This window comes from Crinia signifera, chromosome 2 (genome assembly GCF_055691185.1).
Source record: "Crinia signifera chromosome 2, ASM5569118v1, whole genome shotgun sequence".
Taxonomy (NCBI): domain Eukaryota; kingdom Metazoa; phylum Chordata; class Amphibia; order Anura; family Myobatrachidae; genus Crinia; species Crinia signifera.
The window spans coordinates 113,725,576-113,869,754 of record NC_139218.1 but is presented as its reverse complement, the minus strand read 5'-3'; the positions used below and the strand labels follow the sequence as shown (position 1 = coordinate 113,869,754).

Here is a 144,179-nt window from a genome sequence, read left to right as displayed (position 1 = left end):
GGATTTGGAGTAGCGAAAGGTTAAATGAGGCTCATTCAGAAGAGCGTTGTGTGGATTTGGGATTAGGTAGGGGGCCCCGGAGATATCATTGTACAGGGCCCAAAGTTTTCTGTTGCCGGCCCTGCACTCAGGGCCCAGAGACAATGCTTCTGTTCTGCTGCACTACCAGCTCAGTGGCCATAAAGCAGCAGGCTGATGGACAAATAAGTGCTTTGACCCCTGAAAGTCGCAGGCATATGGTGGGTGCCCAACACTAGGTATGCCTGTTCACAGGAGGTACCCCCACTATGCACACACCTATGGACTAATCACTCCCATACCCCCACCTACACGTATGTAATATTGTACGGAGCCCGCTCACCAGTGATTAAATATATAATATTTACAGTACATTAAAAACAGTGAGTTTTTGCAGGAGGGAGGCTCTTTCAGGCTGTAATTGAAATGACCTGGACCATTAGGATTGTGGGGCCCTTGGGCAACTGCCCATTAAGCCCATGCAAAAAAATGGCCCTGAGGCTTAGGCTTAGGCTTGAGAATTGGCTGTGGGAAAGTAGGGTTCTGTTTAGGCTGCTGGAAGAAAGGGTTACGGTAATGGGTAGAATGATAATTAGTAGAGATGTGCACCGGCCACTTTTCAGGTTTTGGGTTTTGGGTTCTGATTACCTTGAGGTTTTGGGTTCTAATGGGTTTTGGCAAGACACCTCCTAATTGTTATGTGTTTGGATTTTTTGGGTTTTGGGTTCTGATTTTTTGTTAAAAAAGCATAAAAACTGCTAAAATCGCAGAATTTTGGTTTTTATTTTTTGCTCCTACGCTATATTAACCTCAATAACATTTATTTCCACTCATTCCCAGTCTATTCTGAACAGCTCACACCTTACAATATTGTTTTTAGGGCAAAAGGTTGCACCGAGGTAGCTGGATAACCATGATAAGCCACACAAGTGTGCGGCACAAACACTAGACTGATATGGCACACTTAGCATCCCCTCTAGGCTGATACTGCACACCTAGAATTACCCCTGGACTGATATGGCACAGGTAGCATCACCCCTGGACTGATACGGCACATTTAGCATCACCCTTGGACTGATACGGCACACTTAATAGCACCCCTTGACTGATACGGCACACAGCATCACCCCAGGACTGATATGGCACACAGCATCACCCCTGGACTGATACGGCACATTTAGCATCACCCCTGGACTGATACGGCACACTTAATAGCACCCCTGGACTGAAACGGCACACAGCATCGCCCCTGGACTGATATGGCCCACAGCATTACCCGAGGACTGATATGGCACACAGCATCACCCCTGGACTAATACAGCACACTTGGCAGCACCCCATGAATTATACAGAAGACTTGGCAGCAACCCATGAATTATATGACACATTTGGCTTACCCCAGGAATTATGCGTCACACATGCGGGCACCCCTGACCTGATACAGCGCAGATGGCGGCACCCCTGGACTGATACGGCACACATGGCGGCAGGCATGGAATTATACGGCAGACATGGCGACACTCCTGCAGTAAAAAAAAGGAAAAACTTTTATTCTTTTAATTAAAAAAAAAGAGCAGCACACCTGGAATAATACGGCAGACTTTAGTAACACCACTTGAATTATACGGCACTCTTGGCTCACCCCTGGACTGATACAGCACATTTAACAGCCCTTGGAGTAAAAAAAAAAAACACCTTTTTTTTCTTTTCATAAAAAAGGGCAGCTCCCCTGGTCTGATACAGGACACATGCGGGCACCCCTGGACTGATACGGGACACTGGGCAGCACAGCTGGACTGATATGGCACACTTAACACCCCTTGCAGGTTAAGGGAAAAAAACACCTTTTTTTTATTGAAAAAAAAAAAAAAAAAAATTTCAGAGAGCCCCCCTTAAATGTCCCCCACAGTAGTCCCATATAACAGCCCCCCTTTAGTAGTAGCCTTAGTAATGCCCCCTTAGTAGCTGTAACCTGAATAGTTCCTGCACCATTAGTTCCCCCTTAGTAAATGTACCTTTAGATTCCCGACTTTTACAGTTGTCCCCCTGCGCAGCCCCACTCAGTTTATGCAGCCTCTATTTGATCCCCCATTAGTTGCACCTCCTTAGTATATCCCCCCACAGTGTTTTTTTTGGCTCCCATAGGTTTATATTCTGTGCAGACAGCACGGCAACATCCGTGCTGTCTGACTTCTACATGCAGAATGAAGATGGCGCCGGAGCCGGACCTTTTATAGAGATCAGAATCCGACGCAGGATGATGACGGGACCCAGCGAACTCCTCAGATCTGTCCTCGGATAGGGTAAGTCCGTGGGGGTTCGGATCTCTAGGATCCGAACCCACTCATCCCTAATAATTAGGGTTAGTTTAGTGGCTGGTTTCTGTTGGGACTATGGCAGTTACTCTAGGTTGCCGGTGTTGGGGCTTTGGACACCAGCATCCTACTAACTGCCGGTATCCCGTGCCCAACTTATCTGTAGAAATCCTGGATGGGTGGTAGCCCTACATTCTCCGCTTATCTTGAGGTCACACTGTCCTCATCTTCCTACAAGACTTTATTTTTCTACAATTTCGGGAGTGGTAGAGTTCACATATCATTCTATACAATTTAAGGAAAATTTAGCAAATTCTAGTTCTGCAGAAAGATCCATCTCTTGGTACACGTCAGTGTAATAAAACTAAGCTAAACTGACCAATGAAAAGAAAAAGAAAAATCTCAAACTGTAAATTAAATATTAAATGAAATATAGTGTGTTCCCAGCTTCATAGGTATAATATCCTGTGAGAACCGGATGGAATTTAGGATCTCACAATGACATGATAGATTACAAACATGATTGATAGTGTCATGCCAGCTGCATGTGACTTGTATGCCATGTTTGTCACAAATATACAGAGGCTAAATGACACTGATCTGTGCATTATAAAAAGCTGAAATCAGGCATACAGTACTTATCACTCTTAGAGAAAGAGCTGGGAATAACACCAACAAGGACAGGTGGTGAGTACTGTAAGTATGGTTCATATTGTAACCGATATTTGTATTTTACATACTGAAAAATAATTGTACAAAAACATTTAGTCAAAAAATGTATAATTTCAGCGATACTATTTTGTTATTGATAAGTCACACACTTCTCACATGAATATTTTTGTTTCTTAAATAAATATAAAATGTTGTTGTTGGAATTTTCGCAATATACTGCACCCCATCAATGGTAAATATAGTATATATGGTTATAGGACTAAAAGTTATAACATACATTTTTTTGCAGCTTTTACATATTGGGCCTGATTTTAGTTCACTAACAAAAGCAAATTCTCTCTCTAATGAACAAAACCATATGCACTGCAGGTGGGGCAGATGTAACGTGCAAAGAGAGTTAGATTTGGGTGAGTTATTTTGTTTCTGTGCAGGGTAAATACTGGTTGCTTTATTTTTACATTGCAATATAGATCGTTTTAAGCACAAACCCCACTCAAATCTAACTCTCTGCACATGTTAAAGCTGCCCCCCTGCAGTGACATGGTTTTGTCCATTACAGAAAGAATTTGCTTTTGCAAGTGAATCAGAAACAGGACCATTGTGTATGTCAGGTGTATGTACTATAGTTCTATTCCTGCATTCAATCACAAATGTTTTTCTCTTTCGTCCAGTCCGGTGACACAGCTCCATAATGGGATGTAGTAGGGTCCGCCAGGAGCCAGGCACCTATGCTTCAATTCTTTGGGAGGAGGCTCCTCCCTCTGCATCCCATAATGCTTCAGTTTCGTTTTAGGTGCCCACAGGAGTTGGTGCAATGCTGAGTGGCTGCGCTGCAGCCACACTTTTTTTCTTTGGATTTTTATTAGTTAGACTAGGTTTTTATTATTTTTTTAACATTAGACTTAGTGGCAGGTTTTGCCAGCGTGTGACTTCTGGCTGAAGTCAATACACGCTGAGAGTGCAGCAGGACACTGACAGAAGCGCGTCCTGTCAGTTTTCTGTGTGCAGAGGAGGGCATTCGCCGGAGGAATGCACACTCTGCACAGCGCTTACCTCCGCTCAAACGGAGGTTTGTCCTAGGCTCCGGGGGACCCCACCCAGCGCCTTGCCTAGAAGGGGATCTTGGGGACGGGTCTCTCAGCGATGGCGGCCGCCATCTTTAAGAGTTTGGAAACTGAAATCCTCCAGGGGAGTTGAGGTTTCTTACAGGACGCCCAGCGTTTCTGGGCAACTCCAAGTGGTCCCTAGAGGGGGAGTTACTGGAGAGGAGAGACATAGTGGGAGCGCCTGTATGTGAGGTTTGGCGCCAAAAGACGTCAGCTACCCTCACTGGAAGGGAGACTTGGTCTCTTCCATGATTTACTGGCGCCATTTCTGTGCTTGCTGCGGAGCTGAAAGACAGAGATCCTACTCAGAAGTCTCTCCTGACAAACGCTTCCCCCGCTGATCGCTGGCAACAGAACACACAGATAAGTACACTGGTGCATTACTCTGTGACTTTGCCTGAACGTTTAGCAGTGTTTTATTCTGATATTAACATGGCGGACGAGTGCAGTTCTGTTGCTGGGGAGGAAGCGAATGAGATGTTTTACCATTGCAAGAGATGTAATGTAAATTTATCATGTGAACAGTTGGACCAGGGGGGATTGTGCCCTTCCTGTGAAGCTGTGCCCTGTGGGTCACGGACCCAGAGTCCTGAAGGAGCTGAGCCAGCGTGGGCTGTGGCTTTGGGACGGTCGGTTAAAGCTTTAACAGAGGCTTTAAATAGGCAAAAGGGATCTTTGTTGGGATCTCCGGGACCTATTCCCTCATCTCAGGGATCTCTTACCCCTGCACAGGGAGACCCTATCTTGCTACAGGCTATGCAGGACACTGCACAGGTTGTGCATAAGATGTCTTCTCTTTTAGAGCAATTTACAAAGGTATCTGATGAGGTGATGTTTAGACAGGGGTCTTCTATGGTACCTCCATTAGCTGCTGACACAGATGGTGGTGGAGTAGATGAGGATGATTTGTGTTGGTCACAGGGAGAGGAAACAGATTCTTCAGCCTCTGGTATTGAAGATTTGATTCTGACTGTAAAGCAGGCTCTGGATTTGCCTGCTGAGGAAAAGGCTGCTGCGCAGTGTGTGTTTAAAAGGAGCCGTAAGGATCCAGTGTCCTTTCCCTCGGATAAAGGCATGGTTGCTTTATTAGGGGAGGCTGGCAAGTCTCCAGAAAAGAGACTGTTAATGTCAAAGCAATATGCAAACATGTATCCCATGCCTGAGGATCATATCAAGGTATGGGAGAAGGTTCCTCTGGTGGATTCTTCTGTGGCCAGATTATCCAAGGCTACTGCGCTGCCAGTGCAGGGTGGCGCGGCCTTTAAAGATCAAGTTGATAAGAAGGTTGAAGGCTGTCTGAAGGCAGTTTTTGAAGGTGTTGGTTTCACTATGCGCCCCATTATTGCTTTGGCCTGGGTGGCAAAAGCCATGATCAAGTGGGCAGAGACTTTGGGTAGTCATCTCCAGCAGGATGCGGAAGCTTTTTCTGTGGCAGAAAAGTTGAGGTGTGCTGCGGAATATATATGTGAAGCTAGCGAGGAGGGTGCCAAAATGGCGTCCAGAGTATCTGTCACTTCTGTTACTGCAAGAAGAGCTCTCTGGTTAAGGGCCTGGGAGGCGGATAGTGAATCTAAAAAGTCACTTGAAACTATCCCTTTTAAAGGTGAGCTTTTATTTGGGTCGGAATTGGATGAGATCATCAAACAGACTACTGGGGGTAAGAGTACTTTTCTTCCCACCACCTCTAAATCCTCTGGCTCTAAATTTGGAGCCTTTAAACCGTCCTTCCGTCCTTCCTTTCGAGGGGGAGCAGCTGGCAGAGGTCAGTCAGGGCGTGGAAGATTCCAAGCCGGCAGAGGTAGAGCGACCAAGTCAAAGTTTGGCGCCTTTACAAAGAAACATGCCGCCAAGGGGTAAGACAAGCCCTCTGCATGACAGGGCGGGGACTCCCTGTTCTGGGATCAGAGTAGGGGGTCACCTCCTGCAATTTCAGGACAGTTGGAGGGTAGCCACGGAAGATCCGTGGGTACTCTCCATTGTTTCAGAAGGATATCAAATAAATCTCAGGGGTCCACCCCTCGCAGATTTCTTCCCACTCCTTTACCAAGGAGCGCGTCTCTCAGATCTTCGCTTCTGGGAGCTGCCTTATCTCTCGTGAAGAAGGGGGTAGTTATACCGTTTCCTCGAGAGGAGATAGGAAAAGGTTTTTATTCGATCCTTTTCTTAGTTCCCAAACCAGACGGGTCATTCAAGCCCATTCTAAATGTAAAATCTTTGAAAGTTCATCTTTGGGTGGATCACTTCCGCATGGAATCCCTGAGGTCGGTGCTGTTGAGCATAGAGCAAGGGGAGTTCTTGGCATCAGTGGACATTCAAGATGCTTATCTCCATGTCCCGATCCACAGAGATTTCCAGTCTTTACTCCGGTTTGCAATCGGGGGAAGACATTGGCAGTTCCAAGCAATCCCGTTTGGGCTTGCCACGGCCCCGAGAGTGTTCACCAAGGTGATGTCCACCATGGCTGCAGCTCTCAGAATGCAGGGAATAATTGGGTACTCTTTACTTATCACGGCGCCCATCGCGGGCATTGAATGCACTAAAAAATCGGGTGCGACGCGACCGACGCGATGCCCGCGATTTCCCATAGGGAACAATGTTAAATGTCTCAATTGACCCGGTTTTCCTGTTCAATGCCTCAATTGACCCGATTTTTCCATAGGAAACAATGTTAAATGGCCCACAGAGGCCAAATAGGCACCCTGAAGTGTGAAATGGCAACCACAATTGTTAACGCTACCCCACGATCAATGTGAACCCGAAGCGTGGCGAGCGCAGCGAGCCCGCGAGGGGCGGCGGTACGCTTCCTACGACCTTTTCCTACCCCCACTATCCACGTCGGCGTGGAGTTGAGAATAGACTAGTGTGGCGAGCGCAGCGAGCCACCGAGCCCGAAGCGTGGCGAGCGCAGTGAGCCCCGCGAGGGGACGCGGATATCTGTGAAGCCCGCAAAGGGACGCGTTTACCTGTGAAGGTATCCGCGGCCGCTTGCCACGCTTCGGACTCTTGTGGGGGCCATTTGTGGGGGCCATTTCACACTTCAGGGTGCCTATTTGGCCTCTGTGGGCCATTTAACATTGTTTCCTATGGAAAAATCGGGTCAATTGAGGCATTGAACATGAAAATCGGGTCAATTGAGACATTTAACATTGTTCCCTATGGGAAATCGCGGGCATCGCGTCGGTCGCGTCGCACCCGATTTTTAGTGCATTCAATGCCCGCGATGCCCGCGATTTTTTTACCTGCGATGCCCACGATCAAAATCGTGGGCGCCGTGCTAGGTAAAGAGTACCAATAATTGTTATCCCTTACCTGGACGATCTGCTTTTCAAAGCAGTTGTTACAGGTTCACCTGGAGGTGGCAACACAGTTTTTTAAAAGTCAGGGCTGGATCTTGAATCAGCCCAAGTCCCATTTGACACCAACGCAGACTTTGAAATTTTGGGGGGTGATCATAGACACACACCTTCACAGGGTCTTTCTCCCAGAATCCAAAGCTGTGGAGATTCGGCTGATGGTGTTGAAGATCCTACAAGCACCGGCTCCGTCAGTGGGGCAGGGAGTAAGGTTGCTAGGGAAGATGTGGCAACTTTCAAAACTCTCCAGTTCGCCAGATTCCATTCCAGGATTTTCCAATGGAACATCCTATCCTGTTGGTCCGGATATGCCAAGACGATGAAACAGGAAGTTTTATCCCTGTCACTGGAGTCCAGGGAGTCTCTCCTATGGTGGACGGATGTGGAAAATTTGCAGCTGGGGTGATCTCTCAGGCCCTGGGATTGGTTGGTCTTAACGACCGATGCCAGTTTGAGAGGCTGGGGGGCAGTAGTTCTTCACCTGAGGCTTCAGGGCCTTTGGTCGAAGGAAGAGTCGAAACTGCCTATAAACATTTTGGAGCTGAAGGCAGTCTTGAACGCGTTAATTCAGGCGGAGGATTTTCTGAGGAGATCCCCGCTGAGAATACAATCGGACAATGCTACGACAGTGGCTTATTTGAACCATCAAGGCGGGACACGCAGTAAGATGGCGATGGCGGAAGTTTCCAAAATCTTCAGTTGGGCAGAAACCAACGTTCCAGCATTGTCGGCGATATTTATTCCAGGCGTCAGGAATGTGGAAGCAGACTTTCTCAGCAGGGAGTCGCTTCGGGAAGGAGAATGGACTCTCCATCAAGAGGTTTTTCAGGAGATTGTGAATCTATGGGGTCTGCCAGACATAGACCTGATGGCGACAAGAATGAACCGTCAGGTTCAGAGGTTCTGCTCGCGGGTGAGGGATCCTGCAGCGTGGGCAGTAGACGCCATGACAGTTCGGTGGGACTTCCAGATGGTGTACATTTTTCCTCCATTTCCCATGTATTAAAGAAAACAAAGAATCAGGGAGTACGGGCAATTCTAATTGCGCCAGACTGGCCCAGGAGGTCATGGTACTCCGATGTGCTGAGGTTGTCGAAGGATTCCTGGAGGCTTCCTCATCGTCAGGACCTGTTAGGCCAGGGGCCGTTTCTTCACAAGGACCCAGGTCGTCTCAATTTGATGGCGTGGCTTATGAAACCTCCTTATTGAAGAAAAAAGGGTTTTCTGATGAGCTTATCCAGACCATGCTGAGGGCCCGTAAGCCGGTGTCTGCGGCAAATTACCATCGGGTCTGGAAGATATACATTAGATGGTGTGAGAGGCAGAAGCTTCACACTTCCAGATTCAAATTGCCAAGACTTTTTAAATTTTTGCAGGATGGTTTTTCATCAGGCCTTAGTCTGCAATCCTTAAAGGTGCAGCTTTCGGCCTTATCTATATTCTTTCAAAAGAGAGTAGCTTTGCTACCTGAGGTTCAAACCTTTTTACAAGGGGTTGCTAGGCTTAAACCGCCTTACAGGCAGCCGGTGGCACCTTGGGACTTATCTTTGGTCTTATCTATGTTACAGAATTCTCCTTTTGAGTCGCTAAGATCTGCGGAGCTAAAGTATGTGACGTGGAAGCTCACTTTTTTGTTGGCAATTGCATCAGCCAGATGAGTGTCTGAGTTGGGTGCCTTGTCTTGAAAGTCACCTTTTTTGATTTTTCACGATGACAGGGCTGTGATGCGAACAGTGCCAAAATTCCTACCTAAGGTAGTGTAATCTTTTCATTTAAACCAAGACATTGTACTTCCAGTGTTTTCTCCCTCCGGGGTTAAAAATAGGGACAAACTGAAGAGATTGGATGTGGTTCGCGCCTTTCGAATCTACATTGAGAGGATAAAGGACATTCAAAAATCGGATTTACTCTTGGTGCTATATGATGTGCATAAGGTTGGGTGGCCTGCCTCTAAGCAGACCATCGCTCGCTGGTTGAGATCTACTATTGCCTTTGCCTACTGTAAAGCAGGTAGACCGGTTCCGTCTCGGATAAATGCACATACCACCAGGTCGGTTGCTTCTTCCTGGGCGGTGCGCCATGGGGCTACGGCGGAGCAGTTGTGTAGGGCTGCCACCTGGTCCTCTGTTCATACCTTTACCAAATTTTACAGATTTCATGAGTTCGCGTCGGAGGACGCCTCATTCGGATAGGCAGTGATGAGAATTGTTGGTCTGAGCGTACCCTCCCAAAGGACCGGCTCGTGAACGTCCCATTGTGGAGCTGTGTCACCGGACTGGACGAAAGAGAAAAGGGGATTTTTGTAAGAACTTACTGTTCGAACCCCTTTCTCTGAGTCCAGTCCGGGGACACAGCGATCCCTCCCTTACGCTCAGTTAAGTGTACCGTTCATGTGTTGTCATGTTATGGTTCTGTTATGTTACATATAAAGTGTTCAGGCATTGTTCTGAGTTATGTATCCTAGTGTGCTCTTGAAGTTGAACTGAAGCATTATGGGATGCAGAGGGAGGAGCCTGCTCCCAAAGAATTGAAGCATAGGTGCCTGGCTCCTGGCGGACCCTTCTACATCCCATTGTGGAGCTGTGCCACCGGACTGGACTCAGAGAAAGGGGTTTGAACGGTAAGTTCTTACAAAAATCCCCTTATCACATATATGTACTGGGTCTGGAGAGGGATGATGAGCTAATGGGAAACTGGCCTGTAACCTTTCAGGGAGGGATTAGGGATCCAAAACATATTTGCACCAAGCCCCAAGATTTGGGTAGCCATCACTGGGCATCTGGTTTGCAACGGTCTGGATTTGGTGCCAGGCTGACTGCAGGGCCGTCTTAACATTGTCGAGGGCCCCTGGGCAGAATGTTAGCATGCCCCCCAGACAGGAAGTGCTGCTGATTTTGAAAAGACTGGTCAGACGCTGATTGGCTGACTTTCAGCCAATCAGTGTCCGGCCAGTCTTTTCAAAATCAGCAGAGCTTCCCACCGCCCAGCAAATAGCGCACTACTAGCTCCCCAGCCGCCGCCCAGACCCCGCAGCGGTGTGAGTGTACCGCCCCCCACTTCCTCTTCCCGGCTGCCGCCATCCTAGCTGCCTTTCCCGGACGGAGGTGTGGGCAGAACTGCAGGTAAGGGAGGCGCGGGCAGAACTCTATTGCCACAGCCAAGGGGGGGGGGGGGGCGAGCAGCACTCAATCCCCTCTGCCCAGATCCCTGCACCCCCGCTGCCCGGATCCCTGCTTCCAACTGCTTGCCAGTCTTTCCCCTCTAGGACCCATCTTGGGATGGGTCCTAGAATCGTTGGGCCCCTGGGCAGCTTCCCACTGTGCCCAATGGGAAAGACGGCCCTGGCTGACTGCTGATTATAACTGGTACAGGAGCTTTAATCCAGAATGCTTCCAGCATTGTAAGTATCTCTCTATGGCTGCACCAACCATAATCAGCTAGTAACCTGGCACCAATTTCACACCTGCTGATGTCTCACAGGTGGAGGTGATAAGCTGCTGGAGGAACATAGAAGGAGGTGAACTGCTGCGGAAGAGCAGGTGTAATGTGACATTATATATAAGGAGAATTACTGTGTGGCATAATGTGTAAGGTTGCTACTATTGTGCGGCATATGTGTTATATGGGGGAACTTCTAGTACATAGCATCAATTGTAAAGGGCAATACTGTGTGGTATAATTTGCTAATGGCATTAGCGTGTGGTACTGAATAATGTGGTGTAAGTGCTTTAGTGTGTGACGTAAGAAGCATATGTGTGTTTGGCATAATGTGGTGTATAAAGAGCATTCATGTGTGGCATAATGTGGTGTAAGGGGCATAATTGTATGGTATAATTTGGTGTAAATAACTTTTGTGTGTTGTGCAATATGGTGTAAGGGCATTAGTTTGTGGCGCAATGTGTTGTAAGGGAAATTAGTGTGTGGCATACTCTAGTGTAAAGGTATAAGTGTGTGGTGTAATGTGTAATATCACTGTAAGATTGGGCTCCAAGGCTGCTATTACTGTGTGAATCTTGGCTCGGTTCCATAATCCATAGCCTATCCACATGCAGGTGTGACTGTGTTATGTATGCTACCCAGGGACAGGAGGAGGAAGATGTGTGCGGCTCCTTCCCACATCTTGCTGCATGTACATGTTAGGTGGTGCATGTAAACAATGGGCGGTATTCAATGTGAATACCTGCGAGGTGCAGCGAATCCTTTTTAGGATTCGCTGCACATTCGCCACGTTCCGGAGCCTCGCCGGCTCCGGTATTCAACAAGTCAGGGGCTCGCTGCCCCTGACCGGCGAATATGAGCTCCTGCGGCGAACGCCGCAGGGTGCCTGAGGACAGTGGCAGGCAGAGAGATGGAAGTCTCTCTGCCTGCCCCAGAGCGTATGTGGGGGGGAGGTGGGCTCCCCGGGTGCCAGGCAGCACAGGCTGCCCCCCGGGGGTGCCAGCAGGGGACCGCGTTTATTCACTACACCTGATCGTAACGATCGGGTGCAGTGAATATATGAATATATAATGAGCGGCTCGGCTCCGGCGCTCCCTGCTGGCTGCTGTGTAAAAAAAAAAAAAAATTAAATTAAATATATATTCATGTGCTTACAGCACATGAATAAAATAGCATGACCCTCCTCAGAATAAAATTCCTGATTTTTTGACACCAAATGTAAAAAACAAAACACTTTATTTTAAAAGTTCACATTCCACTTCTCCATAAAAAGATAGCGATTTCTACTCAGTGAATCATGGCGAAAAAAAACTTCAAATGTATTCGCCATGTGGTCATTGAATAGGGTGATTCACCGTTTCAGTCACAAATTCGCCAAACAGCACAAATTCGCCATAAAAACATGGCGAATCAGGCTCATTGAATACCGCCCAATGTGAGTTTGATTCAGAGTTGGGAGCAAAAAAAACAAAGGAGAATTTTCCACCTTTACAAAACATGTTGCACTTCAGGTGGGACAGAATTAAAATTTATTTGGGTCAAATTCTTTGTAGGCCACAAAGTTGGATTTATGTCATGATGTAATAACTAAATTATGTCTCGATTGCAAAGTGATTGTACTATACTGTATGTTCTTAATCATTTTTAGAATCCCAAAATGATGCCAAAATTTTTGATCCTGATGACAACTGTGGCCCTCATCTGCCTTGTGCAATCTGGGAAAGCAGAAAAGTAAGTAGTGAGGTTCATTCACCATACTTTAACATTTGTTAATTCCACTTAATTTAACTGTAATTTTTACACTCTGTAAATGTTGTTGAGGACACAGGGCCCATATTTGGATTTTTGCATGCAGCAAAAATCAATGGTTTACATATAAATCCAATGGTAAGGGAACTGCGCATGACAGCGCCTATTTTGTTGGTCATCGATTAGATTTCCTGGATCCTGCAGAGCAGTTCTGACAATCAGTATGAGTAAAGCTCGGTGCGTACTATAATATATGCTTCATCTTGAGCGATATGTTTAGTGATATACCTAGAATCCCCCCCGCCTGAATGCTCCACTGCAGTTAACCAGGTATGCTGTAACAATTATCCCACAAATGTATCTAAAGGTCATGTAAGCAGATATCTCCCATGTTCAACTGCAAATGTTGCCGCAATAGAAGTCTATGGAGGCTTCTTTCTGGTCAAATGTATCAAGATGCATGCCTGTTCAGCATCACATGCGCAGTAGGGTAGCAGCCATTGAAAATAAAGTAATTGTAAATTAACTTTTACACATTTCCAGGATGCTTTCCTCAGATGTTAGAAGATACATGGAGGTAGTAGATAATTTCTTATCACGATCTCCACAAAGATACAGCTGAGGACCTCAGTGCTTTGAAGCCTTAAGCTAATACTGTATTGTGCCACACAAACCAACTACAGGTTGAGTAGCCCTTAACAAATATCCATTATTCAAATTATTTTGAAAACCACAGTCTCCCAAATGTACCTTTATTTTTTGCTGAAAATCTACTGGGGACATCTGTATCTGGCACTACAGAGGAAACAACATGTAACTGGCACTAAATATGTGCAAGAAAATGATTGCTTGGCATTTAAATTCAGTATCAGAGATTGTACACAAACTTTGTTTCATGTTTTGAAACCTTGTTTTATGCACAAATAAAATATATTTGTGTGTATTTCATGTGTTTGATGTGCTTATACAACATAAATGCAAGATACCTCAAGAAACCTCATTCAAATATAAAAATATTCTGAAATACGGAATAATCCGTTATCCAAAATTCTTCTGGCCCTGAGCATTTTAGATAAGGGTACTCAACCTGTATTGACTGAATAAGCATTTGCACAAGAACAAATAAGAATGTATACTTATAACAAGTTGGAGCAGAAGCTTTACCAGCGTGAAAAGCCCTATTTTCGCAGTACCATTTTTTTCACAAAAATGTCTCTTTAATACAGTAAACCCATAACAATGGCTTCCCAAACAATTTAATCAACACACAATACTGTAGCAATGATTAATTTAACATGAATCAATTACTGTAGTAACATTAGTAAAACTCCAATCTTCCCCATAAGTAAGCTCACCAACTAAGGCGCCGGTTTTTCCCACTTTATGAAACAATGCCTTATTGTTAAGAAATTGTAACAATGGGGAATGGTGTTTAAATAGCTGTAATTTACTTCTTTTATAGCATACTGTACAGCAGTGGTCCTCAAACGCAGTCATCAAGGTACACCAAAAGGCAAGGTTTTATGGCTATTCATGCTCATTCACAGATTCACAGCCTGGATAGCCATAAAACCTGGACTGTTTGTGTGCCTCGAGGACCGCAGTTGAGGACCTCTACTGTACAGTGCGGTAAGTCTACCGACTCTATATTTTTGGCAAAAATTGAAATCTTAATTCAGTAATATAATGGGTCTAAATGTTGAAACTCTGGGGCAGTTTAAATTTAAAAAAAAATCACTAAAATAATGTGTTTTAAGTTAACAGCATTTTCAATTTTTTTTTTGTATGAACTAAGCCATACGCTTTCCTTTGTATTTTTTACTAACCAGATTGCATTTTCTATTTTTATAATGGGAAATGCGATCTGGGTAAATTTACAAAAGAGCCCTGTAAAAAATACCGCCATGAGCCTTGTGAAAATTACCCTAACAAATCCTGCCTCCTGCACACCTCTGGCCATATGAAGAGAAATCAGTGCAGGGACCCGTTATTTGTGTCCGAATAGCTTTTGTGATCAGCTATTTGTGTGAAAGAAAATTATCCCAGCGAGGATAGAGAGAGATCTCCCTGGGCAGGACACTCGCCTTCTAACTAGTGTGGTTTAGCAGTTAAAGATAACTTTTATTAATACATTAATATTGGTCTAAAAAGACGAACAACATGAACAAAAGAACAAAGATACAACAATGATTTATACCACTATAATGTTGGTAATAGAAATAAGCAGTAATAGAAAGAACAAGAAAGCAGTGAAATATTTTTGCTTTCCAAGTATTTGTACACCAGGATAAATGAGAATCAAAGGCTATGTTATACCACCTGTAATGTAATATCCTGGTCACCAATACAAAATGTAATTAAACCACCATAGTATGCTGCCAATGTGCTGTATCCAAGTCAATTGGTTGCATCACATATAAATAAAGAAGTATATGGCAATATAGCCGTGTGGAATAAATCGGCGGCTAGTTAGAACAATTTCAGACATTGTGGCTTTTCATTAGCTGAAAGCTGAATTTATCAATTATGTATCAAATTGCGGCTGATTTGTGTAATTAGCTTATGAACATGGTTCGCTGGACCATATCCTATGTCGGATGGCCAGAGATAGGGTACACTGCAGGGTCACCTACAAGTATACATGTACGTTAGACTGCTGGAGGATTCTCTTCCTTGGAGGACAGCTGTGCCACATTTTGTTTGGTTTCCCAGTGTTTACGGGTTAAAGTTAGTCTTCCTCATGTCTGCTCTGGAGGTGATGGGCACCTTGTCTCCCTGCAAGTCTTGGTGGCACCAAAGTTGGGGCGGACCTAATTTGCCCCTATTATAGGTGAAGTCTTAGTTCTGCAGGTGCCTATAACCTCTGGAGGGATTAACAGGGTCAGGGTTGGGATGATTGTGGCCTGTCCTCACCTCTATGCTCCTGGTTATAGTGAGTTACTTTTCTCTGTCCTGTATCCCGTATTCAGTTTAGTTTATGTCATATGTTTATCCTGATCATCCAGAAACTGCTCCAGCTACCTTATTAGCTATAGTTCCCTGTTCTATCCCTATAGAACAGGGGTGAATCCTAACACTTTGATTCTAATTTGTCCTTGTGCACAGAATATTTGGAAAGCAAAAATATTTCACCATTTTCTTGTACTTTCTATTACTGCTTAATTCTATTACCAGCATTATAGCAGTATAAATCATTGTTGCTTTGTTCTTTTCTTCATGTTGTTCATCTTTTTACATCTGACTCTTTCAGACCAATATTAATGTACTAATAATAATTATCTTTTAACTGCTAAACCACACTGATAATTAGAAGGCGAGTGCCCCGCACAGGGAGATCTTTCTCTATCCTCTCTTGGATCATTTTCTTTCACATTATTACCACACTCCCAGGGAGCACCTCCACAACGCTAATTGACACAGACACCCACATTTGTTGATTGGAGTACCCCTTTTTCCCTCTTGCAGTCAAGCTTGCCCAGTGCCCTAGACCATGCCCTAGACCATTTCTTGGATCAGCTATCTGTGTCCAATGGACACACAGGCTGATCACTGTAGAAATAAATTTAAAAAAATTATACTCACATACTCCCAGGGAACAGTGGCTGGAGCTTCAGTGAGGGCGGCTGGTCTTCCTGCACTGCTGATGACCCCCAGTATAGTAAAGTGATGCTGTGAAGTGGCATCTCACTTTACAGCCCTGTGGGGTCTCGCAGCAGAATTGAATCCAACGTCTGGAAGTGCTCCTGGAGCACATATTACTGGTCAGGTGAGTATAACAGTGTTGGGTACAGGTGGGTTGCACCTGAAGCATAATTCCTGATAACCAGCCTCATAGCTGGTTATCAGGACACATGGGTCCAGAAACTTCCCCTGGATCTCATGTGTTATACCAAGAAAACTGTCCATTTTACTTCTTAAAAAAATGACTTTATTTGGATAGCCATATGATGACCTCAGTAAAAAAAAAGCCTTTATTTCAGGAGAAATATCATACCTTCCAACGGAATGCGCACCCCCGAAATAAGACGGAGTTGAGTCATGGTCAAAGGGCATGGCCTATAATCGCATCACTCCTGTGAGCCCTCGTCCCATTTTTGCTTACTGTGGGGGGCATGGTCAGTTCTGTGTGAGCTGCTGGCAATGCCCCCAGCCCCTCTGTGTCCCTGAATTCCCAGATAAAAAGTACCCTGCCTCTTAGCACCACTGGCTGACACTACCGCATTCTGTCTCTGAGTGGAGAGCACTCCTCTGCTACCCCTCACTGCCACTATATTTGAAATGGAGCTGGCCATGTATATAAGACATAAGAGAAATAACTACAGTAATCAGTGTATCTGGTGTATGAGTCTTTGAAGTAACATACAGTACGCATTACCTTATTTCTACTAAACAATTATCAATTATTGTTTACCAAAGATTATGTTACATGTAGAAATTTTACATTTATTCATTCATAAGTTGCCAATTCACTTTCATCAAACATGATTTGTCATTTTCACTGATCAAATGTTAAATAAACATACAGTACACGCTAGATCAATAATTAGACTTATGCTGCCCATACACTTATGCTATGGGATTCGATGCAACATCGAAGTACGATGTCCATCGAATCTGATCGCATATTTGGGTGCAGAACTTTAGCATCCGATGTTGCATGCCATCTTCCGATGGCACATCGGGTGCTGGAAGAGGGCGGGCAGGGGGCGGCGGAGTAGTGTAGCGCTAGCAGTAGCACTTGCGGACGGCGGGGGTCAGCAGTGGTGGCAGATTTGTTTAAAACACTGGGCTGCCCTGTGATTGGCTGAGCTCCCTCAACCAATCACAGGGCACCCAGTGTTTTAAACAATTCTCCCACCACCGCTGACCCCCGCCGCCCGCTGATCCAGGATGGGGACTGAGGATACCAGCAGGTATGCCACCAGCAGTCCCTTCGGCCCCCTCTCCCCAAACCCCACGCTGTTGAATGTGTCCCCTCCGCCCCACACCCATGGATTGTATTTGAGTGATCGCATGTGGTTAAAAACCACATGCGATTGCTCCTACAATTCCATAGATAATATGAGCAGCACATAAGATCTATCGACGCGACATTCAACGTGTGCCCACGCATTGCGTCGAAATTTTCTTAAAAATGCATACAATCATTCGATTTATCAGCCAGATGTGGTTGAAATCAAATAATTGTATACAATATCTCACAAGTGTATGGGCAGCATAAAACATACCTTTATTAGATAGCAATGTCTGGTTTTGGCTGACAATGTTAATTTGCTACAAATGTATTGGCTGACAATCTGTTTTTTTCCTTTAGGGAAGATGAAAGTCACCATGGGATTGAAAAGAGGGAGGCACATCAGGATCTCGCTGACAATGGTGCAATAAGAAATGAGAGAGAACTAGTTGGGCAACTGCTTGGAAAAGTTTTAGGCATGTTAGGTCTATAAATTTAGTAGAGAAATATATAAAATTCTAAACCAATATGGAAGTATCTTCATGATGATCCATAAAATATAACAACATTATTAACCTGGAACTGTGTGTTATTTATTATGTGAGTTTGTATTTCATTGGATGTATCTTTTATTTATATTTAAGATATATATATATTTGGGATAGGTCACTGTGACGAAAAATCAGCAAAGACAACCAAGGATCACTACTGTAGGTTCCACTGCTTTACACTACACTGGTTAAACAAAGAATTACGCTACAGTATGAATGACATACAGTATGAGCAGGCCAGACTTGTGCACCGAGCGGGTTAAAATAATGGCTACCAAGCGTGAACCAGGGCTTTGTGGAATCTCACATCACACAGGGGCTGCTAACAAAGGTACAGATGCTGCAATGATCAACTCACAGCTCCAGTCCCCTACCTGCAACCCTGTCCCGGTTTGGGCGTACCTGCTGTGCAAAAGGGAGCTGAGCACCTGGCCTGAACTGACCCAGCTGAGTGCAGGATTGCCCACTGTCATCTCCCTACATTCCAGCATTGGCACCCTGGCTGCAGAGGAAGACAAAAACCCCTGCAAGACAGACAAGGCAGACAATTGGATGGGACACCACCAGTGGTTGCTTGCTGCTTCCCTTCCCGGCATCACATAAACTAGTAGTTAGTCTTCCCTGAAAGCCAAGTGTCTGCTCTTTCATATGGTACCAGTTTAAAACCAGAGATGTTAGGGTGCAAATGGGACACATTTTTCCTATAGACGATAATGGGCTCATTAATTCAGACCCACCATGAATAGTACTTTGTTTACTAAGTAGCACAAACAGCTTTTATTGTACTGTACTAAGAGCCAGATTAAGCCTTCAGGGGGCCCGGGGCACTTTAGAAAGGGGGGCCCCCTCCTACTTGACTGCACGGGAGAATATTACACTGTCAACGCACAGAGTAAAAGCAGTACAAACTTGGTCAATAGTCAACTGCAGGGGGGGGGGGGGATTAATATAAATATATAACACCACATGAAAAGCCTTTGTTTGTTCCTCTGTACCTTAATCTGTAGGAGCCCTGACAGGCTCAGTGGTGCAAAAAAAAGGGTGGTGGTGGGGGGGGGGGGGGTGTCTTGCGGTAAGATGCAAGAAAAAGTCTGATTAAGTCTTACCTGGGGCACACTTTAATTTGATGTGTTTTGTAATAATGTATCAGTTTAAAACATAACTTTTATTGCTTAAACTCTTAAAAGGAAGGGTGACACTTGTCACTTGTTGGTATACTGTATTCCTAAAATCGTATTTTTATCCCAAATATCTGTCTGCACCTTTTACTTAGGATGCAGATATACTGCTAAATTACGAATCAACAGTTAATTAATCACAGAAAAATGTTTCTCCATTTGCGAAAATTTGTTAGCATTTATCAAATGTTCACAGAAAAAATCCATTTGAGGTTTATCTCAATTTTAAACCTCTTAACATTAATTTACATAACACTCATATCGGCAATTTCTGCTTGCTTCCCACATCAGAGGTGGTAGAGGCAAATACAGTAGTACAATTTAAACATGCTTGGGATAAGCATATTGATATCCTCACAAAAAAATAAGGATCAAATATGGTTTGAGGTAACATGTTTAAAAAAGGGGCAGACGAGATGGGCCAAGTGGTTCTTATCTGCCGTCAAATTCTATTTTTCTATGTTTCTATCAATAACTTAAGGTGCGTACACACGGGGGCGATTATAGCAAATATCGCTGGCAATATGGTCGCTGTGCGACCATATTGCCAGCGATGGGAGTGTGCACCTATGATAAATCGCCGGGTGCGCGCTCCCGTTTTCTGCCCGGAGTTATCGCTGGCGACCAGCTGATTTCCACTGCCGGGCTCCCCCGGCAGTTTCTTTTTCATCAGCGACCATCTCTGGTCGCTGATGCAAACGGGACACCGAGCGGTATATATTACTCAGCGTGAGCGATATATCACTCGGCGATATATTGCCCCGTGTGTACAGGGCTTAATTCTCTCTCTTGGAGCTAGCAGGGCTATCTTTCATCCGGAACGGTCCGGAACGCCGTTCCTGAAGCTCAAATTAAAAATGAGGTCATCAGGAACGGCGTTCCGGAACCTGCTCCAGGCTACCCGGCACCTGCATCGCCTGCCCGCTCCCCGCACCCCTGCCCGCTGTTTATGGATGAAGTCCAGGAGAGAGACGTGCAGCAGTAACATTCACGTCTCACGCTGGACCACTAGCCAATGGGCGCTTGCGGTCCAGCAGCCAATCAACTGCTGGCTGCTGGACCGCGAGCGCCTATTGGCTAGCGGTCCAGCGGGAGATATGAATTTTAGCAGCATGTCTCTCTCCTGGAGTCTGGGGAGCTGGGAGAGGCCGAGGCTCGGGCCGGGGCCTGCAGAGCCACCGGGGTCATGCGAGGCGCAGTGGCAGAGGAGGACGCTGCTTCCTACCGGGTGCTAAGCCGGCTGCTAGGCTGTGGATCAGAGGCCGGGAAGGAGGCGGCAAGACCCAGGCTCATGGTGTTCTGGGGGGAGGAGGACGCGGAGGCCTCCACGAAGCCAGGGGCCGGAGTGGAGGAGGTGGCCGCAGAGGGGGCTCCCAACACGGCAGAGCTGTACAGTCGGCATCCGGCACCCCTGCCCGCTGTTTATAGATGAAGTCCAGGAGAGGGACGTTCAGCAGTAACATTCACGTCTCACGCTGGACCACTACACAATGGGCGCTTGCGGTCCAGCAGCCAATCAACTGGTGGCTGCTGGACTGCGAGCGCCTATTGGCTAGCGGTCCAGCGGGAGATATGAATTTTAGCAGCATGTCTCTCTCCTGGAGTCTGGGGAGCGGAGCTGGGAGAGGCCGAGGATCGGGCCGGGGCCTGCAGAGCCACCGGGGTCATGCGAGGCGCAGTGACAGAGGAGGACACTGCTTCCTACCGGGTGCTAAGCCGGCTGCTAGGCTGTGGAGCAGAGGCCGGGGAGGAGGCGGCAAGACCCAGGCTCATGGTGTTCTGGGGGGAGGAGGACGCGGAGGCCTCCACGGAGCCAGGGGCCAGAGTGGAGGAGGTGGCCGCAGAGGGGGCTCCCCACACGGCAGAGCTGTACAGTCAGCATCGCAAAGTCGCGCAGCCCCGGGAAGGCCTGGAACTGCAGCTCGGGGCCCTGGGGCTGCGGGGGGGCGGCTGCCCATGCGAAGCGACCAGCGATGCCCTGCTAGTGCTGTAGGCGCCCGAGGCCTGGAGGCTGGAAGAGGAGAAGGACGCCGCAGCAGCCGTGGAGGCCATGGAGGGACAGGCCGGGGCGGCAGCCCGGAGGGGAGCAGGGAGGAAGGGGTCGCTGAGGATTCTCTAGGATCTTCCGGACCAAGAGCTGCGCTGGATCTGGGGCTGCTGCGGACAGGAGAGGAGCTGGTGACCTGGGAGGCTCTGGTGGCAGCCTCAAAGAAAAGGAGGATATAAAAATATCCAAGAAAGGCGCTTAGTGTGGGTATGCTTGGCTAATAAGCTGCAATCTAAAAAGGGGGAGTCAACCCAAATATAATATACAGGGGAAAAAAAAGGGGGTGGTCGACTGCGCTAGGATGGATTTTACAGAATAACAATTTTTTAAGAGAGGTCAGGTGTATGGTGAAAAAGAATTACAATTTATTAAAATAGACATAAATATACATATAATAAAAACAGAAAAAATAGATTGACTTAAGTTTGTGTATAGTCACCTTGGATTTGCGACTGTCCAGTCCACTGGATTTTTTGTAAACAAAATCTTGAGTTTGTAATCCACTTTGTAGATTTAGATATAGGTGATTCCACACCTGAAGTTAGCGTCCCGATCTGGGGAATAATTTTCCGGAAGACGGGAAGCAGGGGAGCAGTGGGTGAAAACGATACGTCAAAGAATGTGGGGGGCCAATTCACTTGGTCTGAGGAACTGGAGATGCACTGTGCATCTCCAGTTTGGGTGTGACTTGCTACAATCCCCTGCGCACCTCTTGCCTGGGTGCCTGTGTACCTCCAGTCTGGATACAACTGGTTCCTGATTCCTGTACATCCTTTACTCTTCTATCATCTCTACCGTGGCTACTTCTGGGACTAATCTTATGTGCCAGTGTCTACATGCTCCAGGTTCCTCCCAGGTCCCCAGAGCTGCAACCGTTGCTGGTCGTTAGGGTGGCCAATCCCGGGATCGGGATCGGCGGGATCCCGGGATTTGGCCCCAAAATGTCCGGGATTTCAATCCCGGGATTGGACTATCCAATCCCGGGATTTCGGGATTGTACAGTCTATTGCCGGGCAGCGTCTGAGCACACGCTCAGACGCTGCCCGGCTGTTACCGACGCGGGGTACGGCCGAGAGGGGTCAAGCGGGGAGAGGATTCCGGTCATTCTGCCCTCTGTCACTCACTTGTTCCGTGACACTGACTGGAGGGGAGGGGTGACGAGCGGGTTTCAGCGCCGGAGGTGCAGCGCTGTGGCCTGCGCAGCGTGACCGCGTGACCTATGGGTCACGCTGCGCAGGCCGCAGCGCTGCACCTCCGGCGCCAGAACACGCTCACGGGCCACGGCCGCACACAGCATTCCTCTTTGTCTGGCGTCGCAGCCACCACCTGCCCCGCTCACCACTCATGGGGGACAGACGCCGCCAGCCCCGCTCCACCACTCATGGGGGACAGCCGCTGCAAGCCCCGCTCCACCACTCATGGGGGACAGCCGCCGCCAGCCCGCTCCACCGCACTAAAGTAAGGGGGACAGGGGTGTTTTTCTTTCAGGGATGCCAATCCCGGGATCCCAGGAATCCCGGGATCGAGCATTTTTCAATCCCGATTCCCGGGATTGAAAAAATGCCCTGGGATTGGCATCCCTACTGGTCGTCACCCGGGCCCACAGAACTCACAGTGGGATTATTGGCTCTCTCGGACCACCTTTCCATCAGCGGGAACCAGCACCCCACACCTTCTATCTTACCGAGGCAAACACAACTTTTGGAGGTACGCCACCCCCTAAAAACAGCCCGGCAACAACAGTGAAGGTGCACAGTGCTCCCTGCTAGTGAAAATCTTTCACCATCTCCGAGAACTCCAACACCATCATCTGAAAGCTCCATTCCTCAGACCAAGTGAATTGGCCCCCCACATTCTCTGAGGTATCGTTTTCACCTACTTTTCTTCCGGAAAATTATTCCCCAGATCGGGACGCTAACTTCGGGTGTGGAATCACCTATATCTAAATCTACAAAGTGGATTACAAACTCAAGATTTTGTTTACAAAAAATCCAGTGGACTGGACAGTCGCAAATCCAAGGTGACTATACACAAACTTAAGTCAATCTATTTTTTCTGTTTTTATTATATGTATATTCAGAGGCGTAACTAGCACTCTGTGGGCCCCATAGCAAAATGTTGAACGGGGCCCCCCCTACTATAAATGTCATTATAGTGCCGTGAGCACACAGGACTCTGTTTCAGCGATTTCAGCTGAGCCCCGTGTGCACCAAGATGTAGTTAAGCCATCAGAGAGATGGCTAACTACATTCTGCCAGCCCCGGGAGCCACAGCCGAATACACAGTATAGCAAACATACCCTTGCCTGCACTGTCTATTTGGCCGGGCAATAGCGATTCTGCTGGGCCGCGCATCACTATCACCCGCTGTGTACACATGGGGCAATTCAGGCAAACCTTCCAAGCGATTTTGACAATGTAGTCAAAATCGCTTGGAAGAATAACCCCATGTGTACACCCCTTTAGGGTTGGGGGCATTGTAGTGAGGAGCAAGATAAGAGCAAGGGAGGTGTGAGAGAATGGCAGGGAGAGAGGGGAGAAAGAGAGTGAGAGGATGTAAGGGGCAGAATGTAATGTCTCCCAAGTTCAGCGACTGTGCGTGATGCCGGCCAAACTCTAACTCTTTTTATAGAGGCAATCACAAGTCATGGTTTTTACCTTGTAAGTAATTGCCGGTATCCTGCTCAGCTGCTGAATTCGAGCGGCATTACATTCTGCCCAGGGAGAGAGAGAGGGTGTCAGGAAGAGAAAGGGGGTACTGCCAGGGTATAGAGAGAGGGAAAGGTGGGGAGGAGAGACATAAGGAAAAAGACTAGGGGCATAGAGAGGAAGGGGGAGTGAGAAAGAGGGGGCAAGAGAAAAAAAGAGTGCATGGGACTGAGAAGAAAGAAGAGAGGGGGGAGGTTAAAGACACAGGGGAGCGTGAGAGAAGGGGAGACGGAAAGAGAGAGAGAGAAGGGGAGACGGAAAGAGAGAGAGAGGGAGGTAGACGAGAGAGGGAGAGAGAGAGGGAGGGAGAGGGGAGAGGTAAAGTTTAGTAAAGTTCAGTTACCTCCAGAAGTGCTGAGTCTCCAGGGCCTCCCCTCCCGCCGGGTATCCAGGGCCAGGCCTCCCCTTTTACCAGATATCCGGGGACGGGTCTCCCATTAGGTGCAAAGGTGCAGGGCCTCCTGACCGCCGTGCCCGTGCTCCAGCGGCTTTCTTCCTGTGGATGTAGTGGTGAGCATCGACGCGTGTCTCAGCATCACAGGCAGCGCTACTGCGCTAGCAGCAGGTTTAGGTTACGCGCCAGGGCTGGTCACTAGGTTGTGACGTGGAGCCCCGGCACCAGTACTACCAGAGAGGGAGAAGGAAAGGGGAGGAGAGAGCCTGAATCAACTGGCCCTCCTCCTCCTTCATTGTAATGTGCAACCCGCCACCGGGTCCGGGTCAGTAGTAGTTTGTACAAAATTCAAGAGGGTGCAGGGGGCTTTCTGGGTCCTCGGGCAACCCCAACCCACCGGGCCCCATAGCAGCTGCACCCCGAACCCTCTATAGTTACGCCACTGAGTCTGACAACCAAAGGGTATTTATAAATAGGAAGATAATAGGAAGCAACAGCAACAAAGATGTGGCCATTTCAACTTACAATAAATTACAAACACTACTGCCACATATTAACAAAGGGACGAGGTTGTAAAAAGTGTGAGAGAAACCTCTGGCCCGCAGCAAGTGAGCCATGTGTCTCCCTTAGCATAAATCCAGACGCTGTGGCAGCCTGTCAGGCTCAGAACAGTGCAGACAGTCACCTCTTGCTTTTATCACTGCCTGCGACCATTCCATTAATCATGTTTGACAGTACCTGTAAACAGCCGGGGTCCGTGTGTGTGCAGCTCCCGTTGGCTGTAAGCACTGCAGCAGAGCCTTCAGCCATACGCAGAAAGCAGAGTGTATGTCTTGGCTGCTGGTTCCGTTCCAGCTCAGCATCTATGCTTGAAAGTGAGGAGCGGAAGGTGTATTATGCCTGCCCCACTTCCAGCACAGCTTCCGGCCAGGGTCTCTCCTCGAATGTGCGGGCTCTGGACTCTGCGCACTGCTGCCTTAATAGTTAATAAAATCTGGAAAAACTTCAGGAGGGTGCAGGGGATTGCCTGCTGGATCCCCGGGCCACCCCAGCCGCCGGGCCCCATAGCAGTTGCACCCCCTGCACCCTCTGTAGTTACGCCACTGTGTATATTTATGTCTATTTTAATAAATTGTAATTCTTTTTCACCATACACCTGACCTCCCTTAAAAAATTGTTATTCTGTAAAATCCATCCTAGCGCAGTCGACCACCCCCTTTTTTTTCTGGTGGCAGCCTGACTGACATGTCCAGGGAGCGGGAGCTGGACAGGTGAGAGCTTGTGGGCCCGCAACCCTCCATTGAGCATGAAGCCCCTGGCATTGAGCATGTAGGTAAGTGGCACTTAAGTGTCAAATGTATAATGGGCATCTCTGTGTGTGGCATATGTATAACGGGCATCTCTGTATGTGGCATATGTATAACGGGCATCTCTGTGTGTGGCATATGTATAATGGGCATTACGGTGTGTGGCAAAGGTATAATGGGCATCTGTGTGTGTGGCATATGTATAATGTCCATCATGGTGTGTGGCATATGTATAACGGGCATCTCGGTGTGTGCCCTATGTATAATGGGCATCACGGTGTGTGGCATATGTATAATGGGCATCACGGTGTGTGGCATATGTATAATGGAGCATCACGGTGTGTGGCATATGTATAATGTCCATCACGGTGTGTGGAATATATATAATGGTCATCACGGTGTGTGGCATATGTATAATTGGGCATCACGATGTGTGGCATATGTATAATGGCCATCACGATGTGTGGTATACAGTATGTATAATTGGGCATCACAGTGTGTGGCATATGTATAATGGCCATCACGGTGAGTGGCATATGTATAATGGCCATCACGGTGTGTGGCATATGTATAATGGCCATCACGGTGTGTGGCATATGTATAATTGGGCATCACGGTGTGTGGCATATGTATAATGGCCATCACGATGTGTGGCATACAGTATGTATAATTGGGCATCACGGTGTGTGGCATATGTATAATGGCCATCACGGTGTGTGGCATATGTATAATGGCCATCACGGTGTGTGGCATATGTATAATCAGGGCCGCCGAGAGAAATCCTGGGCCCCGGTACAACAACTTCCTGGGGCCCCCCACGGACGGAGATCCCCCGCACATCCTCTGCGGACCCACTGTTACACCACTGCTTCCAAGGTGGATACAGGGACAAAAATGTACACCGTAATGCCTATTACACATGTCACACATCCATTACATATTATACCACATTCCATAATGCTAATTACATGTTATTCCACACACCGTAATGCTCATTGCATATTAGGGGGTCAAGAGAAAAGTAAGATATCCAAGAGAGGATATCTAAGAAGTCTCCCGGGTGGGGCACAGCCTTCTAAGTAATGGTAACTGTTAAGACTAAATTTTATTAGTTAAAACATGACCCTAAAGTTGGGTCAGGTGAGGACAAAAAAGACAAAGACAAACAGATAACACTTATGACGATTTCTATATAAGAGAAAGTAGTGAAATATAATAGATAATTTGTATTTTCTCTATGTCTGTGGGTTGAGAGAGGAAAAATGCCTCTAACTTTGAATAGCAGTATATAATATACTTCTTGAGTGATCCTATCAGACAAGAGAACGCCTCTGCTAGCCTTTAACAATGGTGCTCCCTGTTTAGAACAGTAATTGACTGCTGAATTCCACCTAAGTATCAGTAGATAAAAAATGGAGTAGTATTATAGAAACCTGAGTTGTTGGTTGCTAAAGGAGTGGCTGCTGCCTGTGCATGTGACAGATGTCAGTGAATGCACAGTTGAGCGGACCCCAAGAGCGTCACAGGTATCAGAATATAGGTAAGATGGTTTCTGCTGTTTCCAGGGGTGACCTGCCTGGCTCTGTTATCGATAGACAGTGCAGAGTCGGGTCTCGGGTCCCCTGAAAATGAGAGAACCCTGAATGGATAAAGGCGGTAGATAAAAGAGTACTCCCTCACTTGTTCCCTGGTGTATGCTGCTGTCCTCTGTGTACAGAAATAACTGTAGTGAACAGAGGTTGAGCGATACTGCCTGGGTGGTGAGGTGTGGAAGAAAGTGTAGTCTGCACACTGAATCGAAGTAACACGGTTGCCTAGATCTTCTCCTGTTTTGTCCAAAATGACATAACAGAAAAAATAAACACTAGGGATCCCACTTACGCTGCTGGGATATCGTGCAGGGAGCAGTGGAATCAAGAAAATAGTGAAAAAAGGAGAAGAGTGGTGGAAGATACTGATTTTATATAATATTTAGCAGTATTAAAGTTCAAAAAGATTTTTTCATAATCATGGGTAAGCTATTCAATTTATTCTTTTTTCAGTTGCATATAATACTGCAGTGTTTAGGATGGATAATAGGTAAGAAATTTAGGCAAGTGTGTTATAGTACAGCCATGTGGCTGTGTTGATACACTCTTTAGGTTATAATTGAGTGCATGCAACACTGTAACAGTTTAGATGACAGGCACTGATTTATTGCTACTGTGAGCTAATGCCTTCACAGAACTAGATGTAAAATGTATGTAACACTGTAACCGTTTAAATGACAGGCACTGATTTATTGCTACTGTGAGCTAATGCCTTCACAGAACTAGATGTAACATGTATACAAAGCTATAACACTTTAAAGTATGTAAATCATGTCAGTATGGGCTGATATACTCCCGACAATATATAGAAATATAGTCATATGACTGTATGGGTACACTTTCAAATATTAATAATGCTTTTGACAATAAGGTTCCTTATTAAATACATATAACATTGACAAATGCAGTTGTGAACTAATGCGCTCATAGATCTAAGCAGCCGCGCTACAGTGATACAGAGTTACTGCTATAGACTGATACACTCACAGATCTAAGTACATATTCACATGCAGTACTGTGACAAATTAAGTGAGTTAGATAGCGAATATTTGTATGCTGCCGCTAAGGGCTGATAAACTCACGATACTGGACCGCAGGCGATCGTTTTGCACGCGGTGGGGGATCAATATGGTAAATCCAAGCCAGATGGAAACCGCATATAATGGCCATCACGATGTGTGGTATACAGTATGTATAATTGGGCATCACAGTGTGTGGCATATGTATAATGGCCATCACGGTGAGTGGCATATGTATAATGGCCATCACGGTGTGTGGCATATGTATAATGGCCATCACGGTGTGTGGCATATGTATAATTGGGCATCACGGTGTGTGGCATATGTATAATGGCCATCACGATGTGTGGCATACAGTATGTATAATTGGGCATCACGGTGTGTGGCATATGTATAATGGCCATCACGGTGTGTGGCATATGTATAATGGCCATCACGGTGTGTGGCATATGTATAATCAGGGCCGCCGAGAGAAATCCTGGGCCCCGGTACAACAACTTCCTGGGGCCCCCCACGGACGGAGATCCCCCGCACATCCTCTGCGGACCCACTGTTACACCACTGCTTCCAAGGTGGATACAGGGACAAAAATGTACACCGTAATGCCTATTACACATGTCACACATCCATTACATATTATACCACATTCCATAATGCTAATTACATGTTATTCCACACACCGTAATGCTCATTGCATATTAGGGGGTCAACATGCTCGTTGCCATGGGATTAACCTGCTCTGCCAGGGGTTAACATTCCCTGCCAGGGGTTAGCATTCTTTGCCATGGAATTAACGTGATCTGCCAGGGGTTGACATGCTCGTTGCCATGGAGTTACATGCTCTGCCATAGGTTACATTCTTTGCCAGGGGTTACATTCTGACTTCCAGAGTTGTATCTCAGCCCCAGCAGCATGCAGGGAGGCAGCAGACACAGAACAACTAGCCACCCACCTTCCACCTTGGAACACAGTGACCTGGACATGGGTGGAGAAACAGGTCTGGGACTGCTAGACTGGAGACATGGTACTGGCACCTGCTGCTGCTGGTGGCACTTGGGATGGGAATGTGGGGAGCGGGGCGGGCTGGATTTTGTGGAGTGGGTGGTACTCCAGCAGGAGGTGGCCTCTCTCTGACCCAGTTCCTCCCGGCACCCAGGGACTAGCTACCCTAAGTATACTCCTGTCGCCGAGCCACGGTAAACTCCCAAGTCACGTGGCTGGCTATCAGCAGGCCCTGGAGTCGGAGAGCAGAACGACAAAGAAGGACCTCTGTGATGCTGCTGCCTCCACACTGGCCCACATCCGCACTCCCTATGCTGCTGCTGAACAGCTGACACCGGCGCACTCAGACCAGGCGCACTCGCCACCAAATTAAAAAAAAACTTTGTGTCCAAACCAGGGCCCCCTGACAGGCTCGGGCCCGGGTAAACTGTACCTGCTCCCCCCCCCCTCTCGGCACCCCTGTGTATAATGGCCATCACGGTGTGTGGCATATGTATAATGGCCATCACGGTGTGTGGCATATGTATAATGGCCATCACGGTGTGTGGCATATGTATAATTGGGCATCACGGTGTGTGGCATATGTATAATTGGGCATCACGGTGTGTGGCATATGTATAATTGGGCATCACGGTGTGTGGCATATGTATAATTGGGCATCACGGTGTGTGGCATATGTAAAATGGCCATCACGGTGTGGCATATGTATAATGGCCATCACGGTGTGTGGCATATGTATAATGGCCATCACGGTGTGTGGCATATGTATAATTGGGCATCACGGTGTGTGGCATATGTATAATTGGGCATCACGGTGTGTGGCATATGTATAATTGGGCATCACGATGTGTGGCATATGTATAATTGGGCATCACGGTGTGTGGCATATGTATAATGGCCATCACGGTGTGTGGCATATGTATAATGGCCATCACGGTGTGTGGTATACAGTATGTATAATTGGGCATCATGGTGTGTGGCATATGTATAATGGCCATCACGGTGTGTGGCATATGTATTATTGGGCATCACGGTGTATGGCATATGTATAATTGGGCAGAATATGTATAATTGGGCATCACGGTGTGTGGCATATGTATAATTGGGCATCACGGTGTGTGGCATATGTATAATTGGGCATCACGGTGTGTGGCATATGTATAATTGGGCAGAATATGTATAATGGGAATCTCTGTGTGTGGCATATGTATAATGGGAATCTCTGTGTGTGGCATATGTATAATAAGCATTACGGAATGGGGCATATGTATAATGGGCCAGTGGCAGTAACATAACACTGGTTGCAACATAATGCAGGTTGCAAAACTGCGGTATAAAGTAGTCTTTTCCTGCAATGCTGTGCCCCATGCAGTGAGGCTACACCCCTGCTTTTTGGGCGCGTGCCTAAGGCGCGCGCATAATGTCCACTTTGCTGCTGGGGATTGTTATGTTACAGCCACTGTTGGGAGGAATTATATGTTATTTTTTTATGTAATGCCCCGCCCCTTTGGTAGCTCCTCCCACATCGCCGCCCACTTTCTGCATAACAACCAGGACACCACAGGATGCTCCCTCGCATAATAAACAGGACACCACAGGCTGCTCCCCCTGCATAACAACCAGGACACCACAGGCTGCTCCCCCTGCATAATAACCAGGACACCACAGGCTGCTCCCCCTGAATAACCAGGACAAACAGGCTGAAAACAGTGCTTAAAGTGCCCGCTGCATTATATATATATATATATATATATATATATATATATATATATATAATGAATAGGAGGCGGCGGCACTCAAATAAAGGCAATATACTGTACTGACATACAGTATAAATACGGTACATACCAGGTACCTGGGAGCCGGGCCTGGGACACTGCAGGGAGGGAGAGAGGCTACTGCTCACCGGATGGTGGGGGGTAGATAAAGAGCGCGGATTTCAACGGCCGCGACGGAGAGAGGGAGCCGCTCTGCAAGCTGCCGCCTGCGCTGTCATACAATATGACAAGCGCGGCAGCAGCAGTTTAAGGAGCATAGCAAGGAGAGCGTCCTGGCCTCCTGAGCGGGTAGTGCCGGCGGGCATGTTCCTGTAGCCGCGTGGCCATGTTTTGAAAGCCGGCTACAGGAACATGGCCGTCGGCGTGGAGGAGGAGGTAAAGCGGCCCATAACAGCAACTATAGAGCGGCCTGGGGGGCACATGGCACTCTGCCCCCCAGCCCAGCCCGCCCCTGTATATCAGTATCAGATGCCAGATGAGAGAGTAGTGTTTCCATACACTAATTAGAGATAAGAGCACAGGGTTGGCTTCTGCTTGTCAATGTTGATTGCTCAGGGCGACCCTGTTGCTGAATTAGCAGCGCAGGGTGACTGCCCGGCTATCTGACTGAGAGTGCCTTGCTGTGGAAGATTAGATGGCAGGGACTGCCTATATCCCTGTCCTTCATGTAGGATTCTGGGATATCAGTTAGCTGTGACTGTTCTGCTGTCAGATATCAGCATAAATTGCTTCAAATATCTGATGAGAGACAATCACTTAAGGTGCCCACACACAAGAACCATTTTTGGGCCGATTGGTCGATTTCCGATAAATCGGCCGATCTATCGTCCGATGTTTACCGATAATCGGTCGAAAATCGGCCAATTTTTGTCTGATGCGCGCTCCCGTGGATCTTTAGCTGAATCTTCTGATCTTACGTGCTGCACAAAAGATCAGAAGATTTAACAAAAGATCCATAGGAACGCACACGGGATCTTAAGAAAAATCTTTGGTAAAGATGTGCGCTTGCCTGAAATCTTTTGTCCAGGACGGAAAAAAGATTTCAAGGCTAATTTATGCACAGATCTTACGATCGCAGATCTTTCTAGTGTGTGGGAACCTTTAGATAACCTCAGAGTGAAGCGATAGACAAAGATAGCTGTTTCTGCTGTTCTGAGTTTTCCTTTCTCTGTCTCTGTTGCTGATGTATTGCAGAGACCAGTGTTAGGTTATCAGAATGAGAGAACTGCCAGTAGCAAAAATTAGTAGTTTAATCGTTTTTTTGTCAAGTGAGACAGGTAGAATGAGATTGTTACCAATAATTGCATGGTATGTAAACACGCATTGTATCACAGTTTTGCAAAGAGAAGACTGGGCGTATGAACAAGAAAGGAAAAAAGTACTCTCTCTTTTTGGGGGCACGCCTATTGTTTATTATAAAACTTAGCTTTAAATATTATTATATAAGAAAAAAGAAATGTCACAAAACTACATAACGGACAACACAACAAAGAACATGCACGTAAAGATTGTACTGTTTGACCTTTCTAAATGTGTGACTTTTATTATATATAATGTCACTCAGGAGTTTAACAGCACACGAAAATATACAGAAAAAACACTATATCGTACGATGTGTAGAAGATACAATAGTGAGGTACTGTTATCAGTCACTACCGCAATCGGCTGAGCTGTGACAAGTGTGATCACTTGAAACCTTCACTCATACAAGAGTCTGCAAAATATGATACAATATGTTGGCAAGGTCTATAGTACCTTCAATTCACATATGTATCAAACAACTATGTATCTACTGTGTCAAAAAGTGGTTTTGTAAATAAACAACAGCTTTGACTACACTTTACTATTGAGATCTGTTCCTAAAGATTTTTAACAGACGGATATAGTGGTGAGACAATTATATAAACTAGTACTAAAAATAGCCAGCAATTTATTATAATCGCTGGCAATTAGTCTACTTTAACGAGGAGACATGAAAAATTATCTTGCTGCACACAATGCTATGAAATGGAGTACATGCTTGCTGGCTGATTATAATTATTCACCCAATATAGTAATGGATGTATGAGGGTAATATAAATCAGCCACGGTGACCCAATAAAGATGAGGAAAGAGGTGAAATCTCCACTATACCTTACTCACCTCTGCTTCTTGCCCGGCACCGTTTACTTCTAAGCAAGTGAGCGAGTGGTAGTGATATAATTGCCTAGGTGGAGTTTTAGAGGATATCTCCTGTCCAGAGTCCTGACACACAATCCCCTGATAGACTGAGTCCAGTGCAGGGAGCTGTTTAGTCAGGTAGTCTGGATGGGTGTATCCTAAAAGTAGAGTGTATAGAATAGATGTACTGAACTCCCCTCAAAAAGAGCGCTGCTTTCCCCCACTTGCCAACGGGCAGAGGTAGGGAATGAGCGGCCCTAGTGTAGCTTGGTTCAATACCAGAAAAAAGATAAAGGGCGGTATTCAATGAGCCTGATTCGCCAGGTTTTTATGGCGAATTTGTGCTGTTTGGCGAATTTCTGTCAAAAACGGTGAATCACCCTATTCAATGACCACATGGCGAATACATTTGAAGGTTTTTTTCGCCATGATTCACCGAGTAGCAATCACTATCTTTTTATGGTGAAGTGGAATGTGAACTTTTAAAATAAAGTGTTTTGTTTTTTACATTTGGTGTCAAAAAATCAGGAATTTTATTCTGAGGAGGGGCATGCTATTTTTATTCATGTGCTGTAAGCACATGAATATATATTTAATTTTAAAAATAATATTTTTTTTTCTTTTTTTTTACACAGCATCCAGCAGGTGGCGCCAGAGCGGAGCCGCTCATTACATATTCATATATTCACTGCACGATCATTACGATCCTGTGTAGTGAATATACGCTTGCCTGCTGGCATCCCCGGGGGGGCAGCCTGTGCTGCCTGGCACCCGGGGAGCACACCTAACCACCCACAAAGGTCTGGGCTAGGCAGAGAGACTACCATCTCTCTGCCTGGCACCGTCCTGAGGCTCCCTGCGGCAATCGCCGCAGGAGCTCATATTCGCCAGTCAGGGGCTTGCTGCCCCTGACTCGTTGAATACCGGAGCCCGCCGGCTCCGGAACGTGGCGAATGTGCAGCGAATCCAAAAAAGGATTCGCTGCACCTCGCAGGTATTCACATTGAATACCGCCCAAAGTGTTGACCCTTAATGTATTGGTCAGGAAATATGGGTCACCCTGGTTACCTTAGTTCTTGTGAGAAGTATTTTTCCAAGGTATAGCCGCACGGGTAGTTTCTCCTATGAATAGTATTTCCGCCAATTGTAGCCGCAAGAGTAATTTCTCTTTATAGGTCAAATTTGCCGTTTTATCTGGGATCACTGTCCGGGTGTAAATAGCCCGCTGCTTGTAAGCGTTCCTCTGTATACTCGATAAGCACAGAATTGCAGTCCACTAACCATCGGATCGTATTTGAGTGAAACCGCAGGGACCGTGGTGGGAAAAAGCCAAAAGTTGTCAGGTATATTTCTTTGCACGGATACTATCTCAGAAACATACGTGAGACAGCCGCCCTGGGAGACGCCGGCTGATATCCTTTGGCCGCCGGACCGCAGTCAGGGACGGCAGAGTGTGTCAAGATCAACTCTGCGGGCAGGACGTTTAGATCAAAGTTCTGTCTCCTCAGTCGGCAGAAGTAAGTCAAGTGTAATCACTTGTTACAAGTCACTGCCGTAGTCGGCAGGAGTATGACAAGTGTGATCACTTGTTACCAGACTGACCGTTTCGCTGCTGCTTCATCACTGATGAAGCAGCAGCGAAACGGTCCGTCTGGTAACAAGTGATCACACTTGTCATACTCCTGCCGACTACGGCAGTGACTTGTAACAAGTGATTACACTTGACTTACTTCTGCCGACTGCGGCAGCAATTTGCATCAGCTAAACGTATCTACTAACAGAGGAGACAGAACTTTGATCTAAACGTCCTGCCCGCAGAGTTGATCTTGACACACTCTGCCATCCCTGACTGCGGTCCAGTGGCCAAAGGATATCAGCCGGCGTCTCCCAGGGCGGCTGTCTCACGTATGTTTCTGAGATAGTATCCGTGCAAAGAAATATACCTGACAACTTTTGGCTTTTTCCCACCACGGTCCCTGTGGCTCATGAACAATGCTCGACATATAAAGACAGTCTCTGCCACCTTTACAACTACTACATAGATACCTACATCTTCTCTGCAGAGAACATTTTCCTGCCAACTCTGCGGTTTCACTCAAATACGATCCGATGGTTAGTGGACTGCAATTCTGTGCTTATCGAGTATACAGAGGAATGCTTACAAGCAGCGGGCTATTTACACCCGGACAGTGATACCAGATAAAACGGCAAATTCGACCTATAAAGAGAAATTACTCTTGCGGCTACAATTGGCGGAAATACTATTCATAGGAGAAACTACCCGTGCGGCTATACCTTGGAGAAATACTTCTCACAAGAACTAAGGTAACCAGGGTGACCCATATTTCCTGACCAATACATTAAGGGTCAACACTTTATCTTTTTTCTGGTATTGAACCAAGCTACACTAGGGCCGCTCATTCCCTACCTCTGCCCGTTGGCAAGTGGGGGAAAGCAGCGCTCTTTTTGAGGGGAGTTCAGTACATCTATTCTATACACTCTACTTTTAGGATACACCCATCCAGACTACCTGACTAAACAGCTCCCTGCACTGGACTCAGTCTATCAGGGGATTGTGTGTCAGGACTCTGGACAGGAGATATCCTCTAAAACTTCACCTAGGCAATTATATCACTACCACTCGCTCACTTGCTTAGAAGTAAACGGTGCCGGGCAAGAAGCAGAGGTGAGTAAGGTATAGTGGAGATTTCACCTCTTTCCTCATCTTTATTGGGTCACCGTGGCTGATTTATATTACCCTCATACATCCATTACTATATTGGGTGAATAATTATAATCAGCCAGCAAGCATTTTTATGTACTCCATTTCATAGCATTGTGTGCAGCAAGATAATTTTTCCTGTCTCCTCGTTAAAGTAGACTAATTGCCAGCGATTAAAATAAATTGCTGGCTATTTTTAGTACTAGTTTATATAATTGTCTCACCACTATATCCATATGTTAAAAATCTTTAGGAACAGATCTCAATAGTAAAGTGTAGTCAAAGCTGTTGTTTATTTACAAAACCACTTTTTGACACCGTAGATACTTAGTTGTTTGATACATATGTGAATTGAAGGTACTATAGACCTTGCCAACATATTGTATCATCTTTTGCAGACTCTTGTATGAGTGAAGGTTTCAAGTGATCACACTTGTCACAGCACAGCCGATTGCGGTAGTGACTGATAACAGTACCTCACTATTGTATCTTCTACACATCGTACGATATAGTATTTTTTCTGTATATTTTCATGTGCTGTTAAACTCCTGAGTGACATTATATATAATAAAAGTCACACATTTAGAAAGGTCAAACAGTACAATCTTTACGTGCATGTTCTTTGTTGTGTTGTCCGTTATGTAGTTTTGTGACATTTCTTTTTTCTTATATAATAATATTAAAAGCTAAGTTTTATAATAAACAATAAGCGTGCCCCCAAAAAGAGAGAGTACTTTTTTCCTTTCTTGTTCTAACCTATTATTACTCTCTGGGGAGCACCTCCACTACAGTGATACCTAAACCTATGTCATAATTCATCAGTACAGTGGATCATAGAAATACAATTTTGTACATGTCTGTTTTTCATTAAATTTGCTACCTATGCAGCAGTAACCTCCCACCTTCCCCCTTTTTCCTTTTATAAGCAAGACTGGGTGTATACCTGGGCGTACACGGGGGTGTGCACTCAAACTGTACGGAGGGACAACCGCCTTGCTCGGCGAGCTTATAGTGCATTTTTGGCCAAAAACAGTCGGACGCCAAAGAGTGCTCAATACCACTCTTATGCTGTGTACACACGGGGGCGATAGGGGCTGAAATCACTGGGAATATGGTCGCTGAGCGACCATATTGCCAGTGATTGGAGTGTGCACCAGCGATAAATCGCCGGGTGCGCGCTGCCGTTTTCAGCCCCTGAATAGTCGCTGGTCGGAGGAGCATGCTCCTTCGACCAGCGACATCCCCTGCCTCTTCTCCTTGCAGTGTTTAAATTTTCATCTGCGACCATCTCTGGTCGCAGATGAAAACGGGACACGGGGCAATATGATTGCTGAGCAATATATTGCTAGCAATATATTGCCAGCGATCATATTGCCCCCGTGTGTACGCACCATTAGGCTGGTTTCACACACTCCGGCTCCTGCCGGACGGTGAAATCCCGCACGGCCAGGGAGCCGTGCCACACACACTAGTTTATCATGGAAGGGATGGCCACAGCCCGGCAGCCGTCCCTTCCAGTGGCGGGATCCGGCTGCAACCGTGTGGCCGGGTCGTGGCCGTCCCGTGTAAATGGACACAATAGTGTCCATTCACAACTAATGTGTGCGGCACGGCTCCCTGGCCGTGCGGGATTTCACCGTCCGGCAGGAGCCGGACTATGTGAAACCAGCCTACGAGTTTCCGCCCTGGTCTGCTAATTAATGCCAATTGCATTAAATTGCATACACCTGACTGCAATATTAAGCAATGCTGCAGGCTATTAAGTGAAATGCCTCATTTCAGTACCTGCAAGCCATACATAGGCCAGAAATACATTGGAAGGTTCTCTTTCTACACTTCTCACCATTTAAAGGTTGGTTTATTTATATGTAGTATTAATCCAAATACACATGTTTCAATATGTCCATTTATTTATTTTGTATCCATCTACACCCTTAATGCAAGTGTGTTTTCCATCTTTTGAAAGCAGGATCCACAATTTATAGGAGTCGACATGTGTCAACTTTTTCACTGCAACACAAACATACAAGACACATTATTTATTTTCACACATCTATCACGTCTAACACCAGCAATGTGTTTTTGGGTCACCTTTTCTACTTGCAATGTTTGTTAAATGTATTATGCTCATGGACACAATTTTGCCCACAATCTCACAAATATTTTCCTTGGACAAAAAGTTTTAACTTTGCAATCTCCCAATAACTTTATTTACCACACTCTGTATGTAAGATGCCAGGAAGCACATTATTGCAGCAACCTATCACTAGCAAAGGTTCCCAACATCTGCCCATCAGTCTGTAATGTCTTATTTGTTACAATATTAGATGATGTTTGCACACTAACCATTGTTTCATGCTTGGTCGACTGAGACATGTTGACCTCTAGCACTCACTATGAACATCCATTAATGTGGTTTGTGAAGGGAGGACACATATGCATTCCTCTACAAATGTCTCATTAACAGGGGCAAATGCAGGATTTTCAGAAGGGGGTTTCCAGAGGGGCGGAGCAAAGCCGGGTCAGTTAAAGTATTATAGATAGACCAAATGTATATAAATAATAATAATAATAATAATAATAATAAATATATATAGTGGAGTGGTCTTATTATTCATAAATTTCTGGTGGGAGGACAGCTTGCTTGACTGCAGATATCTCCAGTTCCCGAAAATAGATTTTTTAGATTTTAATAGAATTAAAAACTAGAGAATACCACCTACCAAATGGTATTGGGGACTAGGGGATCAGAGTTCAGGAGGCAGAGCAATCTGCCAACGAGTATATAAAACTACATACCAGGTGTGTGGAGCTGGAGCAGTAACCAGCTGCTGGAAGGCTGATATCTCTGGTTCTCGGAAAAGTAGAGACAAGCTACTAGTGTCCATCAAAGGGGGAGAGTCTCAGCTTTTGGAATATACCCTCAGAAAAACTATCCGTCAGACAGAACCTGGAATACCTGACTGGGAAAAGCAATTAACAGGCTTGGATGGGGACCACTGCTTTGAAGTCAGATATCTCCGGTTCCCAAGAGCCGATTTTTAATATTCTTGTACCCATGGAGGGGACTCTCAGCTTTCAGCCTAGGGCTAGGGCTCTTAGACTCCTGGGGGGGGTTCTGGGTACTCAGAACCCCCCCCCCCTGCGTGCGCTACTGATTAACCCCATGTTTGCCTATCTGACCCACTCCATGAGGGAGACAATGCTCTGTTTCTGGACTTTACTGGTAATGTATGAGTAACATCACCTGCAGTGACACACCTTTCTCGCCTATTAAGTAGGTCAGCACAGGTGCTGACAAACATTAATTAGCTGGTAAATGGTGGAGCTGAACATTTTCTTCCTCATGGAGAGGGTCAGCAAGGCAAACATGATCAAGCCATCACTTCATCCACCTCAACACCATACTCAATGATGTGTATGTACACACAAATAATATATTCATGTTACACAATGGACACAATAAATTCCACATCAAACATGTGCTTTTAATGTTGTAAAAATATATTTATTGCTGTTAAGCATCACAGCGAAATCTAAATTTTTGAAAATTAAAATAATAATAACAAATGTCATATAAAAAAGCAACCAGGCAGAACAAAAAGTGCCATTACATGAAACATGTGAGACATAGCAGGTGCATGGTGAAATGAAAGGCCACACCAGCATCAAAACTGCATCATCCAGGAATAATGCTAACCAGGATCCACAGCATCAAACCAATACCCTGCATTTCCAGATTGAGAATTACAGATTGTAGTACCGTTTGCACGGGAATGAATGGAGTTAGCACACAGGAAGTGGCCCACCACAGCAAAGGACAAGATTTGGGGCCAAATCACAGACAAACTCAATAAGGTGACACCAGATCATTTCCTCCACCCTCTTCTCCCCTTGGTTGGTGGGGACTTGGGGGCACCGGTTTTTCGCCCTCTTCTAACGGTGGGCAGAGAAGGCTCGAATGATGAGGAAGGTGGTGGGGCAGCTTGGGGTGGGGCAGCAGATGGGATTGCTGCTTGGCCCACCATAAGCGACCTGGCGGTGGTGGCAAGGTCCGCCAGAATGTCATTCTGGCGGCTGAGTTGCTGGGCAATGTTGTTCATGGCAGCCGCCAGAATGTCATTCTGGTGGCTGGACTGCTCCGACAGATTAGTTGTGGCAGCCACGTACTCCGTCAGCAATGCCACATGCCGCTCATGACCGACCCAATCTCCACCCCTTGCTGCAATATAGTGTTAAGCAGCTGGCTGCCAATGGGATCCACATGAGTTTGGAGAGCCTGTGGGCAACCTGCTGGTAGAGGCTGCTTTACTGGTAGGCATGAAGAGGAAGGTTCCGGTGACTCTGGACTGTCCAGCTCAGCTATGGCAAAAAAAAAAACATTGTCACCATCACATCAATAAACATTGTATGTTATCAACAACAATGCATTTCTCTAATTTACCTGGTAGCTCAGCAGCAAACACCTCCACCGGGAGCTCGCTATCCATATTGGATACCCCCCTAATCTCTACCTCATCAATCACATCCAAGGCAGAGACCTCCAGGGGGTATACTCCAAACTGGAGGGCATAGGCCCACTCCCGGTGGACATGCTGTGAGCATACCGCTCAGTCATCTTCCTCTTCATGCCCGATTTGAAATCTTGTCACCTAAAAACATAACAACAATGTAAAATCACTACATATCTCCAGGACTCTGGTACTGCACGGCATTAGTACTTTACATTTATCATTGTGGCTGGTATGGTATGTATCTGTATACATTTGCAGGCCACACATTTCTTTAACCATTATGAAGAATCACACTATCACATATTTTACTCATTAGAAGCCTAATAGCAAGAACATATCTCATTATGTTTTTTTTAGAGCAGGCATGTCCAAACTATGGCCCTCAAGCTGTTGTGAAACTACACAAGATGTCTTGCCAGTTTTGCTATTAGGGAATGATAAAACTATGGCAAGGCATGCTGGGATGTATAGTTTCACAACAGCTGGAGGGCCATAGTTTGGACATGCCTGATTTAGAGGATTCTTATGACACATTTTTCACCAAGTACTTTATTCAACCACAATTATCGATGTCCCATCACATACTTCACATGACCTCAAATGTGGCCCTAAGCTCACCTCACCCCAATGGTGCAGGTATCACCTATATATGTGGCTTATGACAGATGTTTAACTGATAATAAATGCTTGGTAATGCTATTCACCTCATGTCAAGCACTCCCCTCTAGGATTGTGTTCACATGTGTCAATGGAGTTTCACACTATGTACAAACACACCTTTATATTAAATGCTATAGACAAATTTACCATATTTACATAAATAAGTATATATCAGGAGAAACAACACACTTGCCTTTTCCTCAATGACTTCACATCTCTCGGCACTGGTGCCACCTTATTAAGTTCATCTGTGATTTTCTCCCAAATCTTGTCCCTCGCAGAGGGGGCCAGCTTCTTGACACTTAACTATATCCATTCCCGTGCTCGGGGGACCAAAATCTGTAATTCTCTCTCCTGAAAGGAAGGTTTTTTTTTTTTTTGCTGGGATCCTGGCTAGCACGCTTCCTTGATGATGCAGCCCGTTTCCTGGTGCAACCAGTCACCTCACCATGCACCTGCTGGGTCTCAGATATTTAAAGCAATGGCACATCTTGTTCTGCCTGGTTGTTTGGCCCTGCTTGAGTTTCACTACTTGGCCCAGGGTCTGCTTGAAAGCTTTACCCTTGCTCTGACTGGTCACTTTGCCTTTTTCTCGCTCTGCTCCTCCTCCTCCGCTCCTCTTCCCTGCTCATGAGAGCCTCAGTCATGGACTGTAGTTTTGCAAGAAGTAGGGCATCTTCCGAGGCTGAATCATCAGACCCAGACCCAGACATGTTTGCAGCACGTTTACTATGCTGCTGGTTAGTTATATATAGCCCAAAATCCGCCCCTTTTGTTTGTAAAAATATTACACATGTTAATTCACGCCAACTTGCCACCAAAATCACGGCATAGTTATGGCATAGTTAAGGCGTAAGTAACAGGACAACACATTCAGCTTGTATGTCCCGCTATGGCACTGTAAGCATAGGCTTCGTGTATGTGGCTACGTTCATTTCTGTGAATTATCATTTGTAAAAGTATAATAAAAATGTACGCACAATACTTGAGTAAGCATGTGTACGCACATGCAGATTGGAGAGGCTTGCTAACAGTACAACGCATACATACTGTTAATGCAGAATGGATTAATAAAGTTTATACCAAATAAGAGTGTTTTCAACCAATCAGAGAACTGCATAAATTATATATGGAGCTGCGCCATTGCCAATATGACTTCCATTAGGGCCGCACCCTTCTTCCATAGGGAATTAGTGGCCCTTGTGGAGGTGATGGCCTATAATGCGGCCCGGCGCAGAATCCGCAGCATAACGGGGGTTCGGCGCACCGTCGCTCAGCTAGAGAGGCGGTGCGCCGACCTGAGGAGGAGGCAGCCTGAGCTGCTAAAGAGGATCCGCCGTCATGTCCGCCACTGTGAGTATAGTATCTAAATTAATGTTCATGCGAATGTTTGCAAATGTATGCAAAATGTGTGTGTGTGTGTGTGTATGTATGTATGTATTTGTATGTACAGTATGTGTATATGTGTATATGCGTATATGCGTGTATGTGTATATGTCTATATGTGTATATGTATATGTGTTGTTTGTTGCTATTTTATTTTAGTAGGCTCATTTTCCACTTCATAATAGACAGGATTTTAATGTACATTTATAAGTTAAAAATATTTATATTTTCTGATTAACCTTCTATCACCATTCACATTGCAGCACGCGCAAGGGCACGCCACAGAGACAGAGAGGCCCAGGAGGAGGAGCAGCAGGAGGCCCAGCAGGAGGAGCAGCAGGAGGGCCAGGAGGAGGAGCAGCAGGAGGGCCAGGAGGAGGAGCAGCAGAAGGCCCAGCAGGAGGGCCAGGAGGAGGAGCAGCAGGAGGGCCAGGAGAAGCAGCAGGAGGGCCAGGAGGAAGAAGATGGCCAGGAGGTGGAGGAAGAAAAGGGGGAAGCAGCAACTGGTGTTTCACACCACATCTCCCCCTCCACTACCAGCAGCCACTCCCCAGCCTACATCCACTCCCCTGCCCCCATCCACTACTCTACCACCACCCACTCCCCTGCCTCCATCCACTCCTCTCCCAACATCCACTCCTCTGCCTCCATCCACTCCTCGCCCAAGATCCACTCCTCTCCCAACACCCACTCCTCTGCCTCCATCCACTCCTTACCCACCCCACCCCATTTCCTACCACCCTACTACTCTCCACCACCCAGCCCCAACCCCTACCAATCACCACCACACCCAACAACCTTCATCCCTACTCCCATCCCTGGCTCACCCCTCATTGGCCCCCCATCCCCAAACCAACAGGAGGAGTTGCAGCAAACAGTGGCCCTGCTGTAGTGGACATTATTATTGGTGGCCATGCTACTTGGGCAACTGCATGGGCGTAACTGAATAATGTTTTAGAAAAAAATATTGTAGACAAGTTAGAAGTTGTATGTGGTTTATGTAATAACATGTTAGAGTGTTTCTGAGTGCAGGTGGAGATAGATACATGTCAGATATACTGTATATGTAATTTAAAGTGAGGGGTAAGGGATTCATTTTGTGGGCATGTGTGGGTTGTAGGCATAAATTGCACATGATTTCTATTTGTGAGAACAGTAAAACATCACACAAATAAATAGTGTAGCAAGACATGTAAATGAATAGGAACATATTAAGTATGGTCATTAATTATACAATGCAAACAAAATAAAATGTAATAAATAAAATACACATTGGGGTAAACATAGATGGTGTAAACATTTAATACACATGTAATTAGGGTTAAATTGTAGTAAAAGTAAGGGAGTCAAATGAGGTAAACATAAGCAAATCAAACATGACACTTAATTAATGATAATTTGAAAAGTGACAGAATTCTACTTCAAAGGGATTTTCCTTTGAAGTTGGATTCTACCAATTTTCTCATTAGCAGACCAATTGCTGGTCCAGACAAGTGACGCGTACGCTCCTGTGGACCGTCCGTGCACGGGAGTGTACGCTCATATGAATGCCACTCCCCATTGTCAGTTGCTGACTCAGTTGCTGACTCCGACCGAGAGAATGCGGGATTTGCTCCGACGGACCGTGCGAACGCGGTCCGCTCGCATCAACCAGAATAGGGGCCAATGTAACTATGCCAAATCACTGTGCTTATTGTCTCCATACAGTTTTGCCCATGGTGGGTCCGAATTAACGGACCAAATTAATGTGGGAGGGATGCACGTGGCCCAGAATTCCTAGCGGTTGCCCAGGCAGCCCAGCAGCACGCATCCCAGATCAAAATATAGCGGGCAGGGGCGCTCGAGGCCTACTAGCACCCATAGAGAGATGTTTTTTTAATGTACCCCCCCCCCAAATGCGGCAACCGTGCTCCATTATACATATGCCACACATCATGATGCCCAATACACATTATGCCACACACTGTGATGACCATTATACATATGTCGCACACTTTGATACCAAGTGATGCAAGCATAATTTTTGCTATTAGCGTTACTGATAGCGTGCGTCTATTGTGTGTGTGGCAAAAAATGGGCATGGTCAAATGTCATCGGGGGCATGGTCACACAGTTGGGACATGGCCATATTATGCCAAACACCATAATGCCCATTCTTCACATTAAAAGCACTGCTATTGACTAGTCAGCTGTGGACACTCATTGCCAGGGGTTACATGCTCATTTCCAGGGGTTACATGTTCATTTCCAGTTTTTTTTTGCTCATTACAAGCTCATTGCCAGAGGTTACATGATCTTGGCTAGGGGGTACATGATCCTTGTAAGGGGTTACATGCTCATTGCCAGGGGTTCAGTGATGACAAGTGCGCCAACGTACACTAAAATATGAATCTTTTGGATTCTTTTCATTCTGGATCACGTTGTTTATGCATGCATTTTTGCAAGAAGTTATTGTAACTGCTCCAGACTTTTTGTGTTTCTCAAGTAGTGTTTGAGAGTTTTTTTTTTTTTTCTGTACAAAGGCTTGATAAAGCCTGCTCCCTTTAACCCCATATCATCTGGGTCTGTGATTATTTGTAAAGCACACTCAGATCCATCCAAACCTTTTCCATTGACATAGGGGCTACTAAACTTTAATTTTTCTTCATGACACTACATCTCCCATTGGACTAATGAGGAACATAGCTTTATTTCCAAAGCAAACCCTTTTGTATTGTACAGTATAAGAACTTATTCATATTTATTTTTATTGTAAGAGCAAGTATAAGTAATGTATGCTGTGCTATTTTAATGTGGATATCTGTTGTACCACAAGCCATTAAAGCTTTGTTGCTAATTATGGGTACTGATAAAGATCTTCCCTGTTTTTGTAATATCAGACCAGGCATAACCAAACTATGGCCCTCCAGCTGTTGTGAAATTACAAGTCCCATCATGCCTTGCCACAATGTTCAAACTATGGCAAGGCATGCTGTGATGTGTAGTTTCACAACAGCTGGAGGGCCACAGTTTGGCCATGCCTGTATTAGACCATTAGCATGATATAAGAGAGAGGATGTAATCTCAAGAATATACGGTATATAAGCACAAACTGACATGGATTTGATAATGTTCAGAATACAGTACAAAAAAAGTGTGGTTGCAATAGATTTCTAAGTTGTGTGACTTACAGTTATCTCATTACTGGTGATAGTTTTAAAAATCTCTTGTTCCCCCGGTAGCTCCGCCCCTTCTTCTGTGCAGCCCCACCCTTTTTCTGTCCCTGCCACTGACAGGGTGTTTAGGAGCCAGGAGGGAGTTCTTTGCTGCCGGCTCTGCTGCCTGTCATGCAGTGTGAGAGGTGCAACAGCTGCCTGCAGCCACAGAAGACAGCAGGGGGTGTAGAGCAAGGAGAGTGCCTATACTGCCCGGCACCTCCCTGCCCTGCATCCTCTGCTATGCGGTAAGCGCCAGCCCAGAGGTGCTGCTAAGTTGTTGTATAAGCCCAGGGGTGCTGCTAAATCTGTTGTATAAGCTCATGGGTGCTGCCAAGTCTGTTGTGTAATCCCTGGGGTGCTGCTTATCTGTTATATAAGACCAGGGGTGCTTCTAAGTCTTTTATATAAGACCAGGGGTGCTGCTAAGTCTGTTTTATAAGACATGGAGTGCTGCTAAGTCAGTTTTGTAAGACCAGGGGTACTAATCTTTTGTATAACCTCAGGGGTGCTGCTAAATCTGGCATATAAGTCTGGGATGCTTTGTATTGATGGAAATGGAGGACAAACAATAAAAGATGAGGAAACATTTCCCACTACTAGTGCTGAAACTAGTGGCACCAGTCATGACATTGAGGTGCATGCCAATCAACATTGTCTGCTCAGGTGGATCAAAGTAAAATCATGTAAAATCCCAGAACTTAAACTTAATAACCCCCAAAACTTGTTCAGATTTTTATGAAGATGGAAGCCCTCCTCCCTCTCTAAAATTTTAAACTTAAAGTTAGTTAAAGTACAGGAACTAGCTGTGCATTCAGATATCACAAATTCCCAAGCAGAGTCCAAGTGTGTCCATGGTGGAAAAATAATTATTTCTGTTTGGAAAATGTTGATTTTGAGGTGGCGAGATGATATCCAAGATGAAATGGTAGAAGGGCATTCAGAGACATGGCATAATACTGATGGTGACCATTCAGGGGAGGATAAATAGATTCTGCATATACCCTTCAAGTTTTGGGAGGAGCATTGAGGATGTCACTGTAGAAGTACACCAGAATGAGCAGGATATTGGTGTAGCTTGTGCTCATGAGAATGTTGATGATGAGGATTCGGATTATGGGGATGTAAATAAGTTTTATTTGCTGTAATTAGCGCATTTTCTGCAACAGGACTCAAGGCGCTTTACAGACATTAGAACAATGCACATGATACCTAGGATTTGGGTAGTACAGCAATAGGTAGGTTGCATAGACATAATAGTAAACCATGAAATTATGCACAATGCATGATTGGTTCAAGCATTTTTTATAATAACTTCCATCAGTTGTGTATTCCACACTAACAAGGTGAGGCAGCCCTGTGTAGGATTACCCTTGGTAGAAGGTTGGCTTCCAGTCGGGGCCGGGGATGGTCGCACACATGCGAGCTCCCATCCACCGGAGCTTACATTCCTGGCCCCCGGTGAAAGGGTGCCTTGTGGTGGTGTGGACGGAGGGGAGAAGGAGGAAGGGTGCACCTGGCGGCACAACTACCGGCGGCCCGGCAACCACCCCCCACTCTGCCGGGACGAGCACTCCGCCGTGGCCCGGCATGAGGACCACCTCCGTGCAGGGGGTGCCTGAGGAGACAAAAGAGGATGCAGCACTGGACCTGGCACTGGACTCAGGACCCCCACCGGCACCCAGTCATGATGGAGAGATAAGACCAGGCCCGCAGGCCTCAGCCGCTGGAACCCCCCCCCCCCTTGCACCAGCACCAGCAGTGGCAGGAGCAGCACCCCCCCCCCCTCCCCCACCACCACCACCACCTCAGGGAGAAGGTATGATGATCAGACTATTGGAACTCAGCCCAGGGAGGGCCCAACTCCAGCCCTTGGCCCCACTTACTCTCCCCAGGCCCCAGTGACTCTTTCTCCCCCCCACCCCCACCATCACCACCACCGCCCATGCAGGTTCTCCTACACGAAGCTGGCACCTCAAATAGCTGCCTCTGATCTGTGCACTCAAGCCATATGTAACCTTGTGTTCCCTGTGTGATAACTGTATATCTCTACCATCACTGCTGTGTCCTTACTCATACTGTTACCTCCCAGCTGCTGCAACGACCAGTGGCACCGCTGAGGGCTGCCTAGGCGCTGTGCAGCTTGTCTGGAATATGTTTTCCATGTGCCATATACTGTCCCTGCTCATATTTGTCACCTACCGGTCTGCTGAAGTGATCAATGGCGCCAGGGATGGCTGCCTAGGCGCTGTGCAGCTCGGCTGGTATGTGTTCCCTATGTGATATTGTACTGTCCCTGCTATACTGCTACCTACCTTGCTGCTGCAGCGACCAGTGGTGCCGCTGATGGCTGCCTAGACGCTGTGCTGCTCGGCAGGCATGTGTTCCTGAAATGTAATGTCTCAATGTAATGTATGTAATGCCTCCCCCCCCATCATCCCTGTTTGATGATGCACTGTATAACCACAATAAATTCCTAGTGTGCGCAAGCATACCTGGCCAATAAAGTTGATTCTGATTCTGATATCTTACCCCTAGAAGAAATGACACATCATTGGGTGATTAAACTGTAGATTAAAGTATAGAGGATATGGTTTGTTTAAATAAGACAACATTGGAAACAGTTGTTGCCCATGGTGTTATGCTGGGAGCGTAGGAAATCAGGCGTGAGCCCAAAGCCGGGACCGCTGGTTAGAACGGCTATGGCAAACCCTACTCTGACTCTGTTGAGTATCTCTGGCAGATGTCAAACTCCTGCGAGCGCTAGTGTTCACCTGTGGCCGCCGCGTTTGAAGGAGCGAGTTAGGCCCGCTCCGACCCCGATGCAGCCAGGTCTTACGTGATGACAAAAAGCTTGCGATCGTCAGAGGTATGCTCAAGAGGAAACTCTAACTACACTACCTGAAAATGAACCCCTATCTACCGACACCAGGCCAAGGACGGGGATACGACCCAGTCGCAGACACAAGATACAGGACAAGGGGAATCTCCACCAAGCAATGACAGGAGACAAAACAGCGAACCCCCAAAACAAAGAGAAAAGAATGGAAAACTTCCCTGCCTAACAAGAACTCCTAAAAGCAGGAGAATATGACAGAAATAATATACAGGCTAACTGCCAGTAGAACAGGCTAGGCAGGAGGGAAGGCTTAGACAAAGCCACAACTAAAGAAGCAAGCTGGGCAGCCAAATAATCAAAGAAGAAAAAAATATGGAGCAGCGCTGTGCTGAATAATTAGAATTTTTTATTTAAAATATAACAATATTGTGGCCAACAATAGACAAACAAGACTTACAACATATATAGTTGGTTAGTCCATTCCCATCCCTCAGAACTGGTTAGTACTTAGTTGCATGCATATTAAGACTTTGTAACTTTGTAGCCAGTGTATTAAAGATACTCAGTCCTTCACTTGCTGTGCACATACAAGATTTAAAGTATACTTATAATTCTTTGCAGCTTTGGAGCAGTGATGGGGTGTATGGGGCTGTATAAATACTGCAATGCTTCTCCGACCGATAGTGCAATCCTATTGTACGGTCATATCCGAGATTAGATCGTTGGTGGTGTCTAGTGGTAGCCAGAAACGTCCCCTCTGTCCTCAACGCGTTTCTCCGCCTAAAGAAAACTATCAGCGGCTTCCTCAGGAGTGGACTTTTTTTCTTCTTTTGCTTGGTCACACTACAAGGGGTTTAGGTAATCCCCTTTATTGGTGCAGCTGCAGTGCAGAATATTTTAATCAGCGCTCAATATCACTTTGGTTGCTTTTTAAATAATCAAAGAATATAGGCGAACTGACAAAGAAATAATAAAGGAATAAACTGGCTCCCTAGGAGCACTTACGTGACCCAAGGAAGGAGAACTGAAAAGGGATGTTGGCTTCAGGTGGCCGAGCGCGCGTCTCTCGGAGTCTCCTGTTGCCAAGCAACCGCTTAGCGGCTGTAGGGGAACGCCGAGAGATGTAAGACACGTCCTCCCCCCGGGCGTAAGCCGCGTCATCCCGCCGGGTGGAAGTGCCGTGTGCACCCTCCGGGCACCACCCCCCAGCCCCCCGTGTGGCAAGCCCGAAGCGTGGCGAGCGCAGCGAGCCCTGCGAGGGGACGCGCATTACTTCACAGGTATTACGCGGCCCCTTTTGACTTTGGTAAAAGCATGAACAGTATGAACCAGGCAAACAGCATACATGAGATGGTTATCACATCCTCCTTCAGTCCGGGACAAGGGACCCAGACTGAAGGAGGACGCAATAACCATCTCATGTATGCTGTTTGCCTGGTTCATACTGTTCATGCTTTTACCAAAGTCACTTTATTGTAAGTGCATTTTATAGATTAAAAAATTATTTTATTGTATTGACCTGCACTATGCTGCCTTTTATTCTGTCTCCCCTGTATGTGCAATAGGGGAGCAGTTGATACAACCACGGGACCGTCTGGATTTTGGTCATATATGTGATACCAGCTGAAGTTGTATTTGGTTTTGTATCATTACCTGCAAGGCTATCAACACCTTGTAACATAGCTATCACTGAGCGCTATTATTGCCTATCTACATCTTGTTGTTCTAAGATGCACTGCTCGTCATCCTAGTCAATGTACAGACACAAAGGAAACAGGATAATCTTTAACTATCCAGCTAATTCACTTTTTGAGAATCATGTATAGTATGATCATGTTTTTATGTTAAATATTGCATGACCGATGTTAGCTACTAAGTTTTTTCGGGAATGTGAGCTAATTTTTGGTATTATTTTTGCTTCTAATTCATTTTTGTGTTTTTTTTTTGCCAAAACCGCACTGAAGGGTTTTGCTATCTTTTGATAAAAACTGCTAAAACAGCTAAAATCATGTAATTTTTATAATTTTGTAATTTAAATCCAAATTTCTAACTACAGGAAGATCTGAACCGGGACTCTCTGTTATTTTGCTGTCTCAATTGCTCTAACTTGATTCAACTTTACACAATGGGTTTTCATTCTCTAAATATTGAAAACAATACATATTTATTCATGTAAGTTACAGTAGGTTGGTATTATTGTTGGTACTTGTTTCCTAGAACGGCCACAACGATTTAGATCGTTGTGGTCGTAAGATAAAAAATCGGATCGGTCGCATCGCATGCGATTTGGTCGCATACGATGCGACCGATCCGATCTGCCGATTTTTCACCCGATTTTTTTTTTTTTTACACCAGATTTCTTTAAATTGCCCCCCCAAATGTTAATAAGTGTGCTAGACCCCACGATAGACGTGAACCCGAAGCGTGGCGAGCGCAGCGAGCCCGCGAGGGGCGGCGGTGCGCGTCCTCCGACCTTTTCATTCCCCTACTATCCACTAGGGCGTGGAGTGAGAATATAATAGTGTGGCGAGCGCAGCGAGCCACCGAGCCCGAAGCGTGGCGAGCGCAGCGAGCCCCGCGAGGGGACGCGTCTCACTTCACAGGTATACGCGTCCCCTCGCGGGGCTCGCTGCGCTCGCCACGCTTCGGGCTCGGTGGCTCGCTGCGCTCGCCACACTATTATATTCTCACTCCACGCCCTAGTGGATAGTAGGGGAATGAAAAGGTCGGAGGACGCGCACCGCCGCCCCTCGCGGGCTCGCTGCGCTCGCCACGCTTCGGGTTCACGTCTATCGTGGGGTCATGGCGGGCACATAAAAAATGTGAAATGGGTCATATTGGCCCATTTCACCTTTTTTATCATTTTTCACTATGTGAGATGGACTTAATCAAGTCCATCTCATCTTGTGCCATTATAATGGCACAAGACCGACCGATTTCAATGTTAAAAGATTTTTTAACATTGAAGTCTATGGAAAAATCGGGTCAATCGGTCGGTCGCATCGCGGCCGATTTTAATTGGTCGCGACCGACCGATTGACCCGATTTCTGTCAATCAAAGTGAAAAAATTGTAAAAAATCGGCCACATCGTGAGGATCGTGTCCCTTAATTAAGAGCCACGATCACTCACGATTGTGGCCGTTCTAGGAAACAAGTACCTTATTGTTCCTACAGCCCTACAGACCTAACGATATACCATGGCTGGGCAACACCGGCCCTTCAGATGTTGATGAACTACACATCCCAGCATGCCTTGCATCAGTTTCAGCATGGCCACATAGCAAAACTAATGCAAAGCATCCTGGGATGTGTAGTTCATAAACATCTGGAGGGCCGGTGTTGCCCAGCCCTGTCATATACGGTGTACTTCATCGATGTGGAAACCACACATTTGCTAATTTTCATCATCTTTTGATACCAATAGAAATAAGTTTGACCCAAAGCTAATGTATATATACAAGACCTAATACTTTTTTTTATCAGAATGTATACTCTTTTGAATAATATTAGACATTTCTATATAACAGCATAAAGATCATGCTCACCACCACCAATTGTGGGTAATGGCCCTCATTCAGATGTGAGGCCAGATGTAATACAGTGCGCGTCTGCCTGCCCAGCATGATGCCGGACAAATTCCACATTTTTTTAAAGGCGCAGAATAAGGCAAAACCATGCATTGTAAATGACTGCCCTTTAAAAAAATAAGTCCACGTTTGGTCGGCATCGAGCATGGTCGCCGAATTCGCACTGCAATACATTCAGACTATGGTTGGAGGTGTTGTGTCCATTACAAAATACCTATTATTGGTACTTTGTGCATGTGTAAGACCGCAAAGGGCAGGAATCGTGTGGAGATGATCCAATACTACATCCTGGGATGCAGTTTAGATCAAAAATGGAACAGGAAGTGTGACGTAAGCTGCAGTTACTCCAACCACATGTGAATTAGGGCCATTGTGCAGATATTCCTGGCCAGACTCTAAGAAGATGGACAGTTTCAGTCCTTGAGGTTGTCACCTCAAGAGTAGCAGGGACTCATTTTTAATAAGAAGTTGTTGCAGCAATCACAGCACTGTCAGAGCAGCGGGAGCTACATTACATTTACAATCCTGAATATTTTGTATTTTAGATGAAGTAACCCTAGGACAAGATTTGCTGATAAACTGTAGAGGACTTTTTTTCAGAAATATACATCTGTAGGTGCACATCACTGTAATAATATGAAGCTAAATTGAGCAGTTTTTAAAAATTAAAAATCCCAAACTGTAAAGGAAAGGTAATGCAGTGTGTGCCCAGCTTCATAGGTATAATATCCTGTGAGAACCAGATGGAGCTCAGGTTCTCACTATCACAAGCTTGTGTACCTTTGTCATGCCAGCTGCATGTGACTTGTATGCCATGTTTGCCACAAATATACAGAGGCTAATGGGCCCCATACATCAGCAATCACAATTTATGGATTTCCAGATACAGGGATTTTTTGGCCAGATAAATGGATTTTACAATCTATCTGACTTTGCCCACACATTACAGATTTATTTCAGTGATCGGCAGATTTTTCCATCTAAAGATTGCATCTTCATATCTGGAAATTGCCCAATCGATTGTCATTTCAGCTGTTTATAATGTAAATAGATGAAGACGACAAATTGGGAATGCCCACACATATAAAAAAGATCTGCAGATAATACCAGATTATTAAACATGTTTAAAAACCTGATTAAGCAATGGATTGGCGATTTTTAATGGGATTGCCAAAAGGGGGAGCCCACACATCTAAAATTAATTGTGGCAATCATCTCCATATCTGAAAATTGTCACAATTAATTGCTGATGTATGGGGCCCTTAAATGACACTGATCTGTGCATTATAAAAAGCTGAAATCAGGCATACAGTACTTATCACTCTTAGAGAAACAGCTGGGAATAACACCAACAAGGACAGGAGGTGAGTACTGTAAGTATGGCTCATATCATTACCGATCTTTGGATTTTTACATACTGGAAAATATATTATCTGTACAAAAATGATTTTACGGTACGTTGCATTTTTAGTCAAATGCGTTAGAATAATCTATCGATAGTTTCAGCGATACTACTTTTTTATTAAAGTCACACACTTCTCATGCAAACATTTTTGTTTGGGATTTTGAAAACATGAGTGGGTAATACAGCGCACAAAGTATATTACTGTATGCTGGTTATAAAACTAAAAATGACAACTACATTTCATAGAGATCTCACGGGTACCCAGAAGAGCGGATCCCCCTTCCTCTTCCCAACGACTTCTACTGCTACACTTTTGAATGTAGCCTAAAATTGTAGCTTTGTACATCAAGCGAGAGGGTCATAATTGTGTCATTAGTTTGGCTTTCAGCGGTTTGGCACAAAAAAGTGGTCAAGTATGGATCAAAGGTTAAGAAAAAAACATTTTGTATCCCAAATGCACACGGAGTGAGAAAAATCAACATAATAATTAGATAATACAGAGATCTTGGTTGCATATATCTGCAGATATAGGGCTAAGCCCCCAGGCCATAGGTGTCTCTGTGTCACTGGGGGTCCCTAATATTGTGTATGGGTCTGGGGTGTGGGCCCCCAACATGCCGACACAGGCTGAGTACTCCAGGGCAGCACACAAATGAAAATTATTAGGGGTTAATAAGAAGCACATAAGTGCTATGTTAGGAGATGAAAGGTAAAATACAAAATATATACAATGTGATAGGGAAAATTATAAGTGTTAATAAAGTGTTAGGGTGTGCTGACCTGAAGCAACCCAGTCATACCACAACGGGGGGCACCACACCCCCAAACCAATCCCATAAACAATAAAAAATATGTCTGGGTCTAATCTGATAGCCCAGTGTAAGGCCACATGATAATGACTTACAACTTATGAGAGCCAGCTTACCTGGAGATACCCCTGGCTTCTCCAATGGCACTCTGGTGTCAGCAATCCCTCCTAATGCTGACCAATCTATGCCTCTCTCAACTACACAACACATTTGTTGCCAATAAATGTGTTGTGTAAGTATGGAAGTTGAAAGGGAGGAGTGGAGACCTGCACTGTTAGTCTGGTATGGAATGGTATAGGGCGTGAGCTAATGCGATCAAGATGATATATAGAAGGCAGAGTGGTAAGTCACATGGCAAATAATAATAAATGAAAATTATAATAAATAATGAGAATAAATAAGGAGTGTAATGTCTCATAATGGTTTTCTATGGCCACAATGCCAAACTCTAGAGACACCATATTTGCCTACTTTTAAAAATGATTTTCAGGGAGATTTGAGCAGGTAGTAGACTGTGCCGCAGCGCTGAGGGTGTGTGTCATGCTCCACCCAAAGGGTGTGTCTAACTCCACCTATGGGCATACCTATTGCAACTAAGGGGTGTGTCCTGCAATGGCAGGTGAAAACTCATACAATTGGGCCAGAATAAGCAATGAATGTTGCTGCATTCACTCTAGATCCTTTTACTGGAATCACAAAAAAATATGCAAATGCTAATTTTAGCCTACCCCTTGCATTCTAGTGTTCCCAACAATGTGCAATTCTTGAGATTCCCACCTTCTGTGCATGCTGAAACACCATCATGTCTGATATCACTGGCCACTTGCAGTAATTTTCTTGCAACACAGGGAATGGATTCACTGGAGGACAACTGCAAGACACTGCCCATAGTTCAGTTTCTCAAGTTCTGATTCCAGGTCTACAATATGCAATAGCACATTTGTAAGTACGCTCAGGGTAATAGATACACCATAGAACCGATCTGTGTTCTCATGAAGCTGTGGACGAGGCCGGTTCCCGGAACGTGGCCAGCGAGAGGAGATTGCAGTGACAGATTACAATTCACTATAGGGGTCCGCTGATTAGCAACGTGAAGCAGCAGCTCCACTTGACACAAAGCCCGGCCTCCTGCCACTGGTAAAACCAAAGATGGCCCTACCTTCACTCTACATGAAGAAACTACTCTGCTCCTAACCGCTACCCACAACCCCACATTGGCTATCATGATGCCCACACATGACATTGCCCATCCAGGCGCTGCTCCCCCCTTCCCCCCAGGGAATCCAGGCATGCACTAAAACCAGGAGGACCCGGATGATTTGTGGAGCAGCGGTAGGCTCATTCAAAAATCAGGAGCCTCCCGCTGAATGCTAGAGGATAGGCAACCCTGAACACTATAATGCAAGTGTCAGTAAAGTCAAATACATGTAGGATCCACACTGGTGTGTTGAGGTAACAGAGTCCTAAGTAAAGTGCCATCTGGATGTCTTCTGTATATAATAAGCCTTCATTTTACATACACAAAAGGTGAGACGTGCAATGTGCCGTGAAGACCCATGATAGGACAGTCGGAAGATCTCTCAAACCCGGAAGGTACTGTGTATGCGGGTGCCAGACGGTTTCCCGACAGTCGGAATCCCAACAGTCATTACCCCGATGTCGGGATCCTGACAGTCAAAACCCTGACACTCGGGGTCCTGACGGCCACCGGCTATTCTCCCTCATGGGGGCCCATGACCAATGTTCCCTCTAATTTTACGAAGGCTGTGTGCGGCAAAAGATTTTGGCTGCGCAACTTTGGAAGGAAATTTAAATTTTTGTGCGTCACATATATATAACAGGAAAATGACGTCCAGCATTTGTGTTAACTTTACTTCAAAATGATATTAAACATTTAAACATTCAAAACACAGCAAACAATGTAGTTACTGGGTGAAACACACATTAATTGAGTCCACAACTGCAAAAAGGGACCACTGCTGCTTTGTGCACTCTGTTGTAATGTCTGTGCGCACGCTCGTCGAGGTGTGTGTGCGCGCACAGCTTAGAGGGAACACTGTCCATGACCCCCATAGAGGGAGAAGAGAATAGGTGGCGAGAGCGCAGCGAGCCACCGTGCCCGCAGCATGGTGAGCACAGCGAGCCCGCAAGGGGCTTTGTTGCGCTCGCCATGCTGTCTGAGTCCGGCTAGTTGGGATCCTGACATCGGGCTAATGACTGTCGGGATCCTGACTGTCGGGACCATATACCACACCCGTGTATGCTGATTGAGAAATACGAGGAGGCGTTTTCCAGAGTATCGCTCACTGTACCACCAACAGGCAGGCAACAAAAGAGGGAGGACTGCATCCTCCCTGGACAATGTACACTGTACCACCAATTGGCAGTCATTGAAACAGGGAGGACTGCCTCTAGCCCTAGGCACTGTACACTGTAGTAGGGATGGCCATCGACCATCAATAATTTCAAATCATCAATGGTTTATGGCTGATGTAGAATAGTTTTGCCATCGATGGGGAAAAATCAGATGGTTTCCCTCCATCGATGGCAAGCATATCTGAATAGTTTTGTTTTTTCTCCCAGGCTGGGACATGAAGTATAGCTCCGACCCCGGCGCCCGTGAAGCCCCGTACCCAGAATCTGGATGACCATTGATAGGTAAAACCATCGATGGTCATCTTTTGCATAGTATACTACCATCGGACAGCTGCACTATTGCCATTGATGGAAATGGCAATGATGGCCATCCCTACTCTGTACCACCATAAATACAGAGACATAAGCACACACAGTGCAGCAGGAATTACCAGAGATGACCAAAGGACAATAACAAGCCATTGACAGCCAGACAGAGAGCCTGGCTGTATTCAGAGCACTGCAGGTCGCAGCTATTTGAAATAATAACCCTTTCACACAAGAAATTGCAGGGACTTTCCCGGGAATATGGTCCCAGGATATATATATAAATCACAAATACACTGGTGACTGGTGCGCAAGTCCTTTCTTTTTATATAAAATCCAATGTAAAATGCAGGTGGATCACGTACCACAGATGGCGGTTTCACACACCACTGATGTATATCGCATAGATGAGCCTCAGGTGGCACGGTCAGAGAGGTTACACTCTTTCAGGAATGATCAACGCCAGGCCACGCCCCAACGCGTTTCGTCACACGGACTTCGTATGTATGTGTGTATATATATATCCAGGGCTATTTTTCAGTAGGCTCCTGCAGGAACTGTGGCCCTTATTCTAGTTCACTCTTTCTGACAAAATATTTCTTAGATGGACAAAACTATGTGCCCTGCAGGCGAGGCAGGTGTTACTTGTGCAGAGATAATTAGATTTGGGTGGGGTTTTACACCTGCCTTACCTGCAGTGCACATGGTTTTGTCCATCTAAGAAATATTTTGTCAGAAAGAGTGAACAAGGGCCACAGTTCCTGCTGGAGCCTGCTGAAAAATAGCCCAGTATATATCTATATACAAACAAACAAACCCATGCTCGAAGTCCCTAGAATTGTGGGGCCCTAAGGCAGCTGTCTAGCAAGCCCATGCATTAAGACCCGGTAAGGGTATTAGATGTCCACAGAGGTCTGGTTTGTTTGATCTGAAATTGTGTGAACAGTCTCTACTTCTTACAATAGAATAAGAAGTATGCACTCAATGAAAGCATTAATCCCATAAAACACAGATGTATAACACCTCTAGGACTCCATTAATTAATGGTAGATGAATAATGTATCAATTCTACTTCACATCTATACCAGTAAGCACCCATAGATATCATAGCCATTGGGAAGGATGCTTTTATAGAGAGCTCATACATTTATTTATTCTATATAAAGGGAAAAGCCTCCACTGTAGATCATATCTCATTCCAACTGATATTTAGGGCATGTAATTTATCCCATCCCAGGATATTTTAACCACTTCAGTGGTACTCGCGTGAAAGAGCAGTAATGTTGAAGTCGTCAAACCCAGAAGTTCTCCATGCTGTTCTTTGCACTAATCTCCTGGCTGTTTGAGGTCAGGAAACCTCATAAATGAGCTTATGGTGCCATCTTGTGGCTTTCAACAGTATTGCTCAGTGTGCACCATTACTAAAGCTGAAAGTATCATATCATTACCACAGCCAGCAGTGTGTGCAATACAAAGTATCCAGTGTAATTCAAAGTATCCAGCTGAATAATAGCCAGAAGAAAGCAAATTTTTACTTTTATGTAATGCTGCTTTCCCGCTGCCAAGCCGTTTAAAGAACCGGTATTTTTAAATGGTATTTAAAACGGTATTCGCTTTCACAGTGAAACCGTTTAATACCCTCGTGTCCCCTGGTACCTGTCCTGTAGTACCTGCCAGCAGGTACCCTCACTTCCCCCCCCCCCTGCCCTGGTAACCTCCTCCACCGCCTGCCCTGGTACCTGGTACCCCCCCCCTGCCCTGGTACCCCCCTCCCCCCCTGCCCTGGTACCTCGGTACTAAATATAAATGCTAGACCTTTTAATATCATTGCTATATTGCATTTCTGAGGTTATTAGCATAATGATGGCCATTATTATCGGCTTGTCCACCACGTCCAGGTTACCTTAATAGGACAAGTCCCTAGCACTACTCTCCCGGGACAGGTACCAGGGGAGGGGGAAGACTAGTGTGGGATCCTAAATACCGTTTCAGAGCCATTCTCACTGCATAGAAAACGGCTCTGAAACGTGTAGGACTCTGCTTTTTAAACGTGTTGAAATACCGGTTATCTTTAACCGGTAAATCAACTCTGGCGCTTTCCCACTGCAGCCTTAAACGTTTAGAAATGGAAAAAAAATGGCAATATACCGTTTAAGACCTGCAGTGAGAAAGGGGCATAAGATGAATGTGTAGATGATTTTAGTCTTTCAGAAGAAAGTATCAGAATTTGTTTATATAATTTTGTTTATACACTCTGCCTTCATTGCAAAATATTCTGAAAACTCCTTATTGTATTCTTAAATACATTTTTGAAAGATGAGTTTTCATGATTAACTCATCATTTAAAAACCCACCCTGGGAGGGGTGACATGGTAATAATAACCCGCCCCTGGAGGGGTGACATGGTATTAATAATCCGCCCCGGGAGGCATGACATGCTAATAATAACCCACCCCTGGAGGGATGACATGGTGATAATTAACCGCCCCGGGAGGGGTGACATGGTAAGAAAAACCTACCACTGAAAGGGGTAGGTAAAGGTGATGTTGGTGTAAGTGAATGCTTTTACATGTGTACTTTATTAGAGATATTAGAGATATTACATTTTACACACAGATACACAACAATAGGATAAATGTGTGCTAGCATCAGCCGTTTATCTAACAGAAAGGCCGCTACAAATATGTGTGTACAGTATCATAAATGTAACAATGTAGCTCAGAAACAAGCACTATTCTTGTAGTAGTGTCTCCCTGCCATTAGCTCGTTCAGCAAGGGACTGTGCACATTCAACCACTTACGGTTAACTAACCGAGTCTGCCTGTCCAGTAACGCCATGGTAACTCTGGTGGGGGTAGTCAGCATATTAACACCTTATTCAGTAGATAGCACTAGCATCTGCCCTAAAGCAACTGCCCAATTCAGCCGTGGTTATTCAGGCAGGGATACCCGATATGCACTGGTCTTGCCAATATAAGTGACTCATTTGGCATGAATAGCATTATTGCCACTGATGGTTATTTATCCTAGTTTACCCATCCGGTCCCACCTTAGTGAATCTGACAGGGATGGGGATGGAGAAAGCAACTTAACAGTGCCCCGCTATGTCCAACCAATACCTGAGATGAGACAATGTCACTTTTGCCAAATTTAAATTGGTCACAGCTTTATGTATTACTTACATAATTACAACCAAACTAATCACAGGGCAAATACAGAGCAGCGGTGCATAAAGGTTCTCCGGATGTTGTACCACCTGGGGCATGCCTGTCCACCATGTGAGTATGTGACATGCCCTTTACCATTTTGGATCAGCTACTATCTATTCTTGGGGACATTGTCCGAATGATCCAGTTATTGTTATTTATTTATTCACAGATGGAGCCCCTCTCATGCTTGCAGGGGCTGGCGATAGAATAGCCAGACCCCTCCAGCCATCAGAAGGGGGCACTTACGCATGAAATGCACGCGCGCCCCGTTCGGACAGAGCTCCCCATTGGTCCCCACCGCCTTGCCGCCGGTCCCCGTCCGTTGCCACCGCCCCCCATAACCCTGCCCATCTTCCTGAAGTGGAGATGGACCGGGTTCCGCCACCCAGCCACTGACTGAATGGGACATGCGTGCGTGCGTGCGTGCGATATGCTCACATGTCCCAGTTTCATGGAGTCCCTCTCTGCCAGTGCTCGCCAGCGGGGACATTCTGGTGAGCGCCAGCAGTGACTGAGAGGGGCTCCATCTGTTTATGGCTGTGATGTATTTAACTTTTTTTATTATATGTCTACATAATTAAAATGTTTAAACCTATAGCACCTAGGCTTAGGAGTCCACACCCTCCTAATGCAGCTGCTTTGGTTTCTTTGACTGCACTTTCAGTGGATTGCTGCTTTCTTTCTTTTCTTTATGCAAAAGCAGTCAGTATTTACCCTGCATGTAAAAATATTACATGTATTTGGATCCCTTTCAGTGCAACATGGTTTGTCAAGGTAGAAATGAACTGGGTCTTTTCCTCACTCTGCTCAGAAGCAGGACCATAATGTATATCACACATTGGGCAGTGGTGCAAGATGGCCTCCCGGCAGTCAGGATTCTGACGTTCAGTAGACGTAGGATTCCCGATTGTTAAAAACCGGTATGTCTCACAGGGGCTATTCTCCATCCTGGGGTGGCCACGAACTCCATAGAGGGAGAATAGAACTTGTGATGAGTACAGTGAGCCACCGAGCCTGCAGCGTGGCAAGCACAGCTAGCCCACAAGGGGCAACGTAGCATTTGCTCTTTGTCCCAGCAATTGGGATTCCAACTGTGTTCTAATGACCATCAGAATCCCGACTATAGGGAGGTCACACCACACTCTTGTGCGGTATGTACTAAACAAAAAATGTGCTAAAAAACACATTGTCACGAAATGGGTGTGTGGAATCAGTCGTGACTGGAGTGGTCAGATGGTGGATTGATGGAGTGGTGCGGATCTCAGTAAGAGAGGCGTGACCAGCCGGAGATGGGTTAACACAAACAGGTTTATTGAAGGAACTCATATAACAGATAATGTAACCAGGATCAATACTTCTTGATTGGACAAATAATAACTAGATGCAAGTCTCTGATAAATAACAAGTAACAAAAGATAGCAGTCCTTTGCAAAAATAAACAAGATGGCAGTCCGTTCAAAATAAACAAGATATGTGCCGGTAGTTCTGGGAGGATAAGGCAATGTTCAGGATTTGAGTTTAGAGAAAAGGATACCTGAAAATTGGACAATTGGCTGACTGAAGATTGGACAATTGGATGACTGAAGATTGGACAATTGGATGACTGAAGATTGGACAATTGGATGACTGAAGATTGGACAATTGGATGACTGAAGATTGGATGGCTGGATGACTGAAGATTGGATGGCTGGATAACTAAAGATTGGATGGTTGAATGATTGCAGATTGGATGGCTGGGATCAGGATACAGCTGAATGACAGGATTACTGAAAGATTACAGCAGAGACGTAGCTCACAATAGCTGGATGCAGCTTGTAGCAGGCAGGTCAGGAAACTGGTATCAGGACAGGGTAGCGACTTGGTGTTGACACAGGAACAGGTGACGGAGATAACAGAACTGAAATGGCTGACTTGGCATATAACAAATAACTGAAGAAAACCGAGTATAAACACAGGAACTAGATGAGCAGGAACTGGAGCAGGAATTGGACCATTTGTGGACCAGACCGGGAGCGCTGGACCAGCCGGACAAGCAGAGCCTCTGGGAGCTGAACGCTGAAGACTCACGCAGGGATTCCAGGAAGCAGGCTTGAACTGCACAGAACATGCAGCAGGAAGACAAGTTGCTGAAGTCAGTTCTGCCTCTGTGAGCAGGATATTTATCCCCCCTGCCTTGTATTGATTGGAGGAAATGACAGAGAGTAATCTGCAATCTGAGGCAGGAATCCAGAATACTTCAGTCTGAACTAAACAGGTGAGCCACATGGAACAGGAGAGCAAAGGGTTACAGGTGATTCCAGCTTCTGCCAGGATTTCTATCAGGTGCAATCAATCAATGAACCAGCAATGCACAGACTGTCTGGCAGCATGAATGGAGTCAGACTGAGACACAGAGCAGAATCACCATACAGGTAAGCTTGACTAAGCAGATCTGTGACATTACCCCCTCCTTCAGGGTGGACTCCGGACACCTATGCCAGAACCTTCTTTGGAAGGGAGCTCAAGGTTAACGACGATGCTTCTTCTTTTTCTTAGATGAATGCTTTGATTTTTTTGAGGAAGGTGAAGCTTTAGGTTCTGCAAAACAGGCACCAGAGAGCACAGGACCTCCCAGGAAGGGAGTGGCATCATAATCAGAATCATACTCTGAATCTGAGTCTTGGTCTAAGGTCAGGATTGAAGACCTCTCAGTTGAATTGAAACTCCCTGAAGGACCACTGAGGTAGCATGAAGCGGAAGATCCAATACATATGGTGGGTATTGACGGGGCAGATTGCTTTTCAGAAGATGATCCTGGAGAATTGGACAGTCCAGAGGAACCAACACAATGGGTGGACATGGATGTGTACCCAATTCTAACGTCCATAGATTTGGGCATCAATAGACAATTTTTTGAAACCTTGGAGGTTCTAAGGCATTGTTGAGATGGCGCACAATCTTGGATGGATGGCAAAGAATGGTTGGTTTTGGCCACCGGATGACTTTTAACTGTAGTGGTGGAGGAATTCTTACAGGGAGTCTTTGAACCGAACCTTTCCACTACGGCCTTGGAGAAGGATGTCAGATCTCGAAGTCTGGAGTCGTTAGATTCATAAAGCGGACAAGCCCACTCCAAAGCTTCTCCTTTAAATGACAAAAACAGGTAACTGACGATGTTGGCTAGCGTGAGACCAGATGAAGGTTCGGTTTCCAATATAGACAAATATTGGTTCACCAGGGCTTCATAATGGACAAGATCCCCATCAAAATAGATGGGCGAATATTCTCTGCTTGAATCTTGAAATGGTTTTGATGGAATTGGGGCTTTGGAAGGCTTCAGCTGATCAAGAATCTTGGACTTTTTAGGAAAAACTGGAACCACGGAAGCCTCAGACACGGCGGGCACATTGAGTGTTTTGTGCATGGCAGACCCCTCGGATGCCTTGGGCAAGGCAGTCTGCACTGGAATAACTGGAACAACCTCAGGCCCGGAGGCCAGGACAGGTGTGTCCTCAGGCCCGGAGGCCAGGGCAGGTGTGTCCTCAGGCCCGGAGGCCAGGGCAGGTGTGTCCTCAGGCCCGGAGGCCAGGGCAGGTGTGTCCTCAGGCCCGGAGGCCAGGGCAGGTGTGTCCTCAGGCCCGGAGGCCAGGGCAGGTGTGTCCTCAGGCCCGGAGGCCAAGGCAGAGGTGTCCTCAGGCCCGGAGGCCAGGGCAGAGGTGTCCTCAGGCCCGGAGGCCAGGGCAGAGGTGTCCTCAGGCCCGGAGGCCAGGGCAGAAGTGTCCGACTCTCCTCCAGGGTCTCTGGTATACAGGACCCCCTCCTGGGACTGGACACTTGGAATTTCCCCCTCTTGGAGCTCGACACCTGGAATATCCCCCTTCTGGGACTGGACACCTGGATTCACCCCAACTTGGGACTGGACACTTGAAATCCCATTTTGGGGCTGGACACAGAAAGCCCTCTTCTGGGACTGGAGACAGTGAACCCCCTCTTGGGGCAGGAGACAGTGAACCCCCTCTTGGGGCAGGAGACTTTGAACCCCCTCTTGGGGCAGGAGACTTTGAACCCCCTCTTGGGGCAGGAGACTTTGAACCCCCTCTTGGGGCAGGAGACTTTGAGCCCCCTCTTGGGGCAGGAGACTGTGAGCCCCCTCTTGGGGCAGGAGACTGAGAGCCCCCTCTTGGGGCAGGAGACTGAGAGCCCCCTCCTGGGGCTGGAGACTGAGAGCCCCCTCTTGGGGCTGGAGACTGAGAGCCCCCTCCTGGGGCTGGAGACTGAGAGCCCCCTCCTGGGGCTGGAGACTGAGAGCCCCCTCCTGGGGCTGGAGACTGAGAGCCCCCTCCTGGGGCTGGAGACTGAGAGCCCCCTCCTGGGGCTGGAGACTGAGAGCCCCCTCCTGGGGCTGGAGACTCTGGACCCCCTTCTGGGGCTGGATACAGCAGACCCCTTCTTGAGACTGGAGAGGCTGAACTCCCCTCTGGGGCTGAAAAGGCTGAACCCCCTCTTGGGGCTGGAGACGGGATACTCGTTCTGAATCTTTAGCACAAGATACCTCTGCTGGGGCTGCGGTATTGGACAACTCTCCTGAGGTTGATGAGACGGACACATGCTTTTGGGCAGAAAATCCTGAGACTCCACCTCCAGTAATGGATACAGGAACCTTCCCAGGAGCTCTGTGGACAGCAGTAAAACCGTGTTTGGCCAAGATGATCTTTGTTCTAGGGCCCCAAGTATTAACTCGGGTTTCTTTCTGAGCTGTAACGGGAGGAATCTCCCCATTTCTGGGCAGACGGAGAGAACAATCTTCTATGAAATGGTCTGAACCACCACAATAGAAGCACAGGTCTAGCTGCCTGCGCCGCTGACGTTCCTCCTCAGACAGCTGGGCTCGTGGTCTGCTTTGTGGTATGTCCTTACAAGGCTTATGAGAGGACTTCTCAGGAGTACTTGGAAGTGTAGTGGAAGTTCCTTTGCGCACAGTTCCACTGGAAAGGGGTACCAAAGAACTGTCCAATATGGCGGAGACTACAGAAAAAATTTTAGATGGTAATTCCTGCAGTTGATTCAGTAACTGGTGTAAAACCTTTAATGTCTCTGATTCTGGCTCTTTAAAGGTCCAAGCAGAACCAGATTGCAGATGGCAAAGTAACGGACTTATGACAGACCCACTGTCCGCAGAAGCCTCATCGTCCTTCTTTGGAGTAGCCAGGGAGTCAGGGGGTAGAGGTGAAGAGGCCAAATGACATGCGGCTGCAGATGTGACACGTGAGGATTCATTAGCCGGCAAGGATTGCTGCAGCTTGCAAGAACAACCAGATAAGTCTTGCCAGAACTTTGTGAGTAAGAACTGAAGATCAATCTGTCTCTCCATGCTGGTACTGTGATCTAGACAACCCACACTTCTCACACTCTGATCACTGACCAAGTCCATGTGACTTCAGCAAACTGTCACGAAATGGGTGTGTGGAATCAGTCGTGACTGGAGTGGTCAGATGGTGGATTGATGGAGTGGTGCGGATCTCAGTAAGAGAGGCGTGACCAGCCGGAGATGGGTTAACACAAACAGGTTTATTGAAGGAACTCATATAACAGATAATGTAACCAGGATCAATACTTCTTGATTGGACAAATAATAACTAGATGCAAGTCTCTGATAAATAACAAGTAACAAAAGATAGCAGTCCTTTGCAAAAATAAACAAGATGGCAGTCCGTTCAAAATAAACAAGATATGTGCCGGTAGTTCTGGGAGGATAAGGCAATGTTCAGGATTTGAGTTTAGAGAAAAGGATACCTGAAAATTGGACAATTGGCTGACTGAAGATTGGACAATTGGATGACTGAAGATTGGACAATTGGATGACTGAAGATTGGACAATTGGATGACTGAAGATTGGACAATTGGATGACTGAAGATTGGATGGCTGGATGACTGAAGATTGGATGGCTGGATGACTAAAGATTGGATGGTTGAATGATTGCAGATTGGATGGCTGGGATCAGGATACAGCTGAATGACAGGATTACTGGAAGATTACAGCAGAGACGTAGCACACAATAGCTTGTAGCAGGCAGGTCAGGAAACTGGTATCAGGACAGGGTAGCGACTTGGTGTTGACACAGGAACAGGTGACGGAGATAACAGAACTGAAATGGCTGACTTGGCATATAACAAATAACTGAAGAAAACCGAGTATAAACACAGGAACTAGATGAGCAGGAACTGGAGCAGGAATTGGACCATTTGTGGACCAGACCGGGAGCGCTGGACCAGCCGGACAAGCAGAGCCTCTGGTAGCTGAACGCTGAAGACTCACGCAGGGATTCCAGGAAGCAGGCTTGAACTGCACAGAACATGCAGCAGGAAGACAAGTTGCTGAAGTCAGTTCTGCCTCTGTGAGCAGGATATTTATCCCCCCTGCCTTGTATTGATTGGAGGAAATGACAGAGAGTAATCTGCAATCTGAGGCAGGAATCCAGAATACTTCAGTCTGAACTAAACAGGTGAGCCACATGGAACAGGAGAGCAAAGGGTTACAGGTGATTCCAGCTTCTGCCAGGATTTCTATCAGGTGCAATCAATCAATGAACCAGCAATGCACAGACTGTCTGGCAGCATGAATGGAGTCAGACTGAGACACAGAGCAGAATCACCATACAGGTAAGCTTGACTAAGCAGATCTGTGACATTCATTTTCTGAGTCATTACTGCATTTCCACATGCACCAAACCCCCTCTGCTGGGACAAACCCCCTCTGCTGGGACTCTGTCACAAACAGTAATGCCAGCTGTAGCCTATGTGCTTCTCTCTGCAAAACTGTGATGGATCAGCATTAATCTGGTGCGTCTTCCGGGCCAGCTGCACTATACCTGATATGTGTAGAGATGCCAGGCAGTCCGTGTAGAGATGCCGGGCAGCCCATGAAGAGACACCAGGCAGTCCTGCTGGAGAAGTGGCTCTGGGGGGTGCCCTCCTCCGGGCAGAAGTCTGCGACGTCTGTACCTTCAACCCTACCTAAGCACCGGGATCTGCAGGATCATAATGGCCAGGGCATCCTCCTCTCGGGATGTACCACAATTGCTTAGTACAATCCCGCCCATTGACATACTACTGATAAAGGTACATGTTAGGTGGTGCATGTAAACAATGTGGATTTTATTCAGTTCCGAGCAAAAAAAGAAAAAAAAAAAGGGAGCGATTTGCTCCTTAACAAAAACATGTTGCACTGTAGGTAGGACAGAATTAAAATGTGCTTTCATTTGTATCTATTTCTTTGTAGACCTCAAGGTTGGATTTATTCTATATGGCATATACAAAGTGACTGTAACGTACTGTATGTTCTTAACATTTCTAGAATCCCAAAATTATGGCAAAATTTGTGATACTGTTTGCAGCTGTGGCCCTCATCTGCCTTGTGCAATCTGTGAAAGCAGAAAAGTAAGTAGTGATATTTATTGACCAATGTTCAAAATTGTTTCAATTAAGTTTACTCTAATTTTTAAACTCCATAAAATTTGTTGAGAACATACTGCCGATATTCGGATTTTTGCATAAAGTAAACATCAATGGCTTACATATGAATACAATGGTGGGGGAACTGGACATGTCACCCCATTTTGTTGGTCCTCAATGCAGACTTCCTGGAAACTGCTGGAAGGAGACTTCTGCTGAACAGTCTGAGTAAAGCTGGGTACGCAGTCCAGTGGCGTGCAGTGGGGTCAGGCAGGTGAGGCATAGCCTTTCCTGTCATACTAGCGCATATACCGGTGTTTTGAATTGATAAAGTATGTCAAAAATACAAATAGTTTATAACAAAATTCTTATTTTTATTATTCTAATCATTTTTATAGTCCAAACGCTGGAGTAAAAAGTCTATGGCAGGTGAGGCAGTGCCAGGGACTCTTTAGCCATTTACCTCACTGCACGTCCATGGACTATGCACTATACGATATACTCCATAAGTAATATCATTAGCTATATACTTTGAACTCGCAGGCAAAAAATATAGTTCATACACACTCAATGATATTGCTAACAATATTGTCTCCGCTGGGAACATGCAGGCATTGATGATATAGTCACAATTTGACTGCAAGTTCAGATGACACCCCCCAACAGCAGGAGTGTGCATTGTTAATGATTTACAGTAGGCCCTCATTCTGATTTGATTGGTCCCCTGCGTGTCTGCATGGGGGGGGGGGGGCGATGTTTGTGCCCTGTACATGCTCACATTCTCATATGGTAGCAAACATGGATGCTAAAATGATTAGATAGTGTATACATCTCTCTCTCTCTCTCTCTCTCTCTCTCTCTCTCTCTCTCTCTCTCTCTCTCTCTCTCTCTCTCTCTCTCTCTCTCTCTCTCTCTATATATATATATATATATATATATATATATATATATATATAGATAGATAGATAGATAGATAGATCGATCTATATATATATATATATATTTATTATAACAAATATGCACTCTGCAGTGTAATATTTAGAGGTGCACAGTCCATAAATCAATAGTCAAAAACTACCCTTACCCAACCATGTCAGATAAGAGAGTAAAGGACCAGCACACAGTTTCATGAAGAAAAAAACTATATTAGAAAAGTTCCATATCCAAATAATACATCACATGTGTGCAGCAGACCCCTGGGTCAATCACAATGTTCCAAGAGGGGTTTGATGATGGTTGTAGGGTGGAGATGGGTACCTTAAACATAATCCTCGATAGGCAGCCCTGAGAGCCGTGATAACACATGGGTCCAGGAACTTATCCCAGGTCCAATGTGTTATAGCATGAAAGCTGGTAATTTTGCTCCTGAAATAAATGGGTTTTAATTGAATAGCCCAATAATGATCCTTGGGCAAAAAACAGCCTTTTTTTCCAGGAGAAAAAAAGTGCTTATTGATACCCACCATACTGTACATTGGTTATTTTTAAGTGGGACTTCAAAGTAACATAGATGTGACTGTTTTGCTCTTTGTAATCTTATGTTTTATTTACTAGGTATGTAAATATAAGAACACAATTAAATAAGTTTGATTCTTCATCTTTACAGACCTGGGCTTCATTTTAACTACTGTAGCTAGATGTTATTGTCCATGTTTTCTAACCATTGCAACCTAACAGCACATAGATTTTGAAATCTTTATTACCTGATAAATAGTTGTCAAAACGCCAAAGACGATCCACCCTGGTATTATTCAATATCATGGGGGAAAGGTCTAAAATGAATGGGGCCTACACAAGTAGCGATTTTGTGACATTTTCTAACCTGACTTAATTTGACTAGATCACTTAGAAAATTACCCTTCATCACTCTGTATCTAGGGGCCATAGCGATGGTCAGGGCCGGATTAACAATGGGCCTGATGGAGCTACAGCTCCAGGCCCACTCTACAAATAGGCCCTTTTTGTAGCTGAGGGCCAGGGCTTTCCAACAAGCCCAGCCCCGCGTCGCTAGCCCCCCGGGAACCGGAGATACCGCCAGGCAAACCTGGAACCTTTTCCCCATAGGATAACATGGGACCCGCTAATTCCAACCTCCACCCGGTTCCAGCGGCTGCCAGTTCCCCCTCCGGCATCACAGAAGCTCGAGGTTGATCTCAGTCGAGCCCAAATCCCTGGGCCTTCAATCTGATACGTGGTCCATATGGGTTCATTGGTTCTAAAGATATTGCGGGCAAACCAATTTTTTTTCAGTTCTGAAATGTAATTTCATGGCTGTTCATGTTGTTTGAGGACAGATTTATCTGGAACCAAACGGCCCAGTTTCACGGGACCAAAATCATTCGAAGCCTACATGTAAATGGGTCCAGGGCCGTCTTTCCCATTGAGGTGAATGGGCAGTTGCCCAGGGGCCCAAGGATTGTAGGGGCCCAGCCCAATGGAGAACACGACACACGCTGGGAAATGGCGGTGGGCGGCGGGGATGCGGTCAGCGGCAACTCAGCAGTAGCGGCAGTGATCAAGGCAGCAGGGAACTGAAATCTTAATGTAGCGATCTGGAGGGCGTGTGGCAGGGATCCAGGCAGCAGCTGTCAGTGGGGACGGCGGTGATCCGTGCAGCGGGAGGCTTGATGTAGCAATCTGGGCAGCATGTGTCGGGGATCCTCCGGGCAGCAGCGACTCAGACCTTGATGTAGCCCTATTTGCCTCCGGGCGGGAATCGCTGCTGATTTTGAAAAGTCTGGCCGGTCGCTGATTGGCCGGATGCTCAGCCAATCAGTGTCCGGCCAGTATTTTCAAAATCTGCAGCCCTTCCCGCCCAGCAGCAAATAGCGCTACATCAAGTTCTGAGCGAGCTGCCTGGACAGACAACGCTGACAGCTGCTGCCCGGATCCCCAACACACACCGCTACATCAAACTCCCAGCCCCACCGCTGCCTGGATCACCGCCGCCACCGATGAGTAGCCGCTGCCTCTGCCTGGACAGATGCCGCTGACAGCTGCTGCCCGGATCTCCCGCCACACTAAAAATTATTTTGCCCAGGGGCCCACTAGATTGTTAAGACGGCCCTTAATGGGTCAGTTGGTTCCGAAGATATAGCTGGTTGTTTAAAGGGGGGAGGGGTGGTTTTCTCTCCCCCTCACGCCAGAAAATGCAGGGACTAGGCTGGTGTAAAAGAGGCCAGTCCGGGAATGTCTCTGAATGATCCTGGGACCATATTCCCGGGTAAGTCCCTGCATTTTCTGGTGTGAAAGGGGTATTATTTCAAATAGCAGTGCTCTGAATACAGCCAGGCAGCCCCCTGCTCTCTGCCCGGCTGTCAATGGCTGTCATTTCTGCCCAGCGGCTGTCCCCAAGTTACCACGAGCATTTATCCCCCTTGGAAATGAGCATGTAATCCCACATGGCAATGAGCATGGAACCCCTGGCAATGAACATGGAACCCCTGGCAATGAACATGTAGGTAAGCAACACTTATGTAGCATAAATTTTAATAGGCATTATGGTGTTTGGCATAATACGTAATGGAGATTATGGTGTGTGTTTTACCATGTAATGGGCATTATGGTGTAAATTTTTAATGCGCGTCATTGCCTCTATTTATGAAGCATATTGTGCATTATTGCTCAATCTGTTTGGTATAGTGCAGGCATGTCCAAACTATGGCCCTCCAACTGTTGTGAAACTACAAGTCCCATCATTCATTGCCACAGTTTTGCTATTAGGGAATGCTAAAAATATGTCAAGGCATGCTGGGATGTGTAGTTTCACAACAGCTGGAGGGCCACTGTTTGGATATGCCTGGTGTAGTGTATTTTGGCTCAATCCATGTGGCACAATGTAAATTTTGCCTTAATCTGTGTGGCATAACGTGAATTGTGACTCAATCTGTGTGCCATAGTGTGAATTTTGTCTCATTCCATGTGGCATAATGTGTAAGAGGCAAGTACAGTATAAGGGGGTTACTATTGTGTTGCATGATTTGTATAAGGGGTATATGGTGTGGTAAACTTAGGTGACCAGATAAAAGGTGCTGAAATGTTGTCTACCAAGTTTCGGCTTTCAGTATTTTTTTTATGACTGCAGTGCCGCCTCACCCCGCAAGTATCTTAGTACATTGACTTCCTGCGGGTGCACCATTGGAGTGCACCCACCAATATACTGTATCTCCCTGCATTTTTCTTATGCCAGCCCCCTGCCTCTTCCAGGCATATATAATTAGTTGAAAGTAGTTACACAAATACAGACACACCTATGAGCAGTCCACCCAACCAGAACACAGGTCACGCCACCCACATTATTAGGTGCTGGCCACAACCCCTATTATTGCACATAATAGGCCCTTGATCATTCAGCTCCAGGCCCATTTAGACCTTAATCTGGCTCTGGCGATGGTGATTCACAGCCCTGCACCTCACTACATGCAGTATAAATCTAGGTAGATCGCCAGTGTTCTCACCAGAGAACACTGGCCCTGCCAGATCATTGACACATCGATGGTCATCGCTGTGTGCTGAGCGATCTAGCATCCCTCAGATTGCTGGCACACGTTGCTTCTTGTGCAGGCTTCATTACTCACTTTCATAGCTTGACTTGTTTTTTTCAAAGCTGAAGAAGAGTATGTTTGTAAGCTAGAGTTGGGCTGCTGCTGACGCTACAGCATTCTGTCTCTGAGGGAACGAGAATGAAGAGCAAGCATCTGCTACCCCTCACTGAGTCTGGCGGACAATCACTAACTGCAGCTGCGGGTCCATGACATCTGATTGGCTGGCAACACATTTGAAATGGTTTGGGTCAGCAGGGGCTATTACAGCACCACAATATTTGACAAAATACCTGCAGTAAATTGGTATAATCAGCTGGTGACATGATTTGTCAGTTCCACTGATCAAATGTTAAATAAACATACAAGCTTTATTAAAAATTTGACTCACACTGTAACAATGACCTTTATTAGATAGCAATGACTGTTTGTGGCTGTTAGGGTCGCCGGGTGTCCTCGCCACCCCTGACTCCGTTGTCACCGACTGAAATTGGCGGAGGCGTGCTTAGCTAGGCTTCACCTTTAATAGCCGCGTTCGGCAGAGCCCGTTAGTCAGGCTCCGCCCCCGATGCCACCAGGTCTTATGGATGACAACGCCGCCGCCAAGGTCAAGGATTAACAAGGGGCAAACCTAGCTAAAACCCGGAGGCGAGGACTGACCAGCTCCCGAAGGGGTGATGTAAGGATACCACTACTATAGGGAAATAACAGGAAGCCTGGACAAAAGTATACCAAGGAAAGGATACCCAGGAATTACTAGGGGTCTGAACCCAGGCAGGGTGCAGTCCCAAACACACCAGTGGAACAATACACAGTGCAGCTGATATAATAATGACAGATGACCAGAACCCTAAACAGGGAGCTGCCTATGCATACAGGTGTAACAATACACAAAGCTGACACAATAATAATAAATGACTCTGACTCCCGAACTGGGAAGTGCCAAGGCACACAGGTGTAACAATACACAAAGCTGACACAATACCGACAATAACAACCCAGCACAAAGTAAGAGAATTCCCACTTATCTGAGAGGATGGAATACTGCAGATAATGGGATGATCCACTCGGCTGGAGCTGCACGGGGAGGTAAGGACCAAGACTGGACGAAGAGCTGACAAGGCAGGATAATCACAGCAGGACCTGGAACCAGGAACACTCTGAGAAGCAAGAGCTATAACCGGCGCCAAACAGTCCCATCCCTGCGTTTAAATAGGGACTGGGACAAATGGCTGCCGGAGCTCAGAAATGTCTCCTATTGGCAGCGTGTGAACCCTCCTCCTCCGTACGGCTGCCTGGCGTCCCCCCGTCGCCTAGGCAACCGTTGAAGCCGAGGAGGAGGAGGCGGTGCCTGGATTCCGGCCGCCGAGTGAGCGCCCGGGGAGTGATGCGGGCTAGTGACGCGGCGGCATCTCCTGGTGACGCCGCGGCGCACCAACATGACGCGGCCGCGTCCATGTTGCTTAGCAACATGTACGTCGCGCCGTACAGAGGCCGCCGGAGCAGCGCTAGCGCTGCCCGGCCGGTCTCTGACAGTACCCCCCCCTTGAGGAGGGGTCACCGAACCCTTACAGCCAGGCTTAGAAGGAAATCTTTTAAAGAATTCAGACTTTAATCTGGGAGCATGAAGCAAACTATCGGGCACCCAAGATCTCTCTTCGGCCCCGAAACCTTGCCAGTGAACCAGGAATTTTAATTGGCCCCGAGAAACTTTGGAATCCAAGACCCGTTCGACCAGAAACTCTTCATGGCCCTGAACCATAACTGGCTTACAAGTCTGCCTAAAGTGAGACGATGGCGAGACGGGTTTGAGCAGGGAACAGTGAAAGACATTATTGATTCTTAAGGACCTGGGTAACTGTAGCCTGAAGGCTACTGGATTGATTTGTTTGATAATGTGGAATGGACCAATGAATTTAGGTCCTAGTTTAGGACATTTCTGGCGAATTTTAATATGACGAGTCGACAACCAGACCCTTTGGCCCACCTTAAAACGACATGGTCTCTTGTGTCTATCAAAAAAGACTTTAGACCGTGCTGAGGACTGTCTAAGAGCGAGGTGGACTTTCTTCCAAGCCTTTTTTAAAGCAGACACCACAGCGGAGGGAGAACGAAATTTCTCCCCAGGAATATCGAATGAATTACATTTGGGATGAAAGCCAAAATTGCATAAAAAAGGCGAGCTCTTAGACGCCACATGGTAGGCGTTATTATAGGAAAATTCGGCCAATGGTACCAGATCTGCCCAATTGGTCTGACATTTAGACACAAAGCAACGTAAATATTGCTCTAGAGCTTGGTTGACTCTTTCCGTCTGTCCATTGGACTGTGGATGATATCCGGAAGAGAGACTGACCTGTATCCCTAGACTAGAGCAAAAACATCTCCAAAACCGGGCCACAAACTGGGAACCTCTGTCCGACACTATGTCCACAGGGAGACCGTGAAGCCTGAAGATGTGAATAATGAATAACTGGGCTAACTCCCTGGCAGTGGGGAGTTTAGGCAGAGGAATGAAATGTGCCATCTTACTAAACCTATCTACCGTAACCCAAATGGTAGTAAAATGGGCGGATGAGGGAAGGTCAACAATAAAATCCATGGAAATATGGGACCAAGGTTTTTCCGGAATAGACAAAGGAAGAAGTTGACCCACAGGAGAAGATCGAGAGGACTTATGCTGAGCACAGATGAAGCAAGAGGAAACGAAGTGGGAAACGTCCTGCTTCATGGTGGGCCACCAAACTGCTCGGGACAGATGTTCCAGGGTTTTGGTGATTCCTAGATGACCAGTGACTTTACTGGAGTGAAAATCTCTGAGGACCCGTTCTCGAAGGTTCTTGGGCACAAAAAGACGATCCTGAGGAGTGTCCTGAGGAGCTGAGGATTGAGAGTCAAGAATACGAGAAGCCAAATCTTGGGTCAATCCTGCCATGATGATCGAGGACGGAACTATGGGAGTTTCATCCATTTGACCACTTTGAGTGGTTAAAAAACTCCGGGAAAGCGCATCTGCTTTGGTGTTCTTAGGACCAGGTCTAAAGGTGATGATGAATCGAAACCTAGTAAAAAACAAGGCCCATCGCGCTTGTCGCGGATTCAAACGTTTAGCCGACTCGATATAGGCCAAGTTTTTATGGTCCGTAAGTACCGTTATGGTATGCCTCGCTCCTTCCAGCCAATGCCGCCACTCCTCAAAAGCCCATTTGATGGCCAAAAGTTCCCGATTACCCACGTCATAGTTCTTTTCTGCTGCCGAAAATTTGCGAGAAAAGTACGCACATGGATGAACTTTTTGGTCATATTCACTCTTCTGAGAGAGGACCGCCCCAGCCCCTATATCCGAGGCATCGACCTCTATCAAGAATGGACTCCTGGGATCAGGGTGATGGAGAATGGGAGCTGAACAAAAAGCACTCTTTAACTTCTTGAATGATTCCATGGCCTGCGGGGACCAATTCTGGGGATCCGACCCTTTACGGGTCAACTCGACGATGGGAGCCACAATATCAGAAAAGGACCGAATGAACTTCCGATAGTAATTGGCAAACCCCAGGAATCTTTGAACCGCCTTAAGGTTGGAAGGCCGAGCCCAAGACAGGATGGCCTGCACTTTACATGGATCCATAGAGAAGCCTTTGGGTGAGATAATATAGCCAAGAAAAGAGATCTGAGGAACTTCGAATTCACACTTCTCTAACTTGGCGTACAACTGATTCTCCCGCAGTTTTTGCAAGACCATGCGGACATGTTGCCGATGCTCAGAAAGATTTTTAGAAAAAATCAGAATATCATCAAGATATACAACTGCAAATAAGCCCAGGAACGGACGAAGCACCTCGTTAATAAAATCCTGAAACACTGCGGGAGCATTGGCCAACCCAAAAGGCATCACCAGATATTCATAGTGGCCTGAGTGGGTATTGAAAGCTGTCTTCCACTCGTCTCCCTGTCGAATTCTGATGAGATTGTAGGCTCCCCGCAAGTCAATTTTGGAAAAAACAATAGCCTCTCGAATCTGATCAAACAAAACAGAAATGAGAGGCAATGGGTAAGAATTTTTTATGGTGATCTTGTTTAAAGCTCTGTAGTCAATACATGGGCGTAATGATCCATCCTTCTTCTCTACAAAGAAAAAACCCGCCCCCACGGGGGACTTAGAAGGACGGATAAAACCCCTTTCGAGACTCTCTTTGATATACAGGTCCATGGCCTGTGATTCTGGACCCGAAAGGGCATACAATCTTCCCTTGGGAAGTCTAGATTTGGGGACGAGATCAATGGCGCAGTCAAAAGGCCGATGTGGAGGTAATGTTTCAGCCTCTTTTTTGGAAAATACATCTGAATAATCCCTATAAGAGAGGGGTAACGAAGGAGAGACCAGGCGAGTAACCCGGAGGGGTAACGAAAGACATTTATCAATACAACAAGACCCCCATTGAGTGATCTCTCCTGAAGCCCAATCTATACAGGGATTATGTTCCCGTAACCACGGCAAACCTAAGACTAATGGAGCCCAGGGACATTGGAAGAGATAAAAAGAAATCTCCTCAGAATGCAGCGCTCCCACTGAGAGTCTTACAGGAGGAGTGTGTGAGGTAACACTGCCATTGGAGAGCGGGAGACCGTCCAGACCACAAACAGAAAGGGTGCTCCCAAGGGGAAGGGGATCGAACCCTAGCGAGTTGGCCAAGTGAACATCCATGAAATTACCGGCCGCGCCGCAATCCAAAAAGGCAGGAACCTCAAACACCTGACCACCAAAGGAAACAGTAACTTGCATGATAATCGAGTCTATGGGGTTAAAGCGAGATAGGCCCAAGTGAATCCCCCCGAATTCACCTAGGCCCTGTCTTTTCCCGCCTTCAAGGGACAAACCAAAGCACGATGACCCTGTCCCCCACAATAAAGGCATAAACCCTTGAGCCTCCTGCGATTCTTTTCAGAGGTAGAAAGACGGGTTGCTCCTATCTGCATGGGTTCTTCTCTGGTAACCTCCGAAGAATCCCCAGAGGCAGATGAGGGGAGCACCCCCGACTCTCTTTCTCTTTGGCGTTCCCGAAAGCGCCGGTCTACACGAATGGACAATTGCATGATCTCATCCAGAGAAGTGGGAGTGGGGTAATGAACCAGAGCATCCTTGAGATATTCTGCCAGACCAATCCTAAACTGACTACGTAACGCTGGATCATTCCAGCCTGAATCTATGGCCCATTTCCTAAAATGGGTACAATAAACCTCGGCAGTTCCTGGCCCCTGCCGCAGTGCACGGAGATTAGCTTCAGCAGATGCGGCCCTATCTGGGTCGTCATACAATAGCCCCATTGCCTTAAAAAAGGAATTAACCGAGGAGAGAGCCTCATCTGTAGCAGGTAGGCCGAACGCCCACGTCTGAGGATCCCCCTGGAGGAGAGAAATAATAATACCCACACGTTGGGCCTCAGAGCCAGAGGACAGCGGTCTGAGCCTAAAATATAGCTTACAGGCCTCCCTGAAGTTATAAAATTGCAGACGATCCCCAGAGAAGCGATCTGGGAGATTTATCTTTGGTTCAGGGTTTCTTGCGGAGGATAAGGCCCCATGTACCCTCTCCTCATGTGTGTTAACCCTGAGTGTAAGCTCCTGCAATCTTTGGGTAATAGTGTGCATTTGACCCACCAAATTGTGGGTTGCGGCCTGTTGGGCAGGGTCCATGGCTGATCACCGGGACTCCCTGAGTAGTGTGTTTGGCCGGTTATAATGTTAGGGTCGCCGGGTGTCCTCGCCACCCCTGACTCCGTTGTCACCGACTGAAATTGGCGGAGGCGTGCTTAGCTAGGCTTCACCTTTAATAGCCGCGTTCGGCAGAGCCCGTTAGTCAGGCTCCGCCCCCGATGCCACCAGGTCTTATGGATGACAACGCCGCCGCCAAGGTCAAGGATTAACAAGGGGCAAACCTAGCTAAAACCCGGAGGCGAGGACTGACCAGCTCCCGAAGGGGTGATGTAAGGATACCACTACTATAGGGAAATAACAGGAAGCCTGGACAAAAGTATACCAAGGAAAGGATACCCAGGAATTACTAGGGGTCTGAACCCAGGCAGGGTGCAGTCCCAAACACACCAGTGGAACAATACACAGTGCAGCTGATATAATAATGACAGATGACCAGAACCCTAAACAGGGAGCTGCCTATGCATACAGGTGTAACAATACACAAAGCTGACACAATAATAATAAATGACTCTGACTCCCGAACTGGGAAGTGCCAAGGCACACAGGTGTAACAATACACAAAGCTGACACAATACCGACAATAACAACCCAGCACAAAGTAAGAGAATTCCCACTTATCTGAGAGGATGGAATACTGCAGATAATGGGATGATCCACTCGGCTGGAGCTGCACGGGGAGGTAAGGACCAAGACTGGACGAAGAGCTGACAAGGCAGGATAATCACAGCAGGACCTGGAACCAGGAACACTCTGAGAAGCAAGAGCTATAACCGGCGCCAAACAGTCCCATCCCTGCGTTTAAATAGGGACTGGGACAAATGGCTGCCGGAGCTCAGAAATGTCTCCTATTGGCAGCGTGTGAACCCTCCTCCTCCGTACGGCTGCCTGGCGTCCCCCCGTCGCCTAGGCAACCGTTGAAGCCGAGGAGGAGGAGGCGGTGCCTGGATTCCGGCCGCCGAGTGAGCGCCCGGGGAGTGATGCGGGCTAGTGACGCGGCGGCATCTCCTGGTGACGCCGCGGCGCACCAACATGACGCGGCCGCGTCCATGTTGCTTAGCAACATGTACGTCGCGCCGTACAGAGGCCGCCGGAGCAGCGCTAGCGCTGCCCGGCCGGTCTCTGACAGTGGCATACATGTTATTTCTACTACTGTATTTGCTGACAATGGGCCTCATTCAGGTTAATGCGCTCGCATGCACATTCGCAAGCACTCTTACCAAAAAAAACCACACGCATGCATCGGGCGAAGGCACGCCTATAGTGCTTGCGAAATCATTCGCACGCAACCATACTTAAAAGGGGGGTGGACTATCATTGCGCGTACGTGTAACTGGTCGCTCGCACCCACACATTTTCGTACGCACACTCACCTCAGTCTGCTAACGGTGGGATTTGTTTGGTTGTAGCGCATTGGTTTGGTCAAAATAACTTTAGCAACAGAAGAAGTTTGTATCTGCTAACACTTGATTGCTGGTGGTATGCAATCAGAAGTTGTGCTGAGTTAATTGTCTCATGAAATCAACCATGTATTGGGGTCAATAGTGTGCAGGTGCCATTGATTTACCCATTGATTTATCCATTTCGTGCGTGTGTTTGCTCCGTACGAATGAGCACATTACAAGGAGCAAGGTGTGCGAAACTAAAAACCTGCTTTGAGCTGGCGAAAAGTTTTGCGTTTGAGGGGAACAATCCCTCTTGCACTCATGCGAAAGCACACCCACCACTCATAGTGTACGCCCATGTGTACGCCCATGTGTACGCCCACTTTTGCTCATTATAATGGTCGCGCCCATGCTAACGCCCACTGCACGCCTACTACCTATGCACTCGTTCGCACGGAGAAATCTACGCGAAAGTTTGCTTGCGAATACTTTTTTATTAGATTGCACATGCGCAGTGCGTTAGCTGCACATGCGCAATGGGGGTAGCAGGGTGAAACGCGCGAATTCGCATGCGTACGCGCCAATGTGAATAAGGGCCAATGTGTTCTTTCCTGTAGGGAGGATAAAAGTCACCATAAGATTGAAAAAAGAGAGCTACATCAGGATTTCGCTGACAATAGTTAAATAAGAAATAAGAGAGAAGAAATGTATCCACCAATTGGGAGAGCTGGCAAAAAATAATATCTGTAATTCCAGGAAAGAAATATTCTTATAACATTTTAAAACAATATTAAAAGTGTTTTTGTTTCATTATAATCCATAAAATATAATATCATTACTAACCTGGCATAGTGTGTGCTACTTATGTGATTGTGCAAGTGTTTATGCCATTGGATGTCATGGGTTACATTTAATAGGATGAGAGATTCAGAAAGTGAGAGATTTGCTAAGAAATCTCCAGTTTTTTTAAAGTTGCAATCATCTACAAATGATTGCCGCTTTAAAAAACTGGAGATCTCTTACCAAATCTCTCTCTTTCTGAATCTCTCATCCCTCTAAATGTCACCCCATTTAAAAAAAAATTCAAAATAGCAACAAAATGAAATATACGCAAAAATTCAGTATGATATTGAAGTTTTTTATGCGGCTCATCTGGCAGGATATGGAACTAAAGCACACAAAACATAACGCTTTCTAAATTTAGAAAACTCAATATTTCAAAAATAATCTTATATTGATAAAAATAAGGAGTCAGTAGCAAAAACAACTGACACAATTAAATTGATAAAAATTGAAATATATTGTGCTGTTTATTGTTTATTTTATATAGTGATAGCATTGTCTGTTATACTTTACACTTGCTGCTGCGCCCAGTTCTCTCTCTCTCTCTCTCTCTCTCTCTCTCTCTCTCTGTCTAATACTCTCTCCTTCTCTCTCTCTGTCTCTCTCATTTCAAAATATTTTGCCTAGTGCTATCATGGCAATTTACAATTAAGGCTACTATAAAATGCTTACTCACAAGCCAGCCCTGTATAGGATGTGAGCTGAGCAAATATTCTAGACAGTGGCATAAAGAGGGGGGAAGTGGCTACTTTTCATACAGCCCTGTACTTGGTGGACCCATGTCCTAGTACTGCCGGAACTCCCCTTCTTGTTGCACAGAGCTGCAGTGCAGCAGCCTCTCTCCTCAGCACAACACAAGCTATATACATACCTCCCAAATTCCAGGCTCAGTGAAGAGGGACATAAGTGCGCGCCGAAGACGCGCACCCAAAATTAGGGGGCGTGGCTTATAATTCTGCCTTCCCGGCCACGCCCCATTTAGGTACTGTGGGAGTATGGCCCATGACGTTCTGCGGGAAGTGGGAGGTATATATAGTATATACTAGGGGTGTGCACACAACATTTTTCTTGTTTTGATTTTGGATCTGGATATCCCTTCATGTTTTGGATCTGGATTGGTTTTGCCAAAACCACCCTTTGGGTTTTCTCTTTGATTTTTGATCTTTTTTTTTTTTTATCATAAAAATACCTAATACTTATACAGCACACTTAGCAACACATCTGTACTAATACAAAACACTTAACAGCACCCTTGAAGTAAAAGAACAAAAACAAAAGCACACAAGACAGCACCCCTATAATTAGACAAAACACATGGTGGAACCCCTGGAATTAGATAAAAACCATGGCTGCACCCCTGGAATTATACGGCACACATGGCAGCACTGCCTGACTGATATGGCACCCTTGCAGTAAGAAAAAAAGCTACTTGTGTATTTGCAGGACGCCCAATTAACATACGTACGCAGGCGTAGTGAAATCGCATCGCATGGCAAGTTTTCGTGCCGTGCGATGCGATGCAATCTCACTAGTTAATGTGGTACTTGTATATTAGCACAGCGCCCGTTACGCAGTTAGCGTAGCGGCGCTGTCAGAATCAGCGTAGTGCTCATAGATAGCGTAGTCAGTCTGAAGTAGCGTAGTGTTCCCGCTCCGTCAGATTCAGTCAGAGGTGAAGAAGAAGTAACTGCGTAATGGCTGCAGAACCTGTCACAATGTTCACCTTGCCGCAGACAGAGGAGAAGGCAGTGGTTTTCGTCCAGCAGCAGCATTTGCTGCCAGTGACACAAACTTTTGTTAATGGCCACCCTATGCGCTTAAGTATGAAGGAGTGCAAGTGGCGATGCCATATTAAAACGTGTCAGAAGAAGGTGAGTCTCTGTGCGGCACATTGGTTCCCAGGTTGCCGTTTACCTTTCCTTGCGCTGATACGTTTCATTTATTCATGGGTGAAGGAGCTCACAAGTATCAGTTTCTGTGAGCGACAACTCAAGTTGTCAAATAAAACAACGGTGCTATACAACAACCTGATGCAGGAGGCCTGCACCGTGGACCTAATGGCACAGCCCCAACGCCGTATTGGCGGTCCAGGAGCAGGCAGGGTACCACCATGCTCGTGTGAACCACAGGTTTAACTTCGTTGATCCAGAGACTGGTGTTCACACACACAGAAGATTGAGAGCCTTTTGGGATCCTGTAAATGGCGCAACAAGCGTCAAAGAGGCACCGCGTGCCAGAATCTGGACTCCTACTAACAGGAATTTATCTGGCGAAAGACTTTGGGCTGAGAAAATACTTTTGAACGTAATATTTATGCACTTTCGCTTCTTCCAAAGGCTGATGCAGAACCAGAAGAATGACTCTTATTATTTTCTTTGTTCTTGGTTAATTGTTATTATTGTAATTTGTTAATTTGATATTTTCTTCTTAATTATTAAGTAAAATCCAGTTGTCTTTGCTGTCTCAGATGTATGATATGGCAGGTGTGAATGTGTTCCTAAAACAACCCCACTATCCACGTCAGCCCGAAGCGTGGTGAGCAGATGCATTACGGGTCCTCCTGACCTTTTCATACCCCCACTATCCATGTCGGCACGGAGTTGACTTCATAAAGTGCTGAGCCAGAAGCATGGCGAGGGGATGCGGTTTACTTTACATGTATTTTGTGTCCCCTCACGGGGCTCGCTGCGCTCGCCACACTTATAAAATCTACTCCACGCTGAAGTGGATAGTTGGGGTATGAATAGGTTGGGAGGATGCATTCCGCGTCCCCTCGCGAGGCTCGCTGCACTTGCCATGCTTCGGGGTGACGTGGATAGTGGGGGTGTGCTAAATCCCATTGCATCACATAGACATGTACCCCTGGAATTATACATGATACATGGTGGCACACCTGGAATCATAAGCGTGCGCAGCCCATTTTCTTAGAGGGTGCACCATTGGAGGGGCGTGTCCATCACCGCCTACTAGGCATGTCCATCATCGCCTAGTATTACACATAATGCCACACACTGTAATGCCCATTAGACTTAATGCCATGCACAATAATGCCCATCACACATGCAACACACAGTAATGCCCATTCCACACAATGCCACCCAACATAATACCAAACACCATAATGCCCATCACACATAATGCAACACACTGTAATGCCCATTCCACACACTGTAATGCCCATTCCACATTATGCCAGGGCTTGCCAGATTTTATCAAAATAGGGACAGTGCATGCCGAAGGCGAACCAAAAATTTACACCGTAATACATATTACACGTCACACAGCCATTACATAGTATACCGCATTTCATAATGCCCATTACTTGTTATGCTACACACAATAATTTTTATGAGCCTCCAATCCATATTGAGACTGTAGGCAAGCATGACACACTGTATACATACACACGGCCGACACACACAGTATACATACACACAGCCAACACATGCACACACATAGTATACATGCACAAAGACAACACATACACACACATAGTATACATATACAGAGCCCCCTGAACATAATATACATATACACAGCCCCCTATGCACACACACACACACACACACACACACACATGTATATATTTACATAGACCCCCCACAAATAGTATACGTATACACAGACCCCCTTTGCACACACACACACACATGTAGTATACAGATACAGAGCCCCCACACAAATAGTATAAATACACACAGTATATACTATAACGAGATGGGGGGGTACAAGGCGTGCGCTCAACGTGTGTAAGAGAAGAAAGTAATGTCCCAGTATGTGAATTCAGACAAGAAAATCTCGTTTATTACTCTGCAATGGTCAGAATAACAAATCTCAGTGGAAATGTTTGCTACACATTGTAAATGAATGATAACAAATGTAAAAAAACACTTGCTGGAAGCAAAGAAGAATCATAAAAAATTGAAAACAAACAAAACATACAAAGCTGTCTGTATATTCTCACTACGTGAGTAAGAGTGGTGCGGTGATGCTGCACAGGGGGAGTTGGGGAAAATGGCACAGTCAGGCATAGGGGAAATCTGATCTTGTGAAATCACAGATTTTGGAAATTCTGAGACGAAGAGAGAAGGGCTGTTTGGTGGGGAATGCATTGATTTTCAATAAAGTACTAAAATATAGCTTTTATTCGTTTCATCATTAAGATTCCCAATATTTGTCATATGGGAATGACAATTCCAGTGAAAAATAGAGGTAAAACATAGACATACAGACATACATACCTCCCAACTTCTGTAGTTGGGAGGTCAGGACTTTCGCACGCTCCCGAAAAGGGGGCGCGGCCTCGAAAAAAGGGGTGTGGCCTCGTGGATGACACGTCCTCCGACCACGCCCCGTTTTTGCAGCTCGTCGGCGCTGAATAGACTATTCTTGGCAGGCTGGGGGTCTCCCAATTGTCTCCCCCCCCCCACTGCGGGACAATGGCGGCCCCGGGCGGGACGCGGGAATGTCCCCGAATATCGGGACATTCCCGCAGTAAGCGGGACAGTTAGGAGGTATGCACATATACATTCAGTGTGCTCTAAAGAAAGGAAATTAGTGTGATAAAATCACACAAAAATCCAACTGAAAAAAATGCTTGCTGGGTTATAGCCAGTGATATTATGATCTGATGGGATAATCTCCTCACAGATTATGTATGTCTGATTATATATCCGACAGTACAAAGATTATGCTGTAAAATCCCACGTAATATTCCTCTGTTTGATCAGTATACACCAAAACATTCATTCTGCAGACCTCTGGTGCCATCTACTGGTGTGTTAGGTAAATTGCACTCATATATTTTGTGCAGCTTCCTTCAGTATCATCTGCTGGTTTGTTGAATGTGTTATACTGTATACCAGGGTTGCCGACCCTCCCGGAATTACCGGGAGTCTCCCGAAAATCAGGTCCCCCTCCCACCCCCCGGAAGGGGTGGGCAACCCTCCCGGAATCAGGGGGACCCCCACTGAGCCCCCCAGTCACGGCATTTAAATGCCGCAGTCCGCGGGTCTCAGAGGAGGGGGCGGAGCTAAAATGACACACTCGTGTCTTTAATCCCTGCCCCCTCCATGGAGATCAGTGATTGCGACTATTTCCTGTAATGGGGCGGGGCTTAATGATATCACAGTCAAGTCCCGCCCCCCAAATGGGTAATGAAAATCTCCTCTCTGGGCTTCTCCCGGAGAGGAGCATTTGAAAGTCGGCAACCCTGTTATATACCACACTCAATTTTGTATCATATATGTAACAATAGAAGAGGCTGCTTTTGTGGTAATGATTGGGATTATTTATACAATGATCAGAGGGGATATCCCTATAGCACTTTGTATATTAATCTAGGAGGGTATATCGTATATATTTACAAACAGGATTTTATGTATCTTATCCTGTCTTTCTCTAAGGGTGTGATCAATTCCACACACCTCACTACCTCTTCTTATATTCCCTCAGAGCAGGGTTACTTCTCCTAATGCTGCAGGGATCTATAATGCAGTGATATATCAGTCTATATCACATTCAATACATTTAGGCTAACAAGCATTTCAAATTGGATTTCATGCCAACGCTAACGTTTCACTGTCTGACACAGCTTTATCAAGGCCAACCTAAATGTCCTAGCTGGATCATACTTATTTATGTTCATTAGCCAATTAGAAACCTGCTTGTGTGTCACATGTATTTTTGGTCCTAACCTGGACCTCACTGTGCTCATTAGCATATTAGGTGCTTCCTGTTTAATCAGGTGTATTCACCTGAGGACGTCAGTGTCCTTGTTCACGTGATCGGGTGCCGCATCACGTGGTCGGCGTCCCGTACCATGTGACCGGCATCCCATATCACGTGACCGGCATTTAACATTGCAATTGTGCCTGGCATCCAGGCTCCTTGCGTCTTCTTCCGCCCATAATCTCTCTCTCACAACCATTTTCTGGGTACACTCGGCATATGTGGGGAGCGGGAAGCGAGGAGGACATTTCGCACAGCTAGCACCTCTACCTCTGCTGAGATGTTCACCCACGCTGTCAAGCATTCACTGCACTTCAACATGTTCTTCGCTCCCTGGTAAGGAGGTGGGAGGGGCGACAGCAGCAGCTGCTGTTCCACATAACCTGCTGATTACACTGGAGCCAGCTACATATAGCAGCAGTGCACAGAGGGTGTGATGAGCCGCTGCATAGAGCAGGTGAGCGCTAGGGCGCACTCCCCACCTGGGGCACTCTGGTGCCTTGCACCGGCCCTGGGTTAAGGATCTGTGCACATTTAAATTCAACGGAATGCAAAGGCAGGATGCAGCAGTAGTAGTGGGATGCTAGCCAGGGACATTGCTGATGGATGACTGTGATAGTACTGAGTGAGAGAAAAATAGGGATAAGAAAGCCACAGAACCTCTATCATTGCCCAGCATCACCACAGGAAGCAATGGACACCCAGTTTAGAAACCACTGGGATCACTAAACGAAAAGGCCTTTATTAAAAAAAAAACTGAAACAAACTAAAACTACATTCATACCTTGAAACACTTTTTCTTTAAAACTTGATAAATAGCATCACAAGTTTCTGGGATAATCCTCCCCAAAGCCTGAGCTGATATTCGGGTACAGAATTTAAGATCCTCAAAGGATCGTCCTGTGGCCAAGAAGCGCAAAGTTGCTACAAGGCGTTCATTCGCAGTGATGGATCTCTGCATTTCAGTATCTATTTTCTGTATTAGGGGCGTCACCAATAGCAACAGTTCCCTAAAAGTGTACGTATATATACGTAGATAATTATAGAAGTCTTCAGGGTTATTTTCCCACAACTCGGAGAGTAGGGCGGTGTGAAACAAGGATTGCCTCTTCAACAGCCAGGCTTTCGACCAGCAGCTGCGTTCTCGCCTCTTCCACCTTTTGGCCACTTGCTCCATCTCCTCTACAGCAATACCTTGCGCATACAATATTCTCACTTGATAGTAATATAAATCCATTACTGTATAGGGTTATATGCATTCAAAATCACCTCAGAGTTACTCGGATAATGAAATGATGAACTGCAGTTTTTTTATTGGAATGAAACAAACTTTATTGTTGCACAAATTTAACCTTCAAGATAAGTTTTTTTATCTGTCAAAATACCATCAATAACTTTAATAGTAGCCTTTAGTAAGGTAAAATAAACAGATGATTAATTTGGATTCCTGCACTGGCAAAATTGGATGAAATTGCATCGCATCGCATAGCAACCTTAAATCCAAATGTTGCATGTATTTCTGCGCATGATTAAGCATACTGCTGGTCATTTAAAATGGTCAGGGTGGGAGTTGGCAGTCAGATTAGCTCGTCTCACAGGTGAGCCACAGAGAGCGTACTGTATGTTGATTTGCCAGTGGCTGAGTCGAGCTACTACCATGTGTTGAAAAAGGCTATACTCAGCAGGGTTGGGATAACAGGCACCAGTAAAGCCCAGGAGTTCCATGATTGGCGGCTGAACCGAGCTGAGCCGCCTAGGGTTCAACTAGCCAAGGTAGCCTGACTAAGGCCTGGTTGCAGCTGGATGAAAATTCTGCACAGTGGGTGGCAGGGGCAAATCCAGGAAAAAAAGAGGGGGGCACCTTGATTAGCGGTAACATTGTTGCCAGGAGAGCGGGCTGTGGAGAAGATGTGAGTTGGGATATCCAAAATAAATGTGTGGTTATGGTTAGGCTGCCAGAAGGCAGGGTTAGGGTTAGGCACTGGGAGGAAGGGTGGTTACGGTTAGATTTGACCAATGTTCTTTAACCCACTTGAATTTAAACTCAACCCTGTGGTGATTTGGTGTATCAAAAACACAGGAGATGCTTCTATAAAGTTATAGCAAAACATAGGAACAGTGTGCAGCATTATCATACCTGGCAGCTAAACCCCCCAAACATAGAAGAGGCGCAGAGCATATGGCAAAACAGAACACAAGAGTATAGGTCACAACACAGACATAATCCCTGGCAGAACATGCAATGACTGCAGACAGCTTTCACATGTTGTATATATATAGGAGCCAGACACATTTAATACCTCTTAGCGGAACAGCCAACCTCCTGTCTGTTCTCCCGACACTCCATGTTGTCCACCAGCCCACACTATACTCACTCATACATTCAGTCTACCTCATCTGTTTCATCTCCTACACCACTGTCAAAACTATCCACCTGCTCATACGCTCATACACTCATACACTCACTCATGGGAACAGAACAGACAGGATGCAGGAAGCTTAAGGATGCACCACAGCTCAAGGAGTCTAAGCTCCGCAGCATTGTTCCGCAGCAGCTGCCATGCAACTGGCTAGTGCCAGTTAACAGTATCCAAAGCAGTAAAGAAAATTTTATTTGAAAACAAAATAGGCAGAAAATGACAGGGGTGGATTGGCACCCCACCCCTAAATCCTCCGGTGGCTGGTGGGGGAAATGGTTGCTCTAGTTTATGCTATATGTGTGTTAAACTTGGCAGTTCAGCAATGAACCTTACACACTGATGCTTAGACCTTTGAGGAGTTGGTGGTAATAGTTGAGAGGTACATGACCCTTGTGACACTGATCAGTACCAAACAAGGGTTGCCACCAGTACCCAAGCTCAGAACCTAGGTCCCCATTGTCAAATCTAAGAAATCACCTTATGTTGTGTGCTTTGAGTGTGGAGAGCCTAGCCATATGCACAGAGTCTACCCAAAGCAGGATGAGCCAGTGGGTTGCAGCACAGGGAAGGATACTCCACTGGTGGTCATCATGGCTGCTGAGAGCATTTCCCCAGCTGAAAGCCTCATGTTCTGTCTGATGGCACAAATTGAAGGCCAGGAGGTTTGGGCCTTAGTTGATTCTGGCAGTGCACTGAACATCATCTCAGCCAGTTTCCTCCTGCTTCTGATCAGGTGTTACCCACTTTAAAGATGCTATGCATACATGGGGATATAGTGGTATCCCAATGAGTGCGTGTACCAGTGACAATCATTGAAAGTTGTAACCTTCAGAACTCCTTATCTGCTGATTTTGGGAGCACAAACGGCCCCAGGAACTAAGCTCCAGTTACTAGAAAACCCTTCTTTCTCAGTGAGTAGCAGGTGAACAATGAGACTGAGGCATATACGGGGATTTTCTGGTTCACTCCTTCTAGCAAATTCCTTCTTAAATGGACAAAATCATGTGCACTGCAGGGGGGCAGATGTCAAATGTGCAGAGAGAATTAGATTTGAGTGAGGTCTTTTGTTTCTGTGCCGGGTAAATACTGACTGCTTTATTTTTACACTGCAATATAGATCTCAATTTAAAGTAAATCCCCACCCAAATCTAACTCTCTCTGCAAAAGTAACATCTACCCCACCTGCAGTGCACATTTTTTTGTCCATTTGAGAAGGAATTTGCCAGAAGGAGTGAACCAGAATAACCCCCATTGTTCTCACGTTGGTAACAATGTCTTTACAGGGATGTGGGTGGGAAAGGAGGATGGTAATATAATAAATGCCTTAAAGAATGTGGTAGATGTAAATAGGTCTGTAATCTGTTGTTTTTACTAAATACCGTTTCAGAGCCATTCTCACTGCATAAAAAACGGCTCTGAAACGTGTAGGACTCTGCTTTTTAAACGTTTTGAAATACCGGTTATCTTTAACCGGTAAAGCAACTCTGGCGCTTTCCCTCTGCAGCCTTAAACGTTTTGAAATGGGGAAAAAAATGGCAATATACCATTTAACAAGTGCGGTGTGAAAGGGGTATACTGTAAGTGTCATATTTTGCTGTGAAAAATTATTTACTGTTCCATATTGCTTATGTGCAAGGTAAAAGGGTAGAACAGTTGTTGGTTCCCAGGAAACATGAGCAGATGGTATTGAGGGTGGCTCACACTCATCTGTGGGGTGCTCATTTGTGAGAGGAGAAAGCTCTTCATCGTATACAATTAAAGTTCTTTTAGCCTGGCATTAAAGAAATATTGTCAAGAATGTCCAGAGTTTCAAAAGACAGAATACCAGACAGAATTATGGGAACCCTTTGCTCCCCTTGAATTTGATAGGTACAGTGGATAAATCTGCTTGTGGGCATTAGTAAATATTAGTAGTGGTTGACTATGCCACCCAATACCCAGAGGCCATTACACTACGTAATATGAAGTCAAGTAGTATTGCCAAAGAATTACTATTATAGACCCAGTTGGGAATCTAAACAGAAGTCCTGATCATCAGGGTACCACTTATGTCTGTAAACTAATGAAGAATCTTTTTCGCTTGTTAGGGGTGAATCGTATTTCTATGTCTACTTACTATCCCCAGAGATATTGCCTGGTGGAACACTTTAAATAGACCCATAAACAAATGATAAAAATGGGCATTGTCTCAGGAAAAGCATGATTGGGACCTACCATTCGGTAGGTACTCCAAGCTTCTACAGTATTTAGGGGGTAATTCAGATATGCTTGCAAGGCTACCTATATTTGCAGCTGGAAAACTTTGCTCTAACGTACAGTACGCACGCCCCCCGCACTGACCGAATCCATGTAGACAGATGGATAAATCACTGATGGAATTTACACAGGATATATATATGGGTGTCTACATACATGCACACACAAAGACATGTACATGCATGTACACACAAAACACACAGACAATACAACATTTCCCAGGGGGAAGGAAGCAGTTTATACTGTTATATAGTGAAAAGAGAGGCTCATGAAGACAATCGGAGACTGGCTGAAAGATTACTTAAACTGCTACATTCTTCACATGAACTCAAGGTCAATTGTTTCATTCAGGCCTTGGGGTTCAAGCGACTGTAATTTTAGTATCCATGGAGAAATATTTTAAATAAATGCACAAACCATAATGTCCCTAAACATTTCACTGAAATACATGGCAGTGACCCCAAGGGCCTTACCCTAATCAGTTTAGAACATGTCGTACCCACAAGTCACAGAGGTGACTGTTTTATGGATCTATATAAACAAGAAGCTGCATGGATATAGGGATGGCCATCAGTGCCTTTGCCATCAATAGTTGCCATCAATGGCAAAAGTGCAACTGGAAATCGATAGTGTAAAACTATACAATGGGTGACCGTTGATAGTTTTATATATCAATGGTCCAATCAAAACATGTGGGAGTGGCTTCTTGGATGTCGGGGGCGGAACTATGCTCTGTGTCCAGCTACTTTGAAAAAAAAAGGTAAAACATTGGTTTTGCTGTGCCATCGAAGTAGGGAAACCATCTGGTTCTCCCCCATCGATGGCAAAAGTATTTGACATCGGCCATAAACCAACGATGATTTTGAATCATCAATGGTCAATGGCATCCCTACATGGATACTAAAATTACTAGCTACAGGACTTGGACACTCACATATACCTAATGTCAATTTACCATTTCTTTAACACATTGGTTTGCATTTGTGTAAACTATTTTTATTTATTAATGTATTGGTGTCTTTTAGGTGCTGACAGAGAATATTTTTGATAGTGGCTCTAAACTTTACTGGTTACCCTCTCTCCCCCTTCTCCCTCCCCTGGGTAACTGCTGTTTTCACAGAAAAGGAAGCCCGCTTACAGTCAATAAATTAACAACACAGTATGTAAATGAAGGTCTGATAGTGCATTCACTTTGGTTGGGAGCAGCACTGTGCTACAAATTTTGCGTGGCAGATGCTAGAACAGTTAGTTATGGAAACAGTTCTTTTCCTGTGTGCAGAAATATATTGAATGTATAAATGTAAAAAAGAAGTGTCAAGAAGAAAAGAAAATTAAAGGGATCGAACCTGGGACTCTAAGCGTGGAGTACAGAAATTTTGACAACATGGCCACAACACCAGGCAATAGAGACACAGGCTTATGTGTAAATGTAAGCAATGATCCTTTCCTAATGGTTTTGGTTATGCTATACTGGCTATGGAACTAAGCGCACAAATAAACCAAATGTCCGAGAACCATTCCTTTAACATGTTTGTTTGCACCTCTATACATTATTTTAATTTATTGATTTATTCTTTTTTTATTATCTCTCTCTATCTGACCATTGTCTGGGTGTACAGTATACAGCAGTGATTTTCAACCTTTTTACCTTGTGGCACACTTAATAAGATTTTAAAATTGCCAAGGAACACCATGAGATCCCCACAGGGAAAAACACATTGGCCCCCACAGGAAAAAAAAAAAAAAACCTATTGGCCTTTTATATAAAAAAACAATCACACTGGTCCCCACAGGTAACAAAACTAAAATACATTGGCCCTTTACATAAAAAGAAGAGACCAGTAAATAACAATTGAACCGGTGGTGGCTGTAAACTGGTTTGGGCATCTCTAGATCTGGGGGCACACTTGAGAGCAGCGCAAGGCACACTAGTGTGCCACGGCACAGTGGTTGAAAAACACTGGTATACAGTAACATGACAGTTGTCACTGGTCATTTGCCAGAGCCATAGGCGTGCGCAGCACATTTTATTAGGGGGTGCACTGTCAAAGCGGTGTGCCTAGCACCACCTATTGGGCATGTCTAACACCACCATTGGGCATGTCTAACACCGCCAATCAGGTGTGCACGCACTACAATATAAAACGTCTCTCAGCCACACCATAATCTGCTGCCTATTTCAGTTTTAATCTTCTAATTACTCTGTGTAACTGTACATGCAAATAAAGTCAAAATCATATCTGGATGACACAGGTATGTAGTGATATGACAATGGTGTAATACAATTAATAATGCAAAACACACATAATTGATTGATGGGTGCTTATTTTAATGGAATACAGGTCTAAAAAGCAAAAGTCTTTGGTAAAAGTTATTGCTGGTATTACTAGTAGCAATAATGGCCTTATTTTGGTTCATTCTTTCTGACAAAATCCTTCTTAGATGGGCAAAACCATGTGCACTGCAGGTGGGGCAGGTGTTACTTGTGCAGAGAGAATTAGATTTGGGTGGGGTTTTACTATAAAGTGAGATCTATATTGCAGTGTAAAAATAAAGCAGTCAGTATTTTCCCTGCACAGAAACAAAATTACTCACCAAATCTAATTCTCTCTGCACATGTTACATCTGCCCCCCTGCAGTGCACATGGTTTTGTCCATCTAAGAAGGATTTTGTCAGAAAGAATGAACCAAAATAAGGCCCTAAGTGTGGGGTGGGGGCACATCATTAGGGGGTGCCTGTGCACCCTTAACACTCAATGTGCGCACGCCTATGGCCAGAGCTTGTAATGTACAGTACTGTAGATCCATCCACCACTATTGACTCTACAGTACTGTATTAGTGCAGCATCATTAGCCACCCAGTTGTGAAGATGTGAATTGCATGCTGTGTATAATATCATGCTTCAACGCACCTTAACGCGCTTGTCTGTGCACAAATTCTGCGGGCACAAATCCTCTATTTAGGTGGAGAAACTGCAAAGATGAGGAAGGCTCCATCTGTACATAGAGTACACAACAATATCCTGTGAGAACCGGATGTGGCTCAGGTTCTCACTGTAACTGTTAAATCACAAGCTTATATTACAATGTTGGTGTCACACCAGCTGCATGTGATGTGTACGCCATGTTTATCTCAAATAGCCAAAGGTTGAATAACTCTCAGCTCAACAATATAAAAAGCTGACATTCTGTATATTTGTCACTCTTGGGGTAAAAATAAGATTGTGCTAACTTCAACAAAGACAAGTGAGTATGGCTCATATTCTTACAGATCTTTGTTTTTCAAATACTGAAAAATCTTTATTCTTCTATGATTATTTTATTTTCCAGTATACAGTATATAAATTTCTTTATTGAAGCAAAAAAAAAATCTAATGTAAAGCTAAGACTTTACCTTGTAAAGTTAATATAAAAAAGTCAGTGACTGGCAAAGTTTGGTAACATAGTGATCCCAAGGCTGCGGAAAAATACTGAGCAGTCTCAAGAAGAGTTGTTTCTATAATGCAGCAATAATGCAGACTTTAAAGTACTAATTAACAATAGATCTCTTTAGAAAACAAAGTACCATATATACTGGAGTATAAGCTGAGGTTTTCAGCCCTTTTCTGCTGAAAAAGCCAACCTTGGCTTATAATCAAGTCAGTGTCTTTACTAATGTAGCCGCGGCTTCGGGAACATGGTCGCGGCTACCATATGATATCAGCATACAGATCATATTAGAAGTCAAATGTGATCATTAGCTCACCTAAACCGTATGTATGGAGAGAGAAAAGGACTGGTCCAAATGTTACTTCAAGTGGGGGTAGTCATAGAAACATAGAAATTGTAAGGAGAAAATAACCACTTGGCACATGAAGTGATTTTTATCTCTTGGTAGCCTCAATACTGTTTGATAGAGAACAGAGGGGTAGATTTATTAAGCTCTGTGAATTGATAAAGTGTCTGTTTTTTTATCACCGGCCAATCAGTTCCAACCTGTGATTTTTCAAACCAAGCCTGTAACTTAACAGTCAGGAGCTGATTGGCTGGTGATAAAGTACGAGCCACATTATCACTTCACCGAGCTTAATAATTCTGCCCCTGAGGGGTAGATTTATTAAACTCGGTGAAGTGATAAACTGTCTGTTTTTTATCACCGGCCAATCAGCTCCTACTTGTAATTTTTCAAACCAAGCCTGTAACTTCACAGGTAGGAGCTGATTGGCCGGTGATAAAAACCAGACAGTTTATCACTTCACCAAGTTTAATAAATCTACCCTTTAGTTCTTTATGAAGCTATTCTTTGTATTAAAGCAACTTTAAATTGCTGTTGTCTTAGCCTTAGCACCTCTGATGGGAATCTATTCCAGCTATCTACTATCCTTTCTGTAAAGTAATGTTTCCTTTGAACCTCCCTCCTTACAGTTTTAGAATGTGTCCTTGTGTTTTAACATTTGTCTCCCAACTATATTTTTTAAAATCCTTTATTATATTATATTCTATTATATTATATTCTATATATTATATCCTTTATATATTATATTCCATTTGAAATATTCTATTGTGTGCCACTTTCCCTTCTCTGCTACAAACTATAGATGTTAAGATCTTTTAATCTTTCCTGGTAAGTTTTGTGGTGTAGACCTTGCACCACATTTATCATTATCATTTAGTTTTTCTTGGGACTGATTCCTCACCCTATGGTACCAAGGGGGAATTTACTAATATTGGCCATATACAGTCGATCCCCATATGAAACAAAAACTATCAGGCGCAAAGGTATAGGGCCAGATGTACTAAGCTTGAAAAGTGATAAAATGGAAAGTGATAAACAGCCAGCCAATCAGCTCCTACCTGCCATGTCATAGGCTGTGTTTGAAAAATGAAAGTTAAGAACTGATTGGCTGGCTGTTTATCACTCTTTATTTTATCACTTTTCAAGGCTTAGTACATCTCGTCCATAGACTTTGTTCCAACAAAATAAAAGTAAATTACACTATAAAATAATATAATATAGGGATGCTCCCAAATGCAATCCTAGAAATTGCTTTATAAAGAACTAGTAAATATTTTACGGTTAGAGAGCAATTTAATCAAGTCTACATATATAAATATAGAGCTCTGTAGTTGTAAAAGAGAGCGCCATACAACTGGAAGAATTCTTTCAGTTGTGTGGCGCTCTCTTTTACAACTACAGAGCTCTATATTTATATATGTACACTTGATTAAATTACTCTGTAATCGTAAAATATTTACTGATCCCCATATGAACAGGATTGGCTGTATACGACACGAAATATAGGAATGATAATTCCTATAAATTTACGAAGTTGTATTTTTATTATTCGTGTTTTCCGATGTCATACCCGTCCATATTTGTAACCGGTCATGTACGTATTTGATGGCCTTATACACTGCTCAGAAAAATAAAGGGAACACTTAAACAACATATTGTAACTCCAAGTCAATCACACTTCTGTGAAATCAAAGCAACACTGATTGACAATCAATTTCACATGCTGTTGTGCAAATGGAATAGACAACAAGTGGAAATTATAGGCAATTAGCAAGACACCCCCAATAAAGGAGTTGCTCTGCAAGTGGTGACCACAGACCACTTCTCAGCTCCTATGCTTTCTGGCTGATGTTTTGGTCACAAGTGGTTTTGGTAGTGTAGCTCATCCAGGTTGGCACATCAATTCGAGCTGTGGCAAGAAGGTTTGCTGTGTCTGTCAGCATAGTGTCCAGAGAGTGGAGGTGCTACCAGTAGACAGGCCAGTACATCAGGAGACATGGAGGAGGCCATAGGAGGGCAACAATAAAGTAGCAGGACTGCTACCTCCGCCTTTGTGCAAGGAGTAACAGGAGGAGCATTGCCAGAGCCCTGCAAAATGACCTCTAGCAGGCCACAAATGTGCATGTGTCAAACTGTGTGCAGAAACTGACTCCATGAGGGTGGTATGAGGGCCCAAAGTCCACAGGTGGGGGTTGGGCTTAAAGCCCAACACCGTGCAGGATGATTGGCATTTGCCAGAAAACACCAAGATTGGCAAATTTGCCACTGGCGCCCTGTGCTCTTCACAGATGAAAGCAGATTCACACTGAGCACATGACAGATGTTACAGAGTCTGAAAACGCCAAGGAGAACGCTCTGCTGCCTGCAACATCCTCCAGCATGATCAGTTTGGCAGTGGGTCAGTAATGGTGTGGGGTGGCATTTCTTTGGGGACCTGCACAGCCCTCCATGTGCTCGCCAGAGGTAGCCTGACTGCTATTAGGTACCGAGATGAGCTCCTCAGACCCCTTGTGAGACCATATGCTGGTGCGGTTGGCCCTGGGTTCCTCCTAATGCAAGACAATGCTAGACATCATGTGGCTGGAGTGTGTCAGTTGAGCAAAACTTATTTTTTACATGATCTCCAATTGCCTTGTCTCATTTGACAAGAATCTCATTCTCTATTTTAATTCCTAATAAAAAAAACATCTCTTTTTCTCTTTTCACTCATAGAACTGACTTTTTTGGACCCTCTTTAACGCATCTCACCTTGTGCTTTTGCATGTCTAATTACCTTTTTTCAGTATTGTCTAGAGTCTTCTTAAATTTCATAAAATATGTTTCCAATACTTTAAAAAGTGCAGTTTTCAGAGATTTGGCCACTTACCGTGTATGCACCAAGAACTGGAATATGATAGATTCCAAGGATTGGATTAATTGTGCAACTAACAGTTGGAGCCACGGTTGTTTGCTGAGCCGGTGCACCGAGGCATGCCTCTCACCAGGACAGGATCGTGCTAACTTCTCACATGTTCTCATGTCCATTGCCACAAATGGGGTGCGCTAATGTCTCACACACATGCGCGCCTCATTTACACCATAGCACAATGAATGGCACTGTTAGCTGCTTGAATAACATGGTTCCATCTGTATGGTGCTACTCTCTAGAAAACCTATGGGCTTTTATCCCACTACAACTCTTAGGGATACTGTACATACCTGATCCTTCCCAGCACTGCTGAGGGCATGCGGCATTCAACTCATCTGCAAATAAGACTCCAGATCTTAAACCAGAAATCCTATCAATACAAAGTACAGCTCTTAATAAAAGTATTTTGTTATTTACTTCATGCATACAGTGTTAGTAAAAGCAAAATGCAATGCTTACTGCATTACACACAATGAACCAGTGATAAGGGAGAAGTTATAAAGTAACTGTTGCTTTATCCCCGGCCAATCAGTTCCTAATTGTCACTTTTTAAACCCAGCCTGTATCTTAACAGTCGGGAGCTGATTGGCCAGTGATAAAGTCACAGACACTTTATCACTTCTCCTCCCTTATTATTGCTTCATACATCTTTCCAGCGTATGTAAGTTTTGGCTTATTTTCAGATTTTCAACATTTTAAAATCAAACTGCAAAGTCCACAAAAGAGTATTCTATCATTAAAGTATGTGATGAAATAACTTGTAAAGTATGTCTGAAAACACAAAGTAATTGTATTGTATGTTATTGAACAGCTTCTTAGACTCTGAAGATGATGCCCAAATTGGTAATAGTGATGACAGCTGTGGCCCTTGTCTGCCTTGTACAACTTGGGAAAGCAGAAAAGTAAGTCATAAAATTACTGAACAGTTCTTATTTATTTATAAAAATGTCATTTATTTTCATTTAAGCTCAGATAATTTTGTTGACATCATGCTACTACTTCTTACACAACTATTGTATATTTAGTCATACACAGTACTAGCACTGAGTTTTCCTATTACTTTGAACATAAACAATTTGATTTGGTCCTGGACCACCAACCTGAGGCACCCCTGCAAGAACATTGCAGCACCCCAGGGTGCCTAGGCACATAGTTTGAGATTCACTGCTGCAGGATTTATTTTTGTGGTAGATGAGGAGTGCATAGGACTGCCTTATATTACAGAAAAGCAAAAAAAAACACAATGGTAAATAAAAAATTGTCCCCAACAGGAATAAATAGAAAACAATTTGCCCAATAGGAAAAAACACCATATAGGCCACTAACAGGAATAAAAAACACTTTTCCCAGACAGAGAAAGCATAATATATATTACACCAGCTGCTGATATATGTGATATTCTACATATAACACCAGTAAAGGTGCACATCACATTACACTGTCGGGTAGCACATTATATTATATTGACCATGTACCTCTTCACATTACTTCAGTAGTGGTGCCATTTGCAATATAGCAGCAAAATATGCCCATTAATTTACAACAATCTACTTCCTAATTAAAACATAGTTGCCGACTTTCTGGCTGCTCTTTCTGGGAGAGAGCAGCCAGCTCAGTATGGCAGGGGGGCGGGCCCAAAGCAGGGAGGGAAAAGGGCGGAGCCACGGTTGTGATGAGCCATTTAGGGGCGTGGCTAGAGCAATCATGTCATTTTAGCCACGCCCCCTGCCATGCAATGCCAGTATTTTATGCACTGCGGGGAGCGGGGTTTAAGTGACGCGATCGCGTCATTTGACCCACGGAACCCCCCAGGGACCCCCTCTCCGCCGGAGAGGTAGGACAATGCGGGAGGGTTGCCGTCCTTTCCGGGGGGCCGGGAGGGGGACCCAATTTCCGGGACCCTTCCGGACATTCCGGGAGGGATGGCAACCCTGAATTAAAAACAATTATAGAAGGTTACCAATCATGGTATTTCATATGCTGTAGGTTTGGATCACATGATACCAACAGAGATAACAAACACCTTACAGCAGGCATGTCCAAACTATGGCCCTCCAGCTGCTGTGAAACTACAAGTCCCATCATGCCTTGCTACAGTTTTGCTGTTAGGGAATGCTAAAACTATGGCAAGGCATGCTGGGATGTGTAGTTTCACAACAGCTGGAGGGCCACAGTTTGGACATGCCTGTCTTACAGTATATTGTATTGGTATACAACCCAGTGAGTAATTCATTTGCACAGCTTCTGGGGTAATGTAGAAAAGCAAGCACAAAGAGAGAAGATTGTAAGATCTTCTCATGCTCATTCTAAGACAAATAGAGACCATGGGTTGGCAACTATATATAAGGGGCACACACCTCAGAAACTCTCCAACTTGTATTTGTAAGGAGAGTTTACCTGATGATATCCAACTGCTGTGTAGTGTGCAGAGATCAGAGGCCGATCCAGCAGGAAATGTCTCATGTTCCAGGTGAACCAGTCCTGCCATGCTGGTAGTGGAAACTGCTTCTATGCTGGGATTTGGACTGGCTGGATGGCTGCCAGACATCTAATGCAATACAGGCTGTGGGGCTTTGGGAGTGCATGGTGGGTCGGGTGCCGGACGGGGTCCTGACAGTCGGAATCCCAACAGGCATTCACCCAACGTCGGGATCCCGACTGTCAAAACACCGACAGCCGGGTTCCCGACAGCCGTCGGATATTTTCTCTCGTGGGGGTCCACGACCCCCACAGAGGGAGAGTAGAATAGGTGGCTCGCTCAGCGAGCCACCGTGCCCACAAGGGGCTTAGTTGCACTCACCATGCTGTCTGTGTCCAGGCAAGTCGGGATAATGACTGTCGGAATCCCGACTATCGGACCCCTATACCACACCAGGTGGGTCCACAAGACATATCTACAGCGCTTCTCTGGGGATGTTTTTTAGAGGCACAGTAATGGAGCTCAGTGCCAGTATATGTGTTATAGTAATATTAGTCTGATCCACATTACTCAGCCTTTGTAAAACATTTATATAGCAGCCAGCCTCTGTGATGGATCATGGACAGAATATGAAGGTGCTATTTGGGGCCACCTGGGTCCTATGCAGGCACATTGTGGGAAATCCAGGCCTGTTCAGTGTCAGTCAGTATGCAAGCTTCCATTAAAAACGTGGCTTTAATAGTATATTAGGAATTTAATGCTACTAGAAAAGCATTATTACCACTCAGCCAATATCTTAGGTTACATTTTAAGTATGGATTGGAAAATATAATATGGGAGGGAGACAGAGGGTGTCAGATAGACAAGGTCTTGGTTGACAATCAATAGTTCCAAACCATATGGTTGACATATATACAGTATGTACATTAACCATGCTCATCATGGTTCCGACATGGCACAGGTGCGACACGTATGCTGAGATGCATGTGCACACCCAAGGCCTTTAACCTAACATTAGCTGCACTCTGCCATAGCCTGACGTGCTGAGTCATGGCTGCAATAAGGCATACCAGATGGGTGAACATGAGAGCCACGATGAGCATAGCTACATCTGTATATATGGATACGGTCAAAAAGGCAACAATGCCGAATGGCAATGGTCAACAAATTAAAAGTTTTATTGGATTATTTTATGATTTTTTCAATGTTTTCCAATTTTCCACACTTTCCACACGTGGACTATGATAAGTTACGATTAGGGATGCCAATCCCGGGGCATTTTTTCAATCCCAGGATTGAAAAATGCTCAATCCCGGGATTCCCGGGATCCCAGGATTGGCATCCTTAGTTTGCTGGCGTGTGCCCAATACCCACCCCCACACCGGCCGACCTGCAGATTTACTTACATTGGCAGGCGGGCGGGCGGGCGGCCGGGAGTGGAGTAGGTTCTGAGGTGCATGGTGCCGTCGGGCTCGTGCACCTCCTCATCAGCACTGCAGCGGGAGGAAGGCGCGGGCGGGCCGGCGCAGGAGAAGAGGTGGGGCCGGGCGGCCAGGAGGAGTGACACTGACAGCAGTGTGGGCGGCGTGTGTGGCCTGCGCAGCGTGACCGTCACGCTGCGCAGGGCACACGCAGGGGTCTGGAACAGCAAGGCAGCGTCTGAGCTGACATGCGCAGTCTAATACCGAAATCCCGGGATTGAAATCCCGGACTTTTTAGGGCCAAATCCCGGGATCTTGCCAATCCCGATCCCGGGATTGGCCACCCTAGTTACGATAGCGAGTGCCAAGAGCAGCAATAATGAAGTGAGGCAACTGAAGTAAATCATGATAGATGATGCAGTACACTAATTGGGGAAACATGCTCTCAGGTGTTGACATTTACATATGTCCACATGTTGCTTGTGTTAACCTTTTTTTCAGTGTCAATCATGTGCATGTCTATCTTTTCGTGTTGACATAAAGTAGATATATGTTGACATAGATATTGTTGACCTAGACCTTGTCAACCTAATGAGCCACACCTGGGTGAAATGGGTAATAAATAAGTTGGAATATAAATTACCATTAGATTCACAGAGGATGTAATGAGCGGCAATGGGTCTGATTGTGACTTCTGAGTGAATAATGACAAATAGCTCATTTCTGAGGATGGACATGACTGTGTCTATGTACTGTAATACTGTGCTAGTAGGGTGGTTATTGTGTCTCACTGCTTTTCATCAAATTTGTAACTTTAAAAGTCTAAGGCGGGTGTGTGTTCCCTGTGTGTACTGTCTCTGCTTGTATTATTACCTACCCGGCTGCTGCAATGACCAGTGGTGCCGCTGACTGCTGCCTAGGCACAGTGCAGCTCCGCAGGTACGTGTTCCCGGTGTTATAACTGTACTGTCCCTGCTTATATTGCAACATACCTGGCTGCTGCAATGACCAGTGGCGCCACTGGTGGCTGCATAGGCGCTGTGCAGCTCGGCGGGCATGTGATCCCCGAAAGTGATGTCTAAATGCTCTCAATGTAATGTGTATAATGTATCAATGGAATGTATGTAATATCTCTCCCCGCCCCCCCCCATTTTTCATCCCCGCTTGATACTGCACTGTAACTCCCCCCCCCCCCTTTTTGCGCAAGCACACATGGCCAATAATGTTGATTCTATTCTATTCTTTTTAGTGTCTGGTGATACAAGAGGCACTTCACTATAAAATAATTTCACTCAGAAATCACTAATCATGGATTACTTTTTGATTTACTAATATTGCAGTTGCTGACATTACAATTTTTCTCTTTGGTGTAGGGAGGATGAAAGCAACCATGAGAATCAAGAAAGGGAGATACAGCAGGACAACGCTGACAATGGAGAAATAAGGGATGAGAGGGGATTTGCTGACATCCTTAAAAAAGTTATGTCAATTGCTAAGCACGTAGCACAAGGTTAAATCGGCCATTTTTAATAATTATATACATACATTTCTATATGATTGTTCTGTAACATATTTGGAAATGTTTTGATTCTGATAATTTGATCTATAAAACATGAACATAACTAACACAGCATTGCGTGGTTTTCATTTGTTTGATGCATACATGCTGGTCATTAGGACCAAGGGAAGTCTGTCATCCTGTCTGATGTACTGTCTTGTAGCATGTTATTTATTTAGTTTCTTATATAGTGCAGCAAATTATATTGCACTTTACAATAGGAAACAGAGATAAAACAACTTGGTAGTAATAAGCCGACATAGAGGTAGGAGGGCCCTGCTCACAAACTTACAATCTATAAGAATAATAGGAGGTCTACATAAGGATATAATTCCATAGCATGGCAGCCCCACCAGATTTCAAGACATTCCTGATGGGATTAGATATGACTGCTAATTGAGGTTATGTGGGGGGTTTGGAATATGATAGGCTTGCCTTAAGAGGTGAGTTATACAGAGAACGCTTGAAAGTTTGAAGGTTAAAGGTAAGTCTTGGTGCTTGCCAACAAATATCCTGCAATTATGAATGGGATCTAGTAATGAGTGTGGATGACATCTGCAGATCTTGTGCAGAGCGGAGAGGTCTGGTGGGGATATATTTTGATATAAGCAAAGAGATGTTGTAGTTAGGTTAATGGCCTTGAATGTGAGTAGAAGAGTTGTATAATGAATATGGTAAAATACAAGCAACCGATGGAAGGACTGACAGAGTGGATCAGCAGACGTTGAACATCTAGATAAGATCAGCCACACAGCTGCATTTAAAATGAATATAGCGGTGAGAGTCTTTTCTTAGGAATACCGCTAATAAGGCTGTTGCATTATTCAATGCATGTCATGTGATTGTAGTTATCTGTAGATAATTTTTTCATACTTTCAGCATACCTCCAATATGACCCTCTCCAGGAGGGACAGACTGCCCTATTCCTGACTTCCCTTTAATATGTGATTACCATCACCCGTGTTCAACTACCTTTCATATCAATTAACCTGTTCAAAACAGGTGATGGCAATCAAAAATTAAGAGGAGTAGAGTAATCTGGAAGGAATAGAGTAATCTGTCACTCCTGGAGGGGGTCATGTCGGGAGGTATGCTATAAGAGACTTTGTGGAGGTGACATGGTAGGAGAAAGATTCCTCCTGCTTAGAGAGACACCAGTCATTACCTGCATCAAGCTGTTCACCATCCTGCACCGTTATCTACTGTAAAAGTAATATACTGTACACTCACTGTTTGGTGCTCTATATAGAACCATACAGATGGGGCTGGCGCCAGCCCCGCCATTGCGCCAGCCCCGCCAGGGGGGCGTGCCCGCACGAGATGCTCGCGCGCCCCCTGGACAACAGAGCCTGTCTCCGGTCCACCCCGCCGTCACCAACCGTCACCCTCGCTGCCCGAGCGCCCCCCTAACCCTGCCCGTCTCCCTGAAATGGAGACGGACAGGGACACGCAGGGTCCCCGCCCTGAGACTGGGACGCACGTGCGTCCCAGTTCAGTGAAGCCCCTGCACTCGCCAGCGGGGAGGGTCTGGCGAGCCCCAGCCAAGGATGGCAGGGGCTCCATCTGTACTTCTCTGAAGAACATAGCTGTACCTACTGTAATAAACCAACAGTACTGGTAAGGTATTTTAGGCTTTTCATAGATTCATTCATTTGCTGGTGTGTGCCTGTAAACTGTAAAACTGTGCCCACAGCGTGGCGAGTGCAGCAAGCCCGCAAGGGGCTTAGTTGCGCTCACCATGCTGTCTGGGTCTGGGCAGTCGGGATCTCGATATCGAGCTAATGACTGTCAGGATCCCGACTGTCGGACCCCTGTACCACACCCGATAGTGGTAATCATTTTTTTTTTCTTTTTAATTTGAGCCATTCATGATAAAGCTGGATATGGTCAGGAGTCCCACTGGAGGTTTGCATATCCTCTTTGAATAGTACTCTGTCATAGTCAGTATCAGAATAACTAAACATCAAACCATGCGTGAGTTCAACACACGTTTGAGAGGTAGTCGCTGTACTCTCAAACAGCGAGCTGCTTTCCATGGTGGCATGTGTCTGTGCACACTCATACTGCCTCTGAATAGCGAATAGCGATAGCTCACCAATATGTGACCAATGCTGACAAGTGCTGAAGTGCTGTGGTGAACCAGCAAGTGGTGTTCAGTGGTACAAGTGAATCCCAGGTTCTCGAGGCATACAGGTGATCAACTTTATGCACAACGGGTGCCCGACAGACAATGACCAGATGTCAGTGTCCAAATATTGCAATCCTGAGGCAGCACTCCAAACAAAAGTGCAGGTAACTCCAACTAGGGAGATGAAATAGAACTCGTGCCCTCTATGCTGAACGGCCTTGCGGCATTCAGAAACATGGAATGTGGCAGTGTCGGTGGCACTCAAAATAAAAACTCAGCAGGCAGATGTACCCAACATTTCAAGGCCACAAGGCACCTTCATCAAGGTGCTTGAAAACAACAAAAGTGAAAAACAATCTTACCTACTGTAAATACTCCTAGGTCCATTCGTGGAAACCGGCATCACGCAGGGAAGCACACACACGTGACATCATCACACCGCATCAGACGCAGGGAGGCATGGAGGGAGTCACATGATCTGAAACCCCAATCAGTGTTAGGTCATATTGCTATGACAACATGTATAAACAATTTGAAGAATAAGTAAATACAATGCTTAAATAAACTTAAATCACCTGAGCTCATTAGAATACACATGTGTAGTCTATGCAACAGAAGGTCTGAGCAGTTATGTGGTGCTCCCACTCAGTGCCCACACCCATTCCATTCGTTCACCACAACATTCCCACCTTGTTCCATCATCCTTCTCACTCCATACATCCATCTCATTTAGTATACACATTAAGCTCCCTCAAGCATCTTGGTTAATTGCTAAAATTATAATAGCACATCTATCATCTATGCATCTAGACTTAGGGCCTTATTCTAGTTCACTCTTTCTGACAAAATCCCTCTTAGATGGACAAAATCATGTGCACTGCAGGGGGGCAGATATAAAATGTGCAGAGAGAATTAGATTTGGGTGGGGTTTTACTTCAAAGTGAGATCTATATTGCAATGTAAAAATAAAGCAGCCAGTATTTTCCCTGCACAGAAACAAAATAACTCACCCAAATCTAATTCTCTCTGCACATTTTACATATGCCCCCCCTGCAGTGCGCATGGTTTTGTCCATCTAAGAAGGATTTTGTCAGAAAGAGTGAACTAGAATAAGGCCCTTACTTCCACTATACAATTCCGTGCTGCTCTGTATTTCCCAAACCCTACTGCTGAGTTCTCCCATCTGTGCTAGCCTGTACTAATTTATCTGCACCATCTGTCTTTCCCCATCTGTGCCTTGCCTTGTCTGTACCACTGTTGCCAATTTCATCTGTGCTGCTCTGTCTCCCTCATCCACATGTGCTGCACAGTACACCCAACCACACTGCTCTGTCTACCTCTAATCCATGACAATGTTTTTTTTTTTCAACTGTACTGCTCTCCATCTGCGCTGCTCTGCTGTCCTCATCCACATGGCACTGTCCGCCATTCCACACCGCTCTGTCTACCCATTATCTTTGCCACTGTCTTTTCCCATCTGTTACTCTCTTACCCCAATCTGTGGCACACTCTTTCCATATCTGTTGCACTCTGTCTCCAACTGCATCACTCTGTCTTACCTCTTGCACCAATGGTTTCTACCCATCTTCACTGTTTTGTTCCTCCATCAGTGCTGCCTAGTCTTTCCCCTATCCACACATTTCTGTTCCCCAATCCACATTTCTCTGTCCCATATCCCAATCAACACCACTCTTACCTCATCTGAGCAGCTGTTTTCTGCTAAGACCTTCAGTTGCATAGACTGCATTTTTGAATTAGCAGCTCCACCGTTGTGTGAATGACAGCAATCTCACTCTGTGAGAGTGCTGAATCTGCACTTACCCACAGGCTGTGATGGCATACCATATCTGCACTGCGCAAGGAAAACATCCATTAAGTGTCAGCCTTAATGATCGGAATTCCATCACTTTTTGGAGTTTGAGTTACAACAGGTTTCTGAAATGCCAAATCATGTGTAGGAAGCCTTAATGGGACATGTGAAAACATAAGGTTTTTTGTATATAGATTTTCATCGCTTTTTTTTAGGGGTGGCATCATACATTATACCACACACTGTAATGCCCATTGCACATTTTAGAGAACTTCATAATAGCCATTACACATAAAGCCACACGCCATAATGCCCATTACACATTAGTCCACATGCCATAATGCATATTACATATTACCACATGCTGTAATGCCCATGGAGCTGCAACCGAGGGTCTCACTGGTGTAGCTGCCACTTGCCCCCCTGATGGAGCCGCCACAGGTACCCTGCTCCAGAGGGAAGGGGACCTGCGGTGGGTTCATCAGGGTTCCAGCAGCGGCAGTTCGATCAGGGAACAAGCAGCGGCGGCTCCATCAGAGGGACCCGTAGTGGCTGTTCAAAAGGGGGACTGAGGACTGCTCCAAAGGGGGCCTTTGGACTGCATGCAATGGCTGGCAACTTGCAGTGACTAAAAAAAAAGGGTCTAAATGGTGCTATGGGGCTCCCAGAGGGCTGGATCCCATAGCAAGCGTACTCCTTGTACACACTGTGCGGACCTCTCCAGATGCCCTAAGCCTATTAAGATGCCCTAGTTCCTAGGCAGTTGCCCAATCTGCCAATGGGTTAAGGCTGGCTTTGCCAGCACAACACACTGTTAGTAGTCATAATTTATGACTCATATCTGTCTTGTCTGTCATGGGATAATTTCAGTCTGTGTTGGTAATCGACTCTTTGGTGGCCTCCAGTGATGAATCTGTGCCATTTCAGCCCAGTCCTCTGTAGATAATTTATGCACAAGTGTGATCTCGTTATCCTTGCTGGGCTGGAGGTCACAGGTGTGTTGATTATCTGAGGCCTTCATAAGGCATTCTGACCTATACAACCGTGCCAGTTATATTTCCTAGTTCCCAGTTCAGTCTGAGTTGCTGTCCCTGTCTAGTCAGAGTTCTCAGTGTGTTCAGTCTGAGTTCTGCTTCAGTCTAGTCAGTTCTGTCTCAGCCCTGTCTGTATCCTGCTTTAGACCTGTCACAGTCCGGTGTACTCCAGCTAGCCCTGCTGCTGAGCATCCTGAGCCCCAAGCCTGAATTGTACTACACTATCTGTGTTCTTGGTCACAGTCAGCGGTCCTGTCTGCCTGCGCCGCAGTTCCCTGAGATCTGTCTGCAGTATCACCATCTTACAGATAAGTCAGGGGCTTCCACTGCAGCTGCTTCTTTTATTATTTATTATATGGTACCATCTCTGCATTGTTGCAGCAGCTCACACTAAGGGGTCTGGTTTGCCTTCTAGGGGTCATTCCTTCCATGTGCAGGAGTCTGGATTTTTATTTTGTATATACCACTTTGGTGCATTGTTGCACACGCATTTGGATAGACTCTGGGGGTACCCCCTCCTTTGTGTCCCTTTAGTTAGCTTTTCTTCTTGCACTCTTCTCGCCTTGGCGGACACGTTGTCCCACATAAGACCAGGCGGCATCAAGGGTGGGGACGGCATAACCAGCTCCGTCGAACACGGCTGTTATTGGTGAATCCTATCACCGCACGTGTCCGTCAACCATGAGGAGACGCAATAGAGTTAGGGGTCAGGTTTGGCGGTATCCTCCAGAGTCCTTACATTATAACAGGCCAACAAAGTAGTTCTGGAGCTGAGTTCAGTACTCTCAGTCCAGTCCAGTTTTTTGTCTTTCCGTAGTTTTTCTTGCCATAGTTGTTTGGTTTGTGACCTTGCACGGCTCTCCCATGCAGGCCATACAAGAGTCATTAGCGGCTCTAAATTTGGCCTTCACTGCCTTTAAACCTGGGTGGTTGGAGGTTTTGCAGCAGTCCCTACTGCAGCTGCAAAAACTCCTAACCGAGATTTTCCTGATCCTCACAGGGGTCATTCAGCCCCTAATGAGATCCTGTCTAAAAAGTTTGTAGTCAGCGAGTTCTCAGACCCAGAGACCCAGGAAAAGCATAGAAGTGTTCTACGGCCGAAGCTTTCACTGGAGGAGCGTCAGCGGCGTAGAGACTTTGATCTATGCTGATACTGTGGAGATTCAGGCCACTATCTCCAGGCTAGTGATTTGCGCAAACCTGGTGGTGGCGGCAGGGTGTTTCCTCTGGCCAAGTCGAGTCAGGTAGTTAGATATATGCCTATCTCCTCTATGGCAAAGGTACGTACTGCCGAATCATCCATTAAAAGCGCTCTGATTTATGATGGGGGTCCAAGTACTAAGAAGCCCCAATTTTGGTTCAGGAAGCAACAGAAGATGTACTCCTGAAATAATATCTTATCCTGTAAAATCAGAGTTGCAAATCCCTAAGGGGAAATCCCAGGTGATAGGCTCAGGTGGGATGTCTAGTACTGTAGCATTGCCTCCGATGTTGAGGGTCCCGGAGTTGCCTCCGATGTTGAGGGTCCTGGTGTTGCGGGTCCCGGGGTTGCCTCCGATGTTGAGGGTCCCGGGGTTGCCTCTGATGTTGAGGGTCCCGGGGTTGCCTCCGATGTTGAGGGTCCCGGGGTTGCCTCCGATGTTGAGAGTTCCGGAGCTGCCTCCGATGTTGGGGGTTCCAGATTGGTACCCAATCTCCAAGCCCCCGTGGGCAACTCCATTGCTGGGGGCCCGCTGGGCAACTCCATTGCCGGAGGCCCGCCGGGCGACTCCATTGCCGGGGGCCCGCTGGGCGAGTCTGATGCTGGGAGCCCGCAAGGTGACTCCATTGCCGGGGGCCCGCTGGGCGAGTCGGATCCTGGGGGCCCACCAAGGGAGCAAAGGGCCACAGCCCCAGGTGGGGGTCCAAAGGCCACAGCCTCAAATGGAGGCCCACAATCTCAGTTGTTAGCCCCAAGTGGGGCCCACAATCTCAGTTTTTAGCCCCAAGTGGGGGCCCACAGTCTCAGTTGTTAGCCCCAAGTGGGGGCCCACAGTCTCAGTTGTTAGCCCCAAGTGGGGGCCCACAGTCTCAGTTGTTAGCCCCAAGTGGGGGCCCACAGTTTCAGTTGTTAGCCCCAAGTGGGGCCCAAAGTCTCAGTTTCCAGCACCAAGTGGGAGCCCACAGTCTCAGTCTCTAGTATCAAGTGGGGTCCCGAGGGCCACTACCTCTGCTGAGGCCCCGAGGACCACTGCCTCTGCTGAGATCCCGAGGGCCACTGCCTCGGCTGAGGTCCCGAGGGCCACTGCCTCCGCCAGGGTCCCTAAAGTCACAGCCTCAAGTGCCATTACCCCAGCTATGCGGTCCGGTCAGTTAGCTGATAATAAAGCCAATTTTGACTCTTTTGATGATGTCTACCAAAAGTAGTTTAAGGTTTTAGCATAATATGCATATACAGGGAGAGCCCTGCAATTAGCATACTCAGGAAGAGATCAGCAATTAGTCACGTGTGTCAAACCATGTGTGTCTAAAATAATTATGGTGAATACTACTGTATATCATTGGGTATGGGTTGAACCTTTACAAATATAATTATAATTATAGCCTTTCAAACTTACTGAAAAGTATTATCTATGGCAATTTTAGAATAGATACAATTAAAGAGTCAGAGCAGGCAAAATTCATATAGCCCTATTACATAAATCAGTATGGCCGTGGTGTCACAGGTGGAGGGCTGGGTTGGATCGTGTGGTGCTCAGGAATCACTTTAGGACCAGATGGAGTAGGGTTAAAGCGAGCTGGTTTTATTATACAGTAGATGGTTTCATAAATGAAAATAAATCACTTATTCAAATAACGGCTTTGACATAAGGAAAACAAAGAAAGTCCCAAATAACGTCTTTGAGCAAAGTCTTTAGAAACAAATGGAAATAATGATAAAAGGCAATACAGCTTGCATAACTCACAAAGTGACCGGTGAGGCTGAGGGAGATCCAATATACGGGAAAGAGAGCTTTGATGATGGAATGGAGGGTTTATGGCAAAGACAGGTAATGATGGAAATGAATGACAGTCCAGGCAAGGTCACGGGAAAGAAATGGGTGATGATCCAGAAGGTACGGAGATGACTGTAAATGGGTGATTTTCCAAGCTGCAGGATATCCCAGGAGGCGATGTCCCTTTGTGGGGTGCAGGCGGACTTCGGGGTACCGGCTGGAGCCCACGGGCAGGTAGCACTGGTATCACCGGCAAACAAGCAGAAGGGCACTGAAAGGTCAGGATTCCTAGAGTCAGTAGCAGAGCGGACTAAGGTGAAGGCTGCAGTGGACAGGAGTAGCCAGGAGTCTCCAACTGCACAAGGCTAGGAAACCTTTGCACTGACACCAGTTCACCAGGACAGATCCCCGAAATACATAGTGGGTGGCTGTCATTGGTTTAGACGGTGCAGGAAGGCAGGAAACCTGAACTTGCCGTCCAATCTGCATTTTGCCCACATCCAAGATGGCGGCGCCGGCCCCCCACATCCGCCTCAGTCACAACTCCCTTGGGACTCACAGGGACCCGCCCCCAACACACAGTGCCTCTTGGCCGGCCAGGACACAGCAGCACGCCCGCACCAGAGACCCAGAATGGACAGGCAGCGGCGGGCACGGAGGGGTGAGTACCGGACCCGCCGTGCCTCACCACGGCCGTCTGTGACAGTACCCCCCCTTTTTTGGGTGCTGAAAAGGTACCAGGGGCGGATTGGGATGCAAAACCAGCCCGGGAAATATACGGAAGCAGCCCTGGGGGCGGGGTCTGCTGAGGGGGTGGGGTCTATCAAGAGGGGGCGAATGAGAGTTGCGTAGAGTTGCGGCCTTCATTCAATTTTTATGCAGTTGCATATGCAACTTTACACCAGGGTTGGCAGAATTTAAAGCAATAGGCCCTGGTACTCTGCAATAGATAAATTGGTGTCATAATAAAAACACACACACGATAGGTCCCATATTGCACACACATGTACACACACACACACACACACAGGAGAGGTCCCATAATGCGCGCGCACACACACGAGAGGTCCGATATTAGACACACACACAGGAGAGGTCCCATATTGCACACACACACACACACACACAGGAGAGGTCCCATATTGCACACACGAGAGGTCCCATGTTGCACACACATACACACACACAGGAGAGGTCCCATATTGCACACACACACACACATCAGAGGCCCGATATTGCGCACACACACACACACATGAGAGGTTCGATATTAGACACGCACACAGGAGAGGTCCCATGTTGCGCACACACACACACACACACACACAGGAGAGGTCCCATATTGCACACACACACAGGAGAGGTCCCATATTGCACACACACACAGGAGAGGTCCCATATTGCACACACACACACGAGAGGTCCCATATTGCACACACACACACACACACACAACACACACAGGAGAGGTCCCATATTGCACACACACACACAGGATGAGGTCCCATATTGCGCGCACACACACACGAGAGGTCCCATACTTTCTGAGTCCAGCGTGTCTCTCCTGCTTGTGACCTGATGACGTCACACACAGCAGCTGCTTCCCCTTTATCCCAGCCAGCCCACCTAACCTGTACACAGTAGCCAATAGGCTGTGTACAGCAGCACAGTGGGATTGGCCCAATTTGTCTGAGTGACAGTCATTCAATGCCCAGGCCAGCGGCAGCGCAACTTCATGCTGTGCACCGTTGCCAAGGCCGGGCATCAGGCTGTTTTGTCACTGACTGTCAGCTCAGCAGCTTAATGCAGTGCGCCGGGCGCTCGCCACAGACCCTGCTGTCGCTACCTCCTCCAAACTGCCTCAGGGTCTGCCTCATGGTATTTGCGCCACTGCCGTGGCCCCATCATCAGTAGTGTATGAAACAGACGAAGAATAACTTAAAAATATTAAAACACTAAAATATGAACCCAACCCCCCCAACTGAAAACCATCCAAAACATATATTACCCTCACACAGGACCCTCTTAACGCATGGGCATGATGGGCAGTTGCCCAAGGGCCCCATAATCCTAGGGGCCCAAGCAATAGCATGACAATGGTCCCGCAGACCCCGCGGTGACTTGAAGAAGACAGTGCTGGCAGAGTCTGCGGGGAGAGCCATTGCTGTGATGTTGCTGTGGGATGCTCTGCAGAGACATCACTGGGGCTTCTTAGCCACATAGCCACTGCGGCACGCACGAGCTGGGAGCGGGGACGGGGTTTGCCAAAAAGTTTACCCACCTCCTGAACATCTTGCTGACCATCTCCCGTGAGCCCGTCCCACCCCTACCACTGACAGCAGGCCCGGCAGTACATTGGAAACCTGCAGCCAGCCAGCCCTGGAGAATGGAGGTATCACTTCACACACAGCCAGCCAATCAAAAGTGGACACTTCTGATTGGCTGGCAGTCCTTCAGTGGCACCGCCAAATTCAAAATGCTTAATTCACGGTGCATTGTGGGATTGCCCCACTCCAAGTTACTGTCATCATTCTACAGGAGTGTTCTACAACACAGGTCTTCAACCTGTGGCCCTCCAGATGTTGTGGAACTACATGTCCCAGCATGCCCTGACAGTTTTGACATGCTCTTATAGGAAAGAATGTGGCAATGCATGTTGGAACATGTAGTTTTACAACATCTGGAGGGCCACAGGTTGAAGACCCATGTTCTACAATGTCAGTGTGGCTGCCCCTATATCTCACTATCGACCATCTGCAGGTCAGTATTAACCCTGTACACAGAGGCGGAACTTACATTGTAATTGATGCTGACAGAGATTCTGCCAGGCTGCCGATCTGAACTTAGTCGGAGCAGCCGCAGCATGTATATTCATAAGTGCGACTCCCATTGGGTGGGATTCAACTAGCGCCACATTCCTTCTGCTATTGGACAATGCAGGAGTTGCTGCCAATCACCGGTTCCTGCTGGTGTTGGGGGAGGGACCATAGAAGACTGGCGCTGGGGTGAGCTATATAGTAGTTTTTTGGACCCATACACCCCGCTCCCTCCATGTCCCCACCCCGCTATATCCACCCCTTTTGCTGGCTAGTCTCCAGTCATGTCCCCCCTGAGCGCTGGGTGGATCATAGCTTCACTGAGGGCGGGCTGGCTGGTTGGAAGACAAACGGGCAGCGCATTGTGTTCCCTCACTGAGGGGGAACCCATGCAGTGCGTGTCCCCCTGTAGTTAACAGTGAGAGCAGGGACTGGTGCTGAGGTAAGGATCTCTGCTGCTCTCAAAGGTGCCTATTTACATGTGTGGCGGCAGGAGGTGCAGGGTACAACAGGGGTGCTAATCTCAGGGGAAGGGGGGAGGTGAGTTATCAGCACTGCTCACCTAAGGTTATTAATTGTGGGTGTCGGTGTGGATTAGTGATCACAGACCCTTTCATCCTGTGTGTATATATACCCCTCTGTCACCCTGTGTATATGCCCCTATGTCACCCTGTGTGTACCACTCTGTCACCCTGTAGACTTGCCCCTCTGTCACCCTGTGTGTATGCCCCATTATCACCCTGTGTTTATATATACACCCCTCTGGCAACTGGTGTGCATCACGGCAATGGCACATACTATGATCCTATAACCCTTGAGACCACATCTCTTTTCTGGGATCTACCGCTGACATCCCCCATACCCCTATCATGGGATACATACATAACACAGGCGACGGGGATGCTAGTGGTCAAAAGATGTTTGTGAATGAGTGTCAATATATGTTTGTATAAATAAGTGTCAGTGCATGTATGTATGTATGTATGTATGAATGAATGTCAGTGCCTGTATGTATGTATGTATGTATGTATGTATGTATGTATGAATGTGAGTGTAAGTTAATGTATGTAAGAGTGCATGTATGTAGTGTGTCAGTGCATGTATGTATGTATGAATGAGTGCCAGTGAATGTATGTATGTATGTATGTATGTATGTATGAGTGTCAGTGCATGTATGTACTGTATGTATGAGTGTCAGTGCATGTATGTACTGTATGTATGTGAGTGTAAGTTATTGTATGTAAGAGTGCATGTATGTATGTATGTATGAGTGTGTCAGTGCATGTATGTATGAGTGCGTCAGTGGCAGTAATGTAGTGGGCGGTATAGCAGGGTCAGTAATGTAGTGGAGTGCGTAAGTGGTGTGTGTATGTATTGTATTAGGCAGGGGCACACTCTCACACTAACAAATGTAACATAGATACACATATACCCCCTGAGATCTCCTTCAGCTACCTCATAAATCCTCCTCCCCTCCCCCTGACACTGACAAAAACCTTACAGCCCCCACCTCAAACTTCTCACATGTATATCTCCCGACCCTACTCCCTGACAGCCCACAACCCACATAAACAAAACCCCTCCTCCACACAAATACCTGTCCTTACACCACGGTCTCAGCATATAGACGGCAGGCTCAGCTCCTCAGCTGACAGCAGGCAGCACATGTCACATGAGACACACAGTACTTGCTAAAGTTGATAGCAGCCAGGAAGGTCTTCTCTCTGAGTCCTCCGGGGGCAGGCAGGCTCAGTCTGGGAGGAAGCAGCGTTCTCAGCTGTTGGCTGCAGTGCTCCTCCGTCCTCTCTGAGTGCTCTCCCAGAATGCAGTTTGCCGCAATCTGGGAGACCCTGAAGCCTAAGCAGTTCAGCGATGTTGCCCACCACATCTTTAAATATTTTGGATGCAGAGGGGAGCTGCGCTTCGTCAAGCCCTGTGGCTTGCTGTCACTCACTAGTATACTGCTGCCAGACGAAAGTACCGCGGGAGGAGCTGCTCCGGCCGCACATGCGCAGCAGCCCTCCCACGGCCATTTTAACTAATGGCACTGATGTGGGCAAGATGCTGCGGCCGCTAACCGGCGAGATCGCGGTCCGCTGCCCGTGCAGGAGGGACCAGCGGCCAATTTTGTTCACTTATGGGCCGGCCCACCGGGATATGGCCCGGTTTCCCGGTGGGCCAATCCGCCCCTGAAAGGTACCTTCGAGCCTTGAGTGGATTCTTCCGGAAGAATTGCTTGACCAGGCTTGGAGCATGTAGATCTGAGGAGTCTACCCAGGAATTCTCCTTTGGGCCATATCCGGACCACTCCACTAAGAACTGAAGATGAGTATGATGACGACGACAGTCGAGGACTTTTTTCACTTCGAAATCAACATCCTTTTCAGTGGAAATTGGAGGTGTTTTGGGAGGTTTAGGATGGTATGGGTTCAATCGTAATGGCCTTAAAAGGGAGACATGAAAAGAGTTGGAAATCTTCATCGAGGTTGGCAGTTCTAGCTTGAACGCCACTGGATTGATGACACGGATGATTGGGAAAGGACCGATAAAGCGGGGAGCTAGCTTCATGGAGGGTAAACGAAGACGTAGGTTACGTGTGGATAACCAAACTAGGTCTCCAACCTTCAATCGAGCGATGTCTTTCCTTTTCTTTTCTGTGAATCTCTTATAGCGAGTTGAGGCCTTGCGAAGAGATTGATGAACCTCTGACCAAGTCTTTGAGAATTGTTGTAGTGAGGAGTTAACTGCTGGGACCTCCACTACTGGCAGACTTGTGAACTCAGGAGAACGAGGATGCTGGCCAAAGACGGTAAAGAATGGGGTGGTTTTGGAAGACGAATGATATGAGTTATTATGGGCAAATTCTGCCCACGGGAGCAATTCTACCCAGTCATCTTGTGCAGAAGAGATATACAAACGGAGAAAAGCCTCTAAGTCTTGGTTGACTCGTTCCATCTGTCCATTGGTTTGTGGGTGGTAGGCGGAAGAAAACTTTAATTTGATTTGTAATGATGAACACAGGGATCTCCAAAACTTGGCGACAAATTGTACCCCTCGATCCGACACTATCTCTTCAGGAAGACCATGTAATTTAAAGATGTGGAGGATGAAGAGTTGAGCCAGTACTGGAGCTGATGGAAGGAATTTTAAGGGAATAAAATGGGCCATTTTTGAAAAGCGGTCGACCACTACCCAGATCACCGTGTGACCTTTGGAGGGTGGCAGTTCTGAGATGAAATCCATGGACAAGTGGGTCCAAGGACGTTTTGGAATGGGTAGTGGTCGCAGGGTTCCAGCTGGAGCTGTTCTGGACATCTTAAGCTGTGCACATTGAGGACAGGATGAAATAAAACTGCAAATGTCTGTTCGCATGGAGGGCCACCAGTAGGATCACTGAAGGAAAGAGTCTTTTGGATTCCTGGATGGCCACGGAGACGTGAAGAATGAGCCCAGGTCAAGATCTTCCCTCGTAGTTTAGGAGGTACGAATGTTTTCCCAGAAGGTGGCATTGGGTGAACAGTGGTTTGAGCAAAGACTGTCGGATTCAGGATGGCCTGAGGTCGAGGAGAATCTTCAGTTACCGAGTCAAATGACTGAGATAGTGCATCCGCCTTGCGGTTTTGAGAACCGGGACGATATATGATCTGGAAATTAAAGTGCTCAAAAAACATAGCCCAGCGGGCTTGTCGGGACGTGACGCACTGCACATTGCGTAGAAACAAAAGATTTTTATGGTCGGAGTACACTGTGACTCGATGCGGCGCCCCCTCAAGAAGATAGAGCCATTCTTCTAAGGCTAATTTAATAGCTAAAAGTTCTTGTTCTCCGATGGGGTAGTTTCTCTCTGCTGGGAGGAATTTTTTAGAGAAGTACGCACAGGGTTGAAGTTCCTGGTTCTCCCCTCTCTGGGAAAGGATAGCTCCGACACCATCTGCAGAAGCGTCTTCTTCTAGGAAGAAGGGTTTGGCAGTGTCCGGTTGAAGGAGTATGGGAGCGGTGGTAAATGCATGTCTTAGCAACTGGAAGGCCCGTACCGCCTCTGGAGGCCAATGAGATGGGTCTGCTCCCTTTTGCGTGAGAGCGGTGAGAGGGGCGGTGATGGAAGAGAAGTCCCGAATGAAACACTGGTAATAATTGGAGAACCCCAGGAATCGCTGGATACCTTTCAATGAAGTAGGTGCGGTCCAATCTTGGATTGCTTTGACCTTGACAGGATCCATCTCGATGCCGGTACTTGAAAGAATATGGCCTAGAAAAGGAATGGTAGGTACTTCAAATACACATTTTTCTAGTTTACAGAAGAGATGATTTTTGCGGAGATGGGACAGTACCTCCTTCACGGTTTGACGATGAGCAGAAAGACTAGGAGAAAAAATGAGGATGTCATTGAGATATACAACAAGGGTGTGATACAACATGTCCCGGAAGATGTCGTTAACAAACTGCCGGAAAACGGTGGGCGCATTGCATAGTCCAAATGGCATTACCAAGTATTCGTAATGCCCATCGCGGGTGTTGAATGCCGTCTTCCATTCATCCCTAGAGCGTATCCGGATTAAATTGTATGCACCTCTTAAGTCTAATTTGGTGAATACCACTGCCCCTTTGACTTTATCAAACAGCTCAGTGATAAGGGGGAGTGGGTAACGATTTTTAACTGTTATGTTATTTAGCCCGCGGTAATCAATGCAGGGTCGAAGTGATCCATCTTTTTTTTTTACGAAGAAGAAGCCAGCACCGGCTGGCGAAGTAGAAGGGCGGATGAAGCCTTTCTGTAGATTTTCTAGGATATATGTAGACATTGCCTCGGTTTCAGGAACGGACAGAGGGTATGTGCGACCCCTAGGAGGAGTTTTCCCAGGAATTAGCTCGATGGGACAGTCCCAACTACGATGAGGAGGAAGAGAGTCTGCACCCCCCCCTTACTGAAGACATCTTTGAAAGAAATGTATTGTGGGGGTAGCATAGCGATGGAGTCATCTGAGCGAGTCTGTTGTAGCGGAAGCACTCGAGGAAGACAGGCTGAGAAGCAATTGGTACCCCAGGCTTTAATCTCCATGGTGCTCCAGTCCAGATGGGGGTTGTGCTTGGTTAGCCACGGCATTCCTAATACCAGGTCATGGGAGGACTTTGGAATGACAAGGAATTCGGCTGATTCTTGATGTAGAAGTCCAATTTGAAGAAGCAATGGCAGTGTCCGGTGGGTAATCTATCCCTTGGGTATCCGGCTGCCATCAACTGCGGTTCAATATAGTGGTTGTTCCAGAGGAAACACTGGAAGGGGAAATTGAGCAATGACGTTTGCCGAGAGAAAGTTGCCAGCTGCCCCCTAGTCCAGCAACGATTTTACTGGTATTGGACCTTGTGGAACGGTGAGCTGGACGAGGAAAGTGGATTCGGATACAGTAGGAGAGGTACCCAATACTCCCAACCTGGCCTCTTCTTTGCCGATTAGGACAGGTCGTTTCCCGGCCGCCGTGGGCAGGAAGAGACTAAATGAGCCGGAGACCCACAGTACATGCACAAATATTCTTTTCGTCGACGGGATCTTTCCTCAGGAGATAAACGGAACAGGTTGACCTGCATGGGTTCCTCAGGAGGTAGACTCAGAGAAAAACTGGGTTTTGGTGCAGATGAACTGGGAGGAGGGCGAGGCCGGTACCAGTCTGACCGGCTTCTCTCCATTTGTCGTTCTTAAAGACGGAGATCCACCTTGTTGCAGAGGGATATCAGGTCATCCAAGGTGGTAGGAGTATCCCGTGTGGTGAGCTCATCCTTTAGCCGACCTGAGAGACCGTTCCAGAAAGCCGACAGGAGTGCCTCCTCATTCCACCTCAATTCAGAGGCCAGAGTCTGAAATTGTATTACGTATTGGCTCAAGCCCCGTATTACGTATTGGCTCCCCTGTCGGATTCTCAGGATTTCAGAAGCTGCTGAGGACACCCTTCCTGGCTCGTCAAAGATCCGACGAAAGGTGGAGATGAATTCCGGATAATTGAACAACAAAGGATCCGATCTCTCCCATAGGGGCGATACCCAATCCAAAGCTGGGCCTGTCAGGAGCGAGACTATGTAGGCAACTTGTGTTTTGGGTGTGGGGAAATTGGAGGGCTAGAGTATGAAGTGGACATCACACTGATTAAGGAATCCTCTGCAGGCCTTTGGTGACCCGTCAAATTTATTAGGCGTAGATAAGTGGAGATGCCCCGCAGTGACTGGGATTGGGGCCCCGGCTAAAGAAGCTGTCGAGGATCCTTTGGTAGGGGCTGCTGGAGAAGCAGGTGCTGCTGGCTGAGGAGGTGAGAGTGTTGGCTGGACTTGAGCGACCTGTCTTTGCGATGCCTCCAGTTGTTCCAGTCGACCCATGATTCCCTGCAGGAGGTCCGCGGATAATCCCTGATTGCCACTCGACTCCATTGGGTCAGTGCAAACTGTCACGGGTGGAGGGCTGGGTTGGATCGTGTGGTGCTCAGGAATCACTTTAGGACCAGATGGAGTAGGGTTAAAGCGAGCTGGTTTTATTATAGATGGTTTCATAAATGAAAATAAATCACTTATTCAAATAACGGCTTTGACATAAGGAAAACAAAGAAAGTCCCAAATAACGTCTTTGAGCAAAGTCTTTAGAAACAAATGGAAATAATAATAAAAGGCAATACAGCTTGCATAACTCACAAAGTGACCGGTGAGGCTGAGGGAGATCCAATATACGGGAAAGAGAGCTTTGATGATGGAATGGAGGGTTTATGGCAAAGACAGGTAATGATGGAAATGAATGACAGTCCAGGCAAGGTCACGGGAAAGAAATGGGTGATGATCCAGAAGGTACGGAGAAGACTGTAAATGGGTGATTTTCCAGGCTGCAGGATATCCCAGGAGGCGATGTCCCTTTGTGGGGTGCAGGCGGACTTCGGGGTACCGGCTGGAGCCCACGGGCAGGTAGCACTGGTATCACCGGCAAACAAGCAGAAGGGCACTGAAAGGTCAGGATTCCCAGAGTCAGTAGCAGAGCGGACTAAGGTGAAGGCTGCAGTGGACAGGAGTAGCCAGGAGTCTCCAACTGCACAAGGCTAGGAAACCTTTGCACTGACACCAGTTCACCAGGACAGATCCCCGAAATACATAGTGGGTGGCTGTCATTGGTTTAGACGGTGCAGGAAGGCAGGAAACCTGAACTTGCCGTCCAATCTGCATTTTGCCCACATCCAAGATGGCGGCGCCGGCCCCCCACATCCGCCTCAGTCACAACTCCCTTGGGACTCACAGGGACCCGCCCCCAACACACAGTGCCTCTTGGCCGGCCAGGACACAGCAGCACGCCCGCACCAGAGACCCAGAATGGACAGGCAGCGGCGGGCACGGAGGGGTGAGTACCGGACCCGCCGTGCCTCACCACGGCCGTCTGTGACAGTACCCCCCCTTTTTTGGGTGCTGAAAAGGTAACTTCGAGCCTTGAGTGGATTCTTCCGGAAGAATTGCTTGACCAGGCTTGGAGCATGTAGATCTGAGGAGTCTACCCAGGAATTCTCCTTTGGGCCATATCCGGACCACTCCACTAAGAACTGAAGATGAGTATGATGACGACGACAGTCGAGGACTCTTTTCACTTCGAAATCAACATCCTTTTCAGTGGAAATTGGAGGTGTTTTGGGAGGTTTAGGATGGTATGGGTTCAATCGTAATGGCCTTAAAAGGGAGACATGAAAAGAGTTGGAAATCTTCATCGAGGTTGGCAGTTTTAGCTTGTACGCCACTGGATTGATGACTCGGATGATTGGGAAAGGACCGATAAAGCGGGGATCCAGCTTCATGGAGGGTAAACGAAGATGTAGGTTACGTGTGGATAACCAAACTAGGTCTCCAACCTTCAATCGAGCGATGTCTTTCCTTTTCTTGTCTGTGAATCTCTTATAGCGAGTTGAGGCCTTGCGAAGAGATTGATGAACCTCTGACCAAGTCTTTGAGAATTGTTGTAGTGAGGAGTTAACTGCTGGGACCTCCACTACTGGCAGGCTTGTGAACTCAGGAGAACGAGGATGCTGGCCAAAGACGGTAAAGAATGGGGTGGTTTTGGAAGACGAATGATATGAGTTATTATGGGCAAATTCTGCCCACGGGAGCAATTCTACCCAGTCATCTTGTGCAGAAGAGATATACAAACGGAGAAAAGCCTCTAAGTCTTGGTTGACTCGTTCCGTCTGTCCATTGGTTTGTGGGTGGTAGGCGGAAGAAAACTTTAATTTGATTTGTAATGATGAACACAGGGATCTCCAAAACTTGGCGACAAATTGTACCCCTCGATCCGACACTATCTCTTCAGGAAGACCATGTAATTTAAAGATGTGGAGGATGAAGAATTGAGCCAGTACTGGAGCTGATGAAAGGAATTTTAAGGGAATAAAATGGGCCATTTTTGAAAAGCGGTCGACCACTACCCAGATCACCGTGTGACCTTTGGAGGGTGGCAGTTCTGAGATGAAATCCATGGACAAGTGGGTCCAAGGACGTTTTGGAATGGGTAGTGGTCGCAGGGTTCCAGCTGGAGCTGTTCTGGACATCTTAAGCTGTGCACATTGAGGACAGGATGAAATAAAACTGCAAATGTCTGTTCGCATGGAGGGCCACCAGTAGGATCACTGAAGGAAAGAGTCTTTTGGATTCTTGGATGGCCACGGAGACGTGAAGAATGAGCCCAGGTCAAGATCTTCCCTCGTAGTTTAGGAGGTACGAATGTTTTCCCAGAAGGTGGCATTGGGTGAACAGTGGTTTGAGCAAAGACTGTCGGATTCAGGATGGCCTGAGGTCGAGGAGAATCTTCAGTTACCGAGTCAAATGACTGAGATAGTGCATCCGCCTTGCGGTTTTGAGAACCGGGACGATATATGATCTGGAAATTAAAGCGCTCAAAAAACATAGCCCAGCGGGCTTGTCGGGACGTGACGCACTGCACATTGCGTAGAAACAAAAGATTTTTATGGTCGGAGTACACTATGACTCGATGCGGCGCCCCCTAAAGAAGATAGCGCCATTCTTCTAAGGCTAATTTAATAGCTAAAAGTTCTTGTTCATCGATGGGGTAGTTTCTCTCTGCTGGGAGGAATTTTTTAGAGAAGTACGCACAGGGTTGAAGTTCCTGGTTCTCCCCTCTCTGGGAAAGGATAGCTCCGACACCATTTGCAGAAGCGTCTTCTTCTAGGAAGAAGGGTTTGGCAGTGTCCGGTTGAAGGAGTATGGGAGCGGTGGTAAATGCATGTCTTAGAAACTGGAAGGCCCGTACCGCCTCTGGAGGCCAATGAGATGGGTCTGCTCCCTTTTGCGTGAGAGCAGTGAGAGGGGCGGTGATGGAAGAGAAGTCCCGAATGAAACACCGGTAATAATTGGAGAACCCCAGGAATCGCTGGATACCTTTCAATGAAGTAGGTGTAGTCCAATCTTGGATTGCTTTGACCTTGACAGGATCCATCTCGATGCCGGTACTTGAAAGAATATGGCCTAGAAAAGGAATGGTAGGTACTTCAAATACACATTTTTCTAGTTTACAGAAGAGATGATTTTTGCGGAGATGGGACAGTACCTCCTTCACGGTTTGACGATGAGCAGAAAGACTAGGAGAAAAAATGAGGATGTCATTGAGATATACAACAAGGGTGTGATACAACATGTCCCGGAAGATGTCGTTAACAAACTGCTGGAAAACGGTGGGCGCATTGCATAGTCCAAATGGCATTACCAAGTATTCGTAATGCCCATCGCGGGTGTTGAATGCCGTCTTCCATTCATCCCTAGAGCGTATCCGGATTAAATTGTATGCACCTCTTAAGTCTAATTTGGTGAATACCACTGCCCCTTTGACTTTATCAAACAGCTCAGTGATAAGGGGGAGTGGGTAACGATTTTTAACTGTTATGTTATTTAGCCCGCGGTAATCAATGCAGGGTCGAAGTGATCCATCTTTTTTTTTTACGAAGAAGAAGCCAGCACCGGCTGGCGAAGTAGAAGGGCGGATGAAGCCTTTCTGTAGATTTTCTAGGATATATGTAGACATTGCCTCGGTTTCAGGAACGGACAGAGGGTATGTGCGACCCCTAGGAGGAGTTTTCCCAGGAATTAGCTCGATGGGACAGTCCCAACTACGATGAGGAGGAAGAGAGTCTGCACCCCCCCTTACTGAAGACATCTTTGAAAGAAATGTATTGTGGGGGTAGCATAGCGATGGAGTCATCTGAGCGAGTCTGTTGTAGCGGAAGCACTTGAGGAAGACAGGCTGAGAAGCAATTGGTACCCCAGGCTTTAATCTCCATGGTGCTCCAGTACAGATGGGGGTTGTGCTTGGTTAGCCACGGCATTCCTAATACCAGGTCATGGGAGGACTTTGGAATGACAAGGAATTCGGCTGATTCTTGATGTAGAAGTCCAATTTGAAGAAGCAATGGCAGTGTCCGGTGGGTAATCTATCCCTTGGGTATCCGGCTGCCATCAACTGCGGTTCAATATAGTGGTTGTTCCAGAGGAAACACTGGAAGGGGAAATTGAGCAATGACGTTTGCCGAGAGAAAGTTGCCAGCTGCCCCCTAGTCCAGCAACGATTTTACTGGTATTGGACCTTGTGGAACGGTGAGCTGGACGAGGAAAGTGGATTCGGATACAGTAGGAGAGGTACCCAATACTCCCAACCTGGCCTCTTCTTTGCCGATTAGGACAGGTCGTTTCCCGGCCGCCGTGGGCAGGAAGAGACTAAATGAGCCGGAGACCCACAGTACATGCACAAATATTCTTTTCGTCGACGGGATCTTTCCTCAGGAGATAAACGGAACAGGTTGACCTGCATGGGTTCCTCAGGAGGTAGACTCAGAGAAAAACTGGGTTTTGGTGCAGATGAACTGGGAGGAGGGCGAGGCCGGTACCAGTCTGACCGGCTTCTCTCCATTTGTCGTTCTTAAAGACGGAGATCCACCTTGTTGCAGAGGGATATCAGGTCATCCAAGGTGGTAGGAGTATCCCGTGTGGTGAGCTCATCCTTTAGCCGACCTGAGAGACCGTTTCAGAAAGCCGACAGGAGTGCCTCCTCATTCCACCTCAATTCAGAGGCCAGAGTCTGAAATTGTATTACGTATTGGCTCAAGCCCCGTATTACGTATTGGCTCCATGTATGTATGTATGAGTGTCAGTGCATGTATGTACTGTATGTATGAGTGTCAGTGCATGTATGTACTGTATGTATGTGAGTGTAAGTTATTGTATGTAAGAGTGCATGTATGTATGTATGTATGAGTGTGTCAGTGCATGTATGTATGAGTGCGTCAGTGGCAGTAATGTAGTGGGCGGTATAGCAGGGTCAGTAATGTAGTGGAGTGCGTAAGTGGTGTGTGTATGTATTGTATTAGGCAGGGGCACACTCTCACACTAACAAATGTAACATAGATACACATATACCCCCTGAGATCTCCTTCAGCTACCTCATAAATCCTCCTCCCCTCCCCCTGACACTGACAAAAACCTTACAGCCCCCACCTCAAACTTCTCACATGTATATCTCCCGACCCTACTCCCTGACAGCCCACAACCCACATAAACAAAACCCCTCCTCCACACAAATACCTGTCCTTACACCACGGTCTCAGCATATAGACGGCAGGCTCAGCTCCTCAGCTGACAGCAGGCAGCACATGTCACATGAGACACACAGTACTTGCTAAAGTTGATAGCAGCCAGGAAGGTCTTCTCTCTGAGTCCTCCGGGGGCAGGCAGGCTCAGTCTGGGAGGAAGCAGCGTTCTCAGCTGTTGGCTGCAGTGCTCCTCCGTCCTCTCTGAGTGCTCTCCCAGAATGCAGTTTGCCGCAATCTGGGAGACCCTGAAGCCTAAGCAGTTCAGCGATGTTGCCCACCACATCTTTAAATATTTTGGATGCAGAGGGGAGCTGCGCTTCGTCAAGCCCTGTGGCTTGCTGTCACTCACTAGTATACTGCTGCCAGACGAAAGTACCGCGGGAGGAGCTGCTCCGGCCGCACATGCGCAGCAGCCCTCCCACGGCCATTTTAACTAATGGCACTGATGTGGGCAAGATGCTGCGGCCGCTAACCGGCGAGATCGCGGTCCGCTGCCCGTGCAGGAGGGACCAGCGGCCAATTTTGTTCACTTATGGGCCGGCCCACCGGGATATGGCCCGGTTTCCCGGTGGGCCAATCCGCCCCTGAAAGGTACCTTCGAGCCTTGAGTGGATTCTTCCGGAAGAATTGCTTGACCAGGCTTGGAGCATGTAGATCTGAGGAGTCTACCCAGGAATTCTCCTTTGGGCCATATCCGGACCACTCCACTAAGAACTGAAGATGAGTATGATGACGACGACAGTCGAGGACTTTTTTCACTTCGAAATCAACATCCTTTTCAGTGGAAATTGGAGGTGTTTTGGGAGGTTTAGGATGGTATGGGTTCAATCGTAATGGCCTTAAAAGGGAGACATGAAAAGAGTTGGAAATCTTCATCGAGGTTGGCAGTTCTAGCTTGAACGCCACTGGATTGATGACACGGATGATTGGGAAAGGACCGATAAAGCGGGGAGCTAGCTTCATGGAGGGTAAACGAAGACGTAGGTTACGTGTGGATAACCAAACTAGGTCTCCAACCTTCAATCGAGCGATGTCTTTCCTTTTCTTTTCTGTGAATCTCTTATAGCGAGTTGAGGCCTTGCGAAGAGATTGATGAACCTCTGACCAAGTCTTTGAGAATTGTTGTAGTGAGGAGTTAACTGCTGGGACCTCCACTACTGGCAGACTTGTGAACTCAGGAGAACGAGGATGCTGGCCAAAGACGGTAAAGAATGGGGTGGTTTTGGAAGACGAATGATATGAGTTATTATGGGCAAATTCTGCCCACGGGAGCAATTCTACCCAGTCATCTTGTGCAGAAGAGATATACAAACGGAGAAAAGCCTCTAAGTCTTGGTTGACTCGTTCCATCTGTCCATTGGTTTGTGGGTGGTAGGCGGAAGAAAACTTTAATTTGATTTGTAATGATGAACACAGGGATCTCCAAAACTTGGCGACAAATTGTACCCCTCGATCCGACACTATCTCTTCAGGAAGACCATGTAATTTAAAGATGTGGAGGATGAAGAGTTGAGCCAGTACTGGAGCTGATGGAAGGAATTTTAAGGGAATAAAATGGGCCATTTTTGAAAAGCGGTCGACCACTACCCAGATCACCGTGTGACCTTTGGAGGGTGGCAGTTCTGAGATGAAATCCATGGACAAGTGGGTCCAAGGACGTTTTGGAATGGGTAGTGGTCGCAGGGTTCCAGCTGGAGCTGTTCTGGACATCTTAAGCTGTGCACATTGAGGACAGGATGAAATAAAACTGCAAATGTCTGTTCGCATGGAGGGCCACCAGTAGGATCACTGAAGGAAAGAGTCTTTTGGATTCCTGGATGGCCACGGAGACGTGAAGAATGAGCCCAGGTCAAGATCTTCCCTCGTAGTTTAGGAGGTACGAATGTTTTCCCAGAAGGTGGCATTGGGTGAACAGTGGTTTGAGCAAAGACTGTCGGATTCAGGATGGCCTGAGGTCGAGGAGAATCTTCAGTTACCGAGTCAAATGACTGAGATAGTGCATCCGCCTTGCGGTTTTGAGAACCGGGACGATATATGATCTGGAAATTAAAGTGCTCAAAAAACATAGCCCAGCGGGCTTGTCGGGACGTGACGCACTGCACATTGCGTAGAAACAAAAGATTTTTATGGTCGGAGTACACTGTGACTCGATGCGGCGCCCCCTCAAGAAGATAGAGCCATTCTTCTAAGGCTAATTTAATAGCTAAAAGTTCTTGTTCTCCGATGGGGTAGTTTCTCTCTGCTGGGAGGAATTTTTTAGAGAAGTACGCACAGGGTTGAAGTTCCTGGTTCTCCCCTCTCTGGGAAAGGATAGCTCCGACACCATCTGCAGAAGCGTCTTCTTCTAGGAAGAAGGGTTTGGCAGTGTCCGGTTGAAGGAGTATGGGAGCGGTGGTAAATGCATGTCTTAGCAACTGGAAGGCCCGTACCGCCTCTGGAGGCCAATGAGATGGGTCTGCTCCCTTTTGCGTGAGAGCGGTGAGAGGGGCGGTGATGGAAGAGAAGTCCCGAATGAAACACTGGTAATAATTGGAGAACCCCAGGAATCGCTGGATACCTTTCAATGAAGTAGGTGCGGTCCAATCTTGGATTGCTTTGACCTTGACAGGATCCATCTCGATGCCGGTACTTGAAAGAATATGGCCTAGAAAAGGAATGGTAGGTACTTCAAATACACATTTTTCTAGTTTACAGAAGAGATGATTTTTGCGGAGATGGGACAGTACCTCCTTCACGGTTTGACGATGAGCAGAAAGACTAGGAGAAAAAATGAGGATGTCATTGAGATATACAACAAGGGTGTGATACAACATGTCCCGGAAGATGTCGTTAACAAACTGCCGGAAAACGGTGGGCGCATTGCATAGTCCAAATGGCATTACCAAGTATTCGTAATGCCCATCGCGGGTGTTGAATGCCGTCTTCCATTCATCCCTAGAGCGTATCCGGATTAAATTGTATGCACCTCTTAAGTCTAATTTGGTGAATACCACTGCCCCTTTGACTTTATCAAACAGCTCAGTGATAAGGGGGAGTGGGTAACGATTTTTAACTGTTATGTTATTTAGCCCGCGGTAATCAATGCAGGGTCGAAGTGATCCATCTTTTTTTTTTACGAAGAAGAAGCCAGCACCGGCTGGCGAAGTAGAAGGGCGGATGAAGCCTTTCTGTAGATTTTCTAGGATATATGTAGACATTGCCTCGGTTTCAGGAACGGACAGAGGGTATGTGCGACCCCTAGGAGGAGTTTTCCCAGGAATTAGCTCGATGGGACAGTCCCAACTACGATGAGGAGGAAGAGAGTCTGCACCCCCCCCTTACTGAAGACATCTTTGAAAGAAATGTATTGTGGGGGTAGCATAGCGATGGAGTCATCTGAGCGAGTCTGTTGTAGCGGAAGCACTCGAGGAAGACAGGCTGAGAAGCAATTGGTACCCCAGGCTTTAATCTCCATGGTGCTCCAGTCCAGATGGGGGTTGTGCTTGGTTAGCCACGGCATTCCTAATACCAGGTCATGGGAGGACTTTGGAATGACAAGGAATTCGGCTGATTCTTGATGTAGAAGTCCAATTTGAAGAAGCAATGGCAGTGTCCGGTGGGTAATCTATCCCTTGGGTATCCGGCTGCCATCAACTGCGGTTCAATATAGTGGTTGTTCCAGAGGAAACACTGGAAGGGGAAATTGAGCAATGACGTTTGCCGAGAGAAAGTTGCCAGCTGCCCCCTAGTCCAGCAACGATTTTACTGGTATTGGACCTTGTGGAACGGTGAGCTGGACGAGGAAAGTGGATTCGGATACAGTAGGAGAGGTACCCAATACTCCCAACCTGGCCTCTTCTTTGCCGATTAGGACAGGTCGTTTCCCGGCCGCCGTGGGCAGGAAGAGACTAAATGAGCCGGAGACCCACAGTACATGCACAAATATTCTTTTCGTCGACGGGATCTTTCCTCAGGAGATAAACGGAACAGGTTGACCTGCATGGGTTCCTCAGGAGGTAGACTCAGAGAAAAACTGGGTTTTGGTGCAGATGAACTGGGAGGAGGGCGAGGCCGGTACCAGTCTGACCGGCTTCTCTCCATTTGTCGTTCTTAAAGACGGAGATCCACCTTGTTGCAGAGGGATATCAGGTCATCCAAGGTGGTAGGAGTATCCCGTGTGGTGAGCTCATCCTTTAGCCGACCTGAGAGACCGTTCCAGAAAGCCGACAGGAGTGCCTCCTCATTCCACCTCAATTCAGAGGCCAGAGTCTGAAATTGTATTACGTATTGGCTCAAGCCCCGTATTACGTATTGGCTCCCCTGTCGGATTCTCAGGATTTCAGAAGCTGCTGAGGACACCCTTCCTGGCTCGTCAAAGATCCGACGAAAGGTGGAGATGAATTCCGGATAATTGAACAACAAAGGATCCGATCTCTCCCATAGGGGCGATACCCAATCCAAAGCTGGGCCTGTCAGGAGCGAGACTATGTAGGCAACTTGTGTTTTGGGTGTGGGGAAATTGGAGGGCTAGAGTATGAAGTGGACATCACACTGATTAAGGAATCCTCTGCAGGCCTTTGGTGACCCGTCAAATTTATTAGGCGTAGATAAGTGGAGATGCCCCGCAGTGACTGGGATTGGGGCCCCGGCTAAAGAAGCTGTCGAGGATCCTTTGGTAGGGGCTGCTGGAGAAGCAGGTGCTGCTGGCTGAGGAGGTGAGAGTGTTGGCTGGACTTGAGCGACCTGTCTTTGCGATGCCTCCAGTTGTTCCAGTCGACCCATGATTCCCTGCAGGAGGTCCGCGGATAATCCCTGATTGCCACTCGACTCCATTGGGTCAGTGCAAACTGTCACGGGTGGAGGGCTGGGTTGGATCGTGTGGTGCTCAGGAATCACTTTAGGACCAGATGGAGTAGGGTTAAAGCGAGCTGGTTTTATTATAGATGGTTTCATAAATGAAAATAAATCACTTATTCAAATAACGGCTTTGACATAAGGAAAACAAAGAAAGTCCCAAATAACGTCTTTGAGCAAAGTCTTTAGAAACAAATGGAAATAATAATAAAAGGCAATACAGCTTGCATAACTCACAAAGTGACCGGTGAGGCTGAGGGAGATCCAATATACGGGAAAGAGAGCTTTGATGATGGAATGGAGGGTTTATGGCAAAGACAGGTAATGATGGAAATGAATGACAGTCCAGGCAAGGTCACGGGAAAGAAATGGGTGATGATCCAGAAGGTACGGAGAAGACTGTAAATGGGTGATTTTCCAGGCTGCAGGATATCCCAGGAGGCGATGTCCCTTTGTGGGGTGCAGGCGGACTTCGGGGTACCGGCTGGAGCCCACGGGCAGGTAGCACTGGTATCACCGGCAAACAAGCAGAAGGGCACTGAAAGGTCAGGATTCCCAGAGTCAGTAGCAGAGCGGACTAAGGTGAAGGCTGCAGTGGACAGGAGTAGCCAGGAGTCTCCAACTGCACAAGGCTAGGAAACCTTTGCACTGACACCAGTTCACCAGGACAGATCCCCGAAATACATAGTGGGTGGCTGTCATTGGTTTAGACGGTGCAGGAAGGCAGGAAACCTGAACTTGCCGTCCAATCTGCATTTTGCCCACATCCAAGATGGCGGCGCCGGCCCCCCACATCCGCCTCAGTCACAACTCCCTTGGGACTCACAGGGACCCGCCCCCAACACACAGTGCCTCTTGGCCGGCCAGGACACAGCAGCACGCCCGCACCAGAGACCCAGAATGGACAGGCAGCGGCGGGCACGGAGGGGTGAGTACCGGACCCGCCGTGCCTCACCACGGCCGTCTGTGACAGTACCCCCCTTTTTTGGGTGCTGAAAAGGTAACTTCGAGCCTTGAGTGGATTCTTCCGGAAGAATTGCTTGACCAGGCTTGGAGCATGTAGATCTGAGGAGTCTACCCAGGAATTCTCCTTTGGGCCATATCCGGACCACTCCACTAAGAACTGAAGATGAGTATGATGACGACGACAGTCGAGGACTCTTTTCACTTCGAAATCAACATCCTTTTCAGTGGAAATTGGAGGTGTTTTGGGAGGTTTAGGATGGTATGGGTTCAATCGTAATGGCCTTAAAAGGGAGACATGAAAAGAGTTGGAAATCTTCATCGAGGTTGGCAGTTTTAGCTTGTACGCCACTGGATTGATGACTCGGATGATTGGGAAAGGACCGATAAAGCGGGGATCCAGCTTCATGGAGGGTAAACGAAGATGTAGGTTACGTGTGGATAACCAAACTAGGTCTCCAACCTTCAATCGAGCGATGTCTTTCCTTTTCTTGTCTGTGAATCTCTTATAGCGAGTTGAGGCCTTGCGAAGAGATTGATGAACCTCTGACCAAGTCTTTGAGAATTGTTGTAGTGAGGAGTTAACTGCTGGGACCTCCACTACTGGCAGGCTTGTGAACTCAGGAGAACGAGGATGCTGGCCAAAGACGGTAAAGAATGGGGTGGTTTTGGAAGACGAATGATATGAGTTATTATGGGCAAATTCTGCCCACGGGAGCAATTCTACCCAGTCATCTTGTGCAGAAGAGATATACAAACGGAGAAAAGCCTCTAAGTCTTGGTTGACTCGTTCCGTCTGTCCATTGGTTTGTGGGTGGTAGGCGGAAGAAAACTTTAATTTGATTTGTAATGATGAACACAGGGATCTCCAAAACTTGGCGACAAATTGTACCCCTCGATCCGACACTATCTCTTCAGGAAGACCATGTAATTTAAAGATGTGGAGGATGAAGAATTGAGCCAGTACTGGAGCTGATGAAAGGAATTTTAAGGGAATAAAATGGGCCATTTTTGAAAAGCGGTCGACCACTACCCAGATCACCGTGTGACCTTTGGAGGGTGGCAGTTCTGAGATGAAATCCATGGACAAGTGGGTCCAAGGACGTTTTGGAATGGGTAGTGGTCGCAGGGTTCCAGCTGGAGCTGTTCTGGACATCTTAAGCTGTGCACATTGAGGACAGGATGAAATAAAACTGCAAATGTCTGTTCGCATGGAGGGCCACCAGTAGGATCACTGAAGGAAAGAGTCTTTTGGATTCTTGGATGGCCACGGAGACGTGAAGAATGAGCCCAGGTCAAGATCTTCCCTCGTAGTTTAGGAGGTACGAATGTTTTCCCAGAAGGTGGCATTGGGTGAACAGTGGTTTGAGCAAAGACTGTCGGATTCAGGATGGCCTGAGGTCGAGGAGAATCTTCAGTTACCGAGTCAAATGACTGAGATAGTGCATCCGCCTTGCGGTTTTGAGAACCGGGACGATATATGATCTGGAAATTAAAGCGCTCAAAAAACATAGCCCAGCGGGCTTGTCGGGACGTGACGCACTGCACATTGCGTAGAAACAAAAGATTTTTATGGTCGGAGTACACTATGACTCGATGCGGCGCCCCCTAAAGAAGATAGCGCCATTCTTCTAAGGCTAATTTAATAGCTAAAAGTTCTTGTTCATCGATGGGGTAGTTTCTCTCTGCTGGGAGGAATTTTTTAGAGAAGTACGCACAGGGTTGAAGTTCCTGGTTCTCCCCTCTCTGGGAAAGGATAGCTCCGACACCATTTGCAGAAGCGTCTTCTTCTAGGAAGAAGGGTTTGGCAGTGTCCGGTTGAAGGAGTATGGGAGCGGTGGTAAATGCATGTCTTAGAAACTGGAAGGCCCGTACCGCCTCTGGAGGCCAATGAGATGGGTCTGCTCCCTTTTGCGTGAGAGCAGTGAGAGGGGCGGTGATGGAAGAGAAGTCCCGAATGAAACACCGGTAATAATTGGAGAACCCCAGGAATCGCTGGATACCTTTCAATGAAGTAGGTGTAGTCCAATCTTGGATTGCTTTGACCTTGACAGAATCCATCTCGATGCCGGTACTTGAAAGAATATGGCCTAGAAAAGGAATGGTAGGTACTTCAAATACACATTTTTCTAGTTTACAGAAGAGATGATTTTTGCGGAGATGGGACAGTACCTCCTTCACGGTTTGACGATGAGCAGAAAGACTAGGAGAAAAAATGAGGATGTCATCGAGATATACAACAAGGGTGTGATACAACATGTCCCGGAAGATGTCATTAACAAACTACTGGAAAACGGTGGGCGCATTGCATAGTCCAAATGGCATTACCAAGTATTCGTAATGCCCATCGCGGGTGTTGAATGCCGTCTTCCATTCATCCCTAGAGCGTATCCGGATTAAATTGTATGCACCTCTTAAGTCTAATTTGGTGAATACCACTGCCCCTTTGACTTTATCAAACAGCTCAGTGATAAGGGGGAGTAGGTAACGATTTTTAACTGTTATGTCATTTAGCCCGCGGTAATCAATGCAGGGTCGAAGTGATCCATCTTTTTTTTTTACGAAGAAGAAGCCAGCACCGGCTGGCGAAGTAGAAGGGCGGATGAAGCCTTTCTGTAGATTTTCTAGGATATATGTAGACATTGCCTCGGTTTCAGGAACGGACAGAGGGTATGTGCGACCCCTAGGAGGAGTTTTCCCGGGAATTAGCTCGATGGGACAGTCCCAACTACGATGAGGAGGAAGAGAGTCTGCACCCCCCCTTACTGAAGACATCTTTGAAAGAAAGGTATTGTGGGGGTAGCAAAGCGATGGAGTCATCTGAGCGAGTCTGTTGTAGCGGAAGCACTCGAGGAAGACAGGCTGAGAAGCAATTGGTACCCCAGGCTTTAATCTCCATGGTGCTCCAGTCCAGATGGGGGTTGTGCTTGGTTAGCCACGGCATTCCTAATACCAGGTCATGGGAGGACTTTGGAATGACAAGGAATTCGGCTGATTCTTGATGTAGAAGTCCAATTTGAAGAAGCAATGGCAGTGTCCGGTGGGTAATCAATCCCTTGGGTATCCGGCTGCCATCAACTGCGGTTCAATATAGTGGTTGTTCCAGAGGAAACACTGGAAGGGGAAATTGAGCAATGACGTTTGCCGAGAGAAAGTTGCCAGCTGCCCCCTAGTCCAGCAACGATTTTACTGGTATTGGACCTTGTGGAACGGTGAGCTGGACGAGGAAAGTGGATTCGGATACAGTAGGAGAGGTACCCAATACTCCCAACCTGGCCTCTTCTTTGCCGATTAGGACAGGTCGTTTCCCGGCCGCCGTGGGCAGGAAGAGACTAAATGAGCAGGAGACCCACAGTACATGCACAAATATTCTTTTCGTCAACGGGATCTTTCCTCAGGAGATAAACGGAACAGGTTGACCTGCATGGGTTCCTCAGGAGGTAGACTCAGAGAAAAACTGGGTTTTGGTGCAGATGAACTGGGAGGAGGGCGAGGCCGGTACCGGTCTGACCGGCTTCTCTCCATTTGTCGTTCTTAAAGACGGAGATCCACCTTGTTGCAGAGGGATATCAGGTCATCCAAGGTGGTAGGAGTATCCCGTGTGGTGAGCTCATCCTTTAGCCGACCCGAGAGACCGTTCCAGAAAGCCGACAGGAGTGCCTCCTCATTCCAGCTCAATTCAGAGGCCAGAGTCTGAAATTGTATTACGTATTGGCTCAAGCCCCGTATTACGTATTTGCTCCCCTGTCGGATTCTCAGGATTTCAGAAGCTGCTGAGGACACCCTTCCTGGCTCGTCAAAGATCCGACGAAAGGTGGAGATGAATTCCGGATAATTGAACAACAAAGGATCCGATCTCTCCCATAGGGGCGATACCCAATCCAAAGCTGGGCCTGTCAGGAGCGAGACTATGTAGGCAACTTGTGTTTTGGGTGTGGGGAAATTGGAGGGCTGGAGTATGAAGTGGACATCACACTGATTAAGGAATCCTCTGCAGGCCTTTGGTAACCCGTCAAATTTATTAGGCGTAGATAAGTGGAGATGCCCCGCAGTGACTGGGATTGGGGCCCCGGCTAAAGAAGCTGTCGAGGATCCTTTGGTAGGGGCTGCTGGAGAAGCAGGTGCTGCTGGCTGAGGAGGTGAGAGTGTTGGCTGGACTTGAGCGACCTGTCTTTGCGACGCCTCCAGTTGTTCCAGTCGACCCATGATTCCCTGCAGGAGGTCCGCGGATAATCCCTGATTGCCACTCGACTCCATTGGGTCAGTGCAAACTGTCACGGGTGGAGGGCTGGGTTGGATCGTGTGGTGCTCAGGAATCACTTTAGGACCAGATGGAGTAGGGTTAAAGTGAGCTGGTTTTATTATAGATGGTTTCATAAATGAAAATAAATCACTTATTCAAATAACGGCTTTGACATAAGGAAAACAAAGAAAGTCCCAAATAACGTCTTTGAGCAAAGTCTTTAGAAACAAATGGAAATAATAATAAAAGGCAATACAGCTTGCATAACTCACAAAGTGACCGGTGAGGCTGAGGGAGATCCAATATACGGGAAAGAGAGCTTTGATGATGGAATGGAGGGTTTATGGCAAAGACAGGTAATGATGGAAATGAATGACAGTCCAGGCAAGGTCACGGGAAAGAAATGGGTGATGATCCAGAAGGTACGGAGAAGACTGTAAATGGGTGATTTTCCAGGCTGCAGGATATCCCAGGAGGCGATGTCCCTTTGTGGGGTGCAGGCGGACTTCGGGGTACCGGCTGAAGCCCACGGGCAGGTAGCACTGGTATCACCGGCAAACAAGCAGAAAGGCACTGAAAGGTCAGGATTCCCAGAGTCAGTAGCAGAGCGGACTAAAGTGAAGGCTGCAGTGGACAGGAGTAGCCAGAAGTCTCCAACTGCACAAGGCTAGGAAACCTTTGCACTGACACCAGTTCACCAGGACAGATCCACTAAATACATAGTGGGTGGTTGTCATTGGTTTAGACGAGGCAGGAAGGCAGGAAACCTGAACCTGGCATCCAATCTGCATTTTGCCCACATCCAAGATGGCGGCGCCGGCCTCCCAGCTCCGCCTCAGTCACAACTCCCTTGGGACTCACAGGGACCCGCCCCCAACACACAGTGCCTCTTGGCCGGCCAGGACACAGCAGCACGCCCGCACCACAGACCCAGAACGGACAGGCAGCGGCGGGCACGGAGGGGTGAGTACCGGACCCGCCATGCCTCACCATGGCCGTCCGTGACACGTGGTATAATAGTATGATCAAAAACCGGCAGTTGGCCAAATTACATAAAACATTACTGCCATAGTACAAGCATATACTGAAAGAATATAGGCATATGATTATGACTGGAGTATTATGCAAGATCATTCATATATATATATGTATATATATATATATATATATATATATATATATATATATATATATATATATATATATAGAAATTAGGGCGGAGTGAAAAAACTGAAATTGAGAAATAAAAAATCGGCTAGTGTGGGAAAGTTGTGACCTGAATAAGAAACGTGCAAAATCTTTTTGATCTGAGTCAACATCTTCTGTTCTGGCAAGAGGCCTGAAGTTTCACTTTTTTGGTGAAAATGATGAAAACTGTGAAGATGCTCCGATCTAGTTAAAATTATGTCATGATGTCAGAGTGGTTTATTAATATACTTTAGCTTAGTAAAAGATAGTACGAGCTTGTCCTAGTGCAAAGTGACTGACTTTGGCGGGAGAAAAAATCCCTGATAAATTTTCATGGTTTCAATTGTGACGATGGTGTTTTCTCCGGAATGTGGTTTTTTTTTTTTTTTTTTGGGGGGGGGGGGGGGGGGATGCTCTGTTATTGATGTGATCAAGAAAAGAAACTTGGTGAAAAAAAAACAGGGTACAGTAAATCCCTTTTGTTTGCCTTTAATAGAATAGTGCACCTATGTGTCTTCTAATGTCCAACAAACTCTTTAGTGAATGCTCAAGTAGGTTCAGTAACAATGCATTACACTCTGCTCTTTAGGTGCAGGATTTAAAACACTTCTGTTTATTGTTTATTGTATTGTATTGTATTGTCAGTTTATTTGTTTACACTGTTACTTGTAATACTTATTGTAACAGTTACTGTTTTTCAATAACAGACTGCAACAGTTATTTCTTATTAGCAAGATCTGACAACCAGACACTCTTATTGATAAGACACAATGGGGCAGATGTATGAAAGATTGTTATGGGGGAGAAGGGGTATCAGCGCACGTTATGTGCACTGATGCCGCTTTTCCCCCATGTATGATGGAGCCAGCGTGCGGTAAAGGACAGGGGCGCTATGTGCCCCTGTCCATATCGGTGCTGCTATCTAAATGATAGCAGGCTAAATGTATGAACGGTCAGCATCATTACTAGTTAAAAAAAATGAGGCTTTTCTATGAACTGTTGTATCACTGCCTTTTGGCCCTTATTCAAACCTGATCGCAGTAAAAATTTGTTCTCAAAATGGGCAAAAAAATGCTGCACTGCGGGGGGGCAGAGTGAGTTAGATATGGGTGGGGTGTGTTGAAACTGAAATCTAAATTGCAGTGTAAAAATAAAGCAGCCAGAATTTACCCAGCACAGAAACAAAATAACTCACCCAAATCTAACTCTCTCTGCACATGTTTGTTGGGCATTAGAAGACACATAGGGGGAAATTTACCAAAATGGATTCGTAAAAAATAGGTGTATTCGTAGGCAGAAATACACCTATTTTTTACACATTTGTATTTTTTGGATTTACAATCCCGAAAATACAACAATTCGTATTCCTAATGATGGGACATTCGTATTTGTATTCACAAAGACGAATGTCTACACCATCGATAGAATACGACAGAAATATACAAAAAAATAGTAGCGCTAGATCAATGTAAAACAATATCACATTTAATATATAAAGTGCACAAAAAGGTTAAAAATAGACAAATTCATAAAAACAAATGCACCAGCACCTAGAGAAGTAATTGCCTGGGCGTAGGGTCCATTCCTATAAACGTCGCCTGTTTCCGGAGAGATAATAGAGTCTCTTCACATGAAAAGATAAAGATGATAATTACCGCAGGAGGTCCAAAGTGTGGTTCTTAATCCTTCTTAGGATGGCATTAGAGCAAAGTCCAACAAATTGGTTTTGAGGGTATCAGCCTCAGGACTCCATTTCAAACGGTCTGTTTATGGGTGAAGTAATCCGGTGGCGACTGGTCTGGATCCCCAAATGGTGGTGGGTAGCAGAGATGAGTTGGCAGTAGGTAGCTGGTGCAAGGTGCCTGACGCGTTTCGCTGCATGAGGGGGCAGCTTTATCAAAGGATTATCAATCATCGATAGAATACGACAGAAATCACCATTCAAAAGAATGGTGGTTCCTGATTTACTAAGCAGCCGTACTGATAATACGGCTGCTAATTGGAGTGAAACAGGCATGCAAATACGACAGGAAAATACACCTTGCTTTCTCTGTCGTATTTGCCTTTAGCCTGCACTGATCAGTTAGATCCGTGCAGGCTTCAGTGTAAAAAAAATAGAAAAAAATAAATAAATTTTAAAAAAAAAACAGCGTGGGGTCCCCCCCACAGCTGTAACCAGCACCAGGCTGAAAGAGCCAGGGCCGGTAATTAAAAATCAGGGAACCCGACAAATAGGGGTTCCCCGATTTTTAACAACCAGCCCCAGGCTCCAGGTCCGGGGCTGGTTCCCAAAATACAGGGGACAAAATGAGTAGGGGTCCCCCGTATTTTAAGAACCAGCCCCAGGCACAACCAGCCAGCAGGGTAATGTCACAGCCGGGGGACACTTATTATATAAGGTCCCGCGGCCAAAACATTAACCCTACCGACCAGTCAGCCTGGCCAGGGGCCCTGGGGGAGTGGGGACACCCAATAAAGGGGTCCCCCCCTCCAGGACTTACCTGACCAGGCTGAAGCCTGGTGATGTCCCCGGTGACCCTGGGCGGTGGTCACCGGGCTGATAGTGGTGTAAAAAAAATAGATGAAAAAAACTATTGTTTAAAACTGTGGAACTATGAGTCCCAGCAAGCCTCCCCTGCAAGCTGGGACTTGGAGAACCACAAGTCCCAGCCTGCGGGGCATTAAAGGGCCCGCTGGGTCTTGTAGTTCCACAGTTAAAAAAATAGTACAATAAACACACACTGACACAATGAAAATAAAAGTTTAATACATACATTACACACATACTGATACTTACCTTTCTTGATCCCATAGGTAGCCCTTTGTCCTGGTGTCTGGTGTCCTGTGTCATCCTCCAGGTCCATGTCGGCGGTCCGTGTCGTCCTCCAGGTCCATGTCGGTGTCCGGGTCCGAAGAAATCCATGTTGGAGCAGTGGAAGGAAATCCTACTCACCTGGTCCTGTGCTGAAGATGTCTTGTCTTGGTCCGCCGTAATCCAGGTAATCTTCATGCTGTCGCCGGTCCCCGCACTGTCCGCATCGCACTGAGGAGAGATGCTGAGATGTTTCATACTCGGCGCCTCTCCTCAGGATGATTTCTATTGGCCGCCTAGCGTCCCCTCCGCTGCATCCCCGGGACCAGCCGCCCCCCATGCCCCCGGGCAGCCCAGGAGCCCCGTAACCAGCCCCACGGAAACCCAGCAGCAGCCCCGCTGACAACGGCGCCACGCGATCGCGGCGTCCGTGCACCAGCCAGCACGCACGCGGTACCAGACGCCAGACGCTGAGCGTCTCATCCGGCGGGCGCAGCACCATCAACACAGGTACCGGCAGCCCCTCTGAGTCCCAGAGCAGAAGCCCCGGAGCCGCATACAGCGTCTGGCTCCCCCGGCTACCCGGCAGTAAAACCCCGCTGAAAACGGTGAGCGCGCCATCCCGCAACTCACCCCAGCCCCAGTGACCAGCCACAGCGTCCATTAGGGGGGAAAAAACAGAGCAGGGCACACCACCAATAACCCCTATCTACAGCGCCGGCAGTGGATGGAGAGATTCCTCTCTCCACAGATGCCGAGGGGGTCACATAAAACACAGGATCAGAAGACACAGTCTGGCACCAGGTCCCAGTCACAGACACGCTCCAAGATGGCCGCCGCATCCGACAGGCAGAGGGACACAGTATCCCAGGTTCTGTTTTCACAACCCTCTGACACATTCGAAGGGCCACTCTGAAGTAGTCAAGGCAATTCAAGAGACAATGGGTCCCCTGATGGAGGCACAGGCAGCTAAGTTTAATACTGCTATAAAAGATGTCACAGCACAGCTGAAACAGGTAGCCCACATGCAGCATACCACCGAATGCAGGGTGGGGGAGCTCTTTCATGATGTGGCCACACTTAAAGGCTCTTCCTCCAGCCTCCAGCAAACCTGCTATGAGCTGCAGAATAAGATCGACGATCTTGAAAACCGATCGAGAAGTAATAATTTAAGGATTGTGGGTCTGGATGAATCTGTAAGGGGCCCTGACCTGTATAAGTTCCTACAAATATCCCTGCCCGACATGCTTCAGATCTCGGCCCAATGCAAAGATATGGTGGTCGAGAGGGCACAACGCTTTGGCCCAGCCCGTACTACACGTGGTAGCAGACCGAGGGTCGTGATATTCAAATGCCTGAACTATTTGCATAAAAACGCTATTTGGTCAGCTTCTAGGAGACACCGGGACTTGACATGGAATGACGCCAAAATATTCATTTTTCAAGACTACTTAGTTGAAGTCACCAGAGCTCGTAAAGAGTTTGCCCCGATATGTACAAAGCTGTTTAACTCCAAAAGAAAATTTGCATTGCTCTACCCAGCCCGACTGAGAGTATTCGAAGGAGATACGGCCAAAGATTTTACAACTGCTGCACATGCCGACAGCTACCTAGCCGTACAAGCAGGAGAAGGGGACACTGGCTCGGAGCATTAGGAAGCACCAGAAATGGACGAATAACAAGGGAGGGTGATTCTAAGCGTTGATGTGAGAGGGTGACGGCTGCATACCAGAGATGACGCCGCTACAAGAGGAGACAGCTATGGGTTTGAATTTCTTTTTTGGGAAATGATTTTTTCTTCATGTCTTTCTCTCTTTCAAGGCACGAGAACACACAATAATAATGTCTTATTGTCACCCACTAGTTTAAATGAGACACTAGCTGGACTTTTTCTTTCATTATTTTTCCCGTTTTTTCCCCTTTTTTTTTTTTTTTTTTTTGGGGCTGTCTGCCACATAGGCCAAACATGGCGGAAGGGGTGAATCTCCACAATGATTAGCCCAATGTTATGCAATGTTATGCATCGATACAAGGTTCACTATTTATAGGTCTAATATTTCTTTGAATAGAGCTTAAAGTAAGGCTTAAAGCCAATATGTTATAATTATTATGAGGGGGCCTTATGGGACGGTTTGGGGTAATTGGGGGGGATTGCTAGGGGGATCGTTAGGCAGAGGATGTTGTGTATGGAAGTTCTGATTAGAGTATTATTGACTTTCATGTTGGCTTCTGACCAGCAGAGGCGAGTCAAGATTTATGTTCTATGTTTGTCTTTTGTCTTCCCTAAGTTTGTCCAGTTTTCTCTTGTGTGTTTTCCCCCTGCCCGTCCAGGGTATGAGAAATCATTTAGGATACATGTGTAAGATTCCGTAATGGCAATGCTTAAGCTAGGCACACTGAATGTGGGTGGATTTAATACACCTGCTAAACGCAGGAAGGTCTTAACATACCTTAACAAAATGTCACTGGACATAGCCTTCCTCCAGGAGACCCACCTTATTCCTCGTGAGGTGCTAAAGCTAAATATGCTACGATGGACGGTAATGGTGTCAGCATCATTTAATTCTAAATCGAGAGGTGTGGTGATCCTTATCAGGAACGCTATTGATTACAAAATTGTGTCAACTGAGGTTGACGAGGAGGGAAGATATGTGATAGTAAATGTGATTATACATGATGTTCCGTATATTCTGTGCAATGTATATGCCCCCAATACTAATCCCAAGGAGTTTTATGCGTCCCTGGTTGCCAAGCTTGATTAAGTACAGACCCAAGCGTTGATACTGGGGGGAGACTTCAATGTAGTAGCGTCACACATATTAGACAGAAACACACCTACACCTAGAAGTAACCGTCATCCCGACGAAACCATAGGGTCCCTCTGTGACCGATTCCAATTAGTAGACGCCTGGAGGTCATGTTACCCTGTAGAGAGAGACTATACGTGCCTGTCTTCCACGCACGGTACCCTCTCCAGAATCGACTATATTTTGATCCCCCGCCATCTGTTCCCCAGAGTGGCGGATGCAAAAATAGAAACAATTAGTCTTTCTGACCATGCCTTGTGCTGGGTACAATTTGCCGCCCAGGTTGATAAAGGACCGATTCGCCAATGGCGCTTTCCGGCATACCTGGCAAACTCCATTCAATTCAGATCTATGCTAGAAGCGGCACGGATGGACTTCAAGCACAACCATGCAGAATTAGAAACAACAGACCCTTTGCTGTTCTGGCTAACTTCTAAGGCCGTACTGAGAGGGAACATAATATCTTACTGCAAGAAAAGAGACAAAGATTTAGATAAAAATTACTTAGAGGCACAGGCAAAACTGACCCAATCTTTTACCAATTTTAAAAACAACAAATCAGGGCTCAACAAATCCTGTTACTATAGGGACAAAACAACATTTGATAACATCCTCACAGGTATAGAGAAGAAATTCAGTTTTCATAAAAACAGCAAATTCCATCGATTCGGAAATAAGGCAGGGAGACTATTATCACACTTGCTGGCAGGTAGACGCCCTCCCACAATAGTGAGGTCCATAAGGGACCAGAATGGTACCCTAAAAAAATCAAACGCCGATATAGCAAAGGTGTTTTTTTACTTTTATTCCTCCCTCTATTCTGCCCCCTTGATAGATGAGAAGGCCAAAGAGGAGTTTTGGGCCAACCTTTCAATACCTGGCCTCACAGACACACAAAAAGAATCCTTGATCTCCCCGATAACACCTGAGGAAATCCAGTCCACGATCACTGGGCTTAAAACAGGGAAATCCCCGGGCCCGGATGGATTTGCAAACGAATATTTTAAAATATTGTCCCCTAAATTGGGCCCCCCCTTGGCGGCGATGTTTAATGCAATCATGTCTGGAGGGGCTCTCCCTGCATATTTCAATTCAGCGGTTATACGAATTTTACCTAAACCCGGTAGAAATGTAGAGGATCCTAGCTCTTATCGCCCCATATCATTATTAAATACAGACTACAAATTATTCACAAAGATTTTATCTGACAGGCTCAAGCTAATACTCCCCCACCTAGTCCACCCAGATCAGTCTGGGTTCATTTGGGGCCGCCAGTCCGTGGTAAATATCCGGAAACTGTTGGCTGTGATGGAATGGCTTAGGGTTCACCCATCCGGGGAGCAGAATGTTGTCCTCTCCCTGGATGCGGAGAAAGCCTTCGACTTAATCACATGGGACCATGTGTTTGAGTCGCTCCACAGATTTGGAGCTCCCCCTCAATTTATTGGCCTTCTTAAAATTTTATATACTAACCCGGCCACCCAGATACTTAACAATGGGTTTCTCTCCCAACCATTCTATACACAAAGGGGCACCAGACAAGGATGCCCACTGTCCCCATTACTTTTCGCACTAGCCTTAGAGCCCCTGGCCATAGCCCTGAGAACATCCACCACATCCACTGGAATAAGGGTTGGAGGGGAAGAGGCCAAATTGGCCCTCTTCGCCGACGACATGCTGATCTTCGCATCAAACCCAAACATAGCTATCCCGGAGATAACGTCCCTGATAGAACAATTTGGCTCTTCTCAGGCTTCAAAGTCAATTACACCAAGTCTGAATTGATGATTCTCACAGGCCCAAACGACTCATCCATTTTAGGCTCCCCATTATCCCAGTTCTCTATAGTGAGGCACACAATGAAGTATCTGGGCATCCGGGTGCCCCCTTCTATATCAGAGATCTATTCGGCCAATTTTCGCCCCGTAATAGCAGAAATCTCTGCCCTCCTTCACAGATGGACTACTCTCCCCCTCTCCACGATGGGGCGGGCAGCGGTTATAAAAAGCATTGCGTTCCCTAAGTTAGCATACCTACTGCAAATGATACCAATGTCCCTCTCCAGACATGATTTCTCCATTGTCAATACTATTTTCTCTAAATTCTTATGGGCTGGCAAGAAACCGAAAATAGCATACGCAAAACTGCAACTTCCCAGGTCTGAGGGAGGACTCAACATCCCTGACCCCTCAACATTTAGCAGGGCAGTCAGCTTTCGC

General features: G+C 46.4%; 2 long non-coding RNA genes across 2 annotated transcripts; both read left to right on the top strand.

Moving 5' to 3' along the window:
* Positions 1-10,510: 10,510 nt before the first annotated feature.
* Positions 10,511-18,181, top strand: LOC146058823 (uncharacterized). The gene is made up of 3 exons (XR_014469976.1): positions 10,511-10,586; positions 12,551-12,633; positions 17,966-18,181. It is a non-coding gene; the product is annotated as an uncharacterized LOC146058823 (long non-coding RNA).
* A 48,626-nt stretch (positions 18,182-66,807) lies between these two features.
* LOC146058822 (uncharacterized) lies at positions 66,808-102,815 on the top strand. Its single transcript, XR_014469975.1, has 4 exons — positions 66,808-66,985; positions 67,680-67,762; positions 98,159-98,249; positions 102,561-102,815. It is a non-coding gene; the product is annotated as an uncharacterized LOC146058822 (long non-coding RNA).
* The last annotated feature ends 41,364 nt before the right edge of the window (positions 102,816-144,179 follow it).